Below are 108,740 nucleotides of genomic sequence, written 5' to 3'. Positions count from 1 at the left end.
AGACTGGGCATTGTAGCGGAGACTCTTATTCAGCAGGTCTGAATTATTACTGCGTTTGTATTTAAAAAATCTGCACTTCTACGAGCTCCCTGAGATGTTTTGATGCAGTTAGTCTGTGGGTCAGAGTTTGGAACAGCAAGCTATCTGAGCTGGTTTGTCTGGGAGAGTTTCCTGTTTCGGGCTGTATAGAGGCAGAAGAATAAATCCCGGTGAATCCTCCTTAGTCAGTCTCAGGCTCTGGAAATGAACTCTTTATTTTTTTTTTTAAAACATAACAGAATATTTGGAAAGATTTCAAGAGATCAAGCTCTTTCTAAAATTTTCAAGGTTATACATTTAATAATAATTTTGTCCTAATGGAGCTATCTCCCCCCACCGATGCAGTGTCAGCCCAACATGTGTTTTCCAGTCTAGCCCACTGTAGAAGTAGGATAATGACCAGCGGTACTTCCGTGGTAGGGGTAATGATGAAGGAGACAAGTTAAGGAAAATAATTAGGACAATGCTTTGGATATTACAAAGCAGGGATTGGCAGACCTTCTCCACAAAGGGCCAGCTAGTAAATATTTTAGACTTTGTGAGTTGTACTGTTTCTGTTGAAACCACTCAGCTCTGCCATTACCGTTTGCAAGCAGCCACAGACCGGGGATGTGTATTGCGGCTGTGATCCAAGAAAACGTTATTTATGGAAATGGGTAGTGCACTGCCTTTAACCCACAGGCAATAGTTCACCTAGTCTTGCCATACAGGCTTGATATATTCTACTATTAATAATAATAATATAATGGTTTGCAAATAATCTTTAATAATTAGCAAATCAGGTTTTTAATCAAGAAGTATATACATTACCTGTGATTTTTTTCCAAGGGAAACCACTCATAGGAACAATGAAAAAATACGTTGCATTTAAATGCTGGTGTCATTTCGATGGAATTTATTTTTTTTTAATTTTTATTTTTTTTAAGATTTTATTTATTTATTTGACAGAGAGAGATCACAAGTAGGCAGAGAGACAGGCAGAGAGAGAGAGGAGGAAGCAGGCTCCCTGCCGAGCAGAGAGCCCGATGCGGGACTCAATCCCAGGACCCTGAGATCATGACCTGAGCCGAAGGCAGCGGCTTAACCCACTGAGCCACCCAGGTGCCCCTCGATGGAATTTAAAGAAATAAAGCTTCCACTGTCAAGAGATTGCCATTACATTGCTGTGGGCACTTCAGGGACAAATCCAGGCCAAAGTGAAGAGCAGTGTCCACACAGACTTTGGAAGAGTAAGAGGAGAAATATGCCTAAATCTTTAATCTCTGACCTTTTCCCTCTTGAAAAGGCCTTGGTCAGGGCTTAGGGCAGAGCTTATCTCCCAAAGCACAGTTCACCAAGAGAATGGCTGTGGTGGCTTACTAAACCAGATGTTTATTCTGTTGCTCAAGGTCTATTGACATGGAATTGCTTGTATCTGTTTTAGATTTCAATTCCAAGAAAATGTATCTCCTAACAAAACTGTATGCTTCCTTTCATCAGATGACAAGATTGCATATTGTTTTACCTTTTGTCTTGTTTACCTACAAGGTTAGAGGTAAATAAAAGACTCAATCATTGTAATACTTTTCATCTAAGTAGGACATATACTTCTTGCCTAATGCTTGTTTTTTCAAATGAAAAAATGAGAAATTTTTCAAATTTTTTCATTTCATTTCATGAAATGAAAAATCATTTCAATTTTTCTTTTTCTTTTTTTAACCTTGAATCTGCTTCCTCTATCTCTTTTTTAATAATTAAAAAAAATTTTTAAATAAACCTATAATGTATTCTTATCCCCAGGGGTACAGGTCTGTGAATTGCCAAGTTTACACACTTCACAGCACTCACCCTCCCCAATGTCCATAACTCAATTTTTCAAATGAAAAAAAATTTGCAAGATTTTCAAATTTCAAAATACTACCTTAAATATTCTTGTATAGGTGTCTTTCATTGTAAATGCCTTCACATGCTTCTTAAATCTAGCCAGACTATAAACCAAATATTATGAAAAAAATTAATTGATCATATTTGCAAGAAGAGTGCTGTTATCTATGTTAAGTTCCTCCAGAAGCAATATATATGTGATTATAAATAAAATAAACTGTTAATAAGTAATTAATCAGCAATAGGGGTTTTGTAAATAAGTATATTCTGGGGAAAGGTTATGATCCACAGTCCCAGAATCAAGCAAAACTGGGTTCTAGTCCCGGCTCCACGATAGGACCGGCTGTGTGGTCTTGGGCATGTTACCCAACTGCTCTGAGCCTTGGTTCATCATCTGTAAAATGGGTAGAGCAGCTGCATCCACATCAAAGAACTATTGTGAGATTTAAAGGATGCTAGTACACGCGGTGTACCCTGAGCACAATGCCTGATCTGTTAAGTACTAAATGTGTCTAACTGTTACTGCAGTTTTATTTTTATTTTTACAATGGTGCTTCTGTCAAAATGTAAGAAATGTGCCTACTGGCTTTACTTTCTTTCTTTTTTCTTTTTCTTGCCGTGTCCCAAGATTCATTGTCTGCGTACAACACCCAGGGCTCCATGCAGCGTGTGCCCTCCTTAATACCGGTAAGACCCTTAATATCCTGAATATCTGGTCATCGCTGACGCTTTCTGACTCTAGCCGCTCCTTTTCGCCTCCGGATTTTTGAGCGATGCCCTCCTGAGCAAATGGACCATGACCTGACACCTGCGAACTCTGTTACCAGATAGAGTCTGGGTAAGAGACTATCGGGAACATTCGTGCAGGAGTTTAAATATTTACCCACCGTTGAAATTTTCCAATGTTTTCAGCCATGGGGCTTGCTTTTCCTTCTGTGAAGTCCTATTTTTTCCACACAAGCACCTTCTCTGGGGCCTGGCAGCACTGTTTATCCAGTGCCATTTAAGTGTCCTTTTGGAGAGTCTCATGAACTCGAGGGAAGGGTAGAGTAGCAAAGAAATTTTATGACACCATTTTGGTGTTCTCCATGGACTGGATTCTGCTAATTCTTTACAACCGCCTCTCTCTGTCCTCTCAACTCTGAAATACAGAACCCATTAGATTTCCCATTTTTGCTTTTAGTCTTTTTTTTTTTTTCTTTTTAAATAGGAACTGGCTGACAGTAAAGTCAAAAGCTTTATGCTGACAGATTAGAACCACTGAAGCTGAAAACAAAGGCCACGCCAAGAGCAAGAAGCCCCAGGATTTTCAACAGGAAGGAAACCGGGAAATCCCGAGAAGCTTTTACTGCCCGGGTCTTCAAAGGCTTCAGTATCCGTTGTTTCTGGGTGAGGATGGCCCTCTTGGCTCCCTGCCACGGCCCCGGCCCAGTGAGGCGGTACTGGTAGGAGTTGCAGGGTCCAAAATAGAGCTTCGCAGCCAGGCTGGGGTCTTTCAGCAGGAGAGACAGGATGTCTGGCTTCGCACCTATCTCTGCGGCGAGCTCGTCCAAGTAGTCGATGTAATTGGTCTGCAGCGTCTGGCTCTGGCTCTTTCCAAACCTTAAAGAAAAAAGTAAAAAATGGCAGATTCACAAAATGTTCTAAGTCCCAGAAGAACAGGAGGTGTTTGACAGCGCTTGGAGGAATGACGGGCTGAGGGAGTAAAGGAGGTTCGAACGACTCCGGTGGAAGGTTCGAACGCATCCCGTCTGGAGGCCCGTCTCAGATTGAGAGTAGCTGTAAAATCGAGAGCAGGTCATGGGAGTCTGAGGAACGGGGCGAGGTTTGTAACCGAGATCACTACTGGATGTTTAGTAGCGGCTTCAGTTCTCCGGCAATACTCATTAGTCAGGGTGGCTGCAAAGATTCGTGCGCTGCCACGTATGAACCCTGCTCAGTGTCCTGCACAGAGGAGACGCTTAATATCTGCACGTTAAATGATTAAAGTAGTTGGCGCTCTGGCTGGCATAAAACAGGTTCTCAGTAGATGTTAGATTAATTAGAGTCTGACCATGAGACAACCCGTGATGTCAGGCCTCCGAGTCTACTCTCCAAGGTGCTTGGTCACCGGTGGACCCCATTTAACCTGTCAGAGCATCCATCTACTTTGGCTTCTCACCGACTCCTTCTGATTTACTTTGATAGGATGTCCCCCAGCTAACTGATTTTCAGAGACACACATGGCCACTGTTACTACTGCTGCTCTCTCCACAGAATCTAACACGGGCATCATACAAAGTCCAGGAAAAATGCCCTGATTTGGTAAAATTTCTATCTTTATGTAGTTGGTCCTACTTTTTTATTTTTTTAAGATTTTATTTATTTATTTGAAAGAGAAGATGAGAGAGAGCAGAAGCACGGGGAAAGGGAGGAAAAGGGAGAAGCAGACTCCCCACTGAGCAGGGAGCCTGAGGCAGGGATCATGACCTGAGCCAAAGGCCGATGCTTAACTGACTAAGCCACTCAGGTGCCCCATGGAGTGGGCTCTTAAACTAGTATTACCTGGGGAGGGGCACCTGGGTGGCTCAGTGGGTTAGGGCCTCTGCCTTTGGCTCAGGTCACGATCCCAGGGTCCTGGGATCCAGCCCTGCATCAGGTTCTCTGCTCAGCGGGGAGCCTGCTTCCCCCTCTCTCCCTGCCTGCCTCTCTGTCTGCCTGTGACCTCTCTGTCAAATAAATAAATAAATAAATCTTAAAAAAAAAAAAAAAGAATCACCTGGGGAGAAAATAAAAATACAAATTTCCAGATTCATCCTGAGGTTCCAATTCAGTTAGTCTGGGTTGGGACCCAGGGATTTGCATTTTTTTTTTAAATATTTTATTTATTTATTTGACAGACAGAGATCACAAGTAGGCAGAGAAGCAGGCAGACAGAGAGGAAGGGAAGCAGGCCCCCCGCTGAGCAGAGAGCCCAATGTGGGACTCGATCCCAGGACCCTGAGATCATGACCCGAGCCGAAGGCAGCGGCCCAACCCACTGAGCCACCCAGGCGCCCCGGGATTTGCATTTTTAAGAAACAGGTAGGTGGTTCTTGTGGGTAGTTAGGTCACCCTGAGAAACATTGCTTTATGTAAGGAATTAAAAAAAAATTCTTACAGATCGATTCTTTTTTCATTCCTCTGGATAATGTCCGCCATCATAGTCCTCTCTGAGGGCAAGGTACACAAACCTAGAAATAAAGGACTGGTTTGAGGGGTGGGTTTGATTCAGTATCATTGCTTTTTCTAGTAGTTGGTTCCTACCATTAAGCTTGGCCATTTACGCATCGTACGACAATCAAGGCAGCTTGGTGTGGCTGAACTTCAGGGTGGGATGAGTTCTGTGTGGTCTGCCCTTAGGGGAGCCCAGGGTACAGTGAGACCTCTGAGGTGGGGTGGATAAGGGAAGAGGCTGGAGAAGGAAGGTGAGCCTGAAGAGCCAGAAATCATGCCCGGTGGGTTGAGCTCTATTTTAAGGGTGATGGGAAGCCATGGAAGGGTTTTCTGTAGGTGGTGACAAGATCGGATTTTCCTTTTAGAAAGATCCTTCTAGCTGGTGAAGTTTGGGAAATGGGCTCTAGGAAAGTGAGTTTAAAGGTAGCAAGACCAGTTGAGAGGCTGTTGCAGTAAACCTGGTGGGAGTAAAGTCAAGCAGTGGGGGCAGAGAAGGTAGATCGGTGTAGGAGTTATCACTGTGTGCTTGTGATTCCATCCCTGTCCATGGGTGTTCTCGGACCCGGCGAAATGGTCAGTTTCCCCTGGATGTATGAGTCAGCAGACATACCAGAGTCAATGCGTCCAAAACCGAGCCTCACTGAGCTCTCCTGGTCAGACTCGTATCTTCCTCCACATGTCCTCTCTTTATTCCTGGTTCTGCTGTCCACCCAGTTCCCATGGCCAAGATCTGCAAGTCATCTGTGATTCCACTCTCTCTCTCTCTCTGATTTTCTACATTCAGCCAATCATCATGTCCTGTGGATTTTATCCCCGTTTCTCACATTTCTATCGTCTTCTCCACTTTGTCTTTCTGCCAGGCTCAGCTGCGTCATGGTTCAGCAGACTTGCAGTGGCCTTCTCACTGGTCTCAAAGACCCCATTCTTTTCTCATTTTAAACCTGTCTTCCACACCAGGGCTGAAATAATCTATTGAAAATGTAAGTCTGGTAATGTTTATTCCTTGATTATAACCTTTCATTGGGTTCTCTGGCTGAAGAGCTTTCTAAAATGGAGATTTTAGGTCCTCAGATCAGACTTAATCAGGGTCCCTAAGGATCCAGATGATTTTTATGTATGGCCAGATTTAGAAAGAACTGATCTACATTTTATATTGTAAGCCTTTTAGCATATGTTACAAGGCTTCTGTGTCCTGGCCCTTCTCCTGAAAGATTATTGTTTTTTTAAAATTTTTTATAAACATATAATGTATTTTTATCCCCAGGGGTACAGGTCTGTGAATTGCCAGGTTTACACACTTCACAGCACTCACCATAGCACGTACCCTCCTCAATGTCCATAACCCCACCCCCATCCCCCAACCCCCCTTGCCCCAGCAACCCTAAGTTTGTTTCGTGAGATTAAGAGTCACTTATGGTTTGTCTCCCTCCCAATCTCATCTTGTTTCATTTATTCTTCTCCTACCCACTTAACCCCCCATGTTGCATCTCCACTTCCTCATATCAGGGAGATCCTATGATAGTTGTCTCTGAAAGATTTTTCTTTAAAAATCTCTCATCCCTCTCTGCCTCGTATGTTATGTTCTGAGAATGTCAAATAGCTTGTAATTCTCCATATCCATCATGCCTCTATGCTTTGGCTCAAGAGATTCTCTCTTCTGCACCTGAGAAACTCGGTCATCTAGCAGGTTTTTCTTGACCACATGCCCTCATTTATCCCAACATACTGCAAAGCACCCTTTTCCTTCTTTCTATGCACTCCATGCATCCCTCTACCAAAGCATTTATCTTGGTATGTGGAAATGATCTGTTCGTATTGCTGTCTGTCCCACCAGACTCCAGCACAAGGCTAGGTATTCAATGAGTTTTGGTTGAGCTCACTTGAACCCTGGGGTCAGGGAGATAATGGCCTCCTGAGGAATGCAAAGTGCTATGCAGATCCTTAGACCAACCCTTTCAATAACCTTATAACTTTGTAAGGATCTGTGAGGTTCAGCTTCTTAACATATTGAGAGTTAATTTGGAGTTAATGTAGAGGGGTCTCTAGATTTGCACATATTCAGAGGAAATTATAAACATCGTATAGGTGAAGTCAGGAGTCAGAGATCCTTTCTTTCTCAACTATTCTTTCATGATTTTAGGAAAGGATAAGATGTATTTAGCTTTATGAAAATTGAAATTCTCTGAACTTTCTAATATTTTAAAGGGATGATTACAGTTCTTTATTATTATTTTTACTATTATTATTGTTATTATTTTATCTCTATATTTGTTATTTTGCAAATTCTCCACTAACTTTTTAGGACATTAATCTCATGAGAGTTGCCTAAGTTTGGGCAACTTCTTCCTGGCAGCCTCCTTATCTAAACCTGTTATTGAGCAAACTCCATCAGAGATAAAACCCTCAGCCCCTCACTTTCCCCCTTGCATACCTTTGAAAACCCTGGTTGCCCAACGAGCTTGAAGTTCAACAGTTGGGAAAATGGAACCTAGGGGTTGGATGAGACCAATGCATGCCAGAGTTGACTTCTCCAGGTGAGGAGGGAACATGTATTTATACAGTGAGACCATCTTATCCTCTACTTTCACAAGTGAATCTTCAAGGAATGGAAAAGAGAAAGTATATCCTGTTGCAAAGACAATGACATCAATCTTCTCCTCCACTGTTCCATCTTCAAAGATGGCAGAAGTTTCTGTGAGCTCTTTCACTGTTGGTTTCACCTTGATGGCTCCGTAGAGTATACGACTTGGAAGATCATCATTTAGGACAGGTTCTTTCATAAGATATCTGAAACACGAAGAAGAAAACACTTAGAAGGAACATTTAATGATGGTGGGTGAGTCTTGAAACTCTCTTGATATTTTATGGAGTTGGCTCTTCAAATAAAGAGATTTCTCAACTATCCATAAAACTTTCTACCTTGACTGGTTGATCTACCTCAAACCTTACTATCTGACTTGATTCTCATTCACAAATCTCTCCCCTCGATAAAGAGAAAACATGTAAGTCGTGTGAGCAAAAGACATTTCAAAAAAGGAGGCATCCCCAAGGGCTTAAACAAAATACCATGGCTATGGTCATTCCAGTCATTGTTACCCCTTCGACGTTTCCACTGTTGTTTTAATTATCTTGCTGTTCTACTTAATCTCCATCTGATCATAAGTAAGAAAGGAAAATTTTGTTAAATCCCCATTAGTTTTGAAACTTTTATTAAGGGATCAGCATAAAACCAATGTATGAAATTAAGTTTGGGATATTTTTTGATCCCAAATATCCATGGAGTCTCTGCATGTGATAGCATGTGTGATAGAGCAAAGTTTGGTTGTATTTCTGGAATTCCCCTTTTCATAGATTTGAGAACCACTTTTTTAAAAAATAAGACAATACGGGGCACCTGGGTGGCTCAGTGGGTTAAAGCCTCTGCCTTCGGCACAGGTCATGATCCCGAGGTCCTGGGATCCAGCCCCGCATTGGGCTCTCTGCTCAGCAGGGAGCCTGTTTTCTCCTCTCTCTCTGCCTGCCTCTCTGCCTGCTTGTGATCTCTATCTATCAAATAAATAAATAAAATCTTAAAAAAAAGAATAAGACAATACATGCTACATGTATCAGATCTCAGAACTGAGCAGTCACATGGTATTTGTTGAAAGATTCCAAAGTTCTTCTGTTTTTGTATTTTTTTTAAGGGAAGGAGCCTGTTATCGACTAAAGAAAAATAAACATTCATACTGTTTTCTTGTGTTTATAAGATCAGTGATATATAACTTTGAGCTCTGTAGAGATTTATTTCTTGGCAAAGAGATAGTGAGTATGTTCTCAAGAGCTGCCCATGGGAAGAGCCCTTATGGTGTACAGAATTAGCAAAGCATGAGGTATCACATGGAGAATTTGGGACACATTTCCCACCACACCCCTCTGAAAGGAAGGCTTCAATCTCTTCAAGCAGCTTTTGCTAATGTTGGACAGCTTTGGGAACTAGGAAATTCTTCCCATGATCCTAGTTCTGCTTTCTAGAGCAGCTCATAATATTTTTTTCTTTTTTAAATTTATTTTTTTATTCATGTATAATTAATATATAGTGTTATATTAGTTTCAGATGTACAATATAATGATTCAAGAGTTCTATATATTTCTCGGTGCTCCTCAAGATAAATGTACTCCTAATTCCTTTTGTCTATTACCTCCAGCCCCCCACTCATCTCCTCTCTGGCAACTGCCAGTTTGTTCTCTGTATTCAATAGTCTGGTTTTTTGTTTGTTTGTTTCTTTTGTGTCTTAAGTTCCACACAGGAGTCAAATTGTATGGTATATTTCTTTCTCTGACTGACTTATTTCACCTAACCTTGTACCCTCTTGTTGGGTACAAGGTCCATTCATGTTGTTGCAAATGGCAAGGTTTCATTCTTTTTGTGACTGAGTAATCTAATTAAAAATGGGCAGAAGACCTGAATAGATGTTTTTCCAAAGAAGACTTCTAGATCACCAACAGACACATGAAAAGATGCTTAGCATCACTCATCATCAGAGAAAGACAAAACCACAATGAGATATCACTTCATATGCCAGAATGGCTAAAACAAAAAACATAAGACATAACAATTATTAATGTGGTTGTGGAGAAGAAGAAACCCTAAATGCACTGTTGGTGGGAATGCAAATTGGTGTAGCCACTGTGGGAAACAGTGGAGGTTACTCAAAAAGTTAAAAATAGAATTATATGGAAAAAAAAAACCTTAAAAAAAAAAAGAAAAAAGTGTGCCTGGGTGACTCAGTGGGTTAAAGCCTCTGCCTTCAGCTCAGGTCATGATCTCAGGGTCTTGGAATCAAGCCCCTCGTCACGTTGGGCTCTCTGCTCATCGGGGAGCCTGCTTCCTCCTCTCTCTCTCTGCCTGTCTCTCTGCCTACTTGTGATCTCTGTCTGTCAAATAAGTAAATAAAATCTTTAAAAAAGAACTTAAAAAAATAGAGTTATATGACCCATTAGTTCTGCTATTGGGTATTTACCCAAAGAAAATGAAAACACTAATTTGAAAAGACATGTGCACTCCCATGTTCATTGCAGCATTATTTACAATAGCCAAAGTATGGAAGCAACCTAACTGTCCATGGATAGACCAATGGATACAAAAGATGGGGTGTTATATACACAATGGCATATTACTCAGCCATAAAAATTTCCTAATATTTCTACTTCAACTTCTTAAGTATTTACTTTTTAAAAGGTATACAGAACAAATTTGGAATTCAAATTCCAGGATGGCGATGATACTCTTACTGTTAAGTTGTGATTTGAAATACCACATTAGCAACTGGGCTCTTATAAAGAGGCACTCTGACAACCTTGCTTACCAGTGAGTATACCATAAAAAAGCAAAATAACTCTACTTGTTTTGAGGCTCAAGGCCATAATTTTCATGGTTGAACCACTGATTCATCTGCTGTTCCATCATCCATTTTCGAATCATTTGTGGCAGGACATTTCGGAGCATGGACCTAAACCGGGTGTGGAACACCATGTCCCAGGGGTAGCCATCTTCAGAGATCCGACCCATGACCCAGGAGCCATGTCTGGTGCTGACGAATACCTGTTAAGCAGAAAGGAATGCTGCTTAAGTCAGGGCATTGTCCCTTTTGGAAAGGATCTACTGTGTAGACAATATATCCCATGTATGGCTCAGAGCAGTAAGACACGTGCTCTGGGTTAGCATGGCTGGTTAGTGGCAGGACTAGGAGGTAAACCTTGGCTTCCTGACTTCAAGATTTTTTATGATACCACACTGTAGTAACTAACCAAACAACCGACCGACCGACCAACCAATTAACGAGTAATGGAACCTTGGTTATGTGGTGGGGATATTGCAATATGCCCTTCTCCTTTCTCTCCTCCATGGTACACGATGAATAGAGAACATCGTACCTGAGCAGCCTTCTTACTCAGCTCAACGGCAATGTCCGAGGCTGAGTTTCCTAGTCCAATCACCAGGATCCGTTTCCCTTCAAGTCCCCCTGGGTGCTTGTATTGGTGGCTATGGAAATACTGGCCTTTGAACCTCTCAATACCTTCAAGGGGAATAAGAGAGAAGTCCTTGAGTTATGTCCATTTCAATAAAAGTGCACTGTCAGATTTTCTTTTCTGGAGTCAATCATTTGCTTGGCCTCCTCACCCCTTAGGGAGGTTACAGTTAATATCACATAGCACATGTATTCTTTTAAATGTTTTTGAACATGTTATGAAATGCTATTATGGTACTTGTGTAATAATTAGAATAATATTTATCATTCTCATTTTGCAAAAGCAAACAAAAAGTAAAATAAACTAAAAACCAGGCACATAGAAAGTGAAGGATGTTTCCACATTGCAGGATAAGTCGGTAACTTACTGGATAAGCCATTTTGAAGACAAGACTGTCTGTAGATTTCCCAGAAAAATGTGACTTTGTTAAATATTTATCTTTTATGGTGGGGTTTTTTTTTTTTAAGAGATTTTATTTATTTGACAGAGAGAGATCACAAGTAGGCAGAGAGGCAAGCAGAGAGAGAAAGAGGAGGAAGCAGGCTACCTGCCGAGCAGAGAGCCCGATGTGGGACTCCATCCCAGAACCCTGAGATCATGACCTGAGTGGAAGGCAGAGGCTTAACCCACTGAGCCACCCAGGTGCCCCTATGGTAGGTTTCTTTTTTTTTTTTTTTTTTTTTAATTTGACGGATAGATCACAAGTAGGCAGAGAGGGGAAGGGAAGCAGGCTCCCTGCTGAGCAGAGAGCCCGATGTGGGGCTCGATCCCAGAACCCTGGGACCACGACCTGAGCCGAAAGCAGAGGCTTTAACCCACTGAGCCACCCAGGTGCCCCCCTATGGTAGGTTTCTTGAAAGAACCTTTGGATTATTAGTTCTCATAGTGGGGTCCTTTGACCAGCATTATTAGCTGGAACCTGGGCACTTGTTGGAAATGCCAAATCTACTGAGTTGGAAATGCCGGAGATGGGGCCTCCCAAGTTGTTTTTAAAAGCCCTTCAGGTGATTCTTCTTTGAGAATCAGTACTTTCGGGTAGAAGAGCTCACACCTGGCTGCACACCTTTTTTAAAAGGGCTGTTTATCTGAGAGAGAGCACAAGTGGGTGTGGAACTTGGGGGACGGGCAGAGGGAGAGGGAGCGAGATTCTCAGTTAGGCTCTGCACTAAGCGTGGCGCCCCAGCAGGGAGCTGGGGGTGGGGAGGGGGTTGGTTCAGTCTCACGACCTGAGCTGAAACCAAGAGTCCGAGGCTTAACCAACCGTCTTCCAGCTGCCCCTTGCCTGGTTGCATATTAAAATCACTTGAGTAACTCTTTAACTGCTTTAGGCCTACACTCTACTAACTGAACACTGGAGGGCATAAGGATGTTAGAGGGTCCACAGGTGGTTTGAATGTGAGACCTGGACTGTGAACCACTGTATTAGCTGTTGTCCTGAGGGCCTGCAGGGGGAAGCACACTTTCTGAGGGAAGGGCCTGGGAGGTGCCGGGTCAGACGGCTGCAGGGTTCCCTTGTCTGTACTCTTCCCCGTCACTCTCTGTGCGCCCATCACTGTCCCGTAGGAGAACTTATTTCCATGGAACCTCCTCAATAACCTGTCTGAAGGCATGGCTCTGAGGAAAATTCTCCAAGGACATGGAAAAGTCAGTGTTTGGCGGGATAGATAAAGGCCGAGGTACATGGTGATAAGGGCCTCTTCAACAGAGAAGCGATTTAGGTGACAATGCTCTGAAATTCTGGGGAAGATTCAGTGACTTTGGAGGAAGTTACTGAAGTCCCTGTGTCATGAAGACGGAAAGATGGTATGTGGAGACTTTTATCCTTCTAGCTCTATCCAGATCTTAATATTATGCCCAGTTGCAGTAGCTAATTCTGCCTGTCAGTCCAACCTCCATATAAAATTCCTGGACACTGTAGGGTTGCAAAATTTCTCACCTCAAAATGTGTCTCCTTGGCATGTGGGTAATGTTAGGCGAACAATTTTTAAGAAACAGAAGGCTTAGAAAAACCTCTAACTTTCCCCCCTAATTGCCTACAAAAACTTAGATAGAGGTCCTGCCCCAGGAAGGGGGCTGTCACCCTGGATAATTACCATATAATAGGAACTGGGCGAGGTAGACGGGGAGGAACGCAGCAGTCTGTTTGTTGAAATTCCTCTCTGTGTCCCACCGTTTCTGAGTGGTTCAGCAAACACTAGTTTACCAAACACTTACCCTTTTTCATCTCCCTGTGAATTGTCATCTTTCCCTTTGTGGTCCCCAACCCCGATGTCCTTCTCTTTAGCTCCAAATGGCACATGAATAGCAGCCGCCCGACTGCCTGTGGGCCTCATATTCTTATGGACTCTCTGCATGCATAATTACATTTTATTTTTTCCTACTAATCTGTTTCATGTCATTTCATTTTTCCTATTAATCTGTTTCATGTTAGCCCTTAGACTAAGCCCAAAGAATGTTGGAAGGTAAGAGAAAATCTTTCCTCCTCAACAACCCCCACCCTGAAAAGCTGGGAGTCCTCGCGGGCCTCACCTGGAAACGATTCCAGCGGCATGTGAGGGAGGATGTGGTGGCCGCTGCAAACCATAACTGCGTCAAAGACAGCGCTTTGCTTCTTGCTGTTGCACTCGGTGACGACCTCCCATTGGCCCGAGGATGAGAAATCCGGGTGTTTTTTCACACTGAGGACAGTTGTCTTGAACGAACACAGAGAAGCCATCATTGAACATTACTCTGGCATAACAGGGGCCTCGCTGAGTTTCCTGGGAGTGGGAATGGGTGGAGTGCACTGTATGACTTGATGTAGGTTCCGTTTAAATCCTGTTCAAGCCACTTAAGACAAAGACTGCTAAGTGTCCCCTTCTCATTCTTCTTTGGCTGGGAGCTACCAAGGCTATGGTACTTTGTACAAGGCTCAGCCATGGGAGCCAGTCTGTTAAGGACTGAGAAAGGAATTGAGAGAGAGAGACAGAAGAAACACAAAGTCTGGGCAAGATCTGGAACACATGCCCATGATTCAAATGTCACATGGTCAGCATTTATTAAGAATCTTTTATGTGTCCGCCTCTGCGAAGCCTCTGTGTTAGAGAAGATATTTCAGGCAAAGCGCTTTGCATCGTGTCTGGCATCCTGTGAATGGTAGTCGTTCACATTATGTTTTTCAAACAGAGTACATCATGTTAGCAATATAGTTCATGATCTCATTTGGATGAAATAATTTATGCTTATCAATTTTTTTTAATGTAGCTCACACTGTCTGGAAGTCTATAAAATTTTTAGAAGTATCCATAAAGGTGTTACATCTTCTTAAAATTTAATTTAATGTTTTCAGTGTTCCAAGATTCGTTGTTTATGCACCAGTGCTCCATGCAATACGTGCCCTCCTTAAGACATCTTTGATGTGTAACAAACAACGTCAAGTGGAAGTAAAGTTTTTCTCACTGCCAGAATAATGGCATGCTTCTCTTGGTTATGAGTATTTGAGTCCCATGTACATGCTTTTCAAATGTTCAGATGTTTAAAAAATGCTGGGTTGGCAATTTTTGAAGGTGTTTCAATTGAAAAAATACATGGAGATTATTAGCATAAAACTTGCAAGGGACTATAAAATGTCCAGGCATTTTTGGCTGAGATTAAAGATATCAGATTTGCAGTTTAGGGTAATAGATTAGTTAAAGTACTGTGAATTACTGCTATTCAAAATTTGCTTTGAGAACCAACCAAATTCAACAGAGCCTTTTACAGTCTAACATCTTGTGGCTTATACCAACTCAGAGACCAATAATGGAAATGAGTGTCCCTAGCCCCTCTCTAAGCTCCAGGAAACACAAGAGCAGTAATATAATAAATAAGAAAAATAGTTCTCTTGCAACTTTAACCTGATCTTTCAAAGAGCAGATAATAAAAAGTACATATCATAAGAGGGCAATATATCTGTTAAATAAATTAATAGTCATATGGACAAAGACCTTTAAAAGCTTCCGGCATAAAAAAAAATCTGTTATTCGTAGGATGGCTCCACCAGGAAATGAGTAATAGTTTTCTAATGTAGTACATTAGATACATTTTAATGGCATTTACAAATATAGATTTCCACCGCAATCAGCTATTATAAATTAATATAATACAAACCTGGAACAAAACTGAAATTACTGAGGAAATGAGAAGTGTCACAAAGAAATTAGTTCACTGATAGACCTAAATGTGAGACAGAAATCCATCAAAATCCTAGAGGAGAACACAGGCAGAGGCAAGGGAAACAAAAGCAAAAATGAACTATTAGGACTTCATCAGGATAAAAAGCTTTTGTACAACAAAGGAAACAATCAACAAAACTAAAAGGCAACCAATAGAATAAGAGAAGATATTTGCAAATGACAATCAGATAAAGAGCTAGTATTTAACATCTATAAAAAACTTAATGAAACTCAACAGCAAAAACCAAAAACCCCAGTCAAGAAATGACTTTCTGAACAGACATTTCTCCAAGAAGAAAGGCAAATGGTTAACAGACACATGAAAAAATGCTCAACATCACTCAGCATCAGGTAAATAAAAATCAAAACCACAGTGATCAGAATGGCTCACAGGGGTCAGAATGGCTAAAATTAACAACTCAGGAAACAATAGCTGTTGGCAAGGATGTGGAGAAAGGGGAACCCTCCTCCACCGTCGGTGGGAATGCAAGCTGGTGCAGCCACTCTGGAAAACAGCATGGAGATTCCTCAAAAAGTTGAAAATAGAGCTACCCTACGACCCAGCAATCGCACTACTGGGTGTTTACCTAAAGGATACAAAAATAGTAATCTGAAGGGCCACATGTACCCCAATGTTTATAACAGCAATGTCCACAATAGGCGAACTATGGGAAGATCCCATATGTCCATCAACAGATGAATGGATAAAGAAGACGAAGTTATGTGTTTACAACGGAATATTAGTCAGCCATAAAAAAGAATGAAATCTTGCCATTTGCAGTGATGTGGATGGAACTAGAGGGTATTATGCTAAGTGAAATTAATCAGTCAGAGAAAGACAATTATCATATGATTGCATTCATATGTGGAATTTAAGAAACAAAGCAGATGAATATCAAGGAAGGGAAGGAAAAATAAAATAAGATAAAACAGAGAGGGAGGCAAACCATAAGAGACTCTTAACCATAGGGAACAGACTGGGGTTTGCTTGAGGGGAGGGGGTGGAGGCATGGAGTAAGTGGGTGATGGGCATTAAGGAGGACACATGATGTAATGGACACTGGGTGTTTATGCAACTGATGAATGACTAATTTCTGTCCCTGAACTAAACTGAATTTAGATTAAAAAAAGAAAATAAAAAAATTAGCTCACTAACATTTATCCAGAGAGAGAATTTTATTTACTAAGCATAGTTACTAGTGTTCGAAGTGTAGGTTATTGATAAAAATTCAGCATGTTTAGTGAGAATATTGTTTTCTTCTTGTTGATTCTTTGTTTTTGAGGGAACAGAGGAAAGCTAGTATGCAAAATGATCCAGCCGTCCTTATGTTGCTAGAGAATGCACCCTGCCACTCCCCCGAATACCAAAAATAGTTTCTACAGGCTTATGAAATGAATGGGGAACTGTGAGCTCATTTAGTACATTTTTTTTCTTAGAAATTCAATTTCTAAAGAGAAGATCAGAAAATGAAATAGTAGTTTGATTTTTCCTGCTATTCTTTCAAGGGAAACGAGGCTAGGAACCCATAGTGGTTATAGACATTAGCTTAACTGCAGTTTCATTTTCCATATCATTAGTCAAGCCCTTAGTATTAACAGGTGATTTTCCTCTTCTGCTAAAGTGTGTGTTATCTATAATATCACTACCTTTTAGGTCTTCTATTCTGCTCTTCCAGCAAAAAATTGGATTGGAATACTTTGTTTTCTTCACAATTTCTTTCATTACCAGAGTAACTTCTTTGTTTACATGTGAGCTGAACCCATGTAGAGAAAACCATTCCCCCCAAAATACAATACCTGGAACTGAATATATTTTAGAAGATCAAACTTTCTGGCAAAAATCCTGAAGTATTCCAGGAGCTTAGAATGGTGCAGGAAGTTTGGAAAGTCTTCAGGCATTGGAAAGTCACTGAAACAGGACATTTCTTTGCTCGTGTTGGTGATGACAGATTGATAGATACTTGCTCGGCCGTCTTCAACATTTTCCTGAAGAATCAAATAAAAAGAGTGATAATCATGTTGCATTTAAAATAATCCCTTGGTGTTTCACACTTCTTCCAAACCTAACTCTTGGGAGATGTGATCCTCTTTGATTGTCGTAGCCTGATGGCCGAGTCTGGGTGATGAGGTTTCGTACATGTGCTCCATCATCCCATGTCCCAGGGGGGCCTAGCTGGGGCCCTCCAGTGTCGCTCGCTGGTGGGATTATTACCGCTGGTGGGACTGAGAGTGGGGACGATCCTTCTTTTGCCACGTTGCAGGGTATTAATATCCTCGTCTCTATGTACTTAATGCCAGCCATTGGGCAATTAGGCCCATTCTGAAAATTCCCCTGGGGAGGCTACACCCACCTTCCTTTAGGAACCAATAAACTCTGGGATACTGGTCAGAAAACCTAAGGGAGAATTTCAATTAAAATGAATACTTCTGGGATGCCTGGGTGGCTCAGTTGGTTAAGCAGCTGCCTTCGGCTCAGGTGATGATCCCAGCGTCCTGGGATCAAGTCCCACATCGGGCTCCTTGCTCGGCAGGGAGCCTGCTTCTCCCTCTGTCTCTGCCTGCCATTCTGTCTGCCTGTGCTCATTCTCTCTCCCTCTTTCTGACAAATAAATAAAATCTTTAAAGAAAAAAAATGAATACTTCTGGGGGCAGGTAGTTTTCGCATGTTAACTTGAATGCATCATCTTCATTTTGTGCTTTATGCAAATCAACCGTCCTCAAGTGATAAAAGTGAATAACATTAGTACCAATCAAATCTTAAACTTGAATGTAAATGTTGGTGAGTACGCTTTGATAAAATCGGAGGTAGCTCATAGTATGGTTGAGTTTATAATTTCCTCTAAGCACTGTGCATACAGATAATATTCTTTGTGTTTAATTATATAAGAGCCAAATATGGTGATTCAATGTCTCTGAAATCAGCAGGTTCTCAAAGAGGCTTGCATAAGAACATTTAAATAACGCCACCTGAGAAGTCCTCAATAAATGCTTCTGGGCAATTTGAGGCTAGTGTTTGAATATTAAAATGCCAGAATTTATTCATCCAGAGTTCAGGGTTGTTGTATCCTTTTGTATGCGAGGGAAACCACTTCATATTCTAACGCAAACTCCCTTAGCATTCAAACACTTACACAGTTCACACCATACCAGAAAACTCTCATCACCTAGGAAGCTGGCGGACCCTAATCTCAAAGACTTAATGACTAAACTGTGGAATCTCACCTCTTTTATCAGCAAAGATTTTATGTGCATTTGGCCTTGCTGTGTCCTAAGTTCAGGATTATTAGTACCAAGATGAGTTACCAAAGCTAAAACAATGTTTGTGTTCAGATTATGTCATTTAAGAGCAGTGTGTAGAGGACTTGCTAAATCAGTTTTTGTTTATAAGGATTCTCCTGAAATCTCAGCAATGGTATCATCCGAGCCTCGATTCTGGACTGGTAAAGTTAAATGTGTTTTTCCTGTTCGTGTTCAGAAAGGCATTTGGCTCCTGGCCTATGGTAGGCGTGAATGAACGAATGGACGAATGAATGAACGAGAAAGAGAGAGAGAAGGAATGAGTAGGAGAGGAGCTGCAAATTGCACAATACTAAAGTCATACTGATACGTAAACTATTTCTGGATGTTTCCACACGGTGGAACACAATGTCCTTGGTAAGACTAAGTGTCGAACTTTCCTATCCAACCAAAGTCTCAAACTTGGAAATGTAGTTGACCCTCAAACAACATGGGTTTGAACTGCGTGGGTCCACTTACACTTGGGTGTTTGACAGTACAGTACTTAGGATTTTCTGATAATGTTTCTTTTCTTTAGCTTGCTGTAGTGTAAGAATATGGTCTATAATACACGTAACGTACAAGGGGTATGTTAATCAACTATTGATGTTGTTGGTTAGGGCTTCTGGTCATCAGTGGGCTATTAGTAGTTATGTTCTGGGGGAGACAAAAGTTCTATGTAGATTTTCATCAGTGGCCCCAACTCCCATGATGTTCAAGGATCAACTATATTTCATGAGGCAAAGAAATACCAATTTTTTCCTCAAGACCAGATAACTTTATACGTAGTACAGAGTAGAGTTAAACTTGAGAGTCCTGGAGTCTGACAGGGGTTCATATCCTGATTCTACCACCTTGAATGGCTTTATAGCCATGGGCAAGTCCCTTAAGGCAATTTCCTCAGTTTCTCTGTAAAATGAGGTTCACTAATAATTACGACATTGCACAATTGTCATCAGGCTGAGATTAGATAAAGTGCTTAGCACAAAGCCTGACTTTATATAAGAGCCCAACACATGTTTGCCTCTGTTGCTACGATTATAGGTCATGAGGGTTAATCTTACTAAACCAGTCACAGATTTGAATTAGCTACACTAAGATTGTTGTACTATAGCCGGCATGATAGTTTTTTCAGGCACCAGTAAAATGGCTTTGGAATGTGGTTGGTTCCTCTGTCAGGTCAATTTTAAGGGCACTTGGAGTGATGCAAACAGTTCTGATGTCCGAGCTCTATAGTAATTTCAGGGTCTGGGCAAGACTCCCCTCTGGGAGTTGTATTGGTGTCATTTGTCAATAATTGATGATGACATCACAATTTTTTCCCCTGAAGATCATGTAATAATCTTTATTGTGGTCGATTGGCATACAGCTGTTAAAAAACACTTTATTTCTGTATGTACTTCTTCCTATGTTGGCCGAAGCAGATGTCTATGTGTTTAGATAAATCTGGGTAAAAATGGGGTCTGGTGAGGTTTTACAAAAGGAGAATGATTCTTATTAATAAACAAATACATATCAATCATCTCTCCTGTCCAGACCCTGAGCTTGGAGTTAGGGACAAGAATAAAAACAGGACACGCAGTTTCTATCTTTAGGGAGCTTATTACTACATTGAATGAAAATGCATCTGGACTTTTAGGATGGAAAGATGGAGACAGAATGAGATGACAAGCCCCAAACAGGAAGACACAGCTTTCAAAACAGATAAATGTAACTCATAGACGTAATTAAAAATATAAGCAGGGCCGGGGTGTCTGGGTGCTCAGTGTCTGACTTTTTTTTTTTCTTTTCTTCTTCTTTTTTTTAAGTGTCTGACTCTTGATTTCAGCTTAGGTCTTGATCTCAGGGTCTTGAGTTCAAGCCCTGCATTGGGCTCCATACCCAGCGTGGAGCTGATTTAAAAAAAAAGATGATTAAGGGGCGCCTGGGTGGCTCAGTGGGTTAAATCCTCTGCCTTCGGCTCAGGTCATGATCTCAGGGTCCTGGGATGGAGCCCCGCATCGGGCTCTCTGCTCCTTGGAGAGTCTGCTTCCTCCTCTCTCTCTGTCTGCCTCTCTGCCTACTTGTAGTCTCTGTCTGTCAAATAAATAAATAAAATCTTAAAAAAAATGATTAAAAATATGTGTGTGTGTGTGTGTGTGTATGTAAAACCCAAAAATGATATTTAAGCACAAATACTGATAGTATGAATTTTCTAGTGGACAGAATATATTACAATTTATCTGTCTAAAATAAATGGTCACATGATAAATATTCTCTTAATATGGAATTTTCTGAATGTCAGAAGACTATATAGCAAAATCAAATTACCTTGGTGAGCAGTGATTTAGAATTTACGACCTTTTGATCAAAGGTTGGACTGAAGTTTACCTTTGACTCTGTAAAAATAAGAAGGTTGTAAAGGCTAATCTAAGTTTAAGGAAGATTATAAGGGTAATATTTAATCTGCTAGAGGGAGCAAGCTTATATAGTGAAAACAGATTAACTTATTACAAATGTGAATTACAAAAACTTACAGATTCGTCATTTTCATTGTGAAGCACTGTGATGTTGACCTCTACCGATCAATATTTTGTTCCCATGCTGGTGACTCTAAGCAGTAGGAAATAACACAATTGTATTTCTTTACAAATATTCTGTCTTTCCAGATTTTCCCTCTTTCAGGTGGACCTTATATCTATCTGCTCCGTTGCTTGAAATGAGTAAGACTGAAATTATTTTTATGTTGTTGTGCTACTGTTTGGGACAAAAACTGTGGTTCCAAAATGCCATTCAGTGCACTAGTTGTCGTCTAAGGATTCAGGGGATCTTTGCAAAAATATAAAATCCAAGTAGGTCTGGTTTGGGCCCAGCCATCTGTATTTTAGAAGGGCTCCGCTACTGATTCTTAGGCACTGAACACGGGAACCATCGTGTTTATTAGACCGTCACTGTGTTCTACTCTCTCTCCACTAGTCTGGTGTCTCTCTAGATCTCTGGCTTTGATCACCCATGGTGACCCCCAGTTAAACTTCCTGACCCCAGTATTGCCCACTTTCTGTACCACCTTCAGGGTAAAGCGTATACTCCTTGACATGGGACACACATTTCTCATGAAAAGACCCTGGCTGTCTTCTCTTCTCTTCTCTAGCCTCATCAGTCCTGTGTCCTTCAGTCTAGCTATATGGTGTGACTTTATCTTCTCTAAGCATGTCAGCTTTCTCAAGATTCTGTATTTTTGCACATGCCACTCTCTCTGCCTAGAACACTCTTTCTCCTAATTCTCACGCCTGATCCCTGCTTCTGGTCAAGACAAACGAAAGCATTACACCCTGTGGGCAGCTTGCCCTGTTCTGCACTGCTGAGTTTCCACGCTGCCCGTAACACTTGTAAAACTGCAGTGTGATGCGGGTTCTCTTGAGTATCTCTACCCTGCCGGGACATCTGGAGACCGCAGTGACTTCTGTGCACTTTCGGGACTGTGAAACTTAGTGACGGGAAGCCTCACTAGAATGCAGGTGTGAAATTTTGGCCCCAACACTTCTGGTCAGTCGCAGACCCGGCAGGAAGCGATGGGCTTGACCTCGCACACGGATGCTGCTCTACTCTTCCATCGGGAGGAAGAGACACTTTCCTCATCCCCTTGGGCAACAGCTCAGCCAATGAGAAGCCACCATACCTTGAACTCCTGGCTTATTTCAAAGGACTTTCAGTTCAGAACAGTCTTCCCAACTTACCCCTTTTCTCCTTAAAAAAAAAAGTCCATTTGCTTTGTTCTCTGGACTTGCCTATGGTTTTGCCACAGCCAGATTGCAATTCTCTTTTATTCCCCAGCAAACCCATTTTTTGCTGGTAAAATAATTGGCAATTTTTATTTTTAAGGTAAACAGAACCTAGTATATGCTGGGGATATTGTACAAAATCATTTAATATGTTGAAAGCATGAAAGAACATGTAATGCTAACCAGAAACATTTTTTTGTCACTGCAGATAGGACTTAATGATACTAAAATGGACATTCAGTAGCATAGTGGGAATAAGTAAATGTTTTGGTAGTAGGATGCTATAGACCTTTTTCTGTTCTATTACACACAAACATTACTTTTAAAAAAATATATGGCAAGTTAACTAGTGTACATCTTAAGCTTCTGGTGAACAGGCTTAGTTAAGGACCATGGCTAGTATTTGATATTTCATTGCTTGGAGAGTTACAGATATCTAACATGTTAAATTTGGCTCTATTAAATGAGCAGCAAGGTACAAAAACTTAAGTTCTACTGTACGCTGAATTTGCTGTGTTTGATTCTGGGGATAAATTAACGTGGGGAAATCCCCGACAGTACAACAAGGGAAAGGCGGTCATTTCTTATGGAGAGCAAATGGCTGTTTGTTCCCAAACCGTGAAGAGGAGCAGAGTTTGACACCCTGGAGTATGTCCGTTTGACATGGGGATTATTTTAAACTGATTATTTTTAAGAAACAGCAGGCAGAGGGGAAGCTCTGAAAACCAAGCAGAAGTTACCCTTCTGTAAGAGATACTTACATGTAGAAGGGAAATCTCTGCTCATAAGGGTGTTTCCCTCCAGGTACCAGGGTGAAGGGCATGAGTCAATCTCTAGGAACTCTTCCCCTCCCCTCCCAGGGGTAAGTAGCCTTTATTGTTGTAGAGAAGTGTGAGGTTCACAGAAAAGGCAGACCATCCCGGCCAAGTGAAGCATAAGTCACAGAGGGCAACTGTTAGAGCAACCGATTATAAATTCTTTGAGGGCAGTGATTGGTCCAATTCATTTCCCATTGTCTGAAGCAATGCCAAACACCTCTTTTGTTCTGAAAAATATATATATTATAAAAATAAATTGGTTTGGAATATTGGATCTTGTGGGAGTCACATTTTAAGAGAGAAAGTAAAATTTCAGGTTTAATCTAGAGGAAAGAAACCAAGATGGAGAGATATTTAGAGACTATTATATGAAGAGTAATTAAAATAATTGAATATATGTAGCTGGGAAAAGATATATTTATATCCAAATGTAAAAAACAATGTATATGGGTAATTTTCCTGTGAACACAGGTATCAGGAACAATGAAAGAGGCAGAGAAGGTTAGTGGCTAAAGGAAGGTCATGTTTTCCTCTCTTAACACCTCAGTAAGATGATCAACTATGCAGGCTCAGGAATCTTATAGACCTTCATTTTTGTGCTTTTTCCACACCTTTGTCCCTCTGGACAGGTTGTTCATTCCGAATCTCAGCTTCCTCTTCATAGGTCCATGAGGATAATCATTATTCATACTGAAACCTGGAAGGTTTCAGGGAAGCTCCCCTCCCCCCCATCCCCCAAACATGCCACTTGGGCATGTGGATTATTTTGATCTGAAAGCACTTGAGACCCTATGGGCTCAAGAGAAATTTTGTACTCCCTTAACCACACAGAAGAATCTAAATTGGGGGTATTTTCCAGAATAAGTGTTATTAGCAGAGAATATTTTACCCGAGTGACCCATCTGAACCGTAGGTCAAGTATCTTACTGCCAAGCATCTACTGTTCTGGTGGTCCTGTGAAGTGTATTTCTTTCCTCTGAAGTCCCAGAACCACACCCCCTTCTCTTTAGTTCAGAACGACATCCATTTCTCATTTTGCCTGGCTTTGGAATTTACAGGGTAATGTGGGTTTTCTGTGTGTGTGATGCCTAAATGTGATTTTCTCCTGCTAATTTGTCTTATGTCAATTGACTCAGCCCAGTTGGAAGGACTTTTGAGGGGGCTGGAATTATTGCTGTCCAACACTACTTTTTAGGGGTATTGTGAAAAAAAAAATGAGGATGCATGGCAAGTACTTTTTCATTGCTGGAAAAATGCTAAAAATATGTTAATTACCCACTCTCCCCATGTTCCAAAACTGCCACAAGGGGCCGCTGGAGAGCCTTTTGGAAGAATTCAGCAGTCTGAGTTGGGCATGGGGCAAGTTTCCTTAAATTTTGTTGTAGCTGACGTCAGCGCTAAATATGTTCAGTGGCCTTAGAAGGATTGTGTGTAAATATAGAATATTTACTTATTTTCAGAACTGATTCTGGATGGTAGAGGAGTGAAGAGGCAAAAAGTTTCCCCAGGGGACTGGGCCTGGTGGCTCCCAGCATCCTTTTTCGTTCCTTCTCCCTTTGGCAACCCAGGCTGCTGGTAACAAGACCTGCCCGTGGCTCCCCTGGCCACTTGTGAGATCTTGCATCCTGTATGTTTCACGCTGCTGGGAGATTTCTTGTCTTGTCTGAGCTGAGAAAATTGTTTGTTTTTTTTTTAACTAGATATAGTTTTAGGAGATTCAAAATGTGACATTGTTACGGGTTTCAGGAAATTACATACTTAAGCATTTTATATCTAATAAAATTTAATTAATTCACACTGTAATCTAACTTTCCTTTTTTAACCCATAGGAAGGTATCTTTAATTCTGAAACATTAGACACTGGGAACTGGGAATAGGATAAGAGGAAAAATATTTTGGGGCAGAAAGAAATCTTCCTGGAATTCATCAAGTCATATATTTGACAGATCATTCAAAATAGCTCTCACCTGTTCCGTTGCCAAATTGATGATAATAAAGAACGGGACACTTGGCTTTTTGATATTAAGTCCCAAATCAGGTACTAAAACAGTGACAAATTTATTATTAAATATTAATTTGTTATAACTTCACATTTCTTCCTTAGGTTAAAAAAAATCTACCTGGGTGAAAAAAAATACCAGTGGAATCTGTATGTGAACCTAGAGTGAACAACAATAAAAAATACATCTTCAGTTAAGGCAGGAATAACCACTTTATCATATCACCCTCTCAGGAAAAGCTAGAGTGTTTCTAATGAGCAGTTGTTAGTGTGCGAGGAATGTATTCTAGCTGTTTTTCCAGTTTCCTCTCTGCAAGTTCCATGTCTTGTATAAGGACCAGCATCTCCATCCCTAGCTCTGATTGTGTTTGCATAGTTGAATGAATAGATTTTTTTTTATTCAGTATTTGTGCAATTTGTTTGCCAAACTTGTCTCATCCTAGGATTCCTTTGGGTCTCCTGTTAAAAATAGGTTCCTCTCCTCAAAAGATTTTGATTCAGTAAGTCCAGTCTGGTGTTAAGTATCTCTATTTATTTAATTAATCTGTTTGGTGTGCAGTATCTTTAAAAAACTCTATGGGTGTGTATTATAGTCATAGACATTTGAGAAACGTGAGGTTATAAAATCTGTTTTGGCTTAAAATTCAGTTCAGAGTGGCAAAAAGCCCATGTGCTAGATGCCATGCCTTCCCCCTAACTGGTTGGCTTCTAGGCAGACCCTCTGGATGGTGTCTTCTGATACCAGCATCTGCTTTTAGCATATTTTTTTTTTAAAGATTTTATTTATTTATTTGACAGAGAGAAATCACAAGTAGATGGAGAGGCAGGCAGAGAGAGAGAGGGGAAGCAGGCTCCCTGCTGAGCAGAGAGCCCGATGCGGGACTCGATCCCAGGACCCTGAGATCATGACCTGAGCCGAAGGCAGCGGCTTAACCCACTGAGCCACCCAGGCGCCCCTGCTTTTAGCATATTAAACCTTTTGCTGCTGCTTCTTCTTCTTCTTCTTTTAAGATTTTATTTACTTATGACAGAGATAGTGAGAGAGGGAACACAAGCACAGGGGAGCTGGAGAGGGAGAAGCTGGAGAGGGAGAAGCGGGCTCTCCCTCCCTGCTCAGCAGGGAGCCCGATGTGGGATTTGATCCCAGGATGCTGGGATCATGATCTGAGCCAAAGCAGACGCTTAAGGACCGAGCCATCCAGGTGCCCCTAAACCTTTTGCTTTGGTGTAGATTGTTCTCACCTGTTCGATCCTTCATTTAGATGTACCTGATATACGCTCCTAAAGTTATTGCTCTGGAGTGCTGAGCTGGAACTTTTCTTTAAACTCTTTGAGCAAAAATGCAAGTTGGGCATGGTTGTAAGGAGAGGGTTAGCGGTTTAGAAGTCATACACACCTGAGTCTGAATACTGAATACCAGTTCTTCTAAGCTGTGGAACCACGATCAAGTTACTTAACTTCCCTCAGTTTCTGTTTGCTTAGTCTATAAAGTATAAATATAGTTATCGTAACTAACATTTATTGCACTCTAAGTTTTTTACATGACTTATCTCCCTTAATCTTCAAAACAGCGCGTGAAATAATTACACTGTTCTATGACTATCCCAGTTACAGTTACACTTAGAAAACTGACACAGGCTTGTAAATAAGTTGGCCCAAGATCTCACACTTAGGAGGTGGCAGGCTTGTCCTTAAACTCAAAAGACCGTAGGAAAGAAAAACTATGAGTCTATACAGCTGTCTATCTATATATCTTTCTGATTTTTATCTAAAATCGGATGAATGGACAGCATTATCAATTTTTAGGTTTGGCTAATAGAATGAATTGAATGAATATAGTTAATAGTATCTTTTTATTTTACTTTATTTTTCTTAATGATTTATTTATCTGAGAGAGAGAGGCGCACACAAGCAGGAGGGGCAGAAGGAGTGGGAAGCTCAGGCAGACCCCACACTGCCTGTGGAGCCCGACAACGAGGCCCATCTCACAACCCTGAGATAAAAAACCTGAGCTGAAACAGAGTTGGACGCTTAACCGACTGTGCCCCCAAGGCACGATAATGTCTTTAAAGAGTTTCCTGGCAGTCACCCTTGAGGGTCATCAATTAAGCTAAGCAAACAGTGTCTGCTTGTCAGATAAAGACAGTCGTTGGTAACAAGAGACACTCTCTGAAAAAGCATCTGCTCAGTGATTGGAATACTGTGGCATCTTGAAAAGAGTCCCTGACACTCCTGTTTCATGGGATGTTCCCCAATATTAGTATGTGGCTTTGAGAATCACAAGAATGTGGGCTGCAAGACAGTTGCAGGTTCCATAAGGAAAGGTCCTCTGCATGCCTGGCTGGGTCAGGACCATGATCTGGGCGAGATGACAGCCCATTTCTGTAGTTCCTGTGTGGCTGCATGAAATAAGTCTGATCAAAGTTGCTTAGGAAATCCCCAGTAAGGCCCATCTATCAGCACAGTCTGTTCGGGAAACAGGAAGGTTTCACTTACTTTGAACCTCCACAGCCCTCCAATATCTTCAGTCCGCTCAAAGCAAGTGGGCTCCAGCCCCTCGTCCACACAGCACTTCAGAGAGACCAGGCCACTGACCCCAGCTCCAATCACGGCCACCTTCTTCGCCATGGTCTTCTGTTAAGGAGTGGATCAATCAATATTGCTTCGCTGGGACAAGAGGGTAAGAAAGCCCTCACGGTGTGGTCAGTAATTAGCTTGAAACTGTAGCAGTAAGTATAATAAATAGCAATAACTTAATAAATCACCTCACTAGTCAGGTCACAATTCGCTGCAGACTTTGTTTATGATGTCTTGGTTTAGTATTTAAAACCAACCCATTTAATAATGCCAAACCATTTAATAACAGCCATAGGAGCCAAATCTCATTACAGTCTTTGGAGTGCTGAGCTTTCCCTTACCTTTCTTTTGCCTTTTGGTGCTGTCCCTTCTACAGGATAGTTTTCTCTGTTGGGTGTGGGCTCAGAGGCAGTCAGAGTGCTTTAAAAAAATGTTGGGGGAGGCCCTGAAAAATGGGAGGAGCTTCCTGCTCCTTCAGCGTTTTGCAAACTAAAACTCCTCAGCCTTCTGAGATTAAGAGTTCTGAGATTAAGCAAGAGGCTTATGTTCTGAGGTCCAGGGTAATGGTCTTTACAGTGACACCATCATACACTTACACATATATGCATAGTATAAAAAACCTTTTAATAATGGAGGTGACCAATGTTCATCAACCAAGCTGCAAATATGAATAAATATACAAAGAAGTAATTTGATTTTTCACTTTTTAGTATATCAATATCTTTATATCTATAGCAACACTTTAAAGGTTCGTGAATTCTGTTTAGTTGATGGATTAGTTATCTGTCTAAAAAATATTCATTACTCTGAGTTAGGCACCATTTTTGGCATATGACTGTACCCAGATGAGTGAAACAGATTATGTTCCTGGTCTCCTAGAATTTACATTCCTACTCTGGCCTGGCTGTCTTAAACTTGACAACATCTGGATCTATGCATGCCACCGTCAATGTTCCTAGATTGCTTACCCTGCCCAGACCTGTATCTCATCTTGGTGTTTCTGCTTGTGTGTGTACTGGTTGAGATGAATGTCTTGGACTGCCAAGATCTTCCTGTCCATTGACCTCTATTTGACTTGATATAGAAATGACTTATTTTTCATAATTAAAACTTCTTTCTATTTTGGATAATTTCCTTTTGCTTATAATCTCAGTTATTAACACTGACATTAATTAAGATGCCTAAATCAAGGAGATGGAAAACCTTTGTGTACCTTGGATATTGTCTAAATGAGAGATAACGGATTTTGTTCTTCAACAAGACCAGTAGATCTAAGAACGCTGAGATATTTTAAACATAAATTCATTCAACAAATATTTATCAAACATGTCTTAGGTATCAAACGTTTCTAAAAGCTACAGACACAGAAATGAACAGAAGAAAGAATACTCCCTACCCTCACGGAGCTTGCCTTTTAGTGAAGGGAGTCAGGTGAGCAGTCAGTAAAACAGAGTAAACACGTAGAGCAGCTGGTGATACGGGTTCAGGAGGAAAATAAAGCAGCAAAGTGAGGTCTGAGATGTAGGAGTGGAGGATAGTTTGATAATTTTTTAAAAAAGATTTTATTTTTTGACAGACAGATCACAAGTAGGCAGAGAGGCAGGCAGAGGGGGAGGGGGAAGCAGGCTTCCTGCTGAGTAGAGAGCCCAATGCGGGGCTCGATGCAGGTCTCCATGTGGGGCTCGATCCCAGGACCCTGAGATCATGACCTGAGCTGAAGGCAGAGGCTTTAACCCTCTGAGCCACCCAGGCGCCCCTAGTTTGATAGTTTTAAATAGGGTATTCAGGAATCATTATTTTTTCTGAAATTTCCCCAATTGAATTGGATCCTGATAAAAGTCTTTCTCTGTCAAATAGAGCAACTCCATGACAAGAGTAAAAGACACAACAATGATGATCAATGACCACAGAATTAAGCAGCTTTAAAAGAAAGAAAGAAAGATCCATTACCTCACCCATCTACAATACCTCACCCATCTACCTGGTTTGGGCCCTGCAGTCACTTCCCTGAGCCATTCCTGGAAGAGTCCAAGATCCCACAATTATGGCTACTCTCATAAGAACAATGTATCTATTAACTGTCATATCTTTTCCTCCTTTAATTTTAACTTTCTATTATTTATTTCAATAGAAAATTTCTTCTTAAGACCATGTTTCTTAAACAACACAGTAAGCCGCCTAGACTGAACAGACATGTACAAAACATCCATCCAATGAAAAGAGCGTAAGTGCTCTTCCCACGTCTACATGGGACATTCTCCAGAATAGAGTATATGTTAGGCACACATTAAGTCTCAACAGATTTAAGAAGATAAATGTGATATAAAATATCTTCTCATTAGAGAAGTTGCGGTTACACAATGGGATGAATTTAGAAATAAATAACATAAATAAAACCGGAAAATTCACAAAATTATGGAAATCAACACATTTTAAACAACCAGTGGCCCAAAGAAGAAACCACAAGAGAAATTAGAAAATACTTAGAGACAAATGAAAATAAAACAACATACCATAACTTATGGGACACAGCAAAAGTGGTGCTAAGGGGGGAATTTATAGCTATAGATGCTTACATTAAAAAATGAGAAAGATCTCAAATCAACAACCTAACTTTATAACTTAAGGAAGTAGAAAGAGAAGAACAATCTAAACCCAAAGCCAGCAGAAGGAAGGAAATAATAAAGATTAGAGCAGAGATAAATGAAATATATATGAAATAAGAGAATAAAAACAGTAATGAAAATCAATGAAACCAAAAGTTGGTTCTTTGAGAAGATCAACAAAATTGACAAACATTTAGCTAAATCGACTAAAAGAAAAAGAAAGATAAGAAGAGAGAATACTCAAATTACTAAAATCAGAAATGAAATGAGGGATTACTATATATTCTACAGAAATAAGAAAAATTGTAAGATAGTGGTATGAACAATTGTGTGGGAAAAAATTGGATAACCTAGATGAAATGGACACATTCCTACAAACAAAAAAGCTACCAATTGTAAATCACAAAGAAATAGACAAATGGACATCAGAAAAGAAAAAGAAAAGCCTAGGACTTGATGGCTTCACTGGTGAATTCTACCAAACATTTAAAGAACTAATCCAATTCTTCTCCAACTTTCTTAAAAAACTGAAGAGGTGGGAACACTTCATAACTTATTCTATGAGGTCAGAATTACCCCAAATGCCAAAGCCAAAGACACTACAAAAAAAGAAAACTACAGATCAGTATCATTTATGAACATTGATGCAAAAATCCTCAATAAAATACTAGCAAATAATTCAGAAGCATATTAAAAGGATTATACTCTATGATTAAGTGGGATTTATTCCCAAAATGCAAGTATGGTATAGCATGTTCAAATTGATCAGTGTAACAGACCACATCAAAAAACAAAGGAGAGAAAACATGATTATCTCAGTTGATGCAGAAAAAATATTTGACAAAATTCAACACACTTTCATGACAAAAACACTCAAAAAGATAGGAGTAAAAGGAAACTATCACCACATGTCAAAACTGTCTATGAAAATCCTATAGCAAACATAATACTCAACTGTGGAAGACTGAAAGTTTTCCCTCTAAGATCAGGAACAAGGCAAGGATGCCTGTTTTCACCAATTCTGTATAACATAGTCCCGGAAGTTCTAACCATGGCAATGACTTAAGGAAATAAAAGACATATGAATAGTTAAGAAGTAGAATTATTTCTATTTGTAGATGATATTATCTTACATATAAAAAAAAGTCCTAAGAAGTCCACAAAGAAATTGTTAGAATTGATAAATGAATTCAGCAAATTGTAGGATAGAAAGTTAACACACATAAATCAGTTGCTTTTCTGTATATAAGCGGTGAGCCAAGGAAATGACAAAAGGAATGACAAAAGCAGTTTCATTTATAATAGCATCAAAAAGAATAAAATAGTTACAAATCAACCAAGGAGATGAAAAACTTGTACTATGGAAATTATAAAATGTTGCTTAAAGAAATTAAAGAGGACATAAATAAATGAAAACACATCCCATGTTCATGGATTAGGAGGGATTATATTGTTAAATTCCAGTATTACCAAAGCAATATGCAGATTCATTGCCATTCCTACCAAAATCCCAATAAACATTTTTTGGAGAAATAGAAAAACCCATACTAAAACTTGTCTGGAATCTTCAAGGGACCCTGAATAGTCAAACAATCTTGAAAAGAATAAAACTGGAGGACTTAAGTGTCCTGGTGTAAAAACCTACTACACAGCTATAGTAATCAAAACAGCATGGTATTGGAATCACTAACTCATTAAATAAAACAAAAAGGGAAAAAAACTAAGATAGTTACCAGCAGACCCACACTGAAGGAAAATCAAAGTTCTCTGGCCAAATGAAATGATCCCAGATGGAATCATAGAAATACTGAAGAATGAATAGGTAAATATATGTGTAAGAATATTGACAGCATGAAGCAATAACCAAAATGTCTAATGAGGTACATGCCAAAAGCACTAAAAAAGGTATTAGGGTAGTAAATAAACTCAGTGTTATATAGAACTTTCATTGACTTTAAGAAGCCAAAGATGCATAATGTGGTCCCTATGGAAACTCCTAACAGAATAGTAAAAGACAACAAACGAGTTAATGGAAAAGGAAGGATATATTTCATTAATTCAAGAGTAAGTATAAGAGGAGAAAAGGAAAAGTAGAACAGGTGAGGCAGATCGAATATAAATGGAAAAATGGTGGACTGAGAGGTTAAATGAAAGTGCTAAAGTATTCCCACTAAAGACAAAAATTGTCAGACTACATTTTTCAAACAGAAGAGCTGGGGACTCAGAAAAAGGACGTTTGAGGAAATGGCAAAAATTTATTTGGGAATTAAGACTAGGAAGTATGCTGGAATATGGTAGATTATGAGAATAAACATAACTCTTCTAAAGACTTTGAAGTTTGTTCTGTCACTTAGAATTAATCTTGGAGCAAATACTGCTGGTCCCAGTCTCTGTGCTAGAAGGTGATGGGTAGAAACATGAAAAACTAGTTCAACTGTTACAAAAATTCTCATTGAACTAATTAGCTTGATCAGTGTCCCACAATTTCCTCCCACATCTGCCACAATGGAGTTTAGGACTTGTAGTTTGGTGCAGCGATTAAAAGTGGACTTAGGTGGCTTGGATTCAAAGCCCTTTTTCTTTTAATTCTTTAATTTCCTGGTTGACCCATTCATTCCTTAGCAGGATACTCTGAAAATATGCAGGGAATGATCCCAATCTTTTGGTACCAGTTCAGACTGATTTGTGACCCAGGATGTGATCTATTCTGGAGAATGTTCCATGTGCTTCTGTTGTTCCATTCTGGAGAATGGATCTGTTGATCTATTCTGGAGAATGTTCCACGTGTTCTGTTGCTTTGGGATGGAATGTTCTGAATAGATCTGTGATGTCCATCTGGTCCAGTGTGTCATTTAAAGCCTTTATTTCCCTGTTGATCTTTTGCTTAGATGATCTGTCCATTTTAGTGAGGGGAGTGTTAAAGTCCCCTACCATTATTGTATTATTGTCGATGTATTTCTTTGATATTGTTATTAATTGGTTTATATAATTGGCTGCTCCCATGTTAGGGACATAGATATTTAAAATTGTTAGATCTTCTTGTTGGACAGACCCTTTAGATATGATATAGTGTCTTGTCTCTTATTATAGTCTTTGGCTTAAAATCTAATTTGTCTGATATAAGGATTGCCACCCCAGCTTCCTTTTGATGTCCATTAGCATGGTAAATGGATTTCCACCCCCTCACTTTAAATCTGGAAGCATCTTTGGCTCTAAAATGAGTCTCTTGCAGACAGCATATTGATGGGTCTTGTTTTTTTTTTTTATCCATTCTGATACCCTCTGTCTTTTGGTTGGGGGCATTTAGCCCATTTACATTCAGGGTAACTATTGAAAGATATGAATTTAGTGCCATTGTCTTGCCTGTAAGGTGACTGTTTCTCTATATTGTCTCTGTTCCTTTCTGGTCTGTTACTTTTAGGCTCTCTCTTTGCTTAGAGGACATTTTTCAATGTTTCCTCTAGGGCTGGTTTGGTGTCGGCAAATTCTTTTAGTTTTTGTTTGTCCTGAAAGCTTTCTATCTCTCCTTATATTTTCAGTGACAGCCTAGTTAGATATAAGTCTTTTTCTCATTTAGTGCTCTGACTATATCATGCCAGTCCTTTCTGGCCTACTAGGTCTCTGTGGATAGGTCTGCTGCCAATCTAATATTTCTTCTGTTATAGGTTACAGACATCTTGTTCTGAGCTGCTTTCAGGGTTTTCTTGTTGTTTCTGAGACTTGTAAGTTTTACTTTTAGATGATGGGATGCTGACCTATTTTTATTGATTTTGAGGGGGGTTCTCTGGGTCTCCTGGATTTGGATGCTTGTTTCCTTCCCCAAATTAGGGAAATTCTCTGCTATAATTTGGTCTAATATATCTTCTTCCCTTCTCTCTCTTTCTTCTTCTTCTGGGACCCCAGTTACTCTAATATTATTTCATCTTATGGTATCTCTTGAGTTCTCCTCTTGTGACCCAGTAGTTGTTGGTCTCTCTTTTGCTCAGCTTCTTTAGTCTCCATCATTTGGTCTTCTGTATCACTAATTCTTTTTTCTGCCTCATTTATCCTTACAGTAAGAGCCTCCATTTTTTATTGCACCTCATTAATAGCTTTTTTGATTTCAACTTGGTTAGATTTTAGTTCTTTTATTTTTCCAGAAAGGGATTTTATTTCTCCAGAAAGGGATTCTCTAGTATCTTCTGTGTTTTTATCAAGCCCAGCTAGCACCTTGATAATCATTGTTCTGAACTCTAGTTCTGACATCTTACTAATGTCCGTATTGATTAGGTCCCTAGTTGTCAGTACTGCCTCTTGGTTCTTTTATTTGAGGTGAGTTTTTCCACCTTGTCATTTTATCCAGATAAGACTAGATGAATGAGAAAACAAAATACTAAAATGGTAGCAACAACCCTAGAAAAATATACACTAACCACATCAGAAGAGACCCAAAACTGGGGGGAGATGACAGGAGGAAAAAAGATATATATGCATATGTGTGTGTGTGTGTGTGTGTGTGTACACACATACATACACTGGTAAATAGAACAGAGCCACATATGTGATTTTGGTTGTATTTTGGTCTGTTAGAAGAAACTGCCTCCCAAAATTTTAAAGAAAGAAAAACTTATATATATATGCAAAAATAAGGGTAAACATGATGAAGAGATAGAATATGACTGTAAAGATGAAAATAAAAAAAAGATTCTAAGAAAGGAACTGATACGATAAGAAGTTGGTTGAAAAAAGAAAAAAAACACAGGAGAGAATGTGATCAAGCAGGAGACTAGAACAAAGACATACACTAAGGGTATATTTTGATTTGTTAGAAGAAAATGTATCCCAGAATTTAAAAAAAGAAAAACTTATGTGTATACAAAAAGTAAGATTAAATACAATGAAGGGACAGAATATGAGTATAACAATGAAAGTTAAAAAAGATTTTTAAAAAGGTATTGATAAGATAAAATAGTTCAAAAAGGTTAAAATAGGAAAGAGGAAAAATTAAAAAAATAGAATAAGAAAAAATAAAATTAAAAAATTTAACTTTCAAAGACTAAAGAATCATGGGGAAAAAAGACATGAATTCTATGTTCTGCTTTCCCGTAGCTCATTGATCAGTGAACTTGGTCTTGGGTGGACATTCTTGCTGATCTTCTGCAGGAGGGGCCGTTGCCATGATTCTCAAACATCTTTGCCTGGGGCAGAACAGCACCGTCCTTGCCAGGGGCCGGGCTAAGCGATCCGCTCAGGTTCGCGCTCGGAGCTTTTGTTCCCTGAGCGCTTTCCGTACCGCGTTGGACGACGGGAATGAAGATGGCGGCCGCCTGGTCTCCCCCGGAGGAGCCGAGAGCTGGGGGCCCCGCTCCTCAGTGCGCCCTGGGAGAAAAGCCGTCAGTCCCTGCCTCTCCCTGGTCTCCAGCTGCGCTCCGGGCTCCCCCGGCCTGCGACTGAGAGTTTCTGTCTCTGTCGCGCAGCCCGTGTGGAGTCTTCAAACCCAGCGGATTCCTGCAGTGCACTCCTGGGCCGCCACTCCTGTAAGAGGAAGGGGGGAGTCTCCCTGGAGCTGCCACTTGTGGGATCCCTGCTCCAAGAGTAGTGGCCCGACTGTGCCTCGAGTCACAGTTTATGAAACCCCGAGGTGAGAGCTCACTGCTCGGCTCCATCTCTCCCCCGCTGCCCGGCTCCGATACTGGGAGCTCTGCCAAACTCAGACACCCCCGGTCTTTCTGTGACCACGAGGGACCTGAGACCACACGGTCCCCATGAGGGCTCCACCCCGCCGCTTAGTCTCTGGAGCGACGTCCGGCCACGGAGCAGACTTCTAAGCGTTCTGATTTTGGCCCCGCTGCTCTCTCACCTACTGGTAAGTGGCTGACCTTGGATTCACTTCTCTGCACATCCGACCTTCCAGAGAGTGGTTGCTTTGATGAGGGAGCAGGAGGCTGGCTGAGGACAAAGCAAAAGCTGGCACCTTGCACCTCCTCTCTACCCGCTCCCCTCCGTAATATGTGTGACATTCCTCAGGCACCCCTGACTGCCCTAAAAGAAAACAAATAGTTAACTTGCAGAGATCACAATCCTGCAAGGCCGGAGTCTCCCTTGGTTTACAAATGTCCTTGAGATTTACAACAAAGAAGTCACCTTATCAATAGCCCAATTTCCAGAGGCACATAACTCAGTTCCTCAAGCCCTAATGTCACCCTCCCCTCCATAAACAAAACTGAAGGAGGCTGAGGTAGAAGGAAAAGTAAATAAAGTTAAATTTCTTCTAAACCTTAATCTCACTAACAAGGATGCTTGATAGCAGGAATGTGACATTCCACCAGGAGACTCCCCAATTGTCTTTATGTTAGTGACTCATTAGAGGGAAAGTGGCCTTGGCTGGATAGTAACCAGGCCTCCAATATCCTGACAGTCTTCTTTACCCCAGTAGCCCTTCTGAACACCCCTTTGTCCTCACCTACCCAACTTCTGTGTATATAACCAGCCCCTCCTCACATCCCCAGTGCAGCATCTCTGTCTGCCCACGGGTCCTGTCCCCGTGCTCTAATAAACCACCTTTTTGCACCAAAGATGTCTTAAGAATTCTTTCTTAGCTGTTGGCTTTGAACCTCACCCCACCGAACCTCACCTATGTTCAAAAACTTCATCAGCTTTTCTGTTCCTAGAATTGCTGCTGTTCTCTTCGATCTCCTGTTGGGTTTGTAGGTGTCCAGAATGGTTTGGTAACTATCTAGCTGAACTCCTGGGATCAGATGACATTTAGGTCTCCTACTCCTCCGCCATCTTGCTCCTCCATCACCAGAAGGAGCATTTGAACAGACATAGGACAAGACCCTTCTTGCAGAACATGGTTCAAGAGTGGTGGGAGGCTCTGGCCAGGCAAATTCTTCTTCATTTGCTGACTGGTTCATGAGGTCCCACTTCTGGGTCTTTATCCATTTCATTTAGCTGATGCTTTGATACTTCTTTCCCTCCTATGGCATAAGCACAGGACTTCACCTTCTAGTTGCAAAATCCTGACAAAATCCGGATACCCAGGGGATAGGGATGCCGGGTAAAATACAAACTCTGCACAGGCTACACTTACTCTAAAACATTATTTATTATTTATCTGAATTTTGAAATTAACTGGCTGTCCTATACATTGGCTAAGTCTGACAACTTTGGGAAGGGTCATTATTCATTTAAAACTGAGTGTAGGAGTGTCTGGGTGGCTCGGTTGGTTAAGTGTCAGCCTTTAGCTCAGGTCATGATCCCTGGGTCCTGGGATCAAGCCCTGCATTGGGCTCCCAGCTCAGCAGGGAGCCTGCTTCTCCCTCTCCCTCTGTCCCTCCCCACCTCTTGTGCACTCTCTCTCAAATAAATAAATAAATAAATAGATCTTTAAAAATTGAGTGCCAATTAATTTGTCAGGTTTGTTTTCTTGAAAGCAGGTTTTCTATAGGAAGGGGTAAGTCCGCTATGGGCGTTTATGGAAAAAGGAGTCTGGATGATGGCCTTCGGAGAAAACCATTATGGAGAAAGAATAAATAACAAAAGAACAGGAGTTATTCAAGTGGATGATAGTGGATGGAGGTGTGTGTGAGGTGAAGGATATCTGTGACAAAGGGAACAGCATGGGCCAAAGCAGAGAGTAAGAATCATAGTGGTATGAGTTTAGGAAATAGGACCAGGCTGTCATCGTGAGTAGAAAGAGGGAAGCAGGGAGAAGTAAGAATGAGAGAGATGAAGGTCAGTTAATGGAGGTCCTTGAATGCCCTTGAGCTTGAACATTGTCCAAAGGATGATGGGAAGTTTTTGAAGAGCTTTGAAGATGGACTTGCCATGCCACACTTGCAGCAGTGTGGACAGTAGTTGGGGGTGGCCTGGCATTAACTTCCCTATGTTTGCTTTGCTAGTAGAAGGATTGGTATGGAATCAGCCTGCTTCATTCATTTATTTATGAGTCTAGTCCCTGAAGGCATCAGGCTGGAATATTTAAGAACTTCTGTAATGCTTTAAGGTAGGTTTGTAATATGAGTCAGTCCCTTAATAGGTGCAAAACTCATCAGATGCTTAGCAGTGTGGTTAGCGAAGGCCCCGTGATGAATCAATGCTCCAAATGCCTGAAGATGACCTTTTTTTCCCCTTGCAGGGAGAAGTGACTAAAGAACAGACATGGAGTCTCTGGTTATACTTCTTTTGTATAAGGTAAGAAAAGAGAGTGAAGTTAAACCTTATTAACTGTAAGTGACGACCAGGGAACAAGCTTGTGACGTAAGATGTAAACTTTAAATTGCACGGGAATTTCAGTTGTCACTTCCTTGTGGCTTTAAAAAACTTACCCCTCGTATTCATTTTGCCGCCAACTATTTTTTTACTAAAAGCCACATTAGAATACTGCATCCAGCTACATCTTTGTTGGTTATAGAGATTTTATATTACCAGGTCCTGGTCTTATCTCTTTAAAGAAATCAGTAGACACAGCCCAGGGTGTTATGCCCAAGGGGCTGCCTTTGGTCCTGATAGTAGTCTGGTAAGTTGGTCTCTTCGTTCCATATCTTTTTTTTTTTTTTTTAAAGATTTAAAAAAAATTCTTTATCTTTTACTCAAAGCCCAGATACTTGCTAAGTCTTCAGAGAGAGCATCTTTCTTCCACTGGTGGGTCCTGCTTTCTTCCCCAGGCTCATTCCTTGTCTTTCCCTCCACCTCTCCCTGAAGTCATGAAGAATTTCCACCGTTTCTTCAGATGTGCCTGCTTCTTTGTGTCTCTCTCCCGAACTCTGCAGGGGGGAGTCTCTCAGTAATGATGGCCCCTTTAACTCCCTCCTGGGACATGAAGAATATAGTCCACATCAAATGACACTTCCTCAGAGAAACCTTTTTAAAAATGCCCTGGAAAAAACTCTCTCCCCATACACGACGCCCTTCGCATCTCTTTCCTATAACCTCGATCGTATCTTACTGTGGCATGTATGTACACATATATGCTCAGCCCTCTTGCTTGATACACACATGTCCCATACGGAGTAGTAGTACTCTTCAGAAATACGACTAGATGCACCGTGCCTGCTGTGTACATATGTGTGCACACATATGCTTATGGTACATACGCACGTATGTACCATAAGTGTACTCTTCAGAAGTACGACTAGATGCATCGTGCCTGCTGTGCACATATGTGTGCACACGTATGCTTATGGTACACACGCACGTATACATATGTATTTATGTATACTTACACACATTACACACGTATGAAGTGAACAATGCATTTAGTCCAATTTCTGAGGAGTATCTGCATTTATGAAGCCTATTAGGGCAGTGACATAGCTCTGTCCTTTTCGTTCTTGAAGCCCCCGTGTGCTGCTTAGCTATCCATCACTGTTTTGATCGCATTGGCTTATGTATAGCTTTTGGATAGTACAAATGAACGTACTGTGAATATTATATACCAGTTTTTGTATAGATATATATTTTTATTTTTTCTGGGTTAATAAATACATATCTTGTGTGAGATATATTATTTGCAGATGTTTTCTCCCCATCTGTAATCTCTCTTTTGTTCTCTTAACATTGTCTTTTCAACGGTGGAATTTCTTAATTTTGATAAACCCTAGTTTATAAATTTTTTCTTCATGGATTGTGCATTTGATATAACTTAGACATCTTTCCCTAATTGAAAGACTATTTTTTAATGTTCTCTTCTAGAAGTTTTATACTTTTAAGATTTACATTTAGTTCTATGATTCATTTTCAGTTAATTTTTGTATATGGTGCAAAGTATTAATTGAATTCTCTTCATATCACATAAATATCCAGTTGCTTTAGTATCATTTGCTGAAAAGACCGTCATATCTCCACTGACTTCCCTTAGATGATTCCCTTAGTGAATGAACTGCTTAAAAAACATATACTGCCAAAACTCTCAAGAAAAAACACATGGGTGCCTGGGTGGCTCAGTGGGTTAGACCACTGCCTTTGGCTCGGGTCATGATCTCAGGGTTCTGGGATCGAGCCCCACGTCAGGCTCTCTGCTCAGCAGGGAGCCTGCTTTCTCCTCTCTCTCTGCCTGCTTGTGATCTCTCTCTGTCAAATAAATAAATAAAATCTTAAAAAACAAAAAGAAGAAACACATAACCTGAGTAGTCCTATACCTATTAAAGAACTCATTAGACATCTGTCTTCGGCTCAGGTCATGATCCTGGGATACTGGGATCCTGGGATCGAGCCCTGCATTGGGCTCCCTGCTAGGCAGGAAGCCTGCTTCTCCCACTCTTCTGCCTCTTCCTCTCCCTCTTCTGCCCCCGTTTGTGTCCTCTCACTAAAACAAACAAACAAACAAACAAAAACACCTGAATGTATAGTTTAAAAACGTTTCCACAAAGAACTTCAGACCAGGATGGTTTCACTGGTGAATTCTAGGAAACATTTAGGAAAGTAATAATGCCAATTATAGATAAACTTTTCTAGAAAATTTAAGAGGAAAGAATACTCTCTGACTTATTCTGTGGGACCACTCTTCCACTGATACCAAGGCCAAACCAAAATATTACAAAAAATAAAATACGGATCAATATTTATTATAAACATACATGTGAAAATCCTTAACAAATGTTAATAAATGTTCCTCAACTTAATCAAGGGTATTTATGAAATATCTATAGTTAATACACTTCCTAAGATCAGGAACAAGACAAGGATGTCTGATCTCACCACTTCTATTCAACATTGTATTGGAGTTTCAAAGAAATAAGGCTAGCAAAAGAGATAAAAAACATCCAAATAGAAACTGGAGAAGTAAAGATATCTTATTTTTAGGCAAATTGATTATTTATGTAATAAGTATTATGGAATCTATAAAAAAGTTATTAGAACAAATGATTGCATTTCTAAATATAAGCTGTAAACAATGTTTAACTACCATTTTTAAGAACATCCAAAAATATCACATAGTTAGGATAAATCTGACATATGATGGGTAAGAACTATACACAGAAAACTACAAACACTGCTGAGAGCAATTAAAGAAGATCTAAGTAGGTGAAGAGATACACTGCGTCATGGGTTGGAAGATTCATTATTGTTGTGATGTCATTTCTGACTGAATTCAGGATAAAATGGAAATCATGATTCATGATAAAACACCCTTAAATAATTTACTGAGGTTTGTTCATCTTTCTCATCCGTGCTCACTCCCCTTCACCTTCCTTCTTCGTTACCTCAGGCATCTCCAAACTTGCCAGTGCGTCGCGTGAAAACCCTTTCTAGAGTATAGAGTCTCACCAGAAAGGGAGAGGCTGAGCATCTTCCATTTTATTGAGACTTTCAATAAAAGTCTCAGTTAAATGGGCCAGAATTCATTTTTATATCTGCAGGAGGGGAAGACGTAGCTATGAGATTTTACGTACGCACATGTGTCTATATCTGGAATTAAACTACATAGATATCTGTGATAAAACTTCGAGGCTAAACTCTGAGACGTAAAGCGCTTTCTCATTAATAAAATGTGAGCCAAAAAGCCATCAAAAGCACTGGGAATGAAAGCATTTTGAGCAAATTGTGAAAGTGTTGGGGTCTCTGAGCTTCACGGACAGCTCTTGTCCTGGTTGGCTTTACTGTCCTGTCCCACTGGGTCAGGATGGCATTTCTGGCCCCATCCCACTTCCCCGGTCCCATCAGTCGAAACTGGTATGGGCTACAAGGACCAAAGAACACCTCCAGGGCCAGCTGGGGGTCAGTCAGGAAGAGCCACGGTATGTTGGGCTTGGCCCCGATGAAGGAGCCCAGCTCGTCCATGTACGTGATGTAATCCGTCTGCAGAGTCTGGCTCTGGCCGAACCTGAGGAAAGAAAAGGACACTTCGCAATGAGTGTCACAGCTGTAAACCAGGCACTGATTTCTCATTTTCTACCTTAGAAAAGTAGCATTTTAGTCAGCGCCTCCCGAATTATCCCACTCCTATTTCTCCACAGCATTGCGTTTGCCATTCTTTGGCTATAAATGAGTTGATTTTTTTTTTCTTTTCCTTCCTAATCTCTGTCCAAGTTTGATGTTATTTTGGTCTTCTGCCTCAGGCCTGGAGGGAACTGCCCTTCGTGTGTCCAGATGACTGATTAACTTAGCTCACCCTTTAACACATGGTTATTCTTTATAGAACATCGCTTAGATCCGATGTTCAATTTTGGGGGCATGGCCTCATTTACTTTGACGAGCCCTGAAGAAAGGCTACCTTTTAAGAAGTGAGGTTGACTTTGGGGCCTCTCCTCTTGCTCCTCCGTACTCCTACTGGCCATGATACAAAGGGTGGTGAGTGGAGGGGGCTGTGTGACTTGCTAGCACACGGGAGAGCCCACGTCACAGAGCTGTCCTGTGAACCGCATGAGACACGGGGAGCTTTTGTGCAACTGGAAGTTTCCAGGTCTTCTCTGCTCTAGACCCTTCCCTGGCAACTATTTGGCGGCTCTCAGTGAATGAGGTGTCAGAGTTTTAAAGGGCAGAGAAACTTCTTGTGCAGCCACCTATTCACCTGAATGGGATTCATGATCTAATTATTCTTTCAACAGATTTTAATACATAATTTGAAAAGGATTTACTTCTATAGAAGTAATTAACATAAAAAGTTACACGTAAGTATCGGATGTCTAGCCACGTGAATGACTTTCTACAAATCCCATTTATGGTGTACCTAAGAACCCATGTTTGGATGAATCAGAAATGAATATTCTCTTAGAAGAAAATAGCAGGGCAGGTGAACTCAGTTTAGTTCTTCATTTGGTTTTCTTATTACAGTGCTCCGTTCCCGGCTAGTTAACTTGCTGGCGGGCATGTGGCTGTTGGAAAGGACTTCTTGGAGACATGTGAGCCGGATAATTCTTTGTTTAGGTGGCCTGTCTTCTGCAAGGTAGGATGTTCAGCAGAATCCTAGTTTCTACACATTAGATGCCAATAGTATGCCCTCTATACTTGCAACAACCAAAAATGTCTCTGGACTTTGCCAAATGTCCCCTGGGGATCAAAATCACCCTCATTTGAGAAACTACCCTAGAGTGTAATGTGCTCTATACACTTGTGTGACGTGTAATGACTATTATTTTCCTATCAAATATTGCTTGATCATAGCAAGTGTTCCAAAAGTGTGAACTCTGACTAGTCAAAATATTATAAAATACATAAATGTTTTCCTACATATAAAGGAAAAACTTAGGGTTTGTTTCATTAGCAAGTACAATCTTACCACTTGAGTTTTTTCCCCATTTTCTCATCAATGTCATCCATCATTTCACTTGTAGTTGGCAAGGTACATGATTCTAGAAAAGAAACAAAGAAATATTGAAAAAGATGAAAAAAATCAGAACTATATAATGACATGATAATTTTTCTTGGTATTTATGAATTATGTCCCTAAGTGATTTTGTATCAAGAGGAGCTGCCTTGGGTATCTTTAGTAGAATAACAACTTATATAAATAGTCTTGAGAAGGCAATGAACCCCCTCTGTGAATGGCAAAGCTGGCCTGTGGTGACATAGTGACAGCAGAGAAGTCTGTGGCTCCAACTCACCCAGTCTCATCTACCTGTGACGTCGTGCGAGGCCCAGTCCTTAGCAGGCCTGAGATACACCCCATGCCCGTAATAGCTTAACAGTTCCTTTGTATTTCTTATTTGCATCCTCTTATCGAAAATTCTTTCGAGAAATAATCTGGTAAAATAGTTCACTCTAAGGTACATGGCAGTGGGAACAGACCCACGAAGGAGGCATGGGTTTTCCATCAGCCTGCAGCAGAGGGGATCTTCAGGGCCCCCAGAAAACTGTTCGTGTTTTGCTACAGTTTGTCAGTGGAGGGGGCATCTGACGGCTGAGTGTAGCTCTTTGGGCCTGCAACAGTGGCAGGAAGCTATTGTGACATTCGCGGTGCAGAACACGTCCTCATTGTGGGCAGCCTCCCACACAGCCTGCCAGACCTGGCGGTCAGGTGTTTGCTAAAATTCTTGTCTGCGTTGTTCAGTGTTGTGTCCCAAGTGCCAAGACAGAGTGCGGCACGTAGTGGTGCTCAGTAAGTATGCGATGAATGAATAAATGATATATTTTGCTTCATGTAAATTCCTTGGGTTTATGAACTGTAGCCAACCTTTTTGGTAAAATTCCAGGTGCTTGGCATTGTTGTGCCTTCACGAGAAAAACACAGTGGAAGTATTTTACAGAAAGCACCCTTATAAATGATTTCACGACAGGGTTTTTAAAATAATGATTCTTTGTGGTACACGTGACATTGCTTACTTATCCGTGACATTTGCAGAAAACATTTGAGTCTATGATTGTAACATTTTCTTCGTTACCTATGGTCTAAGTTTCTATGGACAATATGTTAGGGGAAGTGTATCTAGATTGGCCCAGTCTTCTCAGCCCTTGAATAAAAAGGCGCTTTAAGGAATAAGGATGATGAGTATGATTGCTGTAAATTAAGTCAGTATATTTGAGACATTGCTTTTCTTCACGTAATCCTCATATTCTTGATTTCCTCACAAAAGCTCACTTGTGGCCACTGGAGACTGTGGGGTCTAGAGTGGAGGGAGCAGCAGAGGATGGTCAACAGAGCAGGCGTGGCCTGCCTTTGCTGCTCTGACAGTTTGGCCCTGGGAAGGTCTCTAGCATCGCCCTCAACATCCTCAGGAGCCCTCTCACCTTCACAGTGTGTCTTGACGTTGCTGCTACCTACCGCTGTCTTTCTCTTGCTTAAAGCTTTGCAAAGTATGTGGCGCCTGGGTGGCTCAGTGGGTTAAGCCTCTGCCTTCAGCTCAGGTCATGATCTCAGGGTCCTGGGATGGAACCCTGTGTTGGGCTCTTTGCCCAGCAGAGAGCCTGCTTCCCCCCACCCCCTGCCTGCCTCTCTGCCTACTTGTGATCTCTCTCTCTGTCAAATAAATAAATAAAATCTTAAAAAAATAAAAAATCTTTGCAAAGTCCCTCCAATTTCCCTATGAGAAGTCTAAGCTCTGTAACACAGCTCCCAAGGCCCTCCACGGTCTAGTCCCTTTCTCTATCTCTTGCCATTCCCTGCCTCTGTTTTATATGTCTTTACAGAACACCTTAAGACTTCCCCTATGGTAACGTTCCCCTGGCTCTCTTTTAGACTGTGTAAGATCAAGGAGTATGTCTAGTTCCTTTATATTCCTGGCATCTAGCACAGTACTTGGCATATAGTAGGTGCTCAATAAATGTTCACTGACTAAATGGATAAAAGACAGAATGGTCCACCTACTTGCAAACACTTTAGCTGCCCAGCGAGCCTGCAGGTCAGCTGTGGGGATGGCAGCCCCAAGGGACTGGACAAGGCCAATCACAGCCAAGGTAGGCCTCTCCATTTTGGGGGGGAAGATGCCTTTAAACAAGGTGACCTCATTGTTTCTGCTTTTGATGATGGAGTCATCAAGGAAGGGGTAGGCGTAATCATAGCCTGTTGCGAAGATGATGTAGTCGATGGCCTCAAACACGGTCCCGTCCTCAAACACAGCCGAGGTCTCTGTAAACTCCTTCACGCTGGGCTTGACGGAGACAGTACCACACAGGATGCGGGAGGGGAGCTCGTCATTGAACACAGGCTCTTTCCTCAGGGGACTGTTCAGAACAAGAGACAAAGGTTTTTGCTGTAACACACTGTGGTTCCAGGAAATATCTGCAGTAGTTCCGAGCACTAGAACCAAAGCTGAGGAGTGAACATTAGCAGGGGGACCACTGAGCTCTTCTTTTGTGGCAGGTTTTCTTCCATTGCCTGCAACAGTCCTTAAGAAATTCTGTCTGAGGAGCACTTGGGTGGCTCAGTAGTTAAGTGTCTGCCTTCCGCTCAGGTCATGATCCTGAGGTTGTGGGATCGAGCCCTTCATCAGGCTCCCTGCTCAGTGCAGAGTCCGCTTCTCCCCTTGCCCCTCTCCCTGCTCATGCTCTCTCTCACTCTCTGTCAAATAAATAAAATCTTAAAAAAAAAAAAAGAATTTCTGTCTGAGCTGCCTCTTTTGGCTCTTCGAAGCCTGAAGATTTCCTTATGAGCACTTACACGATTTGGTGATTCACCAAATAGATGAGAATAAAACTAATTCCTAGACATAATCAGTGGTTCCGAGGGCAGAATTTGGAACCAGATGGCCCAGGTTTATAATCTACCTCTGTCTCTCACGAGTGGCTACTTCTCTGTATTTGTTTCCTTGTGTGTAAAATGCAGTAGTGATGGAATATACCTCATTCTGTTGTGAGAATTAAATGAACGTTACCTGTAAAGCACTTAAAACAGTGCCTGCCACTTACAAGCATCACTATTATAAATGAACTATTATTATAAATGAGGTCTTCTGTGAGAAAATCCAGTTTTCTTGGCAAGCTGCTTTATTGCTATATTTGGTTTTCTTTACTTTGGTTGCCAAAATTCTAGGATTCAGGCATTTTGGAATTTACTCCAAATATCTCAAACAGTCAGAAAGTTTATAAATGTAGAATCTATGTATTTCCACACCATTCTCTATGTCTATAATTCTGCAACCTCTTCTTTTGCTTTGTCAGGTGACAAAAAGCAGGTCACAGTAAAGCCTGTTTTTCTCCCCTTGTCCCCTACCCAAGAGAGGAGTGAGAAGCTGTCATCAGTACCTCCGGGTAACTGGAACGTTTTCCAAGATGGAGCCTCATTCTCGGAATGAATGGATTTCCAAACCTACATTTCAGTTGTCTAAAGGGCAAAGCCAGAATATGATTTGCAGTTACTCTTACAAGACAAAAGGTCTTCCCCCACCAAGATTTTATTTATTTATTTAACAGAGAGAGAGAGAGACGAGAGAGGGAACATGAGCAGGGGGAGTGAGAGAAGGAGAAGCCGACTTTGCACTGGGCAGGGAGCCTGACGTGGGGCTCCATCCGAGGACCCCAAGACCACGACCTGAGCTGACATCAAGAGTCAGATGCTCTACCGACTGAGCCACCAGGTGCCCCGAGAATGCCTTTCTAATTAGTAGGTGTTGGTCTCTGGCTCTAAGTATATAAACAAATATTAATTTTACAGTGTATATCAGTTTTGCGAATTGTCAGTGTTTTGCACGTTTCATGGGTCCTGACTGTCCCGCTAAAACGCTAGACTGTGTGGTTGAGGGGGACCGCACTTTAATTGTGAGATTTTCTGCTTTCTGAGACGTGTCGATTAACACTGCCTGGTTTGTTGCTCTTTAGATGCATACTAGAAAATTTGAGATTAATAAGAACCAATATTTGTAAAGCTTGATAGTTCTCAAAATGCCTTAATTTTTTTTTTTTTTTGCTCTTCCTGCATACCACAGTAGTCTCGATGAGTAGATATTATTATTGCTATAGCTTGAAGCTACCATAAATGAATCTTGCATGTCAGAGGCATCCGGCTGCCTGCTCCTTTGCCATTTTGTATTTTCCCATATACCTCTCACCATTAGAGTCATTTCAGTAAGCTTTTCACCCCATGCATGACCTCTGAGTGGACCGTGGCACTTATGCAGTCCTCACTTTGATCCCAATGACCTTTGTGAGATGACTTAAGCTTGACCTAGAGAGAAAAATTTCAACTGAAACTAGTGTCCCACTTTTCTGGGATGATAAAATAGGAGTTACTAAAAAATAAAATAAAATAAAATAAAATAGGAGTTACTGTAGTACCCATTTAAAGGCATCAGGCCGTAGTTCTCATGCTTAAACCATGTGTTCATCTTCTTGACATATAACCAGTCGGAGACAAATGAAGGAAGGGCATTCCGGAGGAAGGTTGCAAAACGGGTCACGTACACCATGTCCCAGGGATAGCCATCGTCCCAAACCCGGCTCATGACCCAAGAACCACTTCTGCTGCTGATAATGACCTGGTGGGGAAGGCAACAGGGATTTCAATTCCACTCTGTAAGAAAGAAGCAGATAGGACACACCAGACACGTACTGTGGCCTCTCCATACATTTCCCCAGTGTCTAGGCAGAAACATTTTTAGAGAGTTGGGTCAAGATGAAAAGTCCATGATTGAAACTAGGTAGAAACAGAACTACTCTTCCCCTGTACCCCAGAGGGCTGGTTCACAGTTGTTGAAATAATGAGAGCCTGTCATCTTGGAACAAGAGGGCTGTGTCTTCAATTGTGACAGGCCTAACCTTCACAGAGTCAGAGACATCGATGGTAGGGGACCAGGCAGTGCAGAGCCTCAGTGGTGGTGGATGGTGGTCGTTGCTGGGTCGGGTGGGAGAAATATAGCTTAATCTCTACCTGAAACTGGGCTGAGGAGATACCAAAGAGTTAATTCAGTTTTCTGTCTGAAGTCTCCTCCCTCCCCCTTCTCACACACCCACTCCATGGCCTCTGCTCGGGACCCAAACCATTAGCCGTCTCATCTCTGAGACAAGTCCAGCTGCTTATCTGTTATGATGCTTTTGTGACAACCCAAGGGAATCGAACGTCAAAAAATTTCTTAAGTTTTATTTATACTCACTTAAGAATTTGTTTATTGAGCATGTGTTTCCTTAAAAATAGGTTAAGTTCTTCAAGGTCTATTGGTCATGGATGATTTAGCTTAGAGTCCTTTGGGAAGCCTTCCTTGACTTCATCCAGGCTAAGCTATCTTCTCTTTCTGTGGTGCTGCTGTGGCCACACCTCATGTCACTGAGGTTCCATCGTCTCCTTTCTTGCCTGTCCTCTCATTTCCGCCCACTGACTGCCCCCGGAGGTCAAGAAGTAGTCTGATTTATTTCTGTGCTTATTTCTAGTCTGACATGATTCTGGCATATAACCTGTGCCCGGTGTTTCCTGAGTCCTGGCTGTTGAGTTTTTGGATACATGACAGCAAGAACCAGATCCTACGTGTCTTTCAGATCTTTGGAATGATAAGCACAATCAATGCCTTTTGTGTGGGAGGAGATAAGACACGCTGTGAAATATATAAGGGTGGGTCCCAATAGCACCAACTAGCAACAGTTTGCTTGGAGGCGATCAGAACTGGGTGGCTCAGTGGGTTAGGCCGCTGCCTTCGGCTCAGGTCATGATCCCAGGCTCCTGGGATTGAGTCCCGCATCCGGCTCTCTGCTCGGCAGGGAGCCTGCTTCCCTCTCTCTCTCTCTGCCTGCCTCTCTGCCTACTTGTGATCTCTGTCTGTCAAATTAATAAATAAAATCTTTAAAAAAAAAAAAAAGAACACAAAATTTTTTTAAAAAATGCACTCTTATCTACACACACACACACACACACACACGCACACACGCACACACGCAGGCACACTTGCCTCTGGGTTGGGCGGAATGTACTTCCTTGCTCGCCCGGGCCACACCACCTTGCTTCTCAGGGAGGATGTCTCAAGTCCTCCATGACTCAATGGGCACATGCCCCGGCGGAGCCCTTGTCTCAGGACATGGCCAACCGGAGCCTCAGGGCCTCAGCGTTGATGTAAGAGGGTGGCGTACCCCAGGCTCGATTCTCAGAGTGTACCTGTGCAGCCCGACGACTGAGCTCTACGGCAATGTCAGATCCAGAGTTCCCCAGGCCGATCACCAGGACCCTCTTCCCCTTGAAGGCTTCTGGGTCCTTGTAGTCCCTGCTGTGGAGGTAGTGGCCTTGAAACCGGGGTAGGCCTGAGGGGAGCATGAGGAGTACTTTGAGTTGATTTTCAGAAGAAATGATGAAGACTCAGTTTTCATTTTTTGAAAATTTTCTATTATCAGTCTTCATTTAAAAAAAAAATCTCCCTAGTTAAAGTGCATTTATCCTTTCAGTGGCTTTTGACACTACACCCCCAACTAAGTACTTACAGGGCCCTAAACGGCCTACAGTATGGGAACTTGTGTTTTGACAGTAATAATAGCTAATGTTTGTTGAGTCCTCACGGTGGGCCAGGCCCTCTGCTAAAAGATTTACAGTCTAACATCTGATCTGGGTAACATCTCTGAGTGGCAGATACCAGTGTCTCTATTTTTAAAAGACAGGGAATCAAGACAATGAAATTAAGTGACTAGTCTAAGGTCCTCTAAATATACTGCCTCTTAACCTTCAGGCCTTCAATCTTCTATTCTTCCTGAATCTTACTCTTTTAATTATTTGGCCTATGAACAGCCGGCCTGCAGATGGGAAGTCCAGTATGTTATGGTGGACATGTGTTTCTGCTGCCAGGAAAGAAAGAGGGAAGGAGAAAGATTGGTTGCTTGTGTATCGCATTTATTTGATGTTTGGCACTTTTGTACAGTAGTGGAGTATGGTGCTACACACACACACACACACACACACACACAGAAATTTCTTTTTTTTTTTTTAAAATTTTATTTATTTGACAGAGAGAGAGAGAGAGAGAGATCACAAGTAGGCAGAGAGGCAGGCAGAGAGAGAGGAGGAAGCAGGCTCCCTGCTGGGCAGAGAGCCCAATGCAGGGCTCGATCCCAGGACCCTGGGATCACGACCTGAGCCGAAGGCAGAGGCTTCAACCCACTGAGCCACCCAGGCACCCCACACACTGAAATTTCTTAAGTGAATTTACAAAATGTACCTATAGATGACTTTTAAAAACCCTTTCTCTAAATAAATACTTCCTCTTCAGGTCTTCATCTGATCTCTGACTAGTAGGTCCTTGATTCTTTTAGCATAAGGGTTCAAAAGGCCAATTCTTACCATATCTCACATATCATCAGACTCCCAAATTTTGTTTTGAAATCTTTGGAAACTTAAGAATAATTATTATGTACCATCTATGGAAAAGATCTAGCTCAACCCTTGACATTTGTGTATAAATTTTAGTCTATTGTATATTTTTCCAACTTACCAGGAAAAGAATCAGTTGGTAGGTTGGGGTACACATGATGTCCTGAACAAATCATTACAGCATCAAAAATAGCAGATTCCTGTTTCCCATCCTTTTCCGAAACAACTTCCCATTGTCCGGTGACTAAGAAGTTTGGGCATTTCTTTATGCTAGAAACCAGGGTCTTAAAGAAAACCAGAAAGAAATTTACAGTTATATTTACAGTTCTTTGGGTTTTAATTTTTTCACCGTGTTTCTGTAGAGGAAATAACTGCCATGACCTCCCTGATCATTGAGAAATATATGGGAAAACATTAAAATAAGGAGTGATAGTGATTCTTCAAATCTCCCAAGGAAAATTACTCAGTGGGGCATATTTACTTTTTTAACATCTAATTAGTAGGTATGGGGTAGATTACACTGAATATTCTTGTGAAAGATGCCATGTCATTTGCTTACTACCACCTTCAACTGGCATTCCTGGCTTCTCTCTGACCCCATTTTCTATCAATTCCATAAATACGGGAATATCTCGGGGTTATCAATCCTTATTTCTCCTTTGCAATGTACAGATACTCTCCCTTGGAAATATTAGCCACTTCCATAGTATGACTATTATGTAAATAAATATAAAATTATTTTAAGTATAATACAACAATAAATAAATAAATAATAATAAACAAAAAAATAAATAATAAATAAAATAATAAATAAATAAACAATTCATAGCTCTTGTAAGATGTGGAAAAGAAAGCCCTTGGTGACAGTAAATACAATCCCTGTTCATAAGTCTTTTTGGTTATTTTTCTCACTACGTATGTATGTTTGCATTTAACAGTACTGAGTGGAGATTAGGAACTCTAAACAAATGCGAAGCACTATTGTTATTTACGGAGCCCAGTCTTCTCTGCTATGGCTGCTAAGTCTCCGGATCTGAGGAACTAAGTCATTCATTTAAAATGTCACTCTCCTCATCGTGGCAGAACTTCCAAAGAATGCCGCAGCTTCTTTTTTTTTTTTTTCCAATTTATTTATTTTCAGAAAAACAGTATTCATTAACCACACCTCACTGACATTGAACTCAAGAAGTGTAAGTATGGACTGGAGAATTTGGGATTGTTTATAAAACGTGACAGTGTGACGGCGGAGTGTGCATTTGGACGGTGTAAGCACATCTAGTATTTTCTGCTGCGTTCTCAAAGCTCTCAGAGACCAGCGGAGAACATGTTCAGAGGAAAAAAACGAGACACAAATACTTTAAAATCCAAACCAACATTGGACTGGCGAGCTATCCTAATATTTAGCTCTGATTTCTAGAGCAGAATATTATATCCTTGCTTCCCCCCAACGGATAAACATACTGAGATAACAGCATCAGTTAGAAGCCCCTTACCTCAAACTGTATGTATCTTAAAAGGTTCTTCTTTTGAGCAAATGTCCTTATGTATTCCTGGAGCTTGCTGTGGTGCATATAGTTGGGGAAGTCGTCAGGATACGGGAAGTCTGGGAAGCACATCATCTCTTTGGAAGAGTTGGTGAAGACGGACTGGTAAATGCTGGCTCTGCCTTCCTCGGCGCGGTTCTAGGAAGAAGGATAAAGCTCAAAAAGGGAGCCAAGAATGGCATTCTCTTCAGTGAATATTCAATTTTAGTTCTACTGAAACCTTTTTAATATGTAAAAAAAGAAAGGACATTAAAACAACTCATAGCTCTTGTAAGATGTGGAAAAGAAAGCCCTTGGCATCGCACATGGCACAGAGCGGGGACCTACACCTTAGGTCTCTTACTCCAATTACCCCGCGTTAACACTGTTCGTGGTCTCGTAGAGTTTTCTTTCTTTTTCCAGTCACAGCACCTGGTTCTGATCTCCTGCTCGTGTTCAAGCAACGACGACGATAACGACACAACTAAGTGGTTCACAGGAGGTGGTAGTTTGGAATCTCCCTGCTTGGCTGCACGGCATTCAGTGAACAATCGACCAGCAACAGAACCTTCTCTTGAAGTGGAGGCTTTGTTTATTTGGCCTAGTCAGAATCAGCCCAAGGGCCCCTCAGATCACAGATTCCTGGCCCCATCCATAGAATTTCTGATTCAGTGTGTGTGGCTTGGGGCCCGAGAATCTGCGTTTCCCACAGTTCCAGGCGATGCTCAGGCTGCTGGCCCAGGAACCAGGCTTTGAGAGCTAGTGCTCTATCAGGTGGACTCTGTGCTTGCGGAGTCCCTGAACCCCCGGTTGTGGTCCTCGCCCCTCACCAAACACACAGGAAACAGATGCCTCAGAACTTGTATTAAGTCTTGCCAGTGCATCGTGAAGCCACATCACTGAAAAATGGCTTTCTTTTTGAGAAGTAGTTGAAGGCTAAATGGAAAAACAAACATTTCCTCTCTGTTTTAAGGAGGATAAAAGTTCACACAATGTGCTGCCTTGAAAGTACTTTAACAAGCTGGCTGCCTCTGCTTCCCCAGAAACCAAAGAAATGCCATGTTCCTGCCGGATTCAAGATCTCCACCTCCCTGCAGCCCCGTACTGACCTCAAGAAGACACGGACAAAAAGTGCCAGAAAGGCCTGACAGGCTTGTGTCTGGGGTGGGGCTGCTTGTGGCCTCCGTTTGAAGATAAAACTTCTAGTCACCGTGGTTGTGTTTCTTATAAATAGCCAGGCTCAGAGATTTTGACTTTTGTACAAGCCTCGCTTTGAAAGTTCTGCTAAGGTCAGAGAAAGGGTGATGGCTCATGCCTGGTGGATTTTGAGGTTTGAGTCTTTCCTGTTCACCCACGGCCATATCTTCTGTTGGTGGTTGTGGAAGGAGACAAGGGAGGGAGTTTTCTCAGGTGCGGATTGAAGGGAGGGAGGCCTGAGCTTCAGGCAGCGGACTGGTTAACAAAAACACAAGACTGCTGGGAAACAGAGAAAGACCTTGGGTTATTTCCACACTGAATGAATCTCTGCCCCTTTGCCTCTTGACCGCAGCCAATCATAACAGGAGGAGGAAGAATGTGTACCCTGCATCCCCCTGGAACTTTCCCTGAAGCACTGTTCTACACCTGAAGGAAAACAGATGTATTACACAACAGACGACTGCTTCAGAGAGCTCGTATTTTCACTTTCAGCATGTGGTGTGGGGTTTGAGCGGGGAAGGAGCAAGTGAGACTCGGCCTCTGGCTGAGCGCTGCCCTAGACCCAGAGATCCAAGCAGCCGTGGTCACGTTATCATGGCCTGTCTTGGGTTATGACTGTGTCCATGTCTCTCGTCTGCCCCACTGGAACGTGGGCAACCGGAGGGCGAGGTCAGAGGCTAATCTGAGAATGTAGTGAATGCATGTCAACAGTCTGCCCTGAGCTGCTTTCAGATTCCGTCTCTGCTCGGCAATCCCACTTCTCCTCGTCCAAATATACCCTCAAGGACCCGCTCAAAAGTTGTCCCCTTCGTCATGCCTTTCCTTGTCTCTTTCTTACCAACCAGGAGTCATCCTGTCTCCACCTCTACTGAGCTCTGATCGTCTTGACTGGCCTAATCGCATATTCACTGGTATTATAGTTAATCTAGGACTTGTTGTCTCTGATTTTAAAATGCTGGTTGCCCGTTGTACCTCTTATCTGCCGCTTTCCCTAACACCGTGGCCTAGGCATGGTGCACTCCCCAAATACTTGCTGAGTGAATAAATGAATGGGTGAGTGGAACAAACGTCCAGATGGTTCTGGTTCCACCGTTTCCCCCTTTTGCATTGCAGCAGCATGGAAGTCTTCTAAGGACACGAGACCTTAATCTTGGAGTGTATGAAACTTAAAACATGCTCCTATGCAGCCTGCTAGTGTTTAAACCTTGTTTGGTTTCCATTTTGTGGAAAAAGCATACGGTGAAAAGTTCAGAATTATTAGGTTTCTTTCTTTCTTGTGAAAGAAAGTCCTGCCTAACAGGACTTGCAAGATAAAAGCTTACGTAACACATATTTCTAAAGATCTCTTTCTCAGAGTGGATTGTACGCACCAAGCAGCCTTTCTCAGACAAGAAGAACGGGTGCAGGGTGTGGAGGGACTAAAGTTTAGAGTATTTTTATGTGTTTACATGCCCACGGGGCTGTGGAGTAGAATTCTGCGTATAACCAGTGACCTTACGGGAAAGCGCCGTCCCGTGTTGCAGATAACCCAGGGTCTTGGACTGTACGGCTCTGTCTGTCGGCTGCTGCTTCCTTAAGTAAACTTGGTGATGGTGGCCCTGGTTCCTTACAGATCCCTGGATGCACCACGTCCTCTGCCTCCTTCCTGCCTTTCGTGCTGGCCGCTCCTACCTAGAAGCCTCTCTCACCGGTGCTGCGCGCCGTTGCTGACGGTCCGTGGGGCGCCGTTCACAGGCCGCAGTGGGACTGTCACTCGCTGGAGCTGTGTCACGTGACAGTCGCCTACTCTTGCTGTCTGAGAACATCCTTCGAGTCTCAGCTCCGAGCTCTCCTTGCAGGAAGTTTCCTTGACCTGCTAACGTTGTCTAGCAAACCCCACCCTCTGCTAGGTCTCCAGGCACTCGTTGGTTAAATTGACGGCCACCAAGGGCCATCTCCTTGTTGCTCAGTTTTATAACCTCTTATCTGAGACTCTTAGGGCTAGATATATTTTGGAATTTGTAGAGTTTGGGGTTTTTCTCCATAACACTTCTAGTGAGATCTAGAGTAGTCAATGCACCCTGTAGTCAATGGCAAGAAAACTTCTGTAGTGAAACACAGAGTGGCACAAAGGAAGATTATAACTAGCCTAATGTCAAGTTCAACTCATGTTTCCTGACCATTGGACTTCAGGAAAGATTTTGCCATCAAACAAATTTTTGCCCATTTTCTATCAAAGGACCTGTATTATGACTTACTTCATATTTTTCATCTCAGTACTTGGCACAAAACTGCCCAAAGAGATGTTCAAGCAGCATTTAGTTGCTGCTGATGAGATCATAGAGAACGATTTCATCTTTTAGGCTAAGCCGGCCACATCTCCCTGAACAAATATAAATAGAATCACATCCTTAAAAGATAATAGCTCTTGATTACTTCCTAATGGAAATGATCTTATATCTCATATGACACATCCAGGATTATAGGACCTCTCACTTTAAAAAGAAAAACCTCTTTTTTAAAAAAAGATTTTATTCATTTATCTGACAGAGACAGAGATCACAAGCAGGCAGAGAGGCAGGCAGAGAGAGGGGGAAGCAGGCTCCCCGTTGAGCAGAGAGCCCGATGCGGGGCTCGATCCCAGGACCCTGAGATCATGACCTGAGCCGAAGGCAGAGGCTTAACCCACTGAGCCACCTAAGCATTCCTTGAAAAAACCTCTTGAGATGAAAACAAATATGTCCTAAGTTAGCACTGATATATTCTATTGGAGTCATGTATTGTTGTAGTCTGGGCAAGCACTGAGACAAAGACAGAAGAGTTTGGTTACAGGGAGAACGGTGTGGGTATGACGTCTTCATGTCAGTGTGTGTCATCTACATCCAGTCACAATGGCTGGGAAATTCAGGACAGAAAGGATGGAAGTTTCCCTGACCTGGCTTTCAAACTTTAAAAATTGTTTTTATAATGAATATTTTCTGATTATATCATTTGTCCAACAATGAGACTGAATAGCAAAGGCAATCATTTTTCTCTCTGGTTTTGGAGTTTGGAAACTATTCAACAGTCACTCACGCAACATGCACAACCATTTATCATAACGTACAATATCTTTGCAATAGACACAAGTGAATTATAACATCACATCCCATTACAGTTGGAAGGCATGTTAGAGGATACCTAATCTCCCGCCTTGATATTTGACAAATGAGCATTTGAGGTCCAGAAAGAACAGAAAGGACTTGCCTGAAATTAATCTTCCCAGAAAACCTAAGGTTGAGACTATAACTCAGAACTTCTGACTTTGGTCTAGTTTTTTCTCTTCCTTTGTTTCCTTTCCTTTCCCCCACCCATCATGTTCCTAGGTTTTCTGAGCAGTAGTGAACAGGGATAGAATCCATTCCATTACATGGGGGGAGGCAGTGGTACATTCTTGTTTTTGTTACAAATTGCTGACATTAGTGCCCTTTACAGCCTTGAGATCTGGGCTCTGCAGAGAGCAGGTAACAATGTTTCCTGAGCTAGTATGAAGTAGTTTTAAGTGACTGGACGGTAGCATGGTGGGAGAGAGAAAATTTTACTTTCCAGATCTGGAGCTTATTTGACCTACCACCCAAGTCCGAATAGAACTGATCAGATTTGACTTACGGAGCGACCCATCTCCCTTCTGTTGGTATCCCAGTGATGTCCCACTCACCGAGAATTTCCACAGGCCTCCAACGTCATTGCTTCTCTCAAAGCAGGTGGGCTCCAGCCCCTCTTCCAGGCAGCACCGGATGGAGGCTAAGCCACTGACACCAGCTCCGACAATGGCCACTCTCTTCCCCATGGTTGCCAGGAAGGAGGGCCTGGAGAGAGCTTCTTTAGAAGAGTGTCCCTGAACACGTGGGGTTTTTCAGTAGGAAGAACCAGTCAAGGTTTGCACTCACCTTAACACAAGAAAACATACATGCACGTTAACAAGCTATGCTCATCATTTTTACCACTCTTGCTATAGTAAGATAATAAATCTGACTGTTTCTCCTGCTTATTCAAGGCGCTCAAAATAGCAAAGTCATTGAATGTTGGAGCAGGAAGGCCCTTGAAGTTCATCAGTCTAATGCTCTCCATTACAAATGTAGCAATAGTCACTCCAAGAATGTTAGCGATCACTTCTTTGACATCTCACAGCTAATAAGTAAAGGAGTTGGAACCGGAACTCAAGCCTTCTGTATGAAACCCACTGTTCCAAATCACCCTACTCACTTTGAATGCTTGGCTCTACGAGGTCTTAGTCTTGTTGAGCTGCCTTCCTTTCCCCCAGAGAAACAGTAGTTCTTTCAATGTAGAAGAAGATGATGTTGAACAATGTCTTTTGATGTAAAAATTGAGGAAGGGGGAGGAGTTATTAGTCTTAAAGTAAAAATTCCCTTTTCCTTGTATATCTCATGGCGTAGAGTCCTGGTAAAACCTGGAAGAGAAGGACTGAGTGTGGCAGGGCTAGCAGACCAGGGGAGGTGATGGGGAGCAGAGGAAGAAAGGGACAGGGGAGGGCAAGAATGAGGTCCCTGGTTCTGGTTCCAAAAAATAGAAGTAACTGATACTGTTCACCGAAGCTGTAAGGTGAAACTCTGGGAGATTAAAGGAACAATGGCTCTTTTATTAATTTTTGCTTTGGAACTACAGAGTATATAAACAGAGGCTGTGCACCTGGACTGTTTGTTAGGCTAATTGTGAAAAGAACCCTCAATTTTCTGAAAATGTAGGAGGGCATGATGTGAGGAGCTGAGTTACTCCAAGTTAACACTTGGAGATGTTGAGTTTGTAAAACTAGTGAACTCAGAGGACAGAACCGTAGAGACACCGAGTCTTGTCTCTGGGTCCCTGCCACTGCTTCCCACCTTTCCTTCTGCCTTTCCCCCCTCTCTCCCTCCCTCCCTCCCTTTTTCTGAGTACTTGCCACGTTATGTGTTATAGTAGTCTCTTGGGGATGCAAAGACGAAAAGTCCCAGTGCTGTCCATCCAGAAGCAGATGGTCTAATGGTGACAGATGATTGATGTCGCAATGGAGGTTTGATTTACTGAGTGCCAGCCCTCAGGTGGAAGCATGAATCCTCCTAAGAGAAGACTACGAGAGGCTTCAAGAGGAAGTGAGAAGAGCACTGAGTTTTGAAGGAAGAATAGAGGCCTGCCAGGTAGTCAAGGAGCAAGGAACACACGACAGGCAGAGAGAAAACTAGGTGCAAATTCACAGCAAAGTACAAGAACTTGATAGATCCAGCTACAATTAGTTCTGTGTTGCTGGAGTCATAGGGGATAGCAGAAGGTAAATGGGACATGCAGAGCCCAGATTCTGCAGGATTTTGAAGTGCCGCCCTCAGTGGGTTGGATACCATCTTCTAGGTTATCGTGTTCCATTCAAGAATTCTGAGCAAGGAAGTGACAAGATCAGAAAAGGTCAGATCCATATGGAAGCTAAGCAGAACAGACGTCAAGCCAGACAGCTAGATTCATATGGATAGTGGTTAGAATCAGGGGTGCCAGGAGGTAATTTCAATAGTCTAGGACAGAGACGCTGAGGGTCTAGAGTAGAGCAGGGTCAGGGGAATGGAGAATAGAGAGACATAAGAGAGATTTAGGAAATAGATGTTTGGGAACCTGTTGATGGATTATAGACTTGATGCCTCAAAGAAGGTCCTTCCAACTTTGAAATTTAATGCTGTGATTTACATGCATATCACTCTTGATTTAGTGCAGACAGCAGTAACCATTCTATTTCACAAAGAAAGGGACTTAGTACAGGAATTAGGTTCATGCCACAGATGGAAGGACTCCAGGAGCAAAAACCAGGGTGCACCTGCCCCCAGCCTTGTAAGATCACGCCTCTGGAGCTACCGTCCGATGGAGACGGGAACTGCTGTTGCTACCCCGACACCTGCAGGGAGTGGGATGTAGAGTTGGGCTGATGTAAACACACCTGTTGGAAAATGATTATAGATCAACACAGTCACAGAAACTCAGCCTCTGCTTCCCTTTGCCTTCCAAGCCCAGGTATCTATCTCCTTGGAAAAACCCAAATCGCATCCAAACCCTAACTGCAAGGAAGTCTTAGGAATATAGTTTTTAGCCTTCTCATCCTTGTGCTGGAGGAGGGAACCCAGAGGGGGTGGGAACAATGTACCAAGTGTCACTAGGCACTGTCTAGACCAGTGGTTTATGTGGTGTTAAGTGGAAGACATTCCTGTATTCTTAGACCACCCAACATTCTCTGTACTTCTCCAGTAGTAACATAGTAAGTCTTCAGCGATTTCTTCTCCTGGTTGTGTATTTTGTGGTCATTCTTACTGGCCTTCAGATCTCTCCTCTGTAAAATGCACAAACTGAACTACATAATTACTAAAGTCCTTTTAACATTCCACGGCTCTCTTAATTCACTTGAGTAAGCCTCAGTAAACCTTTTCAAAAATAGAAATAAAAGCCAGCGATGACCCAAATGCATTGCAATTGCCCAAGATGATTTCTTGTTTGACATCCAGTTGTCAAGAAGTGGACTTAGTTTGCTGCCGAGAGCGTTTGTTAAATGGGAAGTTGCAGCTCATAGAACCGAGAATGTAAGAATCAAGAACGTGGAACATGAGAGAGAATCTTTGGAGTAGGTATCTTTGGAAGAGCTGTTGGTGTGTTGTGTGTCATTTTCCATCAAAGAAGTGGAATCAAAAGACCAGCTTCTTGAGACAAACATGTCGTGAGGCTCGGTCCCGCCACCTGGAGAGCAGTTGGGGCTCTGTGGAATTTTGGTCTACCTCATATTGCCTGGGAAATCGAGAGGACGGGATTTGGGCTGGCTGACTGTGATAGGGCATTGCGTTTGTGTTGCGTTTGGCCAGAACCCCAGAGTTTATTGAGACAAAGCATATATAAGGGTTTCCTGGGGGGCCTGATGTGGTTCGCCAAAAGAGAGCTAATATGGGGCCATATTAGGTCCTCTCTATTAGGGCTACAGAAGTGTCTGCCAGGATAGGGTCCATTCTTCTGGGTCAAGAGAGCTACTGGGGAGAGGTCACCATTGTTTGGGGCCCCTGATGTATAAGCCAAGACATCCATACAAGTAAGAACTAGTTATAAATATCTGCCTGCCCAGAGACCTGGAAGCTGCAATATGATAATACCAGTGAAACTGATCTTTGGCCACCCCACTCTGCCCCCTGCTCAGTGTTTTTTTTTTAACCTCTCTTTTCCTTCCCTCCTACTCCGTTCCTGGCCTTCCTGGGAGCTTCAGAAGCCTCTCCCGTTGGCATCATGGGGAGGGAGAGTGGAGGCATAAAGTGGTTAAAAAAAAAAAAAGCTTCAGGCCCCCCTTCCAGGACCTTATGCTCCCTTGGTATCAGACCCAGGTGGAGGTACTAGACAAAAGATCAGAACTTTAAATGAAGTCCAAGTTTTTGATCTTCACATGGGAGACCAGATCTTCCATTTTCTGAATTAAGAGTGTAGTTGTGACCTAACAAGACCGCAGAAATGGCTATTACCTGAAAGTGATCAGGAAAGTCATGAGCTCGGGGGTCTTTCCTTCTAAGTTCCCGCAGCCTGACAGCACCTTTGGGGATACAAGTGGGGTACTTCAGGTACTTAATCAGATGCATGATAATGTGCCCATAGTTATGTGGTAGATTAAAGTGAGCAAGACAGAAACAACAGAGAGCATTTTTCAAAGTGCCCTGGAGCTGCCTCTTCAGCTGTGACCCTGGGTGTGATGGAGGACCAGGAGGCAGAAATGGGTTCAGACCAGGGAGAAGGTATCCCCGGGCTCCTCCCCCGCCCCGCCAGCAGGGAGTCCCTCTCCTGGATGGTCCCAGCTCTCCACGGCCTCCCAGCACCCTGCTGTTTCTTGTAGCTCAAACCACGGAGGCGACAGCAGCCTGAGGTTCACACTCGACTTTCCACGACCTGGCTGAAGATCAGACGGAGGTCAAGGAACGCACGTAGACTACCCGCAGCTCTTCAGAAAGTGTTACCCTTCCGTGGGTTGTCTCCTACCGCCCTTGTAGGGTAACCGTGGCCGTGGTTCTCCGTTTACTGAGGATGACACGGAGCTGTTCGAGCTGATTAAAGCAGCGAACGTTGATGTCTTCCCGGCGTGTCCTCTCCAACGGCTCGTGCAGCGAGCGTCGGGGAACTCCGACCCGGGAAGCGTGGAGAAGGCTCGCGTCCACGCGGTCGTCCCGCAGATCCCACCGGGCCCTCACCGCGTGCGGGCGCGGGCTGCGGCACTGGGATGCGCGGGCAAGAGGAGGAGGGCACCGGCCCGAGCGGTGCGTCGTCTGGGTCTCGGCGACTCCAGGACACGGCAGGCGAAATGCCCCCCGGTGCTGACGGGGCGCCGGCTTCCCCGCCGCGGTGCCCGCCGTCATTCGCGCTGAGCGTTCGCTCCTCCGGACCAGGCAGCGGCGGAGCATGTCACACTATTGTCCCCTCGGTGGGCCCCGGGGACCCGATGCGCTGCCCCGTGGACGCTACACCGGAACGCCCGCGCCCTAGGCTCAGACCACAGGGTCCCGCAGCGAACGGCGCTGGGACGGACGCTTTGCCGGCTCCTCTCCAGGGGAGCGGAAGCAGGGGAAGGTGTGCACCGGCCCGGGGCGTTCGTTAGGTCGGGCACCGGCAGGCCGCACGGTCGCTGCGGCGGGGACCGCTCTGGCGGCGACCGCACAGCGGCCGGGGCGTTCCAGGAAAGGGCCTGTCCCACTCAGAGGGGCAACGCGCGTACCCTGCGGGCAGGGGCTGGAGGACGGTGCGCAGCCCTGTTTGTCTCGAAGCACGAGAAGAAAAAGTGGAGAGAGAGAGAGAGGAAAGCCCGTGGGCCCCTGGGACCGCGGGAGCAACGCACACGCCCTGAGAGCGCACAGGGTGGGGGGGGGTGAGCACGCAGCTGGAGGAGCGCGAGGGGTGTGAGTCGGGGGAGGAGCGTGTGATGGGGGAGGAGCGTGTGAGTCAGGGGGAGGAGCGTGTGACTGGGGGGAGGAGCGTGTGAGCCAGGGGGAGGAGCATCTCCCTGGGGGAGGAGCGTGTGAGCCGGGGGGAGGAGCGTGTGACTGGGGGGAGGAGCGTGTGACTGGGGGAGAAGCCTGTGAGGGGGGGAGGAGCATCTCACTGGGGGAGGAGCCTGCGAGCCGGGGGGAGGAGCATCTCCCTGGGGGCGGAGCGTGTGATGGGGGAGGGGCATGTGAGTCAGGGAAGGAGCGTGTGAGTCCGGGGGAGGTTTACCTTCCCTCCGAACCTTCCAAGCCTTCTCTCCAGGTGATGCTGTCTCTTTGAGGGGATCTGGAAAACAGGCTAGTGGTGAATGACTGAGAAAGGGTTGATAAGCGACTCAGGAAAGGGGAATTTGGCTTTTTTTTTTTCCAATTTATTTATTTTCAGAAAAACAGTATTCATTATTTTTTCACCACACCCAGTGCTCCATGCAAGCCGTGCCCTCTATAATACCCACCACCTGGTACCCCAACCTCCCACCCCCCCGCCACTTCAAACCCCTCAGACTGTTTTTCAGAGTCCATAGTCTCTCATGGTTCACCTCCCCTTCCAATTTACCCAAATTCCCTACTCCTCTCTAACGCCCCTTGTCCTCCATGCTATTGGTTATGCTCCACAAATAAGTGAAACCATATGATCATTGACTCTCTCTGTTTGACTTATTTCACTCAGCATAATCTCTTCCAGTCCCGTCCATGTTGCTACAAAAGTTGGGTATTCATCCTTTCTGATGGAGGCATACTACTCCATAGTGTATATGGACCACATCTTCCTTATCCATTCATCCGTTGAAGGGCATCTTGGTTCTTTCCATAGTTTGGCGACTGTGGCCATTGCTGCTATAAACATTGGGGTACAGATGGCCCTTCTTTTCACGACATCTGTATCTTTGTGATAAATACCCAGGAGTGCAATTGCAGGGTCGTAGGGAAGCTCTATTTTTAATTTCTTGAGGAATCTCCACACTGTTCTCTAAAGAGGCTGCACCAACTTGCATTCCCACCAACAGTGTAAGAGGGTTCCCCTTTCTCCACATCCTCTCCAACACATGTTGTTTCCTGTTTTGTTAATTTTGGCCATTCTAACTGGTGTAAGGTGATATCTCAATGTGGTTTTAATTTGAATCTCCCTGAGGGCTAATGATGATGAGCATTTTTTCATGTGTCTGATAGCCATTTGTATGTCTTGATTGGAGAAGTGTCTGTTCATATCTTCTGCCCATTTTTGATGTGTTTGTCTGTTTCGTGTGGGTTGAGTTTGAGGAGTTCATTATAGATCCTGGATATCAACCTTTTGTCTGTACTGTCATTTGCAAATATCTTCTCCCATTCCATGGGTTGCCTCTTTGTTTTTTTGACTGTTTCCTTTGCTGTGCAGAAGCTTTTGATTTTGATGAAGTTCCAGAAGTTTATTTTCGCTTTTGTTTCCTTTGCCTTTGGAGACATATCTTGAAAGAAGTTGCTGTGGCTGATATCAAAGAGATTACTGCCTATGTTCTCCTCTAAGATTCTGATGGATTCCTGTCTCACATTGAGGTCTTCTATCCATTTTGAGTTGATCTTTGTGTATGGTGTAAGAGAATGGTTGAGTTTCATCTTCTACATATAGCTGTCCAGTTTTCCCAGCACCATTTATTGAAGAGACTGTCTTTTTTCCACTGTATATTTTTTCCTGTTTTGTCGAAGATTAATTGACCATAGAGTTGAGGGTCCATATCAGGGCTCTCTACTCTGTTCCACTGGTCTATGTGTCTGTTTTTATGCCAGTAGCATGCTGTCTTGGTGACCACAGCTTTGTAATAAAGCTTGAAATCAGGTAAGGTGATGCCGCCAGCTTTATTTTTGTTTTTCAACATTTCCTTAGCGATTCGGGGTCTCTTCTGATTCCATACAAATTTTAGGATTATTTGCTCCAGCTCTTTGAAGAATGCCGGTGGAATTTTGATCAGAATGGCATTAAAAGTATAGATTGCTCTAGGCAGTATAGACATTTTAACAATGTTTATTCTTCCAATCCAAGAGCATGGAATGGTCTTCCATCTTTTTGTGTCTTCTTCAATTTCTTTCATGAGTGTTCTATAGTTCCTCAAGTACAGATCCTTTACCTCTTTAGTTAGGTTTATTCCAAGGTATCTTATGGTTCTTGGTGCTATAGTAAATGGAATAGATTCTCTAATTTCCCTTTCTGTATTTTCATTGTTAGTGTATAAGAAAGCCACTGATTTCTGCACATTGACTTTGTATCTTGCCACGTTGCTGAATTGCTATAAGAGTTCTAGTAGTTTGGGGGTGGAGTCTTTTGGGTTTTCCATTTGGCTTTTAAGAGATATCAGTGTCTTAATCCAAAGCAATGTATTTCTAACGGTGGAACTTTGACGGTAGAAGAAGGTCAGGTGGGTAGAGAGTGTATTTTCCATAAGCAGAGTGGCCAAGCATCCTGGTTTACTCGGCACCGTCTCGGAACGGCTGTGCTGGCGTCTTCATTCCTGGTGCCCTCTCTCACTTGCGGATGTGGTTGGGCTTAATAGAGAAGTGACCTATTATAAGAGATGCTCTTACCCCAGTTCAGATTGCATCCCCGAAGCCCATTCAGCCTCTACAAATATGGCTGGCTCTCTTTCTGGTGATTCCTGTCTTAGATTAGGGTCTGTTTTCTGGAAACTGCGTACAGTATCAATGCAGAATAGCCTTCTGTAAGACTCAATTTTACTTATTGAGCTGTTCTACTTTTTTAAAAATTTCTTTATTTGACAGGCAGAGATCACAAGTAGGCAGAGAGGCAGGCAGAGAGAAAGAGGGAGAAGGCTCCCTGCTGAGCAGAGGGCCTGATATGGGGCTCTATTCAGGACCCTGACCCTAGCCGAAGGCAGCCGCTTAACCCACTGAGCCACGCAGGTGCCCCTGAGCTGTTCTACTTTAAAAGACAAGTCTACCAAGATGAACCATTTTCTTACACAATGAAAACATACTTTTCCCTAATTGTTTCCCCAAGGCTGTGACTCAGAGCAAATGTTTCCAATTAGGCTTGTTTCCCAGCGTGTTTAGGGTTTGACACTCATGTGGGTGGTGATGTTGTGAGTAGCTTTTCCCAAAATTCCAGTTTCCACCAGACTCTTTTTTTCTGACCTCCCAATCTTTTTCTAGTCAGTTTTATAGCATTCTAAACTTTTTTTTAGTGTAAGAAGAATACTTTTTTTTAAAAAAATTAATGCATAATTAAAATGTAACATTATATTGGTTTCAGGTATATGTTATGATGTAATATTTTTATATATTGCAAAATGATCACCACAGTAAGCCTAGTTAACATCTATCAGTTTCAGAAAAATTTTTCTTATAATAAGAACTTGAAACATTTACTCTCAGCAACTTTCACATCTATGATACAGTATCATTAGCTAAAGTTACCATGCTGTGTATGTATTACATACTTATAGCTCATTTTTTTTTATCCCTGGAAATTTGTACCTTTTGACCCCTTCACCCATTTTCCCTGCTCCTTATTCCTCACCTCCAAAAACTGCCAGTCTGTTCTCTGTGTCTATGAGCTTGGGGGTTTTTTGGTAATTGTTTTGTTCTTTAAGGTTGCACATATAAATGAGATCATGGTATTGGTCTTTCTCTCTATAACTTATTTCACTTAGCATCATTCCTTCATGTTTGAGCTATATTGTCACAAGTGGCAAAACTTCATTCTTTTTGGGGCGCCTGGGTGGCTCAGTGCGTTAAGCCTCTGCCTTTGGCTCAGGTCATGATCTCAGGGTCCTGGGATCGAGTCCCACATCAGGCTCTCTGCTCAGCGGGGAGCCTGCTTCCTCCTCTCTCTCTCTGCCTGCCTCTCTGCCTACTTGTGATCTCTGTCTGTCAAATAAATAAATAAAATCTTTAAAAAAAACCTTCATTCTTTTTTATAGCTGAATAATATTTGATTGTATTTATAGATACCACATTGTCTTTATCCACTCATTCGTCAGGGGACCTTAGATTGTTTCCATATCTTGGCTATTGTAAATAATGCTGAACATGGGGGTGAACATGGGGGTGTGTATCTTTTCAAATTACTGTTTTGTTTTCCTTGGGCAAATACCTGGGAGTGCAATTGCTAGATCATAGGGTAGTTCTATTTTTACTTTTTTGGGGCATCTCCATACTCTTTTCCAGAGTGGCCACACCAACTTACATGCCCGCCAGCAATGGCCAGGGGCCCCCTTTTCTCTACATCTTTACCAATATTTGTTATTTGTCTTTTTCATAAACCATTCTGATAGGAGGGGCTAAGTCTTACCGTGGTTTTGATTCACATTTCCTTGATGATGGGTGATGCTGAGCACCTTTCCAGTAGCTGTGGGACATTTGTATGTTTTCGTTCTAAATTATTCTTTAACGGTGCCCTGTTTCAGCCATTAGGTGGTGAGCTTCTTTACCTCAAAGACCAAAGATCTTCCTATTCTTCTACCTAGGGCACTGCTAAGCCCACAGCTGGTGTTCAATAAGTATATTTTTATTAAATGGCTGATTAGCTACTTGGGGATTCTAGTGTGCTTTGGAAATACAGAGTTCTGCCTCCTTAAGGGGCTGCAAAGAATTTAAGAGGTTGTAAAATCCGCTCCTCCCTTCAAGATGATTAAGTTTGTTACAAGATGATGGGACAACAGTAGCTACCTGGTCAGGCTCTTGGACTTTTTATGGACTTTGGCTCCCCAGTTTTCAAATTCCGTAAGTAGTCTGTGGTTTGGATACCAAACTGAGCAGGAGTGGTTTGCACAGGGTGCCTATTACTTGGCTTCGCTGGGCAACAGACTAGGGTTTTGGAGGGGATGAAAGAATTTACTTTGGACCTCCTGGTAAAGTGTGGGAAGCCTTGTCTGGTGCTCACCAGACAAGATGATTATTGCAGAATGCGTGAGGATCTGGGGATATTTTCCATATCCTGTAATATCTTGTAATTCTCACTATTGCATTTTGCTAGATTTAAGGGAGTTTTTGAGCATCTGCAACTGTATGCAGAGATCTTGATTTCTTACTATTTCTGGATCTCTGGCTTCATTCTGTCACATATCCAGGACTGTTCTTACCACAGACATACTCCTATACACGCTTGTCTGGGCCCCTGCCTCACTGGTTCTGTCTTATCCCAGGGACAGAAGGAGGGAGACAGGGAAAAAGATTTAGACTTTCCTTTCCTGAAGCTTCCGTCAGTACCAGATCAGATGGTACATCACCTTGCAGCGACCCCTCTCGTTGGCCGGGAGGATGCCCTGGGCCACGGGAGGAAGGCTACAGGGACAGAAGGGCAGGATCCCTTTTCCTCTGTCCTGTGACTTTTTCCCTTTCTTGACACCACCCTGCTCACAGTGAACATAAGCTCAACTGGATCCTTGTGGAGATCTTTCGCTGTAGCGGTACATTTCTTTGTCTTTCTCAGCGATTGGGACTTCAAATAGTATCGGGGAAATTAATCTTCCGGATCCACCCATCATGTCGAGGCTCTCTTTTGGGAGAGAGGCTCTCTTTTGTGAATGCCACTGGCATTCACACTGTTCTCATCATTTCTCTGCACATACCCTGCCTGCCGGGATGTCTAACACCCGAATGCCCATCACACATACCACGTTCCTTCTCCTCTTCCTGATGCTGGGGGTGGGGGCCCTTCCACTTTCATTTTGTCCATACAAGTCTTCTCCGTATAAGACTTGTATGGTCTTATCAAGACCCAGAACAAACTTTACTGTCCCCAAAGAGGCTTTCTAACCCCTGCACTCGCTGCTGCTGAGCTCCAAGAGATCAAACGCTGTGTCCCACACTGCTCAATGTTGCAGACTTCCAGGGATTGTCTGCTAATGGTCTCATGAACATTAATGACCTGTAGAGAGATTTCATATTTCCTATCATGTATACTTTAAATTTTATCTTCATCAGCACCTAGTGGAGAGCTGGGTATTCACCAGGAGTTCCGTAAATAAATGCGGATTTAACCTGACGACCCCTTTCTAAGTGTTTGCTTATTTGTGACACAGAACAGTGGTTAGCTATCTGCCTGGGTACTATCTGTACCACAGGATTTGGAACAGACGTCATGTCTTTCCACAGGAACACTTGGGCCCATTCTTCCTTTGTTTTGCATATAATACACTATGTTTTCCTTTTCAGGCATGTCCATGCCAAAATTTTTTTTTTTTGTCATTACAATTGGTTGCAAAACACATTCTCTACATTTGTTGTGCTATGTGAAACTAGTTTGGGGTTATGAATCCACTTAAATCCATGGGATTTTGGCATACGTTTTCCTTCTGACATGGCTGGGGGGGCAGTGGGGAAGGTGGTGAGTTAGATGCTGAGAAGGTTCTTGAGTTGGAGATTAGGTCAGTCACTCCACAAAGATGACTTACTGCTTAACCAAAGGCATCCCCATAGCTGAAAACCCCTGGCATCAACCAAGCCTGGTTTCCCTGGACTGCTATTCAATTCAGTTAAATTCATTCACTAAACTCATTTAGTCACTCATTAAAATATATATGCCTACTACTTGCCAAGTCCAGTTGTGGGCACCGGGATTCAGTGTGAATCACTTGATAATGAGCTGTTGAGGAGTCACAGGAGATGTGGGGACACAGGAGGCACGACGGTCCCGGCATTCGCAGGTCATCGCTCATGCATGTGTCTGTGCAGAGAAGAGCGGCAGAGGAGGGAGCGATTGAGACAGGAGCACGCATTACCCCGGTGCGGTTGTTGGGGTTGGTCACCATCAACACTGCAGATTTCCTGTGTCACTAAAGCTAGAGGACTGGACCAGATCACTTTCTTTGCCCTTTATTCTTTCTTTCCAGTCTTTCTTTTATTCTTTAAAAGAATATTACATATAGGCGTATCTGGGTGGCTCAGTGGGTTAGAGCCTCTGCCTTCGGCTCAGGTCATGATCTCAGGGTCCTGGGATCGAGTCCCGCATCGGACTCTCTGCTCAGCAGGGAGCCTGCTTCCCCCTCTCTCTGCCTCTCTGCCTGCTTGTGATTTCTCTCTGTCAAATAAATAAATAAAATCTTAAAAAAAAGAATATTACATATAATATATAATGATAATACTAGAAGTGTAATAACATGAAATATGAGATGAAATATTTTAATTATTATATTCTTTATTTTCTATTATTCTATGATATTTAAACAATTAATTTGTGTATATATATTTTAAAAGATTTTTTACTTATTTATTTGACACAGAGAGAGAGAGATCTCAAGCAGGCAGAGAAGCAGGCTGAGATAGAGGGGGAAGCAGGCTCCCTGCCGAGCAGAGAGCCTGACGTGGGGCTTGATCCCAGGACCCTGAGATCAAGACCTGAGCCGAAGGCAGAGGCTTAACCCAATGAACCACCCATATAAAAATATATATATTTTTACATATAAAAATGTATGTTTTTTTTATTCATTGTTTTCCTCCAATAGAATGTAAGCTTTGTAATAGTAGGAACCATTTCTATCTGATTCACTGGTAGTTCCTAGGGCCTGGGATAGACTCTAGCATGTAATAAACATTTAATAATTATGATGAATTCTATCCTAAATATTATCATTTTTACTGAGACTTTTGGACTGGAAAACAGAATAATGGTTTTGGAGCTGGAAGCATTAGCACCGAAATGCTATTTGCAGCAGATCAGCAGTCTGAGAACGAAGTAGATTATGTTGCCTCCCGTATTGTGTGTGTTGTTGAAGAAGACTGACTGAGGAGAGGTCGGGGGATAACATGAGATGTTACTGAATAACGCGGGACACTGGGCAGGACCACGGTTATCTGAGGATGCAAGGGACACACACTTGGATAGGAGTTTGCCATTATCTTGTTGGAAAGTTTTCAAGAAGTCATTATTTTCTTAATTGAAAGCTCTGGGTCTTAACTTGATAGTTTAGTGCCTCCCTTTAATTTATATACGTTTGGGAAAGGAGGATTAATATTTTCCAGTTACGCCTTCCCCTAGAGGCTCCTGTTTGCCTCTACACAGAGAATTTTCCATCTGTTGGTTTTGCTGCCGCTCTCTGAGCTGATCCTGGAGCCAGTCCACCGCCGGGGGTGGGTGGGGAGCGCACACTGGCCCGCTGCAGGGTCTGGGGTGAGTCTTGCTTTAGTAATACTCGTGTCCGGCACAAGCTCTTCCCTGGTCTCCTCACCAAGCCCTTAGAGAAGTCCTGCTGCACGGGGCCCGCCGCAGCCACGACGAAGCGCAGATTTCCAACTACCGGCCGCGGCGTAAGCGTCCAAGGGCCCGAGCTGCTCACCCCACACTGCCTTTAAGCTGAGGCCATGCGTGCTCGTTTGCTCTGGTCCCGGCTGATCACGGAGGGCGCAGGGACACTGCACACGTCTGTTCCGTATACACACGGGACTCATCTGATGCCCGACTTCGGGTATGCAGTACTCCCAGGGCCCGGCCTCGCACGCCTTTCTTAGACTGCTCGGCGGTCTAGGACTCTTCAGCCAGCTGCCCTGCCCCTGCTTTGTGAAGACCCAGCTCCCTACCTGACCGCTGTTCCTGCCTCCCCGCTGTCTCCCTGTTACCTTTCACAGGTAGACTTTCTCCTGATAAAATCCTGGCTTGCTTAGTCCTGTCTTGGCTTCTCCTTCTGGAAGAACCCTGGACTAACACACCCATTCTCTATGACTGCACTTTTACCCTCTTTTTGAAATCAGAACTGAACTTCTGTTCCGATCCTTAGGCCACTCGATTGGGGCTCTGATATTGTCTGGTTCTGGGCAATATTCTCTCCTCTTCAATCAGTTGCAGAATCTCTCCCACATGCCATTTGCTTCTGGCGGGACTCGAAATGGATGGGCCATCTGGACTCAGCGTGTTCTTCCAGAAATGTCTGCAAGAATTCGACTCTTGCTACTACCTAGAGACTCACCGTCTTGTCATTGTTATTGCTAAGACCAAAAAATCAACTTGTGCTCCTCATGGATATCAGTGAGGAGCTGATCTAAGTTGCAGACTGGAATATTTTTTTAATCACTGGCCACATTTCTGTGGTGTTAGTCCTGGGACCAGCTGGTTAGGTACTTAAGCCTGTGGCCTGCATGATTTGGGAGATTTGTTCCCTTTACAGCAGTCTATAGCTGATGTCCTAGCTTCCCCTGTATCAAGAGTTAGAGGACCAGTAACCCAGAAGAGAGATGACATATACTATCCATAGGAGAGGTTATGTTTTCAGAAATCTTTATTAAGAATGAATTTCAGGGGCGCCTGGGTGACTCAGTGGGTTAAGCCTCTGCCTTCGGCTCAGGTCATGATCTCAGGGTCCTGGGATCGAGCCCCACATTGGGCTCTCTGCTCAGCAGAGAGCCTGCTTCCCCCACCTCTGCCTACCTCTCTGCCTACTTGTGAGCTCTGTCTGTCAAATAAATAAATAAATCTTTAAAAAAAGAGTGAATTACAGATCATTTATTGGGATTGATGTGAAAGCAGAAGAAAGATGAAAGCAGTGGATATTTGAATGACACAGAAAATATTCTAAGCAGCACAAAAGCCAAAGGACAAGCCCGTAACTTCCAAGTAAAGCCTCATTACCGACATGGTTTTTTCCATGTCAGGGAGTACTGTAGGCTTTCTGCATACCTGTGTCGTGGACTCAACCAGAATTGAAATCTCTGTTTGTCAGACACCCACCCAGTTACACAACATGCAGGAGGCTATGGATTTCCACATCGGTTATCGTATTACAGCATAATCCCTTTGGCAATCAGAAATAGGCAATTATCCTGACCAGCTCCTGTTTCCAACTCAGTGAGCTCTTTATCTTCAGCACTTCAACCAAACTTAAACTGGTAACTGAGTGTGAGAAGCTGTGAATACAGTAGAGACAAAGGCTACAGGAAAATGTTCGAGCAGTGTAGGCACCATCTAAAGATTAGAAATCATAGTCAGAACTTCCTTTATTAAAGAGTGTTAGCTTTTTTACAAAAAGATTTTAAAATTTTATTTGAGAGCGACAGTGAGCAAGAGAGAGCATAAGCCAAGGAGTCCGATGCGGGGCTCGATCCCAGGACCCTGAGATCATGACCTGAGCTGAAGGCAGAGGCTTAAGAGACTGAGCCACCCAGGTGCCCCTAAGTAGTGTTATCTTAACCCAAGGAAACTGTCAAGAGAGAGATGGTTTTCTAGATTGTAGGTGCTTCCCTCCAATGCTTTGTGGTGAGGATTAGCCCACACCCTGCCCGGGGAACTGGAAGATCTCTGGATGTACCACTCCTTCCTGTGTATTTCCTCTTCTGTGATGTGGGTGGGGAGCATGTCCTGGCTGGCTTTCAAGCTCTTCTTAAAAAAAGGACAAGGTCAGCTTGAGGGCACTTGGAGAACGCAAAGGTTATCTGCTAAAGATGGTGAGAACAGTGAACCAGGTTAATCATGTGCCTCTGCACTTCAGGCAGCAGCTGATTTGCCACATGACTTAGGAATACGGATTTCCTTTCATTACTTGACTTTTAACTCTCAAATAGTATCAAAATGAGTAATGTCTTCAGTTGGTATAATTGTAAAAAAGAGGGATTGTTTCAAGAAGATAAACTTCTTCTGTCTTTAAAGTATTCCCAATTACTTTTATAAATGTGAATGAATCAAGTAATGTGCAAATTTGTCTTTACCTGGGTCTATCATTTTAAACCTTTTTTCAAGAATAGTAGATGGGATATTTGAAGGTATTTAAAAAACACCTAAGATTTGTTGATATAATATTAATTATTGACATAATTTTTTATGATAGGTTGATTTGGATGCTAGTCTCCTTGATGAAAGGCAACCATAGTACTTAAGAGCAACAAAAGTAAGTTTGTTTTGTGTTACCCAAATGCCAATGGAAGTATCATTTTACGTAAATATATGACAATTTGAGGGTTAGTAATGAACAATATTATTTATTTTACTGAGTAAAAATGACTTTAAAAGGAACATATTAAATAATTTTATTTAAATGAATATGTATTAAGAATGTATGTTAATGTGTGTAGTAAATATACATGCAGATTTATTGATTACTTTAATAAATATTCTGTAACTGTTCACTATATGCAAAGCACGTTGTCGGCACTGAGGATACTGTGGAGAATAAAACAGACAGTATTTATGTTTAGATCCTAGTTGTGAATGAGAAAGGGGATGATAGATAATTATGCTAAGCAAAACAAGTTAATAAGAGAAAGACAGTTATCCTATGATCTCACTCATATGTGGAATTTAAGAAACAAAACAAAGGATCATAAAGAAAAATAAAACCAGATGACATTAGAGAAGGAGACGAACTATAAGAGACTCAGTTATAGGAAGCAAACTGAGGATTGCTGGAGGGGAGGGGGTGATGGGCCTTGAGGAGGCACATGACGTAATGATTACTGGGTGTTATATACGACTGATGAATCACTGAGCTCGACCTCTGAAATTAATAATATACTAGATGTTAATTCAATACAAATTTTAAAAAAGAGAATAAACAAGTAAAAAAAAAGAATAAGATGATTTCAGAAATAAAAGTGCCAAGAAGGACATAAAATAGGATGATTTGAAAGAGGGTTGTGCTGAAGTGAACTGGGTGGCCAGGGAAGACATCTGATTTTGGGGTTGTCCTATGGGAATTGAAATCGGAATATTAGAGAGTGCTAGCTATGCAGAAATTCTGGGATACAGCATTTCAGGCAGAGAGAGAACAGATGCTCTCAAATGGGAACGAGTGTGGTGTGAAAGAAGGCTTACGGGAACAGAGAAAAGGAGGAGAGAAGTGTCGGATGGGGTTGAAGGTAGAGCGCGATCTTGTAGGTCATGGTAGGACTTGGGTTTCGTTCTTGCGATGGTTAACCACTGTAAGGGTCGAAGCATGGCAGTGACCAGATCCCATTCGCGCTTGAGAAAGATCACTCCTGCTGGTGCACAGAGAGGGGAGGGTGCAGGAACGGAAGCAGAGACATGAGGTAGGAGGCTCCTGGAACCATGGGGGAGACGGAATGGTGGAGGTAGAGGCTGTGGAGGTAGAGGGAAGTGAAAACATTTGCTGACACTGTGCATAGGCAGGTGGTGAGGGGTCAGGGGCTGAACTGTGTCTTCCCCAATTTCCTGTGCTGAAGTTCTAAGGCACATCCTCAGAATGTGACTGTATTTGGAAATCAGGTCTTTAAAGAGATATTTAAGTTTAAATGAGGTCTTAGGGTAGACCCAATCCGATAGGACTGGTGTCCTTATAAGGAGAGGGAATGTGAACACAGCCACACACAGAAGAAGCACCATGTGAAGACACAGGGAGGAAAAAGTTGTCATCAACAACAAACAACGCTGCTGACACCTGCATATTGTGCCTGTAGGCTCCAGAATTGTGAGAAAATGCATTTCTTTTGTTTAAGCCACTCAGGCGTGGTCTCCTGTTATGGCAGCTCTAGCCAACTAATGCATGAGGCAAAGAAGGAAATCAAGGGTTATGCCTGCGGTGTCCAGCTTGAGAAGCTGTATATTGAGAAGTCTCACTACCAGGATGAGGAAAAGTTCAGAGAAGGTACTGAGCGTCTCTTACCGATTCCCAGTCACTTATGGAAGCCAATGCAAAGGGCTGACTTTATGGGGCCAGTAGCATTGATCATTGCCAGTAAATTGGACTTTCTAATCATTTCGTACACACACAAGCAAAACTTACAAGGCACTTGCTATCAAAAGGGGGCATTGCACTGAATTGTGCTGAGGGCCACTGACCTCTAGCATCTTGAGCCAGGAGGCTGCTTGGCCCAAACTCCTATTCCTAAAGTCCATGCACTTATACTCCGGGTGTTGTCTCCAAACAAGATGACAGGCGCAGGCCCAGATTCACAAAGACGGAACTAGAAGAACTTATCTATCCCAAAACCTTGAACTTGCAGTTGTATCTTTAGGATAAAGATAAAGATATTATGAATTTTTATTTTTGTAATGAAACTTACAGTAATTATCTTGTGATGACCCATGTTAAAGGATTATGTGGGGATTGATTATGCTTTAATACTTCATTAAACTTGAAAATGATAGCAGGTACTAGCAGTTTCTAAAAATCTTTGTTAATGAGAGTACAGAGGCTGGATGTGTATGAGTGTTTCTGCTTATCGAAAGCAAAGTTAGATTTTTCAGTTTTCTGTTACATCCCGGACTATAACTGCCTGAAGACAGGAACCATTTCTAACTCGGCTTTTCTGTCTAGCATGGCGTCTAGCATGGTGGCTTGGCCAGAGGAGGCTGTCTGTTAGTGCCTGAGGAACAGATCTAAGATGCTGGCAAAGAGACCTAATTAATATTTAATATTATTAATATTTTCTAGGGCTGGGCCTGTGTTAGGTGATAAACACTTTAACCTGTCTTCACAGAATTTATTATTTAATATTAATGTTTCCTATTTCCGATTAATGAAACACTGTCAGTCTTGTTCTTGCAGTTGTTGCTGACAATAACAGCTACTGCTACTTGAGTTTATTTTAATGGGGTGTTACCTCTCAGATTATACTGTCTTCTTCCGATTACTGCATGGTAATATTAGCACTGGCCTGCAGATTCGGATTTTTTGAAGACAAAAGAATAGCTAAAAATGAACAACGTTTATCACTCAAGGTGTAAGCAGCCTGAAAAGGAGTAAATTTAAATATAAACTTGTTAATGTCTGTTCTTACCTCCCAGGCTGTAAATTCTGTGAAGACAAGTTTCGTGTTGATCACCTAAGACAAGGCCCAGCCAACAAAATGCTTCATAAATGTGTGTTGCATGAATGACTTAGAAAAAGTTACTGTCCTGTTTTTTGAAGTACAAACCTTGCTTGGTCACCAGAGGCTTCTTTCTTTCCTTGACAGGCCACAATCGTAATAAAATGGTCACTTGGAAGGCAGAATGCCGTACCTTCAAAGTGTGGGGCTCGGGGACACTTAATTCCTTGTCAGAAGCACTTGTGATACCTCCAGTGTTTTGTTATTAAGCACAATAGAATAGGAAAAATTAATTGAAAATGAATTATGTATTTTAAAAATACTCGGGGAAAAGATCCTGACCAAAGGACTTTATATATTTTTTATTCAAATAGACAAAGATTGATTTTATAGATGAAAATGTATATAGCACACATAGTTTTGCAAGACTTTCACTTGGAGTAACAAAATGACCCACGTGTGAAAGGCCAGCATTAGATGTTCCCCTTTCAACCAATTGTCTTGCGAGCAGATAGTTTTCTACTAAATCTTCTGGCTTTAAGATAGCAGGAGGCTCTCCCACTCATGTTGTACGTCTGCTCCAGCTCTCTCGTGGCCTCTGCCACCAACGTAAGCTCTCGTGAGTGGGCTTTGCTACCCCACTTTAATCCCTGTCATTTGGCTTGAGGAATCCCTCCCTTCCGTAGGGTCTGACTCCTGCTCCCCCCTCCAGCCCCAGCCCAGGGGAGATTCGACCACCGTATTAATCATGTCTCTTTATTCAGTATTTTTGATGCTTTGTCATCTTGGAGTCCCACTGGCTGTGGTGGGACGGACTGCCCTTCCCAGGGCGAGCTAATCTGTACAGAGAGCAAAACCTCACCTGGCCCAAGGAATGTGGCTTTCGTAAGCACATCCCCCAAGCCAGAGCTCACACCCCCATCCCTCCTCTGCTGCCTCTCACACTCCCGGTACCAGACAACTAGGCACGACCCCATACACCCCAGAGCCTGCTGAAATTATTCAGACCAGTCGGTCCTAAACCTGCTTATGCCGCCTCTCCTGTTCCTTCTCACAGAACCTCCCCGCCAAAAGAAAAATCAAAAACCAAAACCAAAGGCAAAAACAAGCCACAACCAACAAAGGCTCTTGCCCACGTTTTCTCTTCCCTCGGCCTCCTGTCTGACCCTGGAGCTCCCTGTGCAGTGGGCATGCCTCCTGCTCTTGGGATCTGCGAGTATGACAACCCATCTTTTCAATGGCAATCATGTCCTGCTCTGTTGGCCTCGCCATACCCGAATAATAATAAAAGCTACACTTTTAGCTTTTATTATTTGTTAGCAAATAATAAATATTTTTTGTTAGCAAAACAGTCTCTTATCACCTTACACTTAATGCTTTGTGTCTGGAACATTTGATTGGGGCTGAATAATGCCTGTTTTCAACAAGAATAGCTAATATTTATTGGCTGCTTATGAGGTGCCAGATACCATTCCAAGCACTGCGGAAACAGCTATGGACAGTGTTTCTCTCTCTCAGATCTTACTTCTAGAGAGGGGAGAGATCACTCACAAACACAGGGCCACTATGTCAGATGCCATGGGGAAAAAATGCAGGACGGGAGGTGGAGAGCGACAAAGGATTGTATTTTTGTATAGATTTGACATTTGAGTGGTGCCTGGAATGAACATTGGGGTTGGATCTCATGTAACATTGAGCTTGGCTGGGTAATTGCATGTAGGGGAATATGCTCACTTTTTTTTTTTTTTAAAGATTTTATTTATGTATTTGTTAGAGAGAGAGAGCGAGAGAGCGCGAGCACACAAGTAGGGGGAGCGGGCAGGAGGAGGCAGAAGCAGGATCCCCACTGAGCAAGGAGCCCAATGTGGGGCTTGATTCCCAGGACCCTGGGATCATGACCTGAGCCAAAAGCAGACACTTAAGCCACTGAGCCACCCAAGCATCCCAATATGCTCACTTCTTGAAAGACCATTTGGGGTAGATCCAAGAGTCCTTTAAAGTGAATATTCCTTCTCCAGGCATTCCTACTGAAGGAGAAATCAGAAGAAAGAACAAAAGGGAAGAAGGAAGACAAAGAAGTTAGAGAAGGAGAAAGGGAGAAAGAAGAATAATAATTAGAAAGCGGAGGAAGATAAAGAGGAAGGGAAAGGAACAGAGGAGCCAGAGTTGGGTAGATCTGTACATTGACGCTTGGCTTAGTATTTGGCTGAGAACAACTGCTTGGCGTCAGGAGCTTGAGACCTCTAGAAGGGCTGAAGAGCCAAAAGCCTGCCTCAGATCCCTGCTGCCCGTCCTGGAAAATGGTGCAGTCAACAACCCTGCGATCATGCCGGTCAGCTCTGAGGCTAGTCAGTGTAGCTGTGTCTGCTGCAAAAAGACAGTTGATTTTTATTTGGGTATAGTTTTAATATCTGACTATGCACTTTAAAGTTCTGGTAAGAATTTTGAGATGACATTGCGAGTGAAAAGATCTTTTGTGCTTCATGCATCCAATTGTCTGGTAAGGTATAAATACATATTTAGTTCTGTCAGTAAAATACATAAAAACAAATGATTGAAGATCATTACTGTTATGTGTAGAAGTAATCTAAACATTGGCAGTAGTTCGATTTAGCATGGAAATATGATGTGAATAGGATCATTAAGAGAATGTGTTGGCTACGTTAGTTTAGGAAGAATATCATATCCTTTATGAGTCAATCAGTGTTTACAAAAACTTAATCACATGAGGAAAAATAACAGAAATTGGATTGTACCAGTTTCATCTGCAGTTTATTTTCTGCGCTAGTATTGATAACATCAAGCAAAATAAATTCCATGGGCTGTCATTAATTTTTCATTATCTGATTCCATCTAGCACATGGAGTTCAAGAAAAGTTCTGTTTCACTTGGGAACATTCGGGAATGTTTCACATCTGGTGAGAAGCCCTTAAAAGCAGAATGTTACTTTGTTATCTTAAACAATTAGGGAAAGGGAAATATTTAAAATTGTGTACAACAACATCCATGATAGATCTTAGCTCCAAAGGAAAAAATGTAAAGAGAATTTAAAAAAAAAAAAAGAGAAGGAAAAGTACAAAGAAATGTGTGGTCTTTTGTTCCTTTCCCATATATTTATCTTGCTGCTCCCCTGGCTTCAGAAGTGAAGGTATTATAAGAAATAGGCGACGTAACCATGTATGGAGCCCTCTGGTGACTGATGATGAGGGCAGATTATTTTATCTGCTCTATAACGGCAAACTTAAAAAATGTTAAACTATCAGAAGTTTAACTATACAATGTGATAATACTTTCAAAAATCAAACTTTAGATTTATGCTGTTACCCCAGAAGTTCATGTAATAAAGGCAGCAATTTTGGTAATGCTTTTGGTTAAATGTTTATTTATTTATTTATTTATTTGAGACATTTCATTCATCTAAAAGGCATATTTCATGTTCTACTCATTGTTGTTGACATTATTTTGCTGCTATATGTTGGAAAGCTTGTGTCCTTACTGAGAATATAGCTATGATAAGTTCACTCTTGTTAACTTTCGTTATCGACCAGGCCTCCGTGCTCTGCTCAGGACTCATTGCCTGGAGGATTTGGTGTAGAACAAAAATAGAATCGATAGCCAAATTCTCTACTTGACCCTCCTGAAAATGGTTTGCAGGGGTGGCCGGAGAATGTCCATAACTATTCCGCTGAATTTGCTCTTTGTTTAGATTGAAAGTATGTATTTCAAACCTTGATTGAAGGAGAAAAGAAACATGTCAAAATGTTTCAGGAGACGATTGAGATTAGAGGTGAAGAGCGTAATTGTGATGATGAGATGTTAGTGGAATCTAAAGAGAAATGATTAGTGCTGTCTTTAGATCATCGCATGATTCTTAAAGAGGCTTATTTAAAAGCCTGGAAATAGTACAGTTTTACTGAGTAATGTCTGTTGAGTAAGAAAGTAGGAGGTGTGAAACTTTTAATTTTTAAATAGAAAAGTTCCTTCCTGGGTGGGGTGTGGTCAGTAACTTTCAGAAGCCTGGGACGAATGATAATTAGATCAATGCAAAGAAAACAGCAAGGAACAGAGCAGGGAGAATGAGGAGCCTGGCCCAACGGCAGAGCAAGCAAGGCTTCTGAGGGGTCCCGGCAGCCCTCGTCTTCATGGGCTTCAGGGTCCTGTCCCACTGGGTCAGGATGGCTTGCCTGGCTCCTGGCCACTTGCCTGGGCCCACCAGCCTAAACTGGTATGGGCTGCAAGGACCAAAGAACACCTCCACAGCCAGCTTGGGATCTGTGAGGAACAGCCATGGGATGCTGGGCTTTGCCCCGATGAAGGAGGCAAGTTCATCCATATGTGTAATATAATCCGTCTGTACTGTCTCGCTGGTGCCAAACCTAGAGGTGGGAAGAGGAAACAGCACTGTGGATTCCGAAGCTCTGTGTACAGGTTTTATAGGAACAAGAACAGGGAAAATGCCTCACATCTTTTTATCAGCGGGAATCAACGTTGGTCCCTTGTGTTGGTAAGGGGACCTCGCTTATTTATTCTGCACTTTGTAGCCTTTCCCAAGAGACCCGCATGCCGATCTCATGTGGACATTCCCCAATACCATGCAGCAGCTGAGAAAGGCCTTTCCATCCCCGTTCACCAGTGGAAATGATCTCTTACTCATGAAGCTCGTTCATGGCCGCTGAGCTAGTTAGTGACAGGAGTAGGACTAGAGCTCTGTTCTCCTGACTGTTCTCATTTGCTGAGTCCTGTTCCTTAGAGCCATCTGGTTGGCAGCAACCTCTGTATCTTAGATGATTTATGGGCTGGAAAATAGTCCATGTTCATGCACGGAAAAGTCCATGTTCGTGCACTCCCAGACTCCTGATTTCTAATCCTTTCTAGGTCTTCTTTCTGTCATATATTGCAGGAGCCATGGAGGGATGAAACAGGACTGAGGACTGTGTCAGGGCCAAGGGAATCCTCCATAAATACTTGCTGAATGGATGGATTTGCTCAGAGCTGTCACCTTAAAGACCTCACTCTGCACTATTTAAGACTAAGAGAGTTACAAGGGTTCATGGGTTCTGATTTTTCTATGGAAACCCTAGACCTTTTTCACAATAGGTGCTCTTACCATTTGAGCTTTTCCCCTCTTTTTTTATCAATATCATTCATCATGTCTGTTACGGAAGGCAAAGTACAAGTTCCTAAAAAAAGGTGGGGGGGGGAGGGGGGAAGGCATGATAATAGTTAATGTCTGGCATAAGATCAGCCTGCTATTTTTCCTTTTTAATAAGGATTTATGTATCACATTAGTATTTCCATTTTTTTGGGTCATTGCCTAGCAAAATAAAATCTTGAGCAAATCAACAGGTGGTCATTTTGAGGGAAACATGTAAGTCATTTCCAGTTTTCTCAGAACTGAAACGTGACATAATTAAAAACCCAGAACCAAATAGCTCTGTATCTTTGTATCTTTGCTCTTAAAACAGTTAGCAAATGTTTAAAATCAGTTTTAAGGATTATGTTCTAGTCTCTCAGCTGTATTTTAAAAAAGTTATCTAATAGTTTATAGCCAAAGTTATATCAGCATCTCTATTTTAGATTTAAGGAAAAAAATTCATAGGAAATTACCCTACTTTGTCAGAAAAAGGAATTTCCAACAAGTAAGTTGTAGAATCTATTCCAGTCCCAACTGTCTCTCTGAAGAGCCAACAGTTTCTGGGTGAGACGGAAGACAGGAGCTGTGCACGGGACACGGAGGACTCGGGGGAGCCCCGAGACACCGGATCCAGATTGGGACTGCCCAGATAGCAGGCTTATTCTGAAACAGGTTTACAGACTTCTCTGAAACCCATGCCAAAGCATGCTTTTGTGCCCAGAGGTACTTGAAATTTAGGGTGGTTTCTTTGGCAATTTTGGGATCACCTTGAAGAAGACTAGAAATCCCAGATCTGGTGGCTCAGGACCTACAGTGATTGCCTAACTCCCCATTCCTGCAGTCCTTTCAGGCTGGATCACTTGAACAGCCTTTGTAGGTAGGCGTGGCCGTGTTCCAAACCTTGGACCTTGTCCTGTCCCTGGGCAGAAAGTCAGATCAAGAAGGAAGTGATTGTGCTCACTAGCCCACCAGCTCTGCCAGGGGATTGCCTGTATCTGGCCTCTCTGTTCTGGCATTTATATTCCCCCATATTGAATTATTTGCCTTATCACTCATTTCCTCTAAGGCTGAGTCTTTGCTTTGAATATCAGTCCTCTATCATTTGGTCTCTGCCTTGTCTCCTTTCTTCAGAGCCCAAGTTACAATGATCCCAGCAGAGTAGGTGTCTGACCCTGTAATGTCAGTCTCCCTGAGCCTGAACCCTAAGCTCACTTTTTTCTGAGTGGAGCTTCATGCCACCACCTTCCTGCCTGTTGCTGTGTAGTGCAGCACATCTCTGACTTGGAGGAAAGCGTGGAGGAGATTTAAAGGGATCACTGATGTATGCTACTGACATGGTGTTGAGGACAGCCTGCCGATGAAGCGGGTCTCAGACACAAAGTGGCAGTCTCCAACTTTCTGTACGAAAGAACACTCAAATCCCAGCAAGTCAGGTAGGACCGGAAGCCTTACATATGATTTCAAAGGGAGTAGACCTGCTAAGGTGCCTTTTCTAGGACCAAACAAACTTTGCACATTAAACTTTGACATCTTTTTTGTTCTACAACCATGGACTTTTGTCTTCTGATTTGAATCTTCATGTAACTGCATTTGAACCCTAATATGAATTAAGGTTTGAGCCTTGTAACTTCTATTGGAGAATGCTGCCCATTTTCCTTTCCTGACCTCAATCGAGTTTGCTGTTGTTGTTATTATTATTTTCTTTTTTAAAAATTTAATTTAAAATTTTTTCAGCGTTCCTAAATTCATTGTTTATGCACAACACTCAGTTCTCCATGCAATACATGCCCTCCTTAATACCTACCACCTGGCTCACCCAACCCCCCTCCCCTCTCCCCTCCAAAATCCTTAGTTTGTTTCTCAGAGTCCACAGTCTGTCTTAGTTCGCTCACCCAACCCCCCTCCCCTCTCCCCTCCAGTTTCCCCCAACTCCCTTTTCCTCTCCAGCTCCCAGTGTCCTCCATATTATTCCTTATGCTCCACAAGTCAGTGAAACCATATGATGATCGACTCTCTCTACTTGACTTATTTCACTATTTTCTTAATACAGACTCTCCGTATTCCTCTACCTTAGAGCCTGATGATCTGCTACTCCTAGTACTTTCTGCTTCTAATGATCCAGTGCTTGTTCTTATCTGATACATGACAGGGAGGAAGATAGAGCAGAAACAACACTGACTTTCCAGCAATCATAATTTTTTCCATGACTGTGAATATTTGAAGTTGGCTGGATATTGGCTTGGAAACATCTCTTATTATCCTTTCAAACAAGGTCATTCTATGGAGTTTTGAAATAATAATTTTATAGAATTGTCATACATTTAAGACCAGAAGCTCTAGTGTTGTCAAGGTTAATAAGAGTTTACAGCTCTAAGGAGTTATGAATCACAAAATACTTCTTGAATAATATCTTGTGCTATTGCATATGATAATCCAATGTGATATATTTTTAAAAGCTTTTAGAAGATAGTACCAAAAGTATAGAATTATACATTCAAAACTCGATAGGACCTAGGATTTTCCCGTTGTTATTTTCACAAAGACTCAGAGGCATTCTTATTGACATCCCTCTTCCCCATCAATGACCTTCTTAGTCTACTTACCTTTTATTACTTGTACTGCCCAGCGGGCTTGCAGGTCAGCTGTGGGAATGGTAGCCCCAAGGGACTGGACAAAACCAATCACTGCCATGGTTGGCTTCTCCAGTTTAGGAGGGAAAATGCCTTTAAACAGGGTGACCTCATTGTTTTTGCACTTAATGATGGACTCATCAAGGAAGGGGTAGTCGTAACTATAGCCTGTTGCAAAAATGACACAATCGATGGCCTCAAACACTGTGCCATCCTCAAAAATGGCTGAAGTCTCAGTGAATTCTCTCACATTCGGCTTAATGGACACCGTGCCACACAGAATGCAAGCTGGGAGTTGATCATTAAACACAGGCTCTTTCCTCAGGGTTCTGTATGGAAAATAGAGACAACTACTAGAACAGTAACATTTCCTCTTTGTTTTTCTGCTCCATAATAATTAATAATCAACTAATAAGGAAGAAGAAAACTACCCAAGCTTTTTCCCTTGTGCCATGGAGTCTCACCAACATGGCTGAAAAACAAAACTGAAGTAAGGCAGTATTGTGAAGTAAGACAAGCTGCCTTTTCCTGATCCGTTCTCTACTTCCCATGATCTTTCTCTCCCCTTCTGCAGACCTCCAAATCCCAGAATCAGCACCCACGCCCTCTCCCCTGTTAAAGATGTATCCGGAAAGATCCTAAATCTGGGTACTTAGCTGGGCCTTTGGATTTTTTTTTTCTTCAATTCTTATTAACTGTGAATCTCATTCGAATTAAAGTTTCTCAGTTTCTCTTGCCGCGTCTTTCTCATCTGGAATGACAGTAGCTGCCCATCTCGGGTCACTGGGAAACCAAAATAATACAAAGATCTGGCCTGAGCTCTCTGGTGGGGTGGGGTGTGAGCCCCTTGCAGACAAAGACACAAGTCAGGTGAGGGAGGGAATGCCAGGGATTTATACAGGCCAGAAGAAGGAGGGGCCCAATTTGAATCTTTGGTTGGTGGAAGTCTGAAAAGGAGAATTTTTTATTATTTTTTGTCCAGCATTATCTAGTGAGTGTCAATAAATCTGAACTTTGGGTGAAAGTGGGTAACACTGAAGAAAAAGGCTTTGGTCTTCTGTTACTACGGGAGCTGAGAGAGCCACAGGGAGAGCCTACCTGGGACAAAACCGCGTCAAACAGTGGGATGGGTGGAATCCTGCTTGGAAAAAGGCTGGATTCAACTGTGACAATTACCTGCCATTTATCTTAAACCCACTGCCATCAGACTTTTGGCCCCACTGCCACCTGGAAACGCTCTTGTTAAAGCCACCAGGATGGTCAGACCGCCAGGTCGTATGATCCACGGTCACTTCTCATTTTACGCAGCTCACCCGCAGTGTTTCCCAGTTGTTGGTTTCCTCCTTCTTGGAACACTGTCTTCATTTTGCTTCAAGGTCATCACTCCTCTCTCTCGTGATTCCTTTCCTGCCCATCTGTTATTCTGTCTTAGTGTCTCCTACTGAATGCTCCTTCCCTTCCTGACCTCTGTACGAGGACATACCCCAGGACTTCAGCCCTCAGACCTATCTTCTTCTTCACCTACATTCATTCTTTAAGAGATGTCATCTGGTTTCATTGCTTGAAGTACTATCTCTACTCTGGCGAATCCACATTTTTAAACTATGGTTTCACTCTCCCTTCTGTCTTGTGTATCCCTAGGCTACTCAACATTCTTTTATAATGATGACTAATTGGCATTCCGACTTTGATGTATTTAAGACTAAATTTCACTCCCCCTGTGGTCTTCCACATCCCAGTAACTGTCAACTCCATCCTGGCATCCTCGCTCAGATCAAAAGTCTGGAAGGTATCTCTGACTTCTTTCTTGTTCTCACATCTGTTATTCAATCTAACAGGAAGTCCTACTTGGGTTTACCTTTAAGATATATCCCAAATCTGACCACTGCTGAGCATTTGCTGCTAACAGTCCTATTCCATGTCACCAACTTCTGTCATCTGGGTTTTTGATGTCTTTTTGTTTCATCTCCTGCTGCTCTTGCCATCCCCTTTCCTCAGGGAGAGAAGGTCATTGAACATTCCAGTCATGGCCTGAAGAGGCAGCGAACGAAGCATTTCCTCTGGGATACTTTCCCCCGGACATCCTCCTGGCTCATTCCTTCAGCTCCTTCAGGAATTTGCCTAAAAGTCTCCTTCTCAGGAAGGCCTTCTCTGGGGATGCTAGCAGCAGCCCCCCCCCATTACATCTGCCTGTTTTGTTCTTTTTCCAGAGAACACATCAGCATGTGATCTCCTGCCACTTGTCTCGTCTGTTTCCCACTGCTAGAAGGTAAGCTCACGAAGACAAGGATTTTCTGTGTTTTGTTCACAGCTGTATTCACAGGGCTTAACATAGGACCTGACACATAATAATGCTTAAATATTTGTTGAGTAAGTTAACTTTGATGTAAACAGTTTATACTTTGGATTTTTCAGCACACATCAAAGTAATCTCTTATGTGTCGGAGGGATATGTCTAGGGGGATATTATAGGAACGAGGAAGGAGGAAGCTGAAGGTGTAGGTGTTGTTCCACATTTCAGTTAAGGGCAGGGGATGAGAGCGTAGCAGGAAAAGTCCTGCTTTGCTGAACTGAACTTTACCGTGAAGTGAGAGGCAGCAAATATGGTGGTTTAGAGTGAGGGGCTCTGGAGTCAGCAGATCCAGGTTCATCTTGAATATTGCTTCTGCCTTCTGGCTATGGGACTTTGGTAAATTCATTCAGTACATTGAACCTCAGTTTTCTCATCTTTAAAATGGGGATTATAATAGAGACCTCCTCATAGTTGTTCTGAGGATAAGATGGGGCATGTCAGAGCCTTGCGGAGTCACACTAAGTGCTTAAAACCTAACTATTACTATATTCGCTTAAGGGACTAATTCCTGACTCATTATATAACTTTCCAGCTGTGCAAATATGGTAACAAGGATTGTGAAACAAGAAATCACGCTGCATTTTTGCAGTTCTTCATCCCCTGAAATGTGAGACGTGGTTATTTCACTAATATTATTTTGATTGGCTTGGGAGTTTCAACACACACTGTGAGATGTTGACACTGAAATAAAAGTTGGCAGGCATGTCATATTTAACTCGGTGTTACCCGTTTAAAGGCATCAAGCCGTAGTTCTCATGCTTGAATCTCGCGTTCATCTGCTTCATGTACCACCAGTCGGAGATGGCTGTCGGCAAGTTGTTCTTGAGGAAGGTTTCAAACCGGGTGATAAACACCATGTCTCATGGATAGCCATCATCCCAGACCCGGCTCATCACCCAGGAGCCACTTCTGGAACTGATGATGACCTTAAAACAAAAACCCAGCAATTTAACCATTAAGTAGTGACCATTTGTAGTGGGTACCGTGGTATGTCCCTCAGATCTGACTTTTGGAATGGAGTTATCTCAGCAGCTACTGGGAGTGTTGCCAGAAGGCCGCCCTCAGCCATTAGCCCTCTTCGAGAGTTGCTTTGGTTGAAAAGGGAAGGCCTTCCCCAAAGTCTTGTTCTCTTTCCGGATTCCCTGTCTTCAGGGTTTGTTTGATACAGGGATATGAAAGTCCAAACTCTTCACTCCAACTTGGGACAATTCAGAAGGACAGCTTTGGAGTAGGGTAGAGGGAAACGTCCTTCCCTTGCCTCAGAGGTACTCATCCCAAAAGCACTCCCAAATAAACTTGCTACACCCCAGTCCACATCTTTGGACCAAGCACCCTGTCATCTTCTCTGCTGGAGGTGACCCATAACTGAATTTTCACCGCGTTTCCTTTAGTGCATATGTGATGATCATGTTTACAATCAAGCAATTATGACCCCCCCCAAAATGGTGTTTTGACTTAAATTCCCTTTCCCCATCCCAAGAGAATGCAAGAAATTTGGCATCAGAGTACTATAGGCTCAAATCCTGGCTCTGCTACTTACTAATTATGTGGTTTGGGGAAAATATCTTGAAGTTCTCTAATATTCGGTTCCCTTATTGGTAAAATGGAGATAAGAAGTACCCACCAGTACCTGCGTGAAATTTAACGCAGTGTGCTTACCATGTGGTAGGACCACCACCGCCTGATGGGGAGAATGTGTTCCTTTCCTCCCCTTCTTTTTTTTTTTTTTTTTTTAAAGATTTTATTTATTTATTTGACAGAAAGAAATCACAAGCAGGCAGAGAGGCAGGCAGAGAGAGGAGGAAGCAGGCTCCCTGCTGAGCAGAGAGCCCCATGCGGGACTCGATCCCAGGACCCCGAGATCATGACCTGAGCCGAAGGCAGCGGCTTAACCACTGAGCCACCCAGGCGCCCCCTTTCCTCCCCTTCTATCATGATAATCCCTAACGGTGTAGGTTTTCAGGCATTTTTTAAAAAGAATTTTTATATGTAATGCTATTTCAAAGTATGTATGTATGTATGTATGTATGTATGTATGTATGTATTATGTTTAGCTATAAAGGAAGCCAAAAACGAGAGACTAGGGAATCAAACTGCTGAGAGCCTCTGAAATTGGCCTTTCTTTCTGCGGTTTATCATATATACAGCTAATGAATGAATCTCTTAAAACTATGGCCTCATGGGGGCGCCTGGGTGGCTCAGTGGGTTAAGCCGCTGCCTTCGGCTCAGGTCATGATCTCAGGGTCCTGGGATCGAGCCCCGCGTCGGGCTCTCTGCTCAGCAGGGAGCCTGCTTCCCTCTCTCTCTCTGCCTGTCTCTCTGCCTACTTGTGATCTCTGTCAAGTAAATAAATAAAAATCTTAAAAAAAAAAAAACAACTATGGCCTCATGATATCTTTCCTTAGCTCAAGAAGCTGAGGTGATTTACCATCATTTATAAAGAAATTCAAATTCTTTAGTCAGTCATTCAGTCCCTTAAAATATACGACATAACCTGACTCCAGGCCTCCTTCCCTCTCTGTTCCTGGAGCTACTCCGTTCCTTGGGATCAGGTCTGACGTTCAGTCCTCTAACACTGCATTAACTTCCCCCATACTTTCAAGAAGACAATGGACTTGTCTAGTCCTCAGTTATCTTTTCTGTAAAATGGGCATAATAAAACCCAGTGTACTTTCTTCCCACAATCGAAGGAGCGCGTTTGCACCCGAGCACTGCAGTAGCGCAGGCTTCACACGCACTGCTGCTGTGACCCATCTCCACCCCAGCACGATGAACCACGACCGTGGACTATGCTGTCCTCACTCCTGTCTCCACACTGTCGTGAACACCATTCTCCCTTTTAAGAACACTCTTTGCTTCCTCTTCAACCATATGACTCATGGATATCCTTCAAGGCCTGGCTCAGGTCTACCCCGTCTGTGAGGCCCGCAGTTCCGGAATCAGAACCTCGCGTTCCTGGAGCATCACCCGTGCATCCCTTGTTCCAGGGGCATCTCTTGTACTGTTGTTAGACTTTCGGCTTAACTCTTGAGGCTAGGTTTAATTTACGTCCTACCCATGTATTATTTTTCCAAGTAGATTTTAAGTTCCTTGATGAGAGGGGCATAGAGTTGACTTCTTTGTGTCTCTACACTGTCTCCGACAGTGCTTTGAACAGTAGACAGGAACATGTTGTTATGCCATTTGTCCCGTCCTGATCCCGTCCTGATCCTGGCTTCATGGATGGTATTACCGTCATTTAAAATGAGGGGTTTGAAGGGGCGGGGGGTGGGAGGTTGGGGTACCAGGGGTGGGTATTAAGGAGGGCACGGATGGCATGGAGCACTGGGTGTGGTGCAAAAATAATGAATACTATTTTCCTGAAAATAAATAAATTAATTTAATTTTAAAAAATGGACCTGTGTCGTGGATGCCCAGTGTGATGTCAGTGGCATAGCCTCTAGAGATCTAGAGATAGGACTCCTGTCTGTGGGCTTCTGGGCAGTCAGTCCTAAAGAATCTTCCCACTAGCAGGTGCCGTTTTTCAAACTCCTTCCCTTCCCGCTGTGGGCCCTGTTTCACCTCTGTTCCGTTTCCTCTACAGCCTCTCCTTCTACCATTCTTTTCCAGACCTGATGTATTGCCGCGAAGGGGTCTTGTCTCTGTTTCTTGAGACTCTAAGCTTCTTCCTGCTTCAAGACCTTCTTCCTGGAGTCCTCTTCTGACACTGAACCCTTTTCTCAACTTTTTGCTCTGAACTTAAATGCCATCAGCTGGAAAGGGCCTTCCCACTTCCTTGTCTGAGGTCCTTATCCATGCTTTTCCTTGTTTTTTACTATCACTTTTCACAATTTTCACATTATTCGTGCATTTACTTATTTAATATCTGTATGTTACACTAGACTTTGAGTTCAGGGCGGGCATCATGTCTGTTTTATTCTCCGCTTTCTCTCCGGCACTCAAGCCAGTGTGGCGCACAGTCGGCTCTCAGCAAGTAAGCATGGGACGACCGTATGCGTGAGTGAATGAACGTAGAACTCTCCCTTGCTGACATCATATGTAAATGCTTTGACTCCTTACCAAGCTCAAAATGTAGGTTCGAATTTTATCTGCTTTATTTATCTTTGTGAGAAAACTAACAGTCAGAGGGATTGATGTATTAAACTCAAGAGTGTCATAATCTTCACCCTAAATCCACACTAGTGTCAGAGGAATTGCTGACACGTTAGATACCAAATGTCCTGAAGAAGATTGTTGAATGACATCACTCCTTGGTGATATTCTGCCTTTGTCACACCAAACCATTTAAAACCTCACTTGGGGCACCTGGGTGGCTCAGTCAGCCGGACTCTTGATTTTGGCTCAGGTCATGATCTCAGGGTTGTGGGATCCAGCCCCATGTGGGGCTCCCTACTCAGCAGGGGTTCTGCTTAACGTTCTCTCCCTCTCCCTCTGCTTCTATCCCTGCTCGCACACACATTCCCTCTCAATAGATAAATAAATCTAAACAAAAACTAAAAACCGAACCAAAACCTCACCTGTTCTGGAGGGAACCTGAGATGTACGAAGCACTGCGTAGTCTTTCAGTCAAGAACCCTGCACAGCACGACCCCCTCCCTGGTTCCTGATCACACCTTTCAGATGGTAGCTGTCTCGGTTCCTTCAGAGATAGCTCCTGACTACCTGAGAAACGGTACCTGTTCAGCTGTGTGACTGAGCTCCGTGGCAATATCACAGCCTGAATTCCCCAGGCCCATCACCAGGATTCGCTTCCCCTTGAATATTCCTGGCTCCTTATAATCCCGGCTGTGGAAGCATTTGCCTTTAAAAAGTTTTAGTCCTGAGTGAAAAGTGGGAAACATAGGAATCATCTGGTTTCCATTTTAAAAAAAAAACAAACAAAAAACTGCTGTAAAAGACTTGTGGGTGAATGCAGTTAAAAGAATATGGAACTTTAACAGTCCGGATATATTCCATGTAATAACAGAAGCATGCTTTAATTCAATCTGTACTTTTGAATATATAAAAAAATACTGTGAAGATATTCCTCACGCCGGATGTGTAGACGGCAGACTAAATTTCAGCCTTACCTGGAAAGGACTCTTTTGGTAGGTTGGGGTACACATGGTGTCCAGAACAAATCAACACAGCATCAAAGACGGCTGATTCTTTTTTACCATCTCTTCAGTGGTAACATCCCATTGACCAGTGACTGAGAAATCAGGACGTTTATTTATACCAGATACAAGGGTCTGAAAGAAATACAGAAAGATTGCCTTTTCCATGCTAGCAGGTACATTTGACACCAACTTGACGAAATAGTATGGAAAAAGTCCTCAACAGTGCCTTAGGAAAAATCATCCATTATTAACATACATATTATGGGGGAGCCTGGGTGGCTCAGTCGGTTAAGCCGGTTCCTTCAGCTCAGGTCAGAATCCTGGAGTCCCAGGATTGAACCCTGCCTCGGGCTCCCTGCTCAGCCAGGAGTCTGCTTCTCCCTCTGCCCCTGACCCTGCTCATGCGTGCTATCTCTCTCTCTTTCTCTAGCTCTCTCTCTCAAATAAGTCATAACTGAAACATTAAAAAATTTTAAAAATACATATTACAAATTTAAAATTAAAAAATCCAAATATCAAATGGTAAATATATATTTTTTGTGATTTTATTTGATTATTTGAGAGAGAGAGAGAGAGAGAGAACATGAGTGGGGCATGTAGAGAGAGAAGCAGGCTCCCTGCTGAATGGGGAACTGGCCGTGGGGCTAAAGGTCCCAGGACCCTGGGATCATGACCTGAGCTGAAGGCAGATGCTTAACTGGCTGAGCCACCAAGGTGCCCAGGTAAATATATATTTTTATCCTCACATATCTTCTTGGGCATAGCCAGTATGTTTTGTACTGAGTGACTCCCCGCTTTGAGATGTGACTGTGAACTCAATCATAGCTTACATGTGGCGTGTGCCACACGTACTAAGTAATCTGGTGGCCAGTCATTTTTGTAGTAACCATTACTACTTCTCGACATATCTCTTTAGCTATTTTATTTTTTAATATTATTGTCTTAAATGAAAGGTATCATCTATATTCAGAGAATAAGTTCTCAAATTAGCGTGCATGAGAACTACCAGGAAAGCTTATTAAAGTACAGATTCCCAGGCCACAGTCCCAGATGTTCTGAACCAGTAGATCTGGCATAGGATATGAAAATTTGAATTTCTAATGCACTCCCAGGAGATGTTGATGCTATTTGGCCCATATACTGAGTTTCACTGGATTGGATTATCAATAAATATTTATTCACAGCTGAACAGCTGCCTGTTGCTTGGTATGTTCTTTCATCAAAAATATTTTTTCTGATTGTATTGGGAAAAGGACCTCTATTTGGTACAAGTCATTCTTATAAATTTTATTATGTATAGTATTTCATACTGATTAAACACAGTGTGAAATGTACACAGTACACAGATTTATATAATGCCTGTTACTTATGAAATATAATAAAATAAGCACTTATGAATCCATAAAATCTTACATATCATTTATTTAGAATAAGTCTAGGATTATGCATTTATTTATATTATGGTACATGGTTCCTTTTTGGATTATAGTTTCTGGTTTTTGGCTGCTGGCTTACAGAAATGCAATTGATTTTTATATCTTGATCTTGTATATACTACCAATTTCCCTGACATTTTTATGTTAATTATTATTATTATTACTATTATGTTAAATTTTATTTTATTTTTTCAGTATTCCAAGATTCATTATTTATGCACCACACCCAGTGCTCCATGCAATCCGTGCCCTCCTTAATCCCCCCCACCAGGCTCACCCAACCCTCCGCCCTTTCCCCTCCAAAACTCTGTTAGTTTCTCAGAGACCACATTCTCCCACGGTTTGTCTCCCTCTCCAATTCCCCCCCAATCTTCACTTTTCCTTTCCTTCTACTAATGTCCTCCACGTTTCCTTGTGCCCCACAAGTAAGTGAAACCGTATGATAATTGACTCTCTCTGCCTGACTTATTTCACTCCAGTCCCGTCCATGTTGCTACAAAAGTTGGGTCTTCATCCTTTCTGATGGAGGTGTAATACTCCATAGTATTTATGGACCACATCTTCTTTATCCATTCGTCTGCTGAAGATTTTGAGATCCAGTACCTTAAGCTTACAGCACATCTCAGTTTTTGGCTAGTGGCTACCGCATTGAGCAGTGCAGATTTAAGATAATATGTTTCTATGGATCAAGAAAATTCCCTTCTAATCTTAGTCTGGTGAGAGTTCACTTTCTTTTTTCTTTTCTTTGCTTTTCTTTTAGGTAGTTTATTTCATTAATTTCTTTCATTAAATGTTAAATGGATGTTAAATTTTATCTAATGCCTTTTCAGAAGTTAGTAAATATATTGTTTTTTTCCTTTGACCGGGTTTTGTACTAAATTACATATTTATATTTCGTGATATTGAAATATTCTGTATTCTTAGCCCAAACTTAACTCAGTGAAGATGGTTCATTTTTTAAAATATTTTGTTGGATTCATTTTTGAAGTTTTTCCCACTGACATTCATGAGGGAACTATGTCTGAATTTTCGTATTTCCTATTGTTTTTGTTTGCTTTTGATGTCAAGGTTATAATGTCATAGATAAGTTTGGAAGTCACACTTTGTTTTTTAGTATCTGGGGTCTATAAAATATTGAAATAATTTGTTTGTTGCAAATTTGGAATTACCTGTGGAAACTTTTCTTAATGGGAAAAATTTTAGTTTCTGATTCAAAAGAATTCTAAGTTACAAAAGAACTATTCAGACTTTCTACTTCTTTCTGTGTGAGTTTTGGCAAGTTTAAAAAAAAAGATTTTAAATGTAACCAATTTAAACCTTATTTGGCAAAAACTTTTATAGTATTCCTGTTACATTTTTTATTTCACCCACATCAGTTTTATCCATTTTTTTCATTTCTAGTATTATTTATTTGCATCTTTGTTCCTTTTCCCTCAAACTGTCAGCTTTTTATCTAATTTTTCCTTTTAAAAAGATGAACTCTCTAATCTTCTTATTATGCTTTTCTATTTCATTAATTTCTTTTTATTATCTTATTCATTCTATGTTCCTTTGGGTTTATTCCACTTTTATTTTCCTAATTTCTTTATCTTGTTTTTGAAACTTTCTTATTTTCTAAATAAGTAGTTAAGCTTGTAATCTTCATGAAAGTTTTGGTCTTTATGCTTCCCACAAGTACTGATATGTAGAATTTATCATTCAGATATAAAGATTTCCATTGCAGTTTCTTCTTTGAGCCATAAATTGTTCAGAAAAAAAAGAGTTTTGAATTTATAAATTCATGGCTATTTTACATTTATTTATTTCTTGTTGATTTCTAAGTTAATAACTTTTTTGTCTAAGAGCTGAATATGTGGTATTTTATAAATTTCCAATGTATTCTCTGAATCTAGGGTCAGGGGACCACAATATTAAAAATGTTGACAATAAGGAAGAAATACTGAAAGGAACAAATAAGAATCTGCTAATAAATATAGAATTCCTCACAGTTATGCCTCAAACTAATCTTTTGATAGCCTCTTACCTTAAATTGTATGTATCTCAGGAGCTTCTTTTCTTTGGAAAATGCAGTGATATATTCCTGGAGCTTGCTGTTGTGCATATAGTTGGGGAAGTCATCAGGATATGGGAAGTCTGGGAAACACATCATCTCTTTGGAAGAGTTGGTAAAGACAGACTGGTAAATGCTGGCTCTGCCTTCCTCTGCGTGGTCCTGTAAATGTATCGTTTCAAATGGAAGAGAGTTTGTCAATGGGTAAACTTCCCATGGTCAGTTCCAGCTCCAAATAATTATCCCTCACCTTTACCCATAAGTTAATTCAGTAAGATGAGGAATAAATTAACTTTACTTAAACAATTTGATGCTAATCAAAGAAACTTAGAATATGGACGAATATATCTTTCTTAACATTTTTTCCTAAGGGGAACAAATTTTGAATTTCATTAAGCCTTTTTAGGAATATATAACTGGAATTGAAGGGAAAAAAATCTAATGTATGTGATGATATGGATTAACTTTGAGGACATTATGCTAAGTGAAATGGGCCAGTCACAAAAGGATAAATACTGCATGATTCCACTTATATGAGATATCCAGAGTTCTCCAGTTCAGAGACAGAAAGAGCGGAGGTTGCCTAGGGCTGGGAAGAAGGGGTGTTATTGTCTAATTGGCAGAGTTTTAGTTTGGGAGGACTGTAAAAGGTTCTCAACATGGAGGATGGTACGATTGTACAGCAATGCACAACAGTAAGCTTATGCTTAATGCCACAGAACTGCACACTTTAAAAGGGTCACATGATAAATATTTATTGAGGTATGCTCACCACAGTAAAAAAAAAAAACCTTCTTTAGCATATCATGAGGTAGTTCTGGTGAATTAGAACATAATATTTTCTTACGTACCTAGGGCAGAGAGGACTTAAGGTACATTTATAATAGTGTTTTTCAAATGTTTTTGGCCACAAGCTATGGTTAGTAATATATTTTATATTGCAACACAGTACATGCACAGACACATACAGCAGAAGTTTTATGAATAAATCATATCTAACTATTTGAGTTGCATTCTAATATGTTCTATCTTCCCCATTTAAAATGCAGATCGATTCATTAATTTATTTCACAACACCCTAATAGGTCCTAATTTCTAGTTTAAAAGCAATGATTTAAAAGAAATGGAAGGGTGAAGTTTGGAGGACTGGGTGGGAGAAAGGGGAATAGAGGCAGGAAAGAGGGTGGGGGTAAATCCCCGAGGTCTTCAAGTTCATTCTTTGGGCTGAAATGTCAAGATTAACATACCTCATATAAAACACTGAGGGCAGAGGAGCTTCTGTTTTCACATTTGGGATTTTGATAAGATATCACTTATCTTCAAGACTTGCCCTGGACCAACCTTGGTAGGGGGAAGTTGCCACAGAGGAGTCCAGGAGCAGTGATCAGGAAGAGGCAGGATTGTAGCTTAGCTCTCTTGAACACATTTAGTTCGAGCAAAACAGGGAGCTCCCACTTACTCCCAATAGAAATGCAGAAATTAAAAAAAAAATTTTATTTTTATTAATGTACAATGTTTTATTAGCTCCATAGAAACATAGTAATTATCTGAGACTTGTAGAAGGTCGTCTACCAGAGAGTTGCCATGGAGGGGGCTAAGTGGTGTTTTAGGAGAAAGCTGGAGAGTGGCCTACTTGGTTCAGGAACTTAATGGGAAAACTGGATCTTGGGGAGGCTCATAGGAGGCAAGTAGGGTTTAATAAGCAAGGTCATTTGGCCTCTAAGCTAAGAGAGGACAGTCTCCAAGTTCATCAACTATCGTCTTCAATTTAAGATTCCTAAAGGATAAGCGTGAATGATAACAAATACAACAGGGGCACCAAGAGACTAGAGGGGCCAGAGAATAGTCCCAGAATCTGTGTTTGAATTTGAGAAACTTTGGCTTTCCTCCAACCCAAGGTCACATAAGTCCTTTTTCTCCATAAGTTCAGATACAATCTTGGAAAAATTCAGGGGTTGAGAGGATCTGATAGACTGAGTTTTGATCCAAAAGATATTTGGAGATTAAGCTGTGCCAATTGGGGGTACTACTTTTGTCTTGGAATGCTTTTATGCTCCTCCCTATGTAATTTTGGATATTTATCTGTTGTCCTATTTGTGCTAGACACAAAAGAACACAGATGAATGATGACTGGTGTAACAGACCAAAGCAAGCCCAAAGCTAAGCCTCGGTCTAATCAAATGAGATTCCAAATCTAACAATGATATAATAAGACATACAAGGTCTAAAGTCTTTTTTTTTCCCCACATGTATAACTTCTCAGAGAACGACTAGAGGGTGTAGTCTGAATGGCTCAGGTCATGATCTCAGGGTCTTGGGATCGAGTCCCGCATCAGGCTCTCTGCCGAGCAGGGAGCCTGCTTCCTCCTAAAAGGAGAGCTAAATGAAATAATAGTACAATAAGGGCTCCAAAAAAGAGGGTTATCCCTGCAGCAGTGATGCAGCCCTTACTAGAGAAGGAAGAAAAGCAGAAGAACTATCTTTAAGAGACAATTAAAAGAAGAATTAAGCAGATGGACCAGCCAGTGTGTTTAAACCTATTGAGAAGAGAACAATTCGAGGGGGAGCTTGGGGGATGAATTACAGATAGTATTTGTAAGGTTAAACAAAGCATACAAGGCAATTACTAACTCCAGTGCAAATAAAAGTTGTTCAAGGAAGAAAATGTAATCAGAATCCACTGAGTGGCTCCACAGTGACCAGTATTTACACGATTCTAACAATATAAACATGAAGGCTTGTTTAAACAAAAAAGATCATAAAACCATATGAAGAAGGAGATGAAAGATTCTGTAAATGGCTGTGACTTTTGTTCCTTGTAATTTAAAGGATTGCTGTTTGTACATAACACATTCTATAGGTGCAGAGAAAGTTACAAGAAATGAGGAAATGGGCCAAAAATGAAAATAATGAAACAGAGAATTTAAATTTAGTTTAAAAGAGGCCAGTTATTACTTTGAGTAAGGGGAAATACAGTGTTGGATGATTTTCTGATTTTTCAAAGAAGACAGATCTCTAGATTTTTATGTAAAGTATCATGATCTGAAAAACAGTCTGAGGGGTTTGAAGTGGCGGGGGGGTGGGAGGTTGGGCTACCAGGTGGTGGGTATTATAGAGGGCACAGCTTGCATGGAGCACTGGGTGTGGTGAAAAAATAATGAATACTGTTTTTCTGAAAATAAATAAATTGGGAGGAAAAAAAATTAAAATGTTAAATTAAAATCTAAAAAAACTGCATAGATAAAATAGAATAGATTAGCTGCAGTACAAAAAGAGCCAGTTTGCTAACTCTAAAATGTATAAAGACAATTTATTTTTGTCTAGTAATTTTGTGATTTGTGGGTTTGGGTGAGGTTAGAAAGCTTGGTAGAGATTACACATTAAGAAACAAATTGATCCTAAGAGTGGAATAAAATCAGGGGAGGTGAACAAAGGGTTGTTTGCCCAGAAAAAAGAGGATTATTCATGAAACTTGGGGCCCAAATCCAGACAATTTATTGATGTATTGTTCGGGGATCTCCTGGGAAAGAGAGACATTTCCCTTTGACCCGTGGCCTACTCCTAAAGTACTTTATTTTCTCAGTGATCAAAACAGGTGAGGGAAATACGTCACTCTGGCTTTAGATCAGTGTTGCACATGAGAACTAGAAGGGCACAGGGAGGTGCGACAGGAAACAGCCATGGTGGTGAATGAGCCGCACCTTTATTTTTTCACACTTAAAGAAATTTTTGGATACCTCTCCAAGGGGGAAAAATGCTGAGAGAATGTAAAGTGTTGACTTTAGAAACCAAAGGTAATGAAAATTCAAAATTAACAGGATTTTATAATATAATCCCATAATGTGAATTCTAGGCGTACAGCGTAGGCTCCCAGTGTGTTTGAGAAATAGGGGAAGTCATGCCACCCACAGTGGGGACCTTCTCACAGGGGTAATTAGGGTACTCTGAGTAACCAGTGTATTAGTGTCCTGGGCACTGTAATAAGTCAACACAAACTTAACGGCTTAAAACAGCAGGAATCTATTTTCTGAGAATTCCAGAAGCCTGTAGTCAGAAATCAGTATCACTGGGCTGAAGTCAAGGTGTTTCACTGGGCTGTGTTCATTCCGGAGAGTCTAGGGGAAAATTCATTTCTGTTTCTAGCTTCTGGTGGATGCCAGCATTCCTTGGCCTTCTCAGTGCCCAGAGGCCACTTGCATTCCTTGGCTAATGGCCTCTTCCTCCCTGAAGACGGAGGTCAGAACAGTCAGAGCATCTTCAAATCTCTCTTTCTGCTGAAGTGATCACATTATCTTTCCCCTTCTATCTCTGGGTGTCAAGTCTCCCTTTGCTTCCCTCTTAAAAACATACATGCTATGACATTTTTAGCACACCACATAGTATAGAATGAGTTCACCATCTCAAGATTCTTAACTTAATCATATCTTAGTTTTCCTTATTAGGAACATTTGTGAGTTCCAGGGATTAGGGCCTGGTACCTATGGGGGGGACCATTGTTCAATTGTTCAGCCTACCACAGGCCATTGGCCCCTAAAGATTCACATCTATTCCACATGCAAAATATATTCACCCCATCTCTTCACCCCCAGATCTCAATCCATTGCAGTATCAGAGCAAGTCCCGAATCTCATCTCTGCATCACCAGCTCAAAAGTCCCAAGTTGTATCACCTCAATTAGCCAAATCAGGTATGAATGAGACTCCGGGTATGACCTGTCTGGGCCACAATGCCTCTCTGTCTGTGGACCTGTGGGCTAGCACACAAATTCTCCTCTACTAAAGGACAGCAATGAGACAGGTGTTGGGTGCCAGTTATAGATGCTCCCATGCCAGAAGGGAGAGAATGGAAGGAAGAAAGCAGTTAACAGTCCCAATTCTGAAATCTAGTAGGGTAAACATTATTAGGTTTCAAGGCTTAAGAATAATCTTCTGTGTCTCAAGGCTCCAGCCTCTGGGCCTCAGTTCCACGTCTGGGGTGTCTATCTATTTTTTTTTTTAAGAGAAGCAGATGTTTGCAGCTGAGGACATCATCAATCTATGATGCCAGGTTCAAATGTCAAAGTCTTTCCTGAGCAGCAGGATATGTAGCTGCTCTCAAGAGCTGTATGGGCAATACCTACTGCCAACAATGTTCTGCAAAGTGAGTCTGAATACGGGGACTGGCCAAGATTCCTGTGGAAATCCTGCTAGTTCGATAGGCCACTTACCAGAATGGCACCCGGCAGTTTACCGAGGAGTTAAACATTCAGGCTGGAGGGACAGATCAGCTTGAATCAGGATCTTGTCTTTGTCACTTACCAGCCATTTACTACTTTTTTTTCTATTTAAGGCTTCAGATTCATTTGTCAAAACTCATACCTCCCTTATAAGATTGTTGTAAAAATTTAATTCAATGGGAAACAGTGTTAGGCATACAGAAAGCGTTCTCTGAAGAGCCCTAAGAATCAAGAGAGTGCTCACCTGAAGCCCTGTCAGCACATCTCAGCAACACAGCCAGGCTCTACGACATCATGCAAGATGTTGAGCGTTTCAAGAATTCTTTACAGTCCAGAAAAATAGCCATATTCTCATGTCTTTATAATATTTAAAGAGTTGTCACAGATACTGTCTCCTTAAATTCAATCTTATTGAGGTATAAAACATAATAACTAATTTTGCACTTGAGGAGGAAGTGGTAGCTTAAAAGGGTTATCGCTCCTCCCAAATTTGCATATATGAATGGTCTATCAGAAGAAGAAGAAGACATACGGGGTAGGCTTAGCCATGCAGTGTTCCTCAGGTGGGGGGCAATGAGGGAGCTGGGGCACAGGCGAGCCCCTCACGCCTGCCGATGTGGTTGTCAGGCAACAGAGGAAGTGGTTTAACGGTTGCATGAAGGCCTGTCTGCTGACAGAGTCATTATTATGAATGCACAGAGACTAAAGGGCATTGAAGAACTTCAAATCAGTGTACCTTCTTCTTGGTTCCTCCTATGGCAGTATCATTAATTATATGGTTTTTGTAAGGCCAAACAGCGCCTGAAACCTTAAAACCTGTGGTCATTAAGTGGACCTTTGGTTAACCTCAACAAAAGGATGAGAACAACTCTGTTTTTTAAATGAGTAACTCGTATAGTTACATTACATAAGCCTAACCAATATTTGCCCTTGAACTTCATTCCCAGAAGTGGCTCAGTTATTAATGGTTTACCAGCAGTGAATTCTGTACATAGAACCTACAAAACTAGCTCACTATCTCATTTACTTCTGAAGTGAGCAAGCAACTTACTTTCCAACCTGCTCCTGTGTTTTGTAGATTCTAACCTAAGAGGGGCTATAACCGCGTGGAATCTGGTTTGGAGGCTTGTGCTTCTGCACTGTGTTCTCACATATGTCACGCCTCACTTCCTGGTCTGCTGCACTGATGTCCCATTCACCGAGAATTTCCACAGGCCCCCAACATCTTCACTCCTCTCAAAGCAGGTGGGCTCCAGCCCCTCTTCCAGACAGCTTCTGATGGAGGCTAATCCACTGACACCAGCTCCGATGATGGCCACTCTCTTCCCCATGGTTGCCTGTGCAAAGGCCCAAAGAATATTACTAGCAACAGTATTGCCGAAAACAACTACTACTACTACTACTTCTACTACTACTTCTTCTCCTTCTCTTCCTCCTCCTCCTCCTCCTCCTCCTCTTCTTCTTCTCCTTTTTTTATATCATTCTTTGGCTTACTTAGAAATTTTGGGGGCACCTGGGTGGCTCAGTTGGTGAAGTGTCCCCTTCCTGATTTTGGTTAAGTCATGATCTCATGGGTTGTGGGATTGAGCTCTGTGCTCAGCAGGGAGTCTGTTTGAGATTCTCTCTCTCTCTCCCTCTTCCTTTGCCCCTCCCCCACTGGAGCTCTCCCTCTCTCTCTCAAAGAATCAAACAAATACATAAATCTTTAAAAACCTTTATTTTTGCTCTGACAAAGCAATATTAAAAAATAGATCAGAACTCTTTTTACTAATCTAACTACATTTTGCTTTTTCTCTCTGATTTCTTTTTTTTTTTTTAAAGATTTTATTTATTTATTTGACAGAGAGAGATCACAAGTAGGCAGAGAAGCAGACAGAGAGAGAGGGAAGCAGGCTCCCCGCTGAGCAGAGAGCCCGATGTGGGGCTCGATCCCAGAACCCTGGGATCATGACCTGAGCTGAAGGCAGAGGCTTTAACCCACTGAGCCACCCAGGCGCCCCTCTCTCTGATTTCTAAAGTGAATTTTTTTTTCCAAAAAAAAAGCAGCACTTTGTATTTAGTCAACTCCTCAAATTAAGAGACGGATGGTCCGACCTATGTATTTATCTTTTTTGCTTTTGGCCTTTTATCATTGATTTTCTACCAGAGAGAGTGAATATGAGCAAGAAAAGGAGATTCACAACTAAAGCACATATGCACACAATACCCGCAAACACATATGTGTATATGGATGAAGAAACAAATATGCACGTGTACGTGCTCACACACATTTGTTTCTTCTTTCTCTTTGGCACGAGACTCAGTGAGGAGCAAGGTCAGGGCATGTCTGCATTTTGGCATAGCAGCAATCACCCCATTCCTCCCTACAATGTTCTTCATCTTCTCAATTAAAAAGAAAAGTCCGTCTCTTATCTAGAAGCTTCTTTCCACGAGCTGCCACTTCCACCTCCATTCTCCTTTTTAAAAATTAGATTTCCTAATCTTTTCCTGTTTCTGATACTATCTTTAGGCCTATTATTTCTCTCTATTTTTTTTTCTTTTTAGGCAAAACCACATAAATATGTAGTGAAATAGACTTGGATGACAAGAACTTGTCCCTTACTTCTCAGGGAAAAAAAGATCTACCTGAATTATATGTCATTCTCATTCTGACCACATTTGGTAGGAACTATAGATTCCCTTCCCATTCCCCCCTCCTCCCTCTCAGCCCATTATAATATCATCCTTTTCACCTTTTCTACCTTTCTCTTTATCTTCCCTTCTGTATGTTTAAGTCCTGTTCAAGTCGTTTGGGCAGTTGGGAAGGAAAATGTTTCCCCTGGGTCAGCACTCCATGAAAATTATTGGAAAATGGGAGGAACTACTCTTATCTGTTTTTTTTTTTAATATTTTTTTTTATTTTGGGGGAGGAACTGCTTTTAAAGGGGAACTCACTTCCTGGTCTTCTCACAAGTGAGCCCACACCGCCAGCTCCCCAGATAGGCTGGGCTCTGCCCAGTCTCCTGGCTGCCCAGTGCTTGCTTTCCCTTTAGGCAAGGTAAACATGATCACTGCTTACACTTCAAGGTGCTTGGCCTGGAGTCAGGCAGTTTTCCCTAGATGACTTGGTTTTCTGCTGTGTTATTTTGAAGTTTACCCTGTTTTACTCAGTCCTAATTTTTTGAGGGGTATCTCCTAATAGCCCCCCAATACTATAGAAATCTAGCTGCTTAATTGACATATCCAAGCAGTAAAATTGGGTTCTCTATGTTCCTTCCTCCAGTTCTCTCTTTTGACTTTTGGTCAAAGTCCTGGATTTTGCAAACTGGTGTTTCTTTGATTTTGGGAGACAGTGTACCATCCTGGAAAAGATCAAGTTTAATAAATTGACCCATCAGTACCAGGTAAAATTATGTTGGTGATAAGATTAATCAAGCTGCACCTAACTCCCACTCCTGAAATACAGTGAAATTTCTAAAAATTCATTCCCCATCAAGCACATTCTTATATCACTTAAATTATGACATCTCAATTACTCCTCCCATTAATCCCTTCATTAAGCAGGTGATACTTAGCACAAACTGGCATATATTTCATTTTGGAGGAACCGCTTTTTTATGTCTTTTGGAGATGTTAGTGCTCATCTGTAAAGTAAATACAGTTAAGTGAATAGGCTAGACGTCAGATCTCCATGCTGTCAGATGTTTGGCCATGAGCAAGTCATTTAACTTCTCCAATTCTTGGTTCCTTCGTTAATGAAATAGGGATACTACACTACAACCATCTGTCTTGCTCAGTTATTACAAGGATTATGGGATATTTATATTTATATGTATGTGTATATGTATATTTATACACACGCACACACACACGCACACACACAAAAGGCATGTAGAGGTAGCAATTCCCAAATGGTAAATGTGGGGTATAGGTAAGATTTTTTTTTTAATCACAGGGATCACTATATTTTCTAGGGCTTCAGTTCAGACCACATGATTTTTTAAAGTTATTTTTATTAACATATAATGCATTATTTGCCCGAGGGGGAACAGGTCTGTGACTCATCGCAGATGACCTGATCTTATATCCTCTCATTTTTCATAGAGCTCTTTTTTGTTTGAATGCTAATCCAGAGGATCTCTTCCTCAGGAGCATTCCTGTAGCCTTGTTCATCTAAGGAGGGGCAGGACACACACACCCAAGTCCATCTTAGCCTCTCCTGTTGTTTTCTCCCTCTAGCAGGTGAAAAAGGCCACTCTTCCCCTCTCTGACCTTTTCAGGAGTATATTCCATCTGTGGCGGACACATATGCTGACTCTGGTCCCTCTCCGGGCATCTCGGCCTAGCTCTTGCTTGCTGGAGCTTTCTGCAAAGCTCTTTTTCATCTTCAGAATCTCAACTGCCCAGGCTTGATTGGGGCAGTGGCCACTCCATGTTTCACTGGCCCCCCTTTTCCAAACCTTCTGTGCAGTTTCCTTCCTGTTCTCTGGCTGGGGGCCGGTTAGAGAGCACGTCTGGTAGAGCAGTTTAGCTCAGGCAGTATGGCACTCCTCGGAGGCCGATCACGTGTGTTCCAAGCTCACTCTTAATTCCCGGCCACTCGCCCCATGCACAGCCTTTGACGGCTGTTCTAGACCCTGCAGCTTGGGGTTTCCAGGCGGAAGTTTGAATGTCTGCCATTCAGCCTGTCATCTGAGACTCCCTGAAGGAATATTTGAGTCAAACACCGAGACTGGACCAACTCCGTGTCTTTTCTCTATTCCTTGACTTGTTCAGTCCCCATAACTGCATGGAAGAGGCACCTGGACAAGCTTGTAAAGAGATCATCATCTTGCACGGGCCCAGGGAGATTGGGTGCCTGGTGCCTCCTTTCCTCTCAGAGAAGGCTAGAGCAGGGGGTTGACAGACTTTTTCTGCAAAGGGCCAGGCAGCAGATATTTCAGGTTTCACTCTGCCGCTGTAGCCGAAAACCCTTGTAGACAGTATGTAAATTGATGGGTGAGAATATGTTCTAATGAAACTTATTGATAGACCCTGAAATTTGAATTTCATATACTTTTCATATGTTATGAAATATTCATCTTCTTTTGATTTTTTTCCCCAAACCGTTTGAAGCCATGAAAACCATTCTTGGCTTACAAGTCATGCAGAAACAAATGGGACCAGATTTGGCTACCGGTTTACCCCTGCTTTGGAGAAATGACATTGTTCGGAGTGTTGCGGGGCTCCTGTGAGGTGATCTTAATGAAAAGCTTATCGGCTATTAGTTCATCTGCTTAATCATCTGCTCACACACCGAAATCATAAGCCCCAGTGAGGTGCAACAGTGACAAAGAACGATGTAAAATCAAAGTTTAAAAGTCCAACAGAATAGAGACAAATCCAAGTCAAACAAGTCCTTAACTAGCAGGTCCCACAGCCTGATAAACTTCCTTCAAGAAAGCTTCATAAGAGATCATGGATTTCTGACCCTGGGTATTCTTATTTAAACATGTGTGAATGAGGGGTACCTGGGGGGCTCAGTCGGTTAAGCACCTGCTTTTGGCTCAGGTCATGACCTTGGGGTCCTGGAACTGAGCCCTGTGTCAGGCTCCCTGCTCGGCGGAGAGTCTGCATCTCCCTCTGCTCCTCCCTCCACTTGTGCTACTCGGCGGCTCTCAGATAAATATATAAAATCTTTAGAAATGTGTGAATTGATAGAAGAGCAAAGGCAACTTTATGAGTCAGGGTATTGCTGAACAGATGCAGACTTTTTTTTTCTTAAGTCGATAAATGTTTGACACTTTGTCTACTCAGAAAAGCACATCTCACAGAGGGCAAGTTACCTGAATCTCCTTGAGGAGGAAACCCAGGTGACACACATCTCGCAGCCTAAATAGGCTCGCTGTCCCAAGAGGTCAGAACTGAGGAAGAGTGCCCTACCTGATGGGTCAAGAAGTGGAGAGAATCAAGTCAAACTCTTTCAAAATAAAAAAGTTGAATATAACAAAGCCAAGACAAGCTACCAAAGCCAAAAGGCAGGAAGGGAGTCCCAACGGAGAAAAATCAAGAATTTGGAGCTCGCTGTAAATGAAACAGAAACAGAAAATGAGCCAAGGGAGAAGTTCTTGGGAATTAATGCTACTGAGTAAAAATGTCTACATATTGCTTTTATTGGTTAATTTGTGTGTGGTACTTAGTGTACTGTTCTGGTTGAACTATGCCAGCTGTAATACCAGTGTTGCAAGTGTCGTTAACCTTTGAACGATGCCGGGGTCAGTGGCTCTGACCCCTGTGCAGCTGAAGATCTGTGAGTAATTTTTAACTCCCCAACATAATATGACTCATATTATTCCTACATATCTAAAGGCCTTTTCCCCCCTGAATAATATACAACAATATGTGAAATTATTCCAAACCCATATAAGGTTATATCCTTCTGTGTGGCTGAAGAGTCAGGATAGATGTGGATATAAAACTAGGTCACTCAGGATCAAAGGAAATGATACTTGGGATCTGTCATAATATAGTAATGCCAGCTGCTAGGGATGTCAGTAATAATATTACATTCATAAATAGAACACGTCGAACAGTGGTGTTTGGTGTTGAGACCCAGTTGGTGGTTTTAGATTGATAATGGTAGTAGCAAGACTGATTGCACCTAGCATAGATGAGGAACCTGCTGAATGTAAAGAAAAGATAGTGAAATATACAGAAGCTGCCACGGGGACTAATGACTGGCTAAGGGCAGTATTGTTGATTCTGTGCCAGTACCTCCTTAATTACTGATGAGGCAAGTAGACCAAAGAATAATGGTAGAAGAAGTAAAAGTTTATATTGTTTGTTTGAAGAAATGCTGTATCAGAGCCTGTGGCTATTAATGGTACTAATCAATTGCCGAAGCCCTTGATTTTAATGGATATTACTGTTGGAAAAATTATTATGAACAAGGGAACAGTAATAATTATGTTAAAAATTTTATCATTTCTTTAAAAAAAAAGATTTTACTTATTTATTTGCGTAAATTTTATTATTTCTTAATAAAGCTCCAGGTTGACCTAATTCAGCATGAGTAAGAAGAGTTAAGGAGGTTCCTCCCATTCTGGTTCAAGCATGGAACTGTAACCATGATGTGCCAGCGTCTTCATGGTTTGTTAATAGCAGGTGGTTTATGGAAGCAGATGAAGTGGCTGAGTAAGCATTAGGCTAAATCTAAAGACGGAGGTTGAATCCTGTTTTTACCAAGCCCTGTGGTGAATAACAGATTGAGCTGCAAATTCAAAAAAGAAGCTTTGGTTTTGTCATGTTTGCCCCATCTTTCTCCTCTAAACCTTGGAAAAGACCAAAGACAGTTGACTGGAGGATTTAGCTTAATTCAAGTGTTTGATTTGCATTTAGTTGATGTAAGATAGCCCACAATCTATATTTCAGGACCACAGAGTTTTAAAGGTGTTTCACCTACGTTAACCCAAATTCCTAGTCGAGCACTGATGATTTTGGTGTTAGGGGAAGGACTGATGTTGATTCAATGTTGAATGGACGTAAAAAAAATTACTTGGCTTATGTTTGCAAATTGTAATTTTATTTCTGTTATTTATTGATGGAAAGGATAGTGAGGTAGAATAATAATTGTGTGTAGAACTATAGATTAAGTAGGGCTGGGGTGGTTTTAATGTTGGTATAATAATGCTGCTAGTTTGGGGTAAAAAAAAAAACTACAACAAAACAGTGAGTATTGGGAGGCTTCCTAGGGATAATATAATCAGAAAAACCATAGTAGTAATTGTAAGTATTCTATTTCATGATTTCATGTGTATGGAAGTTTTGTGGTGGATGGCTGTAAATAAATAGTACACATGTAGTAAATGTTAATAGAATGTAAACGAATAGGTTTAGAGCTGTGATGCTTGGTCTCTAAATCATGGCCAGTTGATGAATAGGCTAGAATTTTTATGGCTGTGCTTGGTTAAGTCCTCCTCATTCCCCTAACTATAATTGATACTATAACAAGAATTAATATATTTAGATTATTTGATGGTGAAACTTGATATAAAACTGATGGTGAAATTTGATATAAAACTGATATTTTTAAGTTTTTGTCATGCCGATAGAATTGATCATTAATAGAATATCTGGTGTAACTTCTGGTACTCAAAGGTAGAATGGGGAAAATTCAGGTTTTTTAATAAAGGTGACTATAATAATAAAGGGTGCTGTTGGATTGAAAACTTCAGTGTTGTTCATTGACCATAATAGCTATGATGATAGCTATTATGAAAAGTACAGATGTGGTGGAGAAATATTTAATAGATACTTTAATGGGTCATGGGTTACAATTTTTAATTAGAATGGGAATATGGTTTATTATGTTTATCTTGAAACCAGTTCAGATTCTTAATTAGTGTGAGCTTAACATAATGATTATCATGCTTATAATAATGGTAAGTGATGTAATAATAAAGATAAGAGGATCTATTAGTATGGAAAGAATATAAACC

General features: G+C 42.0%; 3 protein-coding genes and 2 long non-coding RNA genes across 10 annotated transcripts; 2 read left to right on the top strand and 3 right to left on the bottom strand.

Moving 5' to 3' along the window:
• Positions 1-3,012: 3,012 nt before the first annotated feature.
• FMO2 (flavin containing dimethylaniline monoxygenase 2) lies at positions 3,013-28,140 on the bottom strand. 2 transcript variants are annotated; one of them, XM_044266952.1, is made up of 9 exons: positions 28,072-28,140; positions 27,650-27,787; positions 17,097-17,285; positions 13,636-13,798; positions 11,011-11,153; positions 10,479-10,678; positions 7,529-7,884; positions 5,042-5,114; positions 3,013-3,504 (listed from the first exon to the last, which is right to left on the bottom strand). In XM_044266952.1, the coding sequence occupies exons 2-9, from the start codon at positions 27,779-27,781 to the stop codon at positions 3,141-3,143; spliced, it is 1,620 nt and encodes a 539-aa protein (XP_044122887.1). In that variant the 5' UTR covers positions 27,782-27,787; positions 28,072-28,140; the 3' UTR covers positions 3,013-3,140. The 2 variants fall into 2 exon arrangements, with proteins under 2 accessions (XP_044122887.1, XP_044122888.1); XM_044266953.1 differs by having other exon boundaries at positions 27,650-27,820; positions 28,072-28,116.
• On the top strand, positions 11,725-13,625 carry LOC122918484. The gene is made up of 3 exons (XR_006386616.1): positions 11,725-11,759; positions 12,670-12,909; positions 13,538-13,625. It is a non-coding gene; the product is annotated as an uncharacterized LOC122918484 (long non-coding RNA).
• A 10,314-nt stretch (positions 28,141-38,454) lies between the features above and the next one.
• Positions 38,455-73,489, top strand: LOC122918482. 2 transcript variants are annotated; one of them, XR_006386615.1, is made up of 3 exons: positions 38,455-38,511; positions 43,093-43,204; positions 73,430-73,489. It is a non-coding gene; the product is annotated as an uncharacterized LOC122918482 (long non-coding RNA). The 2 variants fall into 2 exon arrangements; XR_006386614.1 differs by lacking the exon at positions 73,430-73,489 and adding an exon at positions 55,304-55,422.
• On the bottom strand, positions 41,274-60,126 carry LOC122918478 (putative dimethylaniline monooxygenase [N-oxide-forming] 6). 4 transcript variants are annotated; one of them, XM_044266945.1, is made up of 9 exons: positions 57,916-60,126; positions 57,368-57,599; positions 52,465-52,653; positions 51,093-51,255; positions 49,772-49,914; positions 47,968-48,167; positions 45,563-45,918; positions 43,538-43,610; positions 41,274-42,142 (listed from the first exon to the last, which is right to left on the bottom strand). In XM_044266945.1, exons 2-9 carry the CDS (start codon positions 57,497-57,499, stop codon positions 41,800-41,802), a joined length of 1,599 nt encoding a protein of 532 aa, XP_044122880.1. In that variant the 5' UTR covers positions 57,500-57,599; positions 57,916-60,126; the 3' UTR covers positions 41,274-41,799. The 4 variants fall into 4 exon arrangements, with proteins under 4 accessions (XP_044122880.1, XP_044122882.1, XP_044122881.1 ...); XM_044266947.1 differs by lacking the exons at positions 57,368-57,599; positions 57,916-60,126 and adding an exon at positions 53,604-53,686; XM_044266946.1 differs by lacking the exons at positions 57,368-57,599; positions 57,916-60,126 and adding an exon at positions 52,927-52,960.
• A 5,540-nt stretch (positions 73,490-79,029) lies between the features above and the next one.
• On the bottom strand, positions 79,030-101,615 carry FMO3 (flavin containing dimethylaniline monoxygenase 3). The gene is given in 9 exon segments (XM_044266949.1): positions 79,030-80,743; positions 81,475-81,547; positions 84,105-84,460; positions 87,211-87,410; positions 91,161-91,303; positions 91,554-91,646; positions 91,649-91,715; positions 95,043-95,231; positions 101,484-101,615. Coding segments are annotated over 9 exon segments (1,596 nt in total). The 3' UTR covers positions 79,030-80,400.
• Between the last annotated feature and the right edge of the window lie 7,125 nt (positions 101,616-108,740).

The sequence above is a fragment of the Neovison vison genome, chromosome 10, assembly GCF_020171115.1.
Source record: "Neovison vison isolate M4711 chromosome 10, ASM_NN_V1, whole genome shotgun sequence".
NCBI classification, from domain to species: domain Eukaryota; kingdom Metazoa; phylum Chordata; class Mammalia; order Carnivora; family Mustelidae; genus Neogale; species Neogale vison.
This window is presented reverse-complemented; position numbering and strand designations above follow the sequence as displayed.

Excerpts from the sequence above, each read along its gene's own strand:
- FMO2 (XM_044266952.1), bottom strand. The coding sequence starts at position 27,781 with ATGGCGAAGAAGGTGGCCGTGATTGGAGCTGGGGTCAGTGGCCTGGTC. Across the intron at positions 17,286-27,649 it reads GAGGGCTGTGGAGGTTCAAA|GAAAATGTTGAAGACGGCCG; the intron begins GTAAGTGAAACC and ends TTGATTCTTCAG. Across the intron at positions 5,115-7,528 it reads GGCAACCAGGGTTTTCAAAG|GTTTGTGTACCTTGCCCTCA; the intron begins GTATGCAAGGGG and ends CTTTATTTCTAG.
- LOC122918478 (XM_044266945.1), bottom strand. The coding sequence starts at position 57,499 with ATGGGGAAGAGAGTGGCCATTGTCGGAGCTGGTGTCAGTGGCTTAGCC. Across the intron at positions 52,654-57,367 it reads GAGGCCTGTGGAAATTCTCG|AACCGCGCCGAGGAAGGCAG; the intron begins GTGAGTGGGACA and ends CCTTCTTCCTAG. Across the intron at positions 49,915-51,092 it reads ACCAACTGATTCTTTTCCTG|GCCTACCCCGGTTTCAAGGC; the intron begins GTAAGTTGGAAA and ends TGCTCCCCTCAG.